Here is a 102223-nt window from a genome sequence, read left to right as displayed (position 1 = left end):
TCAGCTCAGGTCATGATCCGGGGGTCCTGGAATCGAGCCCCGCATCGGGCTCTCTGCTGTGCGGGGAGCCTGCTTCCCGCCCTCTCTCTCTGCCTGCCTCTCTGTGTACTTGTGATCTCTGTCAAATAAATACATAAAATCTTTTTTTTAAATCTTTTTTTTTTTTAAGATTATTTATTTATTTATTTATTTGACAGAGATGACAAGCAGGCAGAGAGGCAGGCAGAGAGAGGGGAGGAAGCAGGCTCCCTGCTGAGCAGAGAGCCCGATGCGGGGCTCGATCCCAGGACCCTGGGATCATGACCTGAGCCAAAGGCAGCGGCTTAACCCACTGAGCCACCCAGGCGCCCCTAAATCTTTTTTTTTTAAAGATTTTATTTATTTATTTGACAGAGAGAGAGACAGCAAACGGGGGAACACAAGCCAGGGGAGTGGGAGAGGGAGAAGCAGGCTTCCCACTGAGCAGGGTCCCAGGACCCTGGAATCATGACCTGAGCGAAGGCAGATGCTTAACGACTGAGCTACCTAGGCACCCCTTAAAAATAAAATCTTTAAAAGAAGAAGAATGTGGGGTGCCTGCGTGGCTCGGTCTGTTAAGCATCCAGTTCTTGATTTCAGCTCCCGTCATGGTCTCGGGGATGTGAGATCGAGCCCCGCATCGGGCTCTGAGCTCAGTGTGGGTCTGCTTGTCCCTCCCCCACTCCCATGTGCACACTCTCTCTCAAAAAAAAAAATGTGAGGCATAAATTATTTTTTAAAAAGTTGGAATGAAATACAACATTGTGTGTCCACTATACTCAAAAAAAATTTTTTTTTTAAAGATTTCATTCATCCATCTGACAGACAGAGATCACAAGCAGGCAGAGAGGCAGGCAGAGAGAGGGGGGGTGGGGGGGAAGCAGGCTTCCCGAGGAGCAGAGAGCCCGATGCGGGGCTCGATCCCAGGACCCTGAGATCATGACCCGAGCTGAAGACAGCAGCCCAAACCACTGAGCCACCCAGGCGCCCCCACTATACTCAAATTTAAAAGATGGAAAGTTTGGGTGCCTGGGTGGCTCAGTGGGTTAAGCCTCTGCCTTCGGCTCAGGTCACAATCTCAGGGTTCTGGGATCGAGTTCCGCATCGGGCTCTCTGCTCAGCAGGGAGCCTGCTTCCCCTCTCTCTCTGCCTGCCTCTCTGCCTACTTGTGATCTCTCTCTCTCTGTGTCAAATAAATAAATAAAATCTTTTTAAAAAATAGTAAGTTTTTTAAAACGTCGAAATGAGACAGGAAATTAAAAGGACTGGTCCTTAAAAACCGGCTCTCCTTCCCCCAACCAGGCAGGATTGCGAACACACAGGAATTTCACTGTCAGTGCTTGTCATTCTAGCCTCCAGTTTGAGGAAGCTTGTGCAGACGGGGTTCTCCAACCTGGGGTTTGGGGTGGGGGAGCCCTTTGTGCTGCACGATCTTTGTGTCTCTTTCTTTGTGTCTCTTTCCTGAAGCTAGGCCCTTCCATTTCTAATCCTGAGGCCACCGGTTGGGGCACTGCACACACGAAACTTAGCTTAGCCCTCAGAAGATGAAGGATGGGTTCCTGCCACTGTGACCCCATTTTTCAAGTGAGGAAACTGAGGTGGGGGGCGGGGGAAGTGACTTGCCCAGGGCCTCACCGTGAGTAGGTGTGGGGGCCTGAAATGCAGATCAGCAGACATCTGGGCTTTGTTGGTGTCGCCCACCAGGAGGCCCAGGAGACAGGGACCAGGCTTCCACCCACCCGTCAGGACTTTCACCTGGGAGTAGGAGCTTTTTGCCTTGCCCCGGGCAGGTGGCACCTGGTGCCTGGCTACTCTCCTGGGCCGGGAGGCCACAGAGAGCCTGGGAAGCATTGGGCTGGCCTGTGCTTGAATCCTGGCATCTGGCTGTGTGATTCTGGGCAAATCTGCCTCTCGGAGCCTCCTCAAGACGGGCACAGTACCTTCCTGACGGACTCAGCAGGGAAGGCACTTGTCTGGGTTCATACAAAGGCTAAGTAAATGTTGAACTGAGATTCAAACCAGCTTTGTTGACTCTGAAGCCATGTTCTCAACCTTGGCTCCCAGCTGCCCCCTAGGGCCTCCCCCCGCCCCGGCCACCGGTCCTGATCTCACTGGTCTGAGCAGATTGGAATGTAGGGGAAGGGAATGGGGAGCCCCTGTGTGTGGGGCCCAAAGGCCTAGCCGTGAACCTTGGTCCCTGCCCTCCATGCTGACGAGGAAACTGAAGCAAACCAGCAAGGACCGGTCACACCAGCTACAAGGACTGGCCAGGGCCAGCTACAATGGGGTAGGCCAGGCAAGAAGCCAGGATCAGTAAACTGAGGACAGAGAGAACCAGAGGCCTATCCCCTGAGGGGGTGGGACAGACCTGGGCCACCTGCTGGCAGTTTCCTGGAACAGCTGGCCGGGGCAGCCACCAGCCATCTCTTTTGGCCATTGGCTGTGGCCAATCCACAGGGCCCCTTATCTCCCGGCAGCAGTTGTGGATGCTGAGGAGAGAGGGAGCTGGCCCCGCCCTCACTGGCCAGGGTGGGGCACCCCCTCTGTACCAAAGAGCCCAGCCCCACCCCTCAATTTCCAGAGGAGGAAACTGACAGAACAAGGGACTCACCAGAAGTCACTAGACCCCCTATCTCGGATTCTCTTTCATCAGAGGTCACTAGACCCCTGGCTTCAGTCATGTGTGTTGGTGTCCTATGACTGCTGTCCCACAAACGTGGTATCTTTTTTTTTTTATTTGAGAGAGAGACAGAATGAGAGAGAGAGAAAGCATGAGAAGAGAGAGGTCAGTGGGAGAAGCAGACTCCCTACTGAGCAGGGAGCCCCATGTGGGACTGGATCCTAGGACTCCAGGATCATGACCTTCGTGGAAGGCAGCTGCTTAACCAACTGAGCCACCCAGGCACCCACAAACGTGGTATCTTAAGACATAACTATTCCCTTCCAGTGCTAGAGGCTGGAGGTCTGAATTCAGTTTCATTGAGCTGAGATCAAGGTGTCCTCTGGGCTGGTTCCTTCCAGAGGCCCCTGAGGAGAGGCCATCTCCTTGCCCCTCTGGGTTCTGGAGGCATCAGTATTTCTGGGACCTTTCTCGAACCTCCCAGGCCCTGCTTCTCATCTTCTCATCTGGAATCATCTCTCCCTCTTACAAGGGATTGTGATTATGTTGGGCTTTTTAATTTTATTTTATTTATTTACAGGTACCTGGGTGGCTCAGTCATTAAGCGTCTGCCTTTGGCTCAGGTCATGATCCCAGGGTCCTGGGACCGAGCCCCACATCCGGCTCCCTGCTCAGCAGGAAGCCTGCTTCTCCCTCTCCCACTTCCTCTGCTTGTGTTCCCTCTCTCACTGTGTCTCTTTCCATCAAATAAATAAATAAAATCCCTAAAAAAATATTTTATTTATTTATTTGAGAGACAGAGCATGAGCAGGGGGAGAGAGAGAAGCAGGCTCCCTACTGAGCAGGGAATCCAACGTGGGGCTCAGTCCCAGAACCCTAGGATCATGGCCTGAGCCCAAGGCAGACACTCAGCCAACTGAGCCACCCAGACATCCCACACAATCTAAATTTTTACTTAAAAAAAGGGAAAACTTACCTAGAGAGAGGGAGGAGCAATAAGACACTGTTAAGACAGTGGATACCAAGCATGCCTGGGTGGCTCAGTCGGTTGGGCATCTGCCTTTGGCTTGGGTCATGATTCCAGGGTCCTGGGATCGAGTCCCAGATCAGGCTCCCTGCTTAGTGGAGAGCTTGCTTCTCCCTCTCTGCCCCTGCTTGTATTCTTTCTCTCTGTCAAATAAATAAAACAAACATTTTTTTAAAAAATACATATATGCACTATAATCTGCATAAAAAAGAATCTGCAAGGCTGTACTCCAAAAACCTTTAAGTGATCGTATCTCTAGGTTGGTGAGGTTGTAAATAATTGGCATCATCTTTTTGCTTATCTGAAAGTTTTATTCATGCACAATAAATAATTATTGGCATAATCAAAGTGAAGCTTTAAAATTTAACAATCTAACAAACAGAAAAAAGCAAACCAGAATCTTCCCAATTCTTGAAGCCCCAGCTTTGTCTTGCCCTCCCCAGGGAGACCTCCCTGACTCCCAGGGCAGAAGAAGACTCTCGCTGTTCTCACAACTGCTGTCTTCTTGCTGCTTGGAGCTCTTGACCATGAGCTCTGGGATCCTCTTTGGGAACAGAGCAGGAAGTGTGTCTGAGGACAGCAGACCCCACCAGCTGCCTAAGATACCCAACACATGTCAATCGTGCACATCGACTCTGTGCATCTTTCCATCACTGACCACACAACCCACTAAGGTTATCTGACTTCCAAGAGCTTGCCCAGGGATGAGCAAAGATAGGGATTGCCCAAGGTCACAGAAGGTATTGGCATGGTTCTCACCTCCCGCCTTCCACTGTCATCAAGGCCACAGGCACATGCCCTGATCTGAGAATGACCAAAAATGGGGCAGAGGTTCTTGCCTTTAAGCCTAGAGGTGTGGCTTTTCCTGCCTGCCCATTTTTGGACCCTTACCTGCTAAACCCATTTTACTGATGGGCAATTAGAGTCCCTAAAGATTGTCCAGACAAGCTGCAATACTGAAGTTGGTCACAAGGTGGCAACATGAGGCCTTGTTTAGCGGTCCCTACTGCCCTCTCGTGGTTATGGGAAAATACACCCAGGGGCTGGCCCAGCAACATTTGGGGAAACTGAGGCAGGGTTGTCTCCTGGGATGGAGGAGGGGGAAGCACACTCAGTCGGTGTCCCATGGTGGCCTTGGGTTGACTAGCCATTCTCCAGCCCCAGACCTGGGAGCAGCCGGTCTAGCTAGCACAGTTCTTGGGCTTTTCATCACAATGACCGTTCAGTGGAGGAGGGTGAGGAGGGTGCGGCTGGGTGCCTTTCTGCCTCCAACAGCCCAAGAGAAAAAGCCCCAGTCAGGAGTCAGGTCCCTGTCCCCTGGCATGGCTCAGCCACCAACAGTTCTTCCTCTGCAAAATGCAGAGACAGAAGAAAACCTCAGCCGGTGAACACAGGGAGACGGTAGGTGGCTGGGAGCTGGGGCCTGGCTGCACCTGGACCTCCTTAGCCAGAACAGGCCTCAGCAGGGAAGGCCAGAGGCTGAGAGCCACAGTCGCTGGGCTGGGCAGAAGGAGCCTAATGTTTGGAAGTGGCGGTCTTGGTTTCTCCTGCCCTCAGGTCTTAAGTCCTGAAAGGCTTTTGCTCCAGGGGCCTGGAGCGGCCTGTGGCCCAGTTCCTATCCTGCTGAGGGAGGCTGTGGGACCAGGACTTGAGGCCTGATTCAGGGGGACTGCAATCTGGACATGCTGGTGCTCCCCCTGGCCAGGCCACTGGGCTGTGGCTCATCCATGCGTCTCAGGAGGAATGAGACGGCGCAGACAGAAGCCGGTGATGGAAATGAGAACAAGCAGGCAGCGGGCTGGCTCTACGGGAGAAACTGAGGCCGCTGCTTCCAAATGTGAGGCCGTCGGCCTCCAGAGTGCTCACCAGGCCTCTACCTTATTTGAATGTTTGCCATCACAGGAGCATGAATTATTTTTATGTCTTAAAAAAAAATGAAGTAATATTTTAAGACTCTCGAGAGGTCTGGGGGAATGGGAGAGCCCGGCGAGGAGAGTTCAGCCCACTGGCCACAGGCTGGGCCTCTGGAGGCCATCTAAGGCAGCCAGGGGAATGGGGACCCCCGACGCTGGGTGCTCGGCTCGGGAGAGCTCCACTCATAGCCGCCGCCTCGCTCCCAGAGCTGGCTTTTCCCTGTTCCAGAGTCTCCATCCCCAGGCCTGGGACTGAAGCCCAAATGGCCACCTGCTTCACAGGTTCCGAGGTTCTGGGAACCCTGCTCCCCCGGCCCAGGAGCAGGACTGGAGCCAGTCCAGCCCCTGCTCTGAGCTGGGCGTCCTTCTCCATACTTGACCTGCATCTCACGCTCAAACCCTCACGCTCTCCCCTTGAGGTAGAGGCTATCATTATGCCCATTTTGCGGAGGAGGATGCAGAGGCTCAGAGAGGGGCACAAGTGGGCCTGCGTCCTGGGGCATCTCGGGCTTCCCGGCTGCTTATCCTGTGGTGGTGTCCCAGGGTCCCTGTGACACAAAGCCTGCCAAGTCCTTCTCCCCAGGTCCGACACCCAGTTAGCACCGGACAAACTAGTTACCACCAGGGTGGGGCGGGGGCCTCAGTCTGAAGCCTTGCTCACCAGCAGTCCCGCACAGCACCCTCCACTCCCCACCACAGCACCACGAATGGAGCAGCAAACCTTTTCTTTATTGCAAACGTGACACACAATCCCAGGGGCACCTGGGAAGAGCCGGGACCAGGAGGAGCCAGAGATGAAATCCTTTGTAAACCAGACTATTCCTCCTTCCCCTGTCCAGGGCAGAAGCCTGAGCCGATTGCCACCCCAAGGTGCGGAAATAGCAGGGCACAGAAAGTCCCAGAGAAGGGCAGGCTTCTGGGCCCCTCAGGGGACTGTGGGCAGATACCAAGGCTGGCTTTTGTCCCCCATCGTCCCAGGGCTGCAGCAGGTGCTCTGTGCTAGAAGCCAGGGAGCTGGGGGGTGGGGGGGAGGCACGAATATCCCATCCCCCACCCACCGCACAGCATCAGTTGCTGACCCAGTGGTCCTGGTCCCCGGCAGCCAGCGTCTTCTGCTGTGTCTCACCACTCCAGGGACACTCAGGTCACTGGGGGGCCTCAGCAATGGCTTTCTCCATCCGCAGGTACCAGGGCTTGATGCGGGTGTGACACATCAGGTCATCGAAAGCCTCCAGGCCCTCCATCACGCGCAGCACACCATACACTGCCTGGGGGAGGCGACAGAGGGACATCCACATCTGCCCTCCACCAGCTGTGCGCCCTGGGGCCTGTCACCTCCCCTCTCTGAGAGGGCTCACTAAACCGCCAATTTTGCACATGGTGCTCGGAGTGAAATGTGGGGGATTTCTGTAGGTTTTGTCTGCCCTGCATCCACTCCCCCTATCTGGGCAACAAACCCCACCTCTAGAATTTCCTTTGGGAAAATGTCCTGCCCCACTCTCGGGTCCTAAAATCTGAGGAGAGAGGACCCCACCATCCAGCTCTAAGACCCAGATCTGGCAATCAACATATTCCATCCCAGCTCGAAGGACTGCTTCGGGGCTTGGCACTCAAGCCAGGCCAACAAGACACTGTCCCAGGACTTCTGGTGGGTGCAAGTAGCTCCAAGGAGTTGAGATGCAAGAGGTGAGGCCCAGCCCTGGTAATACCACTTGGGTCCCTGGATCCAGCTGGGCCTAAAGCCAGCCCCTCCCCTGAACCTGTCAGTGATGTGAAGCAAGACAGTTCCTTGGATGGAGCCAGGTGCCTCCAGAGCAGGAGAGCTGTGAGACTAGGTATTGCCTCCAGATGGGCTTCCTCTGCCCAGATAGGCCCCTCTAGTCTGGGCATCCCCTGCCACCACCAGACTCACCAGATCAGCCAGGTTTGGCTTCTGGCCCCCCATGAAGGGCCGGTCTTTGCCCACGGCTGCCACCCACTTGTTGGCAGCCTCATAGAGGTCCTCACGAACATCATCTTGAAGGTGGTGCCTAGTGAGGAAGGGAAGTCCATCAGGGAAACTCCAACCCTTGGCCCAGGTGGGGAAAACGGGAAGGCTAGGGGCCGGGGCCACCCCCCTAAGGGGCATCACACCTGCAAAAATCAGTTCTCATCCGCCCCAGTCAGGGAGGCCATGACCAAAGGAGGACCCAAGAGACCCAACCCCAGAGAAAGCAACAGAAGGAGGCACAGAGCAGACCCCCAGGCCGGTCTGCTTCCCCTGGGGAGGCGGAGGCAATTGGGAGTTCTGGCTGAGGGTCCCGGCGTGGCATAGACCAGGGGCTCGGGGACAGCAGGCCCCCCCAGGCACACATGCGCACCCGTGAGCCCCATCACCTGCTCTTGAGCCGCTTGCTGATGAGGTACATGGCCGCCGCACCCATGTACTTGGCCACAGCACCCTCCACTGCCCCGAACTTGCCCTCCCTGACGATGTAGTCGAAAGAGGCCAGGGCCTCGGCAGGAGTGCGGTACACGTTGGGGGAGATCAGGTGCACCAGCCAGTCATCCGCCCACTGCCGCCACTTCATCTCCTCCCTGTGGGCAAGACGGGGCGAACAGAGGGCAGGCCGGGTGGGCTGCTGAAGCCGGGGCCTAGGAGGCGTGGGAGCAGGTGCACTGTCTAGATCGAGCAGCGTATGGATGGGAAGCCGAGGCCGGAGCAGGATTTCCAGAAGGAGACTTAGCCCTGGCCATGGCCGCAGCCCTCCTGGCCTCCCACCCTGCTCCCCCATCTCAGTGTCTCACTCAGCCTGTCCCCCCTCGTCCCCACCTCCAGAAGACCCCGCCCCCACCTCACTTACGTCCTGGCCTCCTTCCCACCGTACATGCGCTGGGCCTCCTTCTCATCCAGCATGAGCCAATACTTGTTACAGAATTCTGTCACCTCCTTCCCCTGGTCGTTCACAGCCTTCATGGGTGGATAGTAGGTGATGATGTCTTCCAGGGGCTGCCTTTGGGAAACAGCCAGAGTCTCATCCCAACCAGTTCTTCCTCTCAGAGGCCGGGTCATTGTCTGCTCAGCGTGGAGATCTACCCCAACCTGAGCCGGTGCCGAAGGGGAACCTGGACTAACCCCCCAAAGCTTTCAGCCCTCTTCTGGGAGCCAGAGGGGGTCCTGCAGCAAGAGGGCCTTGGGGCAAATAAAGGAGCATCTCCCTGATGTGCAGAGCTGGGGGGGGATGGCTCAGAGTAGAATGCCTACCCTGCTCCCCTGGAGGAACCCGGGTGAGGCCTCCTGGGAGATAAAACGGACGAAATGCAACGCCAGCCCAGGCCTCTGAGGGGCTCCTTACCCCGACACCAGGTAGGTCTTGAGAGCGCTGATGATGACAGAGGAATCATTCAGTTGTTGCTGGAGGATGAGAGGTTAAGTTGGGGGAGTGGGTCCTGGAGCCACCAGCAGGGTCACCAGGGCTCTTTTAAAATAAACACGCAGGCATTCCAGGAAACTGGTCCAGGAGAACCCGGAATTGTTTGTCCAACCCTGGGGGTTCATCCCCAAAATCAATGCCCATGGAGCTTTCCCCGCCCCACAGGACATAGTCCCCTCCCCACCCTGCCCACCGCTGCCCAGGCCCATCCTGAGTGAGAGAGGCCCAAGTGTGGCTAATAGGAAGGAGGGTGTGGCGAGGACCAAAAGTCTGGGCCCTGACCACTCACCCGCCTGGCGTCCCACGCGCTGAGGGGCAGGATGGGCTCTAGAAGCTATAAGCTAGGAGCCAAGCACTGGCCAAGCATTTCCTGCCACCTGAGAGTATGGCCTTCTGTTGATTAATGAAGAAGCAAGCCCAGAGAGGCTAAGTGACCTGCCCCAAGTCATGTAACTAGAGAGTGGCAGAGCCCCACCTTGAGCCCGGAGCACCCTGATTTCAGAGCTCACACAGATGAGCTCTGGAACACTCCGCCTCCCTTGGGCCCAGCTGGTTCATAACCCACAGCAAGGTCCAAAGAGACCACACTGTTCCAGAGTTGCAGAGCAGGGCCTGCCTAGGGGGTACTCCAGGACAACCCAGGCTGTGGGGGGCTGCTCCCTGAGGCTCACCAAACTCTCTCCTTCCTGGGCCAGCAGGATGGGCACCTTCCTGTAGGAAGAGAACTTGATCTCGGCCCTGCGCACGGGGTTCACTTCTACCACCTGGTAGGGCAGGGCGTGGAAGTCGAGGAAGGCGCGGACCTTGCTGCAGAAGGGACACGTTTTGTACTGGTAGAGGGTCAGCTGCAGGCGGCTGGACAAGGAGAGCTGCAGGGGGAGCAGAGGGAGGGGCTTCTGAGGCCTGGTGCCCAAGCCCCACCTGCAAGCAAATTTCTCCCAAGGGAGACTTGTCGGAGGAGGCTGGGAACATCAGGAGGAATGGGGATAGGTGGCAGAGAGAAAGGGAGACACAGGGAGGTGGGGAGCAGACCCGGGCAGTGGACAGTCCATCCTCAAGCACCCATACAGCACCCTCCTCAGGCAGGAAGTACAGGTAGGATGAATCTTCTGGTCTCCGATCAATATCAGACAGACCCCTCTCCTCTCCCTCCTGGCCCAAGAGGACAGACATCACACACACACACACACACACACACACACACACACCTGCCGGCGCCAGGTGGGCTACCCAAGATGCAGAGCAATTGTTTCAACTTGGAGTGAGCACTCAAACTCCCTCAACCCAAGGGACCCTCTGGATGAAGGACTGGAGCCCAGCCTTTGCCAGAGTGGGATCAACCTCAAATCTCCAAGGATGGGGAGGGCCTGAATCTGCATGTTCAGCAGATGAATAAGCCCTAGGGACGCTCACTGCATATTAAAAGCCAGAGCAGCAGCCCCCTCCCTCACTGTTCAGATGGGACACTGAGGCTGGACCACATAGGGTGGGCAGAGAGATACAGAGAACTCCACTCTCTCCTACCATCCTGTTTCCCTGAGCCCAGGAAAGGGGCACTCGCACAGCCCAGCTAAGGGAACCTCCCTGCACCTCTCCATCTCAGGGCCTGGAATCTAAGGGTTATCGGTTCTCTAAAAATGCTGCAACTAATAAACAAATGCATAACCTTATGATCTGAAGATGGTGGGAGGGTTTGGGGAAAGTTTATTACTTTCCAAACGACAAAATGTTTAGAAAGTAATGAAGGAGGCTTGCTTTCCCTTTCCTGTAATCTCCAAATCTTTCCATTAAAAAGTCTAACAACACGTTAGAAAATGACTTTACGACGAAGACAACAATTCTAGTTGGCAGACAACAGTGGCGACCCCATTGCACAGATGAGGACGCTAAGTGCTCATATTTAAATCCGAGTCACTTGCCCAAGGTCACAAACGGACAGAAGAGGTGATACCTGACCCCGCCAGAAGTCCCCAAGTTCGGCGCAGACCGCAACACCCCTACCCGCGGTTCGGTGCGTCCCGGGCTTACCTGCGCCGCAGAGCGCTGGGCTCGGAGGTCCTGGGCGCGCAGGTGCCACCGCGCCGTGTGGTACAGCCCCAGGACGCCCCCCAGGGCCAGCGCCGCCGCCCCCAGCAGCCGCGGGCTGCCCTTGCGGGCTGTGGCCGCGGGGCCCGGGCCTCCCGCCGCTCCCGCGAAGCCAGCCCGACTCTGCGCGGGGAGTCCCGACGGAAGGCGACTACCCAGCCTCCAGGCCAAAGCGTGCCCGACCGGCCACAGCGCCCGTGCAGCCTGGGCCATGTTCTCTTCGCCGGCGCCGCGGGCGGGCGCGCAAAACGAAGACGGCCGGGAATCAGGCTTCCCTTAAAGGGGCGGGTCTCCATCATCGGAGGGTTGCTAGGGGTGACAGTGACGCCGAGCGGGGAAGAACAGCCCCGGAGGAACTGAGCGTGCATCCCGGGCGCCCGGTTTCCACGCACCCGTGAGAACCACAGAAACACACTCTGGGATGTTTGGGAGTCGCTAAATGCCCGGCTTCTGAACATGAGTTATAACCCTTCTCGGTGGTGACCCGGGGCCGAACGCAGGAACTCGTCGTGAGGACTTTGGGTCCCAGCGTCGTCCGGGACCTTCTACCTCATGTAAGAAATTGAATCCTGAAGGGTGTCACAAAAAGGGTCACAGCTCTGGGTCCAGGAGGTCCAGGAGGGCCGCGGAAACGCCAGACCACACCTGGTGCCCACGACTCGGGCTCTTTCTGCCCTCCCGCGCCGCTGCACCGTTTCTTCTGTGTCCCGAACCATAAAATTTTCCATACACACTAGGGGCCTTAGAGACCACGTGTCTCAGATTTCAACCACGCGGAGGCGCTGGTTCGCTGACCAGCAGGTGACCAGCGGCAGGAATGGGCAGAGTGGAGCTGTCAGGCTGCCCCGCCCCTCTGCCGGGCTTGCTCGCCGTAGCTGAGGGCCCGGGTCCCCAGCACCTAGGCTTCGCGGCGGGCAGTCCCGGATGGCCCCTCCCGGAGGCCCGGAAAGGAGCGGGGCTCGGATAGTAGGCGGAGATCCAAAGACCGGTCAGGATGTGGGCAGGGAGGGGCGGAGTCCGACGACGGGGTGGGGCGGGGACAGAGCTGGGCTCGCGGTAGAGAGCGCGAGAGCTGGGCTGCCGTAGGGACAGAGCTCGGGGCCTGGTGGGCGGAGCCTGACGGGGCTGGGCGGGGCTTGAGTCGGGTGGATCCCGCGTTGCGGTGGCTTTCCTCCTCCAGGTTCCCCTCGGAGCGCGCCGCGGGCTCTCCGCAGCCTCCACTTTCCGCCCGACGCCAGTTGTCAGTGCGACGGTCGCCGCGGTCCACCGTCGCGCGGACATCGCAGCACCCGAGACCGCAAAGTCGGACCCTAACAGGGACCTGGGCATGCCGGTGGAGGCGGGCGCGGAAGGCAAGGACAACGGCTTCGGGGGAACAGGTGGCCCGGGGGATGGAAGGAGGGGGTGCTGCTGAAGCGACCTTTTCTTTTTCAGGGCTGCCCCCCTGGAAAGGGGAAGCGGGGCCGGGCTGGGGGCTCGGAACCCTCCCACCCCTCGCCCCCGGTAGTTTGCAGCTGCAGGTGACGGCCGGTGGTTCAGGGCGAGCACCTCGGAATGGATCCCTGGAAACCGCAACCGGCCCCGTTTTGCAGATGGGGAAACTGAGGCCGCTTCAAGATCACTCGCCCTTTTGGCATTTGCTCCAGCCACTTACTGCAGCCCCTGTGGAGACGGAGGCTCCTGAGGGGATGGGACGGGTGAACCGTCTTGGCTCAGCAGGAGGGCCTGTCTGGGTGGGCGAAGCCGCCCTGCCCAGTCAGCATCTCCAGCCACCTTTGCCGGTGTGACCCGGAGCCTTGGCGAATGTGACCTGCTTACAGAGTAGCCTGTTGCCTGCCCAGCACTGCGGGGGAGGGTGGGGAGTGTAGGGAGGGATATGGACAGAGAACCATCAGCTGTTTTTCACCTTTTCCAGCCTGTTCCATATCTGTAAGATAAGACTAAAGATTAGTATCTCCTGCATTGCGACGTCAGGATTTAATGGGAAAATGAATGAATGGAGAGAAGCCGGAGGCTAGAGAGGCTTGTACCCTAGAGACTCATATTTTTTGCACACGGGGCACCTGCTCCACCTCTCCCAAATAGAGAATGGAAACCCAGTGACCAGCACCTCCACCAAAATACTTGGCAGAATTTTCCTTTGTTCCTCTTGGTCAAGATTAGGCAGGATGTTAGGGCAGGCTCTTGACCCTGACACTGCTGCTTTCTTCATGCATTTATTACAGCCCCCTGTTTCTGGATAGCATTGAGCAAAGAGCCCTGCTTAATGCTCAGGGGACCTCAGCGTTTGGCTTTGATATTCCTTTTCTATCTTTGTTTCTATTTTCTTAATTTCTGCTCTCCATGTTCTCGTTCTGGTGGCGTTTTTTGTTTGTTTTTGGTTTTTGTGGTGTTTTTTTGTTTTGTTTTGTTTTTGGTTTGTTATTTTGTTTTGTTTTGGGGGTTTTTTTTTTGCATTTATTTTATGGTTCCTTTTCTAAACCTTTACTCAGGACACTTCACTCATTCCTTTGCAGCCTTTCCCTGTGCTAAAGCACAGGCTTAAGACTACGCACGTGCCATGTTTGTTGTGACCCCAGCCAGGGATTCAAGCTCAGCTTCATGCTACATCTGGCTGACAGAGGGAGCACTCTTCAAAATGTCCAGGCTGCTGTTCAGCCAGGATTGCTTTTTTTCTTTTTTTTTTAAGACTTTATTTATTCATTTGAGAGAGAGGGAGAGCACAGAGGGAGAGTGAGAGGAAGAAGCAGACTTCTAATGAGCAGAGAACCCAACGTGGGACTGGATCCCAGGACGATCCCAGGACCCCAGGACGTTGAGATCACGACCTGAGCCATCCAGGCACCCCACAAGATTGCTTTGTTTCTTTTTTACTACTTTTTAAAAATGTCTTAATGGTTAATATACTAATGTCTGATTTTCAAAGTGTATAAATTAAATGTGTACATTAGGGGCACCTGGGTGGCTCAGTGGGTTGGGCCTCTGCCTTTGGCTCGGGTGGTGATCTTGGGGTCCTGAGATCAAGCCCCACACGGGGCTCTCTGCTTGGCGGGGAGCCTGCTTCCCCTTCTCTCTCTGCCTGCTTCTCTGCCTCCTTGTGTATCTCTCTCTGTCAAATAAATAAAATCTTTAAAAAAGTAAAAGTAAAAATAAATAAATGTGTACATTACTCTTCAAAAGCAAACAAAACAAATCTTGATATAGCCCAGATTTTTTCCTTTCTTGAAGACTGACAGCGTTCTAATTCCTGATTCATAATCTGACACAGTGCATTCGGTTTTCAACTTTCTATGAGAAGAAGAAAATTATTCTCACAACTCACCAGCTTTTTAATAGTATAAGGCAAATATTCAAAACTAATGATTGGTCTTTCCCTTCATTTTCTTCTCTTTTTTTTTTTTTTTTGTCTTGTTTTTGCCTCTTCTTATTGGACCTTTTATTTTTTGTTTTAATTTTATTTATTTATTTGAGAGAGACAGTGAGAGAGAGCATGAGCTAGGAGAAGGTCAGAGAGAGGAGCAGACTCCCCGTGGAGCTGGGAGCCCGATGCGGGACTCGATCCCGGGACTCCAGGATCATGACCTGAGCCGAAGGCAGTCGTCCAACCAACTGAGCCACCCAGGCATCCCTTCTTATTGGACCTTTTAAATGAGTTGGGATTTGGGGGCGCCTGGGTGGCTCAGTGGGTTAAAGCCTCTGCTTTCCGCTCAGGTCATGATCCCAAGGTCCTGGCTTTCTGCTCGGCAGGGAGCCTGCTTTCTCCTCCCTCTCTGCCTGCCTCTCTGCCTACTTGTGATGTGTCTGTCAAATAAATAAATAAAATCTTTTTTAAAAATATGAGTTGGGATTTGGACAGAGGAGGTCATCCCAGATTATCCAGATGGGCTGTGCATGTCATCTCAAGGGTGCTCCTTAGAGAGGCAAGTGAGATCACACACATAGAGAAGGGGATGTGAAGACAGGCAGGTTGGAGCAGAGGGGCCACAAGCCAAGAAATGCCAGTAACCAGCAAAAGCTGGAAGAGGCGAGGAACAATCACCTAGAACATCTGTAGGGAGAGTGACCTTTCCCACACCTCGATTTTGGCACAGTGAACTTCTCATTTTTGACTTTGGGCCTTCCGAATGCATTAATTTCAGCCAAAAAGTTTGTAGTGATTTGTTGCAGTAATTTGATGATTTGGGAAATAGTTTATTCAGAAGATGCTAAAAGTAGGAAATTCACTGTTCACAGAGGTGCTCTGGAGAGAAGGTCAAGGGTGTGGCTGATCAGGGGACCTACGGATGTGGAGGACGAGGTGGGCCAAGACAGAAGTCTCCAGGGAGGTATGGAGGAGGCAGCCCAAGATGGTGAGATCCAGCAGTCTGGGAAGGTAGCTATCTCAGCCCGTAACAGAATACCACAGACTAAATGGCTTATAAACAACAGAAATTTGTTTCTCATGCATTATAGGGAATTTTGTCCATGATACAGCATGAGACAGAAGGAAGCTACACTTGGGGCAAAGCATAACCAGAAGCTGAGTCACTGTGTTGTACACCTGAAACTCATGGAACATGGCGTATCGACTGTACTCAAATAGAAGAAGTTGTTTTAATTTATTTCTCACAGTTCTGGAGGCTGGGAAGTCCAAGGTCAAGGCGCTGGCAGATTCAGTCTCTGGCGAGCGCCCGATTCCTGGTTCATAGGTGTCTGTCGTCTCGCTGTCCTCACAAGGGGGGGGGACGGGTGAGAGGGGTCTCCGGGGTCTCTTATAAAGGCACTAATTCCATTCATGAGGGCTGCACTCTTATTATCTAATCACCTCCAAAAGATACCCCCTCCTGCAAATACTACTGCCCTGAGAATTAGCTTCCAACATAGGAGTGAGGGTGGGTGGGTATGACACGAGCTTCAGTCCAGGACTCAGGGACCCAAGAGCAAGGGAGAGAACAAGGAGCCATGGGACAGTCCAGTCCTGGCAGACCTGGCTGAGCAATTAGGGAGGGACACCTGCAGCTGCACTGACCTGGGGGGGGAGGCCGGTGTCCACCCAAGACCTAAAGGACTCTGGGCACAGAGAGAGGTACCCAGACCTGTGCCCTGTGTCCTCTGGTCTCTGTAGAGGGCTTGGTGCACGCTCTCGGCACTTCCTCCACCCCCTCACCAGGCTCCTGGCCCCCCTCCCCACTCTCCATTGGTCCAAGTTGGCTCCTTCTCCTCATGAAGCTGGACACGCTCTCCCTTGGGGGCCTGACCCCGTCCTTTGCCTGTCATAGCCTGTCTCATGACCCCCTTCCCCAGGGAAAGGCTCAGTCACAGAACATACCTCATGTGAAATAAGCACAGGGTGAGAGGAAGAGCCACTGTGACCCCAACCTCCCTCAACCTGGCATGAATGGGGAGGGGCAGAAGGGCTGCAGCCCTACACTTCCAGGAGGACCTCAAAGGAGCCTGAGTACCTCTCAGACATCTGTACTCTCTTCACCTTTCCAGAACCCATTCCCCTCCCCCCTGGGCTGGGCACTCTCCTGGTGGATCCTGGGTTCTCAGGGTGCAAAGGAGAATCTTTTTTTTTTTTTTTTTTTTTTTAAGATTTTTAATTTACTTAACAGAGAGAAAGAGAGATCACAAGCAGGCAGAGAGAGGGGGGGAAGCAGGCTCCTCTCCGAGCAGAGAGCCCAGTGTGGGGCTTGATCCCAGGACCCTGAGATCATGACCTAAGCTGATGGCAGAGGCTTAACCCACTGAGTCACCCAGGCATCCCAAGGAGAATCAGTCTTTTGGGAGAGCCAGACTAGTCCCACACAAGCCATCTTGGATGGTGTCCCTCATGTCTAGCCAAGGGCCTAGTGGGCAGGGAGCATGGGGGTGCTTAACCAGGAGTGGTCAAGGTGGAGATACTCTTTCCTGGGGTGCTCGGAGCTGCAGCCCAGGCAGGAAGGATGCACAGCTGGGAGGATCCAGGTCTTGGCTAGTGCCAGGACCCTGCCGGGAAGAGGTGTCTCCTGCCCAGCCCCACCAGAGCCCAGTATCTACCCACTAGATGCCTGGTGCCCACGGCAGACCCTGCCCAGAGCAATGGCCTCCAGTCCCCACTGAGGTCATCACGGACCTTCTAGCCTGCACGGGAGCCCAGGCTCCAGAGTGAGAGGCAGGGGCACCCAGCTAGAAGGCATGCACCCAGCTAGGAGGCACCCAGCTAGGAGGCACCCAGCTAGGGCCAGGTACCTGAGGTCCAGACTGAGGAGGAAGCCCTGGGCCCAGATCTCATATGGCAAGGCCTGCTGCCCCCTGCCCAGTGGGCCCAAAGGACATTTCCAGAAGGAGGAACCTAGTAGGTGCTTGTGGGAGGGATAGGGAGGGCTGCCTTTTAGAGGGTTCCAACCAGATGGAAGGGCAGGAACCAGCAGATCCTTGAGGCCCCCTCATAAGCCCTAGCACAACAGATGGGGCCTGGAGATTGGAAAGCTGCTTCTGGAAACTAGAAACTCAAGCCAGGGCTCTGGAGGAGCAGGCCTTCCTCCTCCAGGGTGTTTGGACCACAGTGGCCAAGGAACGCTCATCTCTGGACACCAAGAGTTCCTGTGGCCGTGACTGGTCTTCTGGAGGCATTCCCCCAGCACTCAGAGGGATCATGGTGTGGACGTGCTGTTTGGACTCTGGCCAACTCCAAGGGCTCCATGGTAGACGGGACCCTGAAGGCCACAAAGCTCACTCATTTGAGTCCATAACACATCACACAGAAGCCTTGGGGCCAAGTCCCTCCTGGGAGAAGCCCGGGCTGGGGCCTTCCAAGTCCTGCTCTGGACTTCCATTTGACACAAGGAGACAGACAGTGAGAGAGGGAACACAAGCAGGGGGAGTGGGAGAGGGAAAAGCAGGCTTCCCACAGGGCAGGGAGCCCAATATGGGGCTCGATCCCACAACCCCACGACCCTGGAATCATGACCTGAGCCAAAGGCAGATGCTTAATGACTGAGCCACCCAGGCGCCTCATCCTCTTCACCAGAGGGGAGAGGTAGCTGGGCTAGGAAGGGCGGAAGAGGTGGCCATCACCCGTCATCAGCTGAGGCCAAGCGCACACAGAGATAACAACAAACAGATAAGGCCCAGACACGCCTGGAGCCAACACCCGGAGAAGACTGGGTTTGCTTAGAAGCTCCGAGTCGGCCTCAGGTAGAGACGGCGCCCCATGTGCATGCCCAGCCTCTGTTAAACAACACAGATTGGGCTGAGTAATTTAAAACATCAAACTGGATTTATTGACAACTCATGAATCAGGCAGCTCCCCAGCTAGCAAAAAGAATGGAGCTTTGTTGAGCTCCAGAGAAGGAAAGGTTTTTAAAGGTAGAGAAGGAACAGAAGAAAGGAAACTGTTATCAAGGAATCCATCGTTTTAGTCAAGGTCACCCACGTAAGGGAAATGGGAGGGATCTCTCAGTAAATTCCCTGGCGCTGGGCTTCCGGTGGCTCAGTCGTTAAGCATCTGCCTTTGGCTCAGGTCATGATCCTAGTGTCCTAAGATCGAGCCCCACATCAGCTCTCTGCTCAGCAGGAAGCCTGCTTCTCCCTCTCCCACTCCCCCTGCTTGTGTTCCCTCTCTCGCTGTGGTTTTCTCTGTCAAATAAATAATTTAAAAAAAAAAAATTTCGTGGTGGAAATTCCATGTGGACTGGTCAAAGGTTACATGGGGGGAGGTGCGGTGCAGGGGGGTCAGGACTACGGTTGGGTTAGGCCTTCGGTCTTGGCTTTGCTGAGGTAAGGCCCTTAGCATTAGTGAATCCATCTTGGGCCTGTGGTTTTCTGTCGCGGCCAGCGCAACAAATCGACCAGGACCATGAGGGTAAGAGGATGGTGAAAAGAAATGAAGAGACAAAGAGACAGGGGCAGGAGGAACACCAAGGAGGATGTCCAGTAAAGCCGATTTTATTCAAGGCTGTGAGGTATTATAGAGCTAACAGAAGCAATTTTTAGCTGATTACTAAAGAGTTTGCAATATGTAGAGAAAATCCTTCAAGCTTTCCCATTATCTATTTCCTAAGCACCAATAGCAGACCCTCTAGCGCCAGATGTACTGACTTCAGGGCCACTCAAGACATAGTTTGTGTAAGCACAGCTCAGTCTTACAGTGGTATAGCCTATAGCCCGGGCAAAGGACAGCAAGGACCAGCCAAGAATTTCTGACCCCGACCCAATCGTCTCTAGCTGACTAGCAAACGGGTGGGAAGTCACGGAGGTGAGCGCGCAACCCATAGCACAGACCCTTTCTCAGTGCTACTGGACTTTATCAACCTAAGCCTTTTGTTCTGCTATTCAGCCTTTAAAGGTGGCAAAAGTCAGGGTCTGGTTTGGTCCTCGTCTCCAGCCTTCCCGCGGCCTCCCCCAGTTTTCCTTTCAACACCTCACAGCATCTGCGACGCAGCTGTCTTTAGGGAGGGAAAAACTGGCAGGGGTGGGGTGGGCAAGGGTGGGCACCTCCTCACGGCGTCAGGATTCAACGAGGGGCCCCTGAGCCGGGCCTTCTCCCTTCTTGCAACTGGCCCTGGTTCTCTCAGGCTCCAGACCTGGTCCTAACCCCTCCCCACCTCATACCCTCATGAGCAGGGGGTGTGAATTCGTACTAAAGGACCGTTGGCCATGCTACCTCATGACTTCTCAAGTCTAGAATATTCTGTCCAGTGGTAGGCACTGCCTGTCGGTCTCCCTCTGATCCAGTATTCACGGCAAACTCAAAAATAACCTTCTAAAAGGGAGGAGCAGGGGTAGAGCTCCTAGGGCTGTGAGTGGGGATGACAGAGGTGAGAGGTGGCCCTTGGTGACTTCAGAGAACACGTGGGCTTTGGTAGCAACATCATGTCCCCAAAGCTTTGCTCATCCTCACTTTCTGTTCTTTCATCATCCTGAGAGGCCTGAGTGGGCGAGGGGTTCTCTGGGGGGCCTTTTTGGCATCAGGGCAGTAGAGGCTGCCCTGACCCCCCATCTCAGGACCCCTTGAGTCCCTTCCCTCAGGATCCACCACCCAAAGTCCAGACTAGGGGAGCGGGTTCCCCGGTAGCAGCTAGAAGAGCCAAGGAGACCCCGGAAGTCATCTGAGGCCAGTGAGCCCTCGGTTCTGCCTCAGGCCAGGCGGCTCTTCTGGTGACTTCTAGGAGACACCACCCAGGGGCTAGGACCCTGCACTGCCTCCTGTGGACAACCAGGCTCCCATGAGGAACGTACTTCCCTCCAGGGCAAAGCTGGGATCATCCATGGCAGAAACAGTCCTAGGGGCCCACGCCTAGGCCCCTGGGGCTCCGCAGCCCAAGGCTATGGCCAGAGCTGGCAGATGGTATCGATGCTCTCTCAAGGATGAGACCGAGTCCTTGCACGCACTGTGACCTAAAGTACCTGGTGTCCAGAGCAGCAGGGCAGAGAGCCCTGCTTTAGGCCCCAGCCCCCCAGCCTGCTTCACCCAGTGCAGAGCCATGTCCTTCATTGTCCTCACCGGGGACAATGTCCACCGGGATGGAGCTGGCACTGCTGCCCCAGAGCCCTGCTTGGTCAAGCTGTCTCATTTGCAGCAGCCAGGCCCAGCTCGAGGGTCTCTGTCCCCTGGGCCTACAGGAGGGGCCAAGTACCTTAGGGATCAGCTGAGGTCTGGGGCCACCTCTGCCACTTGGGGAGCAGCAGACTCACCATGAGAACACTGCCTAGTGTAGTGGGCTTTCATTGGAGAAAAGGTATCTCACCCCGGGCCAGGCCCTGGTGTGGGGCCCTTGGGAGGGCCAGGATCTGGATCCATGAGCACAGGCAGGGCACATATTCTGTCCTTCCCTGCTAGGAAGGTCCACTTTCAGCTGCCTCCCCTTCCCTGGAGGGGAACCAGGAAGTAGTGATGGGGTTTGGGAATATAAGTGAGGTTCAGTGGGGACCAACAATCAAGAAAGAATTCTTGAGGGCACCTGGGTGGTTCAGTCAGTTAAGCGTCTGCCTTAGGCTCAGGTCATGATCCCAGAATCCTGGAATCAAAGCCCACACTGGGCTCCCTGCTCAGCAGGGAGTCTCTTTCTCTGCCCTTCTCCTGGCTGGTGCTTTCTCTCTCTCTCATTCTCTTTCTCTCTCTCAAATAAATAAATAAATTTTTGAAAGAATTTTTGAGACATCTTTGGTGCAAAATGATGTTTTATTAAAGCACAGGGACAGAAGCCTTGGGCAGAAAAAGCTGCCATCCCAGGGTTGTGAGCGGTGACTAATTATATTCTTGGGAGTTGTGCCGGGATAAAGAGGAGGGATATTTCAAATGGATTTTCCTAGTTAAAGAAGACTCACAAGATACTGCCTTTGTCAGGGCGCCTGGGTGACTCAGTGGGTTAAAACCTCTGCCTTCAGCTCAGGTCATGATCCCAGGGTCCTGGGATGGAGCATCTGGCTCTCTGCTCAGCAGGGAGCCTGCTTCCTTCTCTCTCTGCCTGCCTCTCTGCCTACTTGTGATCTCTGTCTCTTTCAAAAAATAAATAAATAAAATCTTTCAAAAAAAAAAAAAAAAAAAAAAAGATCCTGCCTTTGCCTTTGTCAAGTTAAGGTTGTTTCTCCTTCTAGCAAGACATTAATACGAGGGTAGTTGGGAGCCTCCTGGAGGAGCATATGCTCTGCCCGCTTCAAGCATCTGTCAATGGGCTGCAGCCTGTAAGGATATTTTTTTTTTTTTAAGATTTTACTTATTGGGGCACCTGGGTGGCTCAGTGGGTTAAAGCCTCTGCCTTCAGTTCAGGTCATGATCCCAGGGTCCTGGGATCAAACCCCACTTCGGGCTCTCTGCTGGGCAGGGAGCCTGCTTCCCTTCCTCTCTCTGCCTCTCTCTGCCTACTTGTGATCTCTCTTTCTGTCGAATAAATAAATAAAATATTTTTAAAAGAATTTTATTTATTTGAGAGAGAGAGAGAGAGCACAAGCAGGAGGAGCAACAGAGGGAGAGGGAGAAGCAGGCTCCTCGGTGAGCAGGGAGCCCCACCCTGCCAGGCTTCATCCCGGTCTCCAAGATCATGACTTGAGCCAAAGGCAGACGCTTAACCAACTGAGCCACCCGGGCGCCACAGTTATAAGGACATTTCATTGTATCTACATTTCCTTCTGGAAGCTAGGTTGATAGAAATGCTTTGTTCTTGCAAATTGCTAAGACATTTGTAAACTGAGAGAGATTCACTTCTTGCAGGATTGCGATCTCTATTTTAAGTTAACTGTTCTTCCTTTCCTTAGCTTTGGGGGATCCAGGAGTGCCTGAGGAATGTCACATATATGGGGGGTGGGTTGTGGGGTGTCAGCTTGCCTTCTGTTTTCCCTCATCAGTACCACAGTCTGTTGGCCGGAGGTACTGTCTGTCTTCATCAGGTGCCAGAAAGGGCCTCTCCGCACTTACCCCACCCTGGACTTGAGCTGAGCAGAGGCTCCTAGAGGTCAGGGATGACAGCTTGTCCAGATAGGAGATGGTGGACCACACACAAAGGATTCCTTGTCCCTGGGGGAGATGTGGAGCTCTGGGGAATGCCCCTCCCCCCTCACTGGCTGTCCTGCCCCTCACCTTGCATAATCCTGACCTGGGGGAAAGGGACGGAGAGCTTGCCCAATATTCAGCCTGAGTTGCTGGCAACTGCCTCACCCTTCCTGGATTTGGCAAAGGATAAATTCACTCCACCCTGGCGTGAGCCGATGGTCAGGGGACCATAAATAGGGTCTCCGGGGCAGCCTTCTCACTAGCTTCTCCTCTTTCGCTGCTGTCCGGCACGCCAGTTTCCTAAGCCCTGAAGTCATGGCCCGAGGTATCCTGTGTCTGGGCCTCGTCCTGCTGGGGGCCCTACAGGCTCCGGCCCAGGACTCCCTCATAAGTCCGATCCCAGCCCCACATCTGATCTCGATCCCCCTGCAACGCGACTTCCAGGAGGACCAGGTAAGGGGCCTGGAGGGGCAGCTGCAGGGAGGTGCCTGGGGCAGAGTGTGAACAGAGTGAGGAGAGGCAGAGTCTTAGGGAGCGCATCAGGGCCGGATGGGTTCAGGCTTCAGCTCAGCCCACCCTTGGGGCCCCTGATGGAAGGCACACCCCACACCCCCGTCCCCACCCCAACTTCGCTGACAAGAGAGTCACTTGAGCAGAACTTGCCAGGTCCACGATCCCTTCAGTAATCCCCACAGTCCTTGCAAGGTGGGGACATCTTCAGGTCCTCTGCATGAACAGGAACAGGGACTTTAGCGGGCCACTTGCCAAGGGTCACCCTGTCCCTACCAGACTCAGGGCTCCTTCCTGGCTGGGGGCCCCCAACTTCTGTGGCTGCATCAGCACAGGCCTGTGTGGCCAGTCAGGGTCCCCGCTGCCCAGTTCCCGACTCCCAGTCAGGCTGCCTAGAGGTACCTACAGGGACAGAGCAGCGGGGGGCGGGGGGGGCAGGGGTGGTTCCTGGGCTCCACATATCACCTGCCACCCCTCCCCGCCGTAGTTCCAGGGAAAATGGTACGTCGTGGGCATAGCAGGGAACTCGATTAATGCAACAAGAAGAGCCCGGTTCAAGATGTACACCACCACGTACGAGCTGAACGACGACCACAGCTACAATGTCACCTCCACCATGATCCGGTGAGGGCCACCACCTCCTGGGTGGGGGGTGGGGAGTGCGGCAGGGACGCCCCGGGGGTCTGAGAGGGAGACTGATGTCAAAGCCGAGTGATGACTGAAGGTGGAAGGTGGACATTCATCCTACCGTTGGGTACCAGATCCCCCCGCATTCATCCGCTCCTTCATTCTCTAGATTGGTATTTATCGGTCACTTCAGTGCAGACACACGGACAGTACTGGGGATGGATCGTACAGACAGCCCTAGGGAAACGGGAGCGGAGAGAGCAGGGGCATCCTCGAGTGGGAGGAGGGTCACTCGATCCAGCCTGGAATCCCACCCAGGACTACATCAAGGGCTTCCAGACAGGTGGTCTCTAGGCTGGGCCTCGAGGAAGTTCCAGCTCCTTCAGGAGATCATCACAGGGCTGCCCTGAGCTGGGGCTGATGAGCAGCCCGGAGAGAGGCGGTGGCCGCAGGGCAGGGTCCTCAGACACCAGTACAAACGGATCCGGTGATAAGCAGGTCTGGCTGCAGCAACGAGAGGAATGATAGAGGCTGGTCAGTCCCAGGTCGGAGATGACCAGGATGGGGGCAGATGAGGACCTACGGAAGGGAGCCAAGAATTACCCAGCTCCCGTGGGCTTCTGGCTCTGGAACTTGGGGGATGAGGCCGGAGCACTTGCGGTGAAGGGAACAGAAGAAGGGCAGGTTTGGGGAGATGAGCTCTGGGGCGCCAGGGTACCAGATGGGATGCCTGTGAGAGGGCAGGGTCAGCCCAAGAGCTAAGGGCATCCTTGGCATCAACAGACTGTAGCCTTTGGAGTGTGAATCCCCCAGGAGACTCTACGGCAGGAAGCTGTAAGATAGGAGGGATGCGTTCGGTGGGGAAGAGCCAGACCCACTGGAGCAGGGTAGGCCGTGGTCCTCCTGAGGCCAGGTGGGCTGTCACCTTCTTAAAAAAATATTTTACTCATTAGAGAGAGAGAGAGCATGTGTGCACACATGCGCAAGCAGGGGCGGGAACAGAAGGAGAGAGGATCTCAAGCAGCCTGTGCCGAGCCCAGAGCGGGACTGGGGGCTCCATCCCAGGATCCTGAGATCAGGACCTGAGCCAAAAATCAAGAGTCAGATGCTTCACTGACTGAGCCCCGCGGGCGCCCCCAGACTGTCACCCTCTTATCCACCACCCATCTTGTTTCCACAGGAACGATACCTGTGACCACTGGATCAGAACTTTCGTCCCAAATGACCAGCCCGGCCAGTTCACTTTGGGCGACATCGAGAGTGAGTCCTAAGCGGGGCGGGTCTCCACAGGACACAGACGCCGTCCTGCGGGGGCTGGGGAGGAAAAACCGTTTCCGGCACCAGACCAGGGTGGGCTGATCCCCTCACGGCCACACTGCAGGTCATGTCGGGGTGCAGAACTACACCGTGCGCGTCATGATGACCAACTACAACCAGTTCGCCATGATGTTCTTCAAGAAAGTTCACGACAACTACGAGTTCTTCAAGATCAGCCTCTACGGTGAGTCCTCTCCCGCTGCCCCTGGGACCGCGGTCCCGTTCATGCTGGGGATGAAGACGCCCATCCCACCCAGGCCCCAAGGTCCCCCTTACTCTGAGCCCCTGGGGGGTGTTAGAGGGATCTTCCCGCAGGTCTGTGCCTACCCCTCCCATGAGGAAGGGCTCTGAGGCCTCATTCACAAGTTCAAGACTATTTATGGAGCGTTTGCCTGCCACTCACTGGCCATTTGACCGTAGGGAGGACCAAGGAGCTGAGCGCCGATATGAAGGATTATTTCGCCCGCTTTGCCAAATCCCTGGGCCTCACCGATGACCACATCATCTTCCCTGTCCCCATTGGTAATTGTCAGCTACGGAGAGGAGAAGGGGACATGGGGGACTGTCCGGGTATAATGTTGCCTCACAAGGAAAAGGGGAAGCGGGAGACTCAGGCCCCTGCTGCCATCACTGGAGACCCTGGGAGCCACTTTGGGTTCATGAAGACCCTGCCACGCCCAAGGGTCTGTGGGGTACCCAGCAGGGTGGGTCCCAAGGGTTCCTCCCTGGCAGAGAACCCAGGTCCAAATTTCCCATCTCCTTGCCCGGCCACCTTTCCCTCTGCCCAAGTCTGCTTGTCCTGGGCTGGTTCCCCCTTGGCCCTGGGGCTTGCTCACCACTGACTTGGGAGGTGCTCAGGGGTTCTGGCCTGGACAGGCGCCTCCCCAAGGCTGCAGTCACCCAGGTCTGTTTGTCCTCTGACTTCTCTCCCCATTCCCTGCCCCCATCATCCACGCCTCTGCTGAATCATCCTTGAAGGGAACCCCCAGATCTTCTGTGGCTGGGCCAAGCAGGGGCCCAGGGCATCCCAGGGGAAGTATAGGGGCCCTGGAGGTCAGGGATCCCCCCAGGCACCCCTGCCCTTGCTAACCACTCTATCCTCCGCAGACGAGTGCATTGATGATAAATGAACGAGCATGTGGTGAGTACGGCCCAGGAGGAAGGGGCTGATGGGAGCCAGAGTGCAGCGGGAGAGGGTCCCAGGCCTGCCTTTGCTCCCCTTGCCCAGCACTGCTGCCCTCTTTATTCCCCTGACTCTCTTTCTAGGTGCCTTCTGTCCCCACCCCATCACCCTCAGGCCAACCTCTGCCCAGGACACTGCCAGCTGCCTCCACCAACCTGGACACCAGGAGAGAGCCGGGAGACCCTTCTCACTGCACAGCCCACCAGCTGCTCCCCAGGCTGCCCTTCTGATGGAACCCCTCCTTGTTTGCTAAATAAACATATGCCCCCAAGTCCCGAGTCTGTGCTCCTTGACCCCTGGGCCGTCTGAGAGGGAGAAGAGCAAAGGGTGGGCTCCTGTTAGCATCACTCCCAGGGACATGGTCCCCAGAGAGGGCTGGGTGCCGCAGAAACAGAGTCCAGCTCTGACCAAACACCTGCCGCTCCTAACTCCGGGCCCAGCCCCAGTCCCAGCAGCAGCCCGCACTGACCCCCGCCTCCCAGCACACTGATGGGCATATCTCATACCCATGATCAGCCACCTGCAGCAGGGTCAGGGAGCTGAAGGGGTTTGGGGGGACTAAGTGCTGTCACCCACACTTCACCAGGGCCCTGTAGATCATGGAAGACTGCAGCCAGAATGAGGGGTGCACAGCAGATAGGGCAGAAGCGTGTCCAGCTTGAGGCTGTGCCAGGCACAGAGGGCCACTGGAGGTGGTCCCCTTTCCCTCTGCCAACCCCCCTATGGGCCCACTGGTGGGTGGCAGTGTCCACGCTGACCCTATTCTCAGTGCTGTCCCTCCCCCACATCCTACCTCTGTGATGATCTTTGGATCACCAAGGTCAGGGCCAGGGGAGGCAAAGAGGAGAATATGCTGCCAGGAAACCAGATTCCAGAAGCCTTGAGGGCTCCAGGCCTATACCCAGCACTTGGCTGGGCCTGTGTGTGGGGCCTGACCAGCCCGTCAGGCCACCCCTGTGTGTCTGCATCACACCACATCATAAACTTGAACTCCTTCCCTGGCCTCTTCTGCCCTTGCAAGGTCAGAGGCCAGAGGCGGTGAGGTTCTGAAGAAACCCAGGTGTTCCAGAGACTTGCACACTTACCCGTGGACGGGGTGGGGGGTGGGGAGGGTGGGATAGTGGGGAGATACTGGAGGTCTGAGCAGTTCTAGACTCAGCCCCAAGGCAGCAAGACAGGCCTGAGACTCAGGCCCACCAGATAGGCTGCAGCCTTACAAGTCTGGATCAGGGGGCGCTTGGATGGCTCAGTTGGTTAAGTGTCTGCCTTCTACTTAGGTCATGATCTCAGATTCCTGCGATCAAGCCCTTAATAAAGCCCAGCACAGAGCCCCAGATGGCTCTCTGCTCCGCAGGGTGTCTGCTTCTCCCTCTCCCTCTGTGTTCTCTTTCTCTCTCATTCTCAAAACAAAACAAAACAAACAAACAAACAAAAAAACAGCGATCTGGGTCAGGTTCCAGGAAAAGACAGGCTTGCTGCAGCGTTGGCTGAGGGAGGAAGGGTGGAGGCTCTCCCAAGCCCAGAAAGACCCGCACTGAGAAGGGCACCCAAGGGACGGCTGGCCAGGGCCCACTAGCTGGCCAAGGGGGTGGGAAGCCGACCCTGGCATGCCTGGTGCTGGGGCTCCACTTCGGGCAATGGAGACGGACCCCTTCTTGCTTTGGCCCAAGCCATGCAGCCTCCTGGCATCACATGGGCCTGCTGGGTCTTCCAGGATCAAACTCAGGCCACAAATGGGCTTTGTGTTTCTTCCCCGGATCACTGGGTTTTTATCAGTTTCCTATTGCTGCTATAAGAGATTATCACACACTGGCATCTTTTTTTTTAAATATTTTATTTATTTATTTGACAGAGATCATAAGTAGGCAGAGAGGCAGGCAGAGAGAGAGAGGAGAGAGCAGGCTCCCCACGGAGCAGAGAGCCCGATGTGGGGTTCGATCCCAGGACTCTGGGATCATGACCTGAGCCAAAGGCAGAGGTTTTAACCCACTGAGCCACCCAGGCTCCCCCATACACTGGCATCTCAAGACAATATACACTTATTTTCTTATAGTTCTGGAGGCCAAAATTCTGAAATCACGTTCACTAGCTAAAATCAAAGGGTCAGCAGGGCTGTGCTTCCTCCAGAGGCTCTTGGGGGAGAGTCCCCGTCTTTGCCTTGGGGTTCTTTCTTCTTTTTTTTTTTTTTTTAAGATTTTTTATTTATTCATTTGACAGACAGAGATCACAGGTAGGCAGAGAAGCAGGCAGAGAGAGAGAGAGGAGGAAACAGGCTCCCTGCCGAGCAGAGAGCCCAATGCAGGGCTTGATCCTAGGACCCTGGGATCATGACCTGAGCTGAAGGCAGAGGCTTTAACCCACTGAGCCACCCAGGTGCCCCTCTTTCTTCCTTCTTTAAGACAGCAGTGCGACATCTCCGAACCTCTCTCTTTGCTGAGGTCCTCATGTGGCCTTCTTTCTTGTTTGCAGCCAAATTTCCCTTGACATTCCTCTCTCTAGAGACACTTATGATTACATTGAGGGCCCACCTGGATCCAAGGTAATCTCCCCATCCCAGAATACTTCCTGTAATCACATCAGCTCCCACCCTTTATCCAAATAAAGTATTGTTCTTAGGTTCCAAGGATTACGATCCAGATATCTTTGGGGTCAGACCACTACACTGAGTTGACCATGGCAGGGCTAATGAGATGGAGACACAGAGGCAAGGCAGCACCAGAGCACCTCCCTTTCCCTCATCAGGGCTGGATGGAGTAGGTCGCTGTTTTGTCCTGTGGTCTGGTTTACGGACCTTGACCGTGGCAGTGAGGTGGGCGGAGGGAGAGGCCTTCCCTGGGACCCCAGCACTGCATCAAACTCCAGCATGCCTGGGGCACCTGCTGCGACTGACCGTGAGGTATGCAGATCTGTGCGGATCTGTGCATGCCGACGTTTGTTTCTGAGAAACTACGTGACTTTCTGAGGGTTTGTCTGATCCTTCCCCTGTGCCCTGGAGTCTGCGTGTTTCTCCCTTGGTCTAGACATCGAGTCAGGTCCCATTGATCTCATGTGTGATTTCACATTTAAGAGGAAAACACGTGTTTGTGTTTTTTGTTTGGGTGTCTTGCCTCTACAGGGATAAATGTGTTTGGATTACATCGGCACACCCACACCGGTGACCTGTGTTTCTGTCCTTTCTCTGCAGACCTGTGTGCCATGCTTGGATACAGGTGTTTCTAAGCCAGTCAGGGCTCATGGGGCTTTGCTTTCTTGGTTGGTGAAATGCTGTGGTCCTAAGGAGGGCCTCTAAGCCACCTGCCGAAGGCGGATGCCCAGGCCTCTTGCTTTCTCAGCCCTGCTTACTGGTTCTGTTGTGCCCAAATTTCCAGACCCCCCAAAGACGACCACCAGAGTCCAGAGTCAAAGCCAAACAGCAAGGGTTGTTTATTACGAGTTCGAACCCGGACCTCCGCGCACTCATTGCGGGTGATGCTAAGAGGTCCCGAGCTCAGGATCACAACACTTTTTATACACTACTTTTGGGGAGGCAGGGACTTAGCATACATCATAGCATCTTGTAACAAATAGCCACATACCGCGGGAAAATAAAAAAGGAACTCTGTAATATGACTGGCGCGCTACAGAGCGGGAAAGGGCTGGGAACAGATTATTGGTTAGGTCAAAGGGCTGTCATTTGTCAAACTGCTGAGTTGGCGCCGCTAGGGTATGTGTCACCTCAGGATTGACCCGGGTCTTCCTGTCAAGCCATAGGGCGCCAGATGGTGGTTCTCTCTCAGCCCAGAGCCGGATGGGGGGCCCCCGGGAGCAGCCATTCTGTCAGGTTCAATTCTAGGTGGGGGATGTGTAACCACACATGTCTATAGAAAGTCTGCTGGTATTTTTCCATCTCCTCATGGGTTAGCAAGCGAAGGTACAGAAGCAGAAATAGCGGTAATGGTTATAATGGTTATAATGGTTATAATTTAGGCATCTCAGTTCAACGCAGGCCTCACCTCCATTCCACCCAGGTCTGGGAGGACAAGGCAGGACTGCCAGTGTGCAAGTCAGTGGAGGCACGAATGGTAGGCTGTGGACTCCATCTTCCTCAGGGGGATATGGTGGGACATACCCAGGTCTGACCGCTATCCCAAGGATGTCCTGCCCACAGGAAGCACGAGCATGAGACCAGCACCGGGCAGCTACAGGGACGGGACTCCCAATAAGTGAATCAGTCAGACCCCTGGCCAGGATGATACCTCTGGGTCCAGCTCAGGAGCGACAGTGGCTTGGTGGGTGACTTTGGGCAGGCCTCCCTTTCTCACCAGGTAAAAGGGGTGGGGGATGATGGCGGCTGGGCCAACCTTCTCCCGACGCCACGCGCAGCACTGAGCCACACAGACCGTGACTCTCACTGAGGCTGTGAACCTAAATCTCCCGAAGCCATAGGGAGCCTTAGAGACAACGCGTTTCAAATTTCGCCCACGCGGAGGCGCCGATTCGCCAACCCGCAAGGCCGCAGCGTTAGGCAGAGCTGAGTGGAGCGGCCGCGGCGCCCGCCTTCTTCTCCCGGGTTCCACGCCTCTTCCACCACCTAGGCTTCTGGGAGGGCAGCCGCGGTTGACCACGCCCCGCGGCCGGGAGGGGGCGGGGATAGGGGCGGGGCGCGACTGTGAGGCAGGGAGTGGGCGGGACTCTGGATGTGGGGGCGGAGTCTGACGGTAGGCGGAGACGCAGTTCTGGCGGTGGGGCGGGGAGGGGGCGGAGCTCGCGCCTCGAGGTTCCGGCCTTGGGGGCGGGGCCCCGGCCGCCCCGCCGCGTTCCGCCGGGCCGTTCCACTCTTCCGGCCTCGCGTTCCATCCGGCGCCTCCACCTTCCGCCCGGCGCAGGCTGTCGGCGCGAGGGTAGCTGGGTTCCACCGTCGCGCGGCCCTCGCGGCGCCCGAACCCGCAATGTCGGGCCCCAACGGGGACCTGGGCATGTCGGTGGAGGCGGGCGCGGAAGGCGAGGACGACGGCTTCGGGGAAGCAGGTGACCAAGGGCGGGCTGCTGAAGCGACCTTTGCTTTCTCAGGGCTGCCGTCCTGGAAAGGGGAAGCGGGGCCGCGCTGGGGGGTTGGAAGAGACCGCAGAGTCCTCCTACTCCTCGCCCCTGGTGCTGCGGCTGCAGGCGCCGGCGGGGTGGGGGGGTTCAGGGCGAGCACCTGCGAGTGGGTCCCTGGAAACCGCAGCACCAGAGAACTGCGGGCAACCGGCCCCCTTTTACAGATGGGGAAGCTGAGGCCGCTTCAGGATCACTCTCCCTTTTGGCATTTGCTCCAGCCGCATCCTGTAGCCCCTGGGGAGACGGAGACTCCTGAGGGGATGGGGCTGGTGGTCCGTCTTCGCTTAGTGGGAGGATCTGTCTGGGTGGGCGAACCCGCCCTGCTGAGTCAGCATCTCCAGCCACCTTTGTCGGTGTGACCCGGAGCCTTGGCGAATGTGACCTGCTTACAGAGCAGCCTGTTGCCTGCCCAGCACTGCGAGGGAGGGGGCGGAGAGAGACCCATCAGCTCCCTGTCACCTTGGGGAGCCTCAGTTTCCCCGTCTGTTAAATAAGACTAATGATTGGTGTCTCCTGCATTGAGAAGTGTCAGGATTAAATGAAGCAGAAAAAAAAAGTGGAAAATAGTTAATAGGATCGAAGCATGCAGGTGTTTGGTGAGTGGTTATTTTTCTCTGTAGCGTAATAAAGATTGGTTTCTCAAGTCGAAGGGCAGGACTTAGTAAATGTGAGAAAAGTATGCAGTCTGCTTTTTGTTTTGTTTGGCTAACAGCTTTATTGAGCTCTAATTCACATATTATACAATGTATCCATTTAAATTGTACATGTCAGTGGGTTTTAGGATGTTCAGAATCATGCATCCATCACAGTAGTTTCAGAACACTTTGATCACCTGGGAACTGCATTTAATAAAGAGGGAGAGGACCTCCCACAGGGTGGTAAGTAGTAGGCTGGCCAGTTTGCCCTGGGCGCTGCAGGTGAACAGAAGCCAGATGTGTAGAAGGAAGCCTACAGTGGCAGCGAGAGCCTTCAGGAAAAGCCGCTCAGGTGTCACACTGAGTGGGTGTTGGCAGATTCACGGGACTTAGTGGCTGTCCCAGGCAGAAGGCAAAGGCTTAGCACTGGCAGTGCCCTTGACACAGATAAAGCCTGGCCCCAGTGGTGTGGGGACACCACCTACCTCCGGCCTGTGTCACCTGACACAGAATGCGCAGTGTTGATAATAATGACCATCTACTAAGTACTTGCTGTGGCCAAACCCTATATGAGTTCTTAATACATTGGAATCCTCACAACCTGGTCCTTATTCCCGTCCCAAAAAGACGCAGTCACTGGCTGGGGTGGAGCAGAGTGGGGACCGAAATCCAGGTGCCCTGCTCCCTCTGAATCTTGGCTGTGCCACCAACCAGCTGGCGGATCCTGGATAGGTCCCTTCCTTCTTGGGCCTCAGTTTTCCCATCGGTACCACAAGGGGCTTGGACTCTACAATCCAGGAGGGACTTTCCCGGACTGTCCTCTGTGATGTGTGCCAGCTTCGGGCGATGGTGCTCTTCCCTCAGAATGCACACTTGCACCCATATCCCAGACTCACTCCTCCAGCCTGGCCTTTTCCAAACACTGCCAGCAGCTCCCCTCTTTGTCCCAGGCTGGCAGCTGAGTGTGTCTGAGTCACAGGGCTGGCTCCGAACTGGGTCCGCAGTGGGCACAGGCCCAGATCTTGGATCCTAAGGGACACTGTGCTGCTGAGAGGCAGGTCAGGAGTGGCTGTGGAGGAGGGGGTGATGGTTTCTGGTGGAGACCAGGGAAGGCTTCTTAGAAGAGGAGGCGTTTTGAGCTGGTCCTTGAATGACTTGTGGTTGAGGCATTCTGAGTGGCAGAGACAGGTGAGCAAAGGCAGAAAGGCTAGAAAGTCAGAGGCTTTGTTCACTCATCCATCCATCCGTCCATCCATCCATTCAGCTAGTGCTTACTGCCTGACCACGAGGGCACCACGGAGACAGCAGGGAACACAAGAACATTCCCCGTCTCACGAGCTCTCTAGTCTGGTGGGGGACACAGCAGCACACATTCACAGTAGTCTACCCTGAGGTGAGGGCTGTGGAGGTGTGTGGACGACAAGAGGATCAGGAATAGAGGCCCGATCCCGTATGGGGAAGCTCCCTGTGGCCACATCCATGCTGAGACATGAAGGATGAGAGGGACTCATCCAGGAGGAGAGGGGGAGGGAAGACAGGAGGACGCATTGCAGGCAGAGGCTACCGCATGTCCAGGGGGTGGGAGGTGGGTAGACACCCGTGAGAGGAAAGGAAAGGGCATGGGAGGCGGGGCTAGAGGGGGCGGGACTCGGGGCGGGGCCTTGGAGTCTGGCCGGAGCTTTTCTGGGCGGTGCTTTTCCGGGCGGGGTTAGGGAGCCTCGGAAGAGCTGGAGAGTAGGGCTCTGGCCTAGACTGGCTGATTCCGAAGGTGGGCTCTGGACTCCTAGGCTGTTGATGAAGGAAGTGGAGAGGAAACTTGGCACCTGGCAGGACTTCCAGGGCAGGACACTGTCTGGCTGACTTCCCCCGAGCACCCTAACCCTAGAAAAAAGGATGGGACTGGCTGGGGGCTCTAATAATACCACTAAGGTATTATTTCTTTTCACTTTTGGTATCCACCCATTTTCCAGATGGTGACACAGAGGGTCAGAAAAGAGGTGTAGGGACTTGTCCAAAGCCCTTTTGTCCCACAGGCAGGGGGACACTTTGGGGGAAGGTGTCTTTGAGGCCTGAGGAGACTCTCAGAGAGCCAACTCTTTTCCCTTCCTCCCAGAATATGCTGCCATCAACTCGATGTTGGACCAGATCAACTCCTGTCTAGACCACCTAGAGGAGAAGAACGACCACCTCCACGCCCGCCTCCAGGAGCTGCTTGAGTCCAACCGGCAGACACGCCTTGAGTTCCAGCAGCAGCTCGGGGAGGCCCCTAGTGATGCCAGTTCCTAGGTTCTGGGAGCCCCCAGCAGGCCCCAACCCTGCCTCCCTGGGCAAGACTCTGGCCTGGGCACTCCCCACCTGGCTTAGATACCTTCTCAAGAGCTGGCCTACTGGTGGGTCTGCCTGCCTCAGTCACCCTTCCGGTATACCCCTTGGCATGCCTGGGCCAGACCCCACCACCCGACATCCCCTTCTGGGGTCAAACGTGGGCCCACAACCCACCCGCCTTGCCTGCCTGCCAAGTTCCGGGGCACTTCCCACTCTACCCAGGCTTGAGCATCCACATTAAATGGGTCTCCAACACCACTGTGCCTCTCCTCTGTATCCTGGGTGTGAGGACTCCACTGGCCCCCAGAGGTGACTGGCAACTCATGGGCCTGCTGGTGGGGTAGGGGTTCTTGGCCTTCTTGTTATTTCTGGACACAGAGGGAGCAGATGAGGGGTGAGACAGGGCTTCCTTCCTACCTGGTGCCCTCCTGGACAGCAGTGGATTCCCCAGCCCAGCTGTGACAGCACGGGATGTGCTGTGTGACCCTGTGGATACACTTAGCTTCTCTGGGTCCTAGGGCCTTTCACTAAGACAGCCAACTCCTATTCATGCTGTGTAATCTCGCTCCTGGCCTCAGTCTTCCCAGCTGGCCAATCACGGGGTTGATCTGCTTGTCCACCTAGCCCTGATGACCCCATTAGAAAGGGAGACAGGCTGTGAGAGAGAAAGTGCCTTGTGACCCCAGAGGCCCTGCTTAGGGAGCCTGTCTGGCCTTCCGGCTTGGCCACTAGAGAGTGTGGATGCTGGCTGAGAGCAGGCTGGGGTGCTCCCTTTCCCCCATCCACCCAGACAGAAGGGCTGGTGGGTACTGCACAGCCAAATTACCTTCTTTTATTCGACTTTCAGTAAAAACACCAACCATGTCAAATTTCTACACAAGACTTCTGTAAAGCATGGTGGACCCCAACCCAGACGGGGTACACGTGAGGCGCTCCCTCCATCAGGGTTTGAGGCGTGTTGAGCGCCGCGGGAGTGAGGGCGGAGGGGGTTGGGCTGTCACCTTGCTGGGGGTTTTCGCTGGGTCCTGGGTGCTGGGCTGGGTGGGTGTGCGGCCGCCAGAAGTGAACAGAGCAGTCAAGGCGTTGCGGGCGTTGATCGCACACCGGCGGCTCATGGGCCTGCTGGTAGGGCTGGGGTTCTTGGCCTTCTTGTATTTCTGGACACAGAAGGTACAGATGAAGCAGGGCCTCTCCCCAACCTGGTATGCTCCATGCCAGCAGCTGCCTCCCCAGCCTGGCCAAGACTGAATGGGACATGCTGTGACTGCGTGTGTGTGTGTGTGAGAGAGAGAGAGAGAGAGAGACACCCCATATGGTGCTCTCAGCCTCCTGGGGCCAGAGCTCTGACATTAACAGCCTGGCCCTCAGCTCCCCCCAGAACAGTAGCAGGAAGAGCTGGGTCCCACCCCTACTCAGGTTCCCTCTGTGGGCAGGGCCTCCTGGGGGGTGTGCCGGTGTGCTGAGGCCAAGTGCAGGAGGAAGGTGGCTGCTGGCCGTGCTGGGTGGGCAGGTGGGGCAGGAGGCCCCACTCACCTGCAGGTTCTCGAAGTGGGCCAAGGACTTGCAGTGGGAGAGCTGTGCCCCCGAGTTGCTGTGGTAGAACTTGTGGCAGATGCGGCACATGTAGCCCATCACAGGCACCAGGAAGTCCACACCTGTGGGACAGCAGCGTCCAGGGACTCACCCCACTAAGCCAACCCGGTGGCCCGCCCTCTCTGGGGCCCCATATGTTCATCCACCCTCCAGGTGTGAGGAGAGAAGAGGACGAGGGGAGAGGCCCCCTGGCCAGGATGCTGTGGCTGGGATCTGAGGGCTGGGCCCGGGGGCCTCAGCTCCTGCAGGGGGCGGGGGGGTCTGGATCAGAGTCTTACCGTATGCGGTATTGGGGCTATAGGTCTCTGAGCCTTTCCACTCCTCTATGGATATATCTCTGGACCTCACCTAGAAATATACAAGTGTGGGCCTTGGTTCCAGCTTCCTCTGTGCTCTTCCCACACGCCGGTGGCGCCTGGTTTCTACCCATGCTTCTCAACACCATCCCCTTGATTCCCAGGAGGATATCCAGGAGGTTGTGGGTGGCATTCTCTGAGCCTTAGCACACGCTGATCCTGCCAGGGTGTCCTTCCCAATCTATAATTTTTTAGTTCAGCTCAATCACCATAATCCATGCCAGGTATGCCCAACACATCATGAATGTCCTCTCTGAATCCCCATGGTTCACCCATTTTACGTAAGAAGAAACTGAGGTCCAGGCACAGTAACTCACTTTTCCAGGGTTCACAGAAGAGCAGGGTAGGTAACCCTGGTGAGCCCTAAGCCCTGGATACACTCTTAACCACGAGCCCCTGCCAGCTCCCTGAATGCCTGATGTTGCAGTGACCTCAGTCCCGGGGGGCTGGGTTTCAGGTGATCAAGGATGCCTCATCTCACCTGCTGGACACAAGCCCCTTCCGGAGGAGGCCCCTTCCGACTCCAGCTGCACAGGCCCACCATGCTTGGTAGAGCCCTCCTCCCCTTACCAGGCAAACAAATGTGCCTTCCAAGAGTGACAACCACTCCCCTTTGCCTGGGCTTTGACCCACCTTCACAGCCTGAGCTGGGACTCCAGAACTGGGGCTCAGAGAAGCCAAGGGGCTTGCCTGAGGTCACGCCATGGCTGGTCGCATGTAACAAAGTGGCCTCACCCCAAACCCACTTGGGGCTGAAGACCACCATTGCATCCGTTCATCCACAGCCCCTCCACGATGCCCCTCTGGCTGCCCCTCTCCACTCCGGCCTGCAACAGGCAAGCTCTGGGCAGGCAGGGGCCTTGATCCCCATGTAGTGCCACATCCAGCACCAGGGCCTGGCTCAGAGTAGCTGCTTTTCTTTTCTTACACGAAAAGAACCCAAGTTCCTCCAGGTCCTTGCTTGTTATGAGCACAGGCTCTGGAGCCTCGCTTCCCGGCATCCAAGTCGGTGAGATTCAGCCAGGAATGTGCTTGGTACACAGCTGGCATATAATAAATGCTTGGTGTTGACTGCTACTACCATCATCATCCTCATCTCATGCTGATGCTTCCCGTGTACCCCACACAGTTCTCCTCCGTGCCCTTTTACTGGCCTGGGATGCCCTCTCCCTCCCTCAACACAGGTCCAGCTTTCAGGCAGGCTTCGAAGTCCTGTGGCCGGCCACCTGTGGTCCTCACAACGTGTGTTTGCACCTAGTCGTATGGAATACAGTTCCATGGATACTAAATCTTGGCCCACGTTAGTGCCTACAATGCCAGCACTGCGCCCCTGGCCTCTGGGAGGGGGGTGAGGTCCCGCCTGGTCTGGGAGTCTAGTCTCCAGCCTGTCCCACGCCCCACCCCACCCCAAGCACCTGCTTGCAGAATTCCTCCTCAACCTCGATCTCTTCTTCCTCGTCGTCGTCATCCTCCTCCTCCTCTTCATCACCCTCAAAGCAGCCCACGGCATCCACCGTGATGAAGTGGTCCTCATCCTGGCCGGCCGTCTCCTTCTCGAGCATCTTCAGCTGCCCAGGGGGATGGGGCCAGGGTTCAGGTCCACTCTAGGCGGCTGAGGTGCCACCCCCACCCCCCTGGGCACCTCCAGAGCCCCAATCCCTCTGGACTTGCCGAGTTCAGACTGAGCTAAACCTCAACCCGCTGTGTGGCCTCGGCCAAGGCTCTGGGCCTCCCTGGGCTCACATCCTCCAAGGGAGCTGGGGCTACCTCCTCGGCTTTGTCCTTGTGTCCCTGGGACTTCACGTGCTCCACAAACTTGCGGGGGGTCTTGAAATAGCGGTTGCAAATGGTGCAGAAAGGTCGCAGGGATTGCTTGGCGATCTGGTGAAAGGAGGGCCGGCCAAGTGGGTGGCGAGCAGTGTCCCCAGGGGCAGCCAGACTGTGCCCAGTGACCCCTCCTCTCCCACACGCAGGCCGCCACCTCTGGCATCAGCTGGCTGTGCTCCGCCCCTTCCCTAGAACATGGGCACACGTCCCCCTCCCCGTGCCATGGGCTTCCAGCAGGTGGCAACAGAGGACAGAGATAGGGCAGGGCCAGAGAGGAGCTGCCAGAGGACCCGCACGAGCCCTGTGGCTGGGAGACAGCATTGTGGGCGCCCTCGCAGCTCAGACCTTGTGGTCCTGTGTCCTGCGGTGCTGGATCAGGTCCCCCATGTAGTAGAGCTGACAGGTGTTACACCAGCGCCTCGGCGGGGGCTCTCTGAATGGTGACAAACAGAACGAGTGTGACACGGCCCTCGTTGGGAAGACAGCCACTCTCCCAGGATGCGCCATAAATGTAACGCAATTCCAACATGATGTGTTTTTAGAAACTTAACAACGGTTCTGAGATGCATCTGGAAAAATACTTAGACAAGAATAATAACCACGGAAGCTGGGCGGGGAGAGACTGAGAAGCATCGGGGACACCAGGAGGCTAGCAGGACGGTGACAGACCTGAACCTACCTGGCCCTGACAGAGCAGATGCCCTGTCCTTCTTGGAGCTGTTCTTGCCCCCCACCCCCAGTATGCCAGACTCCCCTCTGATACCCCAAAGGGCCACTGCCACAGCATTTTCTACAGCAAACAGGGAGGACCTGATCCCCTCTCTGCCTCCGCTGGACTGTGGTGAGCTCTGGGAGGCCAGGGACTCCCACTGCAGGTCCCAGGGCCAGGCACGGGATCAGCCCCGAGTTTCTGACTGTGTTGGACGAAGGAAGAACAGGCAGCCTATTGGAAGGACTGTGGCCTCAGGGGACCCGGTCAGGCTTCAAGGGGCAACATCATCAGGAGACGGTTCACTGAGTTCCCCGACCCTAAAGCCTGTTTGCAGGATGGGCCACACCTTTCTAGTTTCCTTGCGTCCACAAAATAGATTTTTATGTAACTGAGCTCATTCTGCAAATGCGGATTGGAATCCTGTTTTGTTTTTTTTTAAGATTTTATTTATTTATTTGAGAGGCAGGCAGAGAGAGAGGAAGGGAAGCAGGCTCCCTGCTGAGCAGAGAGCCTGATGCCGGGCTCAATCCCAGGGCCCTGGGACCATGACCTGAGCTGAAAGCAGAGGCTTTTACCCACTGAGCCACCCAGGTGCCCCTGGAACCCTGTTCTAACCTGACGTTTCCACAGCCTTCTGAATTCCCTGCTACTGTCCTACTTAGGAGCTGTTCCACCACGTGGACAAGCCTGAGCTAACCCATCCCCCAGGAGTGGAGATCTGCCACACTTTCCAAAGAAAATTCTTCAACCTGACAATCCTCTGCAAGGAACGTCTTCAGGAGTCACCTTTCTTCTGTATTTATGATTACTTCTCCCAAGGAGAATTCCTGGGTCCCCTCCCTGAGCAGGGGGAGGTTTAAGGCTCAAGAATGTGCTACACGCCATGTCGGGAAGTTCTTCTCAAAGTGAGAACCATCTAATGGAGAGGCCGCTGCCTCTGGAGAGAGCGCTCCGTCACCCAGGGCATGCAAACCGCAAGCTCTGAGCTGTGACCCTCTGTGAGTGCTCCCAGCGGAGTCCCCAGCCACTGCCTTGGGGCCTGTCCAACCCATGATGGGGTTGGATTCGGCTTCCCTAGGCTTTGTTTCACTTTGATTCTGAACTAGCTGCTAACATTCTGAAATTGGGAGACTTCACGTACAAAGCTGGGTTTCTAGATTCTCCGGAACAATCAGGAGACCTGAGGCAGAGGGGCTGTCCTGTGGGACAGAGCCCATGCCCCCCAGCACGGCCTGAGGTGGCGCTGACCTGCTTCTCCCCTTCTTGTAGGCCTCTGTGACTGCCCACAGAGTAGTGAAAGGTCTCCCAGCGTCTACCAGGTCTCCTCAGCCCATGAGCTAGTCCTGGACTCCACAAGGGCTCATATTTTGGATCAATGATGCAACCACGACAATAAAAGGGGGAGATGGAGGGTAGCTGTAACCTCGGGCTACAGGATGACCGAGGGGGAGGGGTCAGCACCTATGCCAGGGAACCAGGGGTCTGTGCCATGACCCACTTCCTTCCCACTGTTCCTGCCTGGATGGCACCTTAAGAGACTATCTAGTTCATGAATTCTTGCACTGCACCCTTTACCAGGCCATTTTACAGATGAGGAAAACTGAGGTCTACAGGTAAACAGTTAACGGTGTGAAGGGGCCTCTGGTGGTGAACAATACTGAACCCAAAGGGAGACCTTGCAGATGGTGGACTCATCGGCCTGGCCTGCAAGGCCATCCACCCCCCGGCATGGAGCCTTCGAGATCCCCCACTCACTCATCTTCTCTCTCCAGCACATCCCGGGGCACGGGCAGCAGGGACAGGAGGCAAGCCTGGCTCGTGTGCTGGAGCTCCCCGAGCCGCTGCTGGTGCTGGGTCCCCGACATGTGGTTCTGGAACTCCTGCGGCGGGATGAAGAGTGAGCCCGGGATCAGTGGGGGAGGGTGGGGCCTGGCCTCAGCTTCATGGCCACCTCGCTGTCACCACCACCGCCACTGAGGCCATTTTTCTTACAACAGCCCTGTGGGGGCCAGAGCATGATGGTGAACAGAGGCGCCAAGTGAGCACACAGCACCTGGAGCTTTGACAGCTCCCCCGGGGCACTGCGTGAGCCCCTCAGAGACAAGGAGCAGTATGACTGGCCTCCAGACCCCACGGCTCTGCTAAGGACGACACTGACAAGCAGTCACAACAACACAAGCATAGTGCTGTTAAGGCTATTCTGCTTGCTCTGGGCTGGGCCGGGGGCTCTGGACTTCAAGGTCAAGTCACCAAATCTTCAGAGCCTCCCAGCAAGGTGGATTCTTGATGTTTCTTCATCTGATACACATGGAAATGGAGGCACACATAGGGGAGTCTGCCCTCCGGCGTCTACACTGCTAGCCAGGGCTGATTCAGACCTGGCCTGCTGGAACCGCAGATCCTAACTTCTTGGCTGGTCGGGAAACGTCTCCAGAGCAGATGCACAGCTGCAGTGGCAGGCGCTCACCGTGCTCACAGGCCACTCGGGCAGGGCTGCCTGGCCTGTCACGCCCTACAGACACCCCCACCCTGCCCGCCGGAAGCCCCCTCCCCGGGCCCAGGCCTGCAGTACCTGCTGGCTGCTACAGTTGGCCTTACAGAGGTAGCAGAAGAACTGGAGGGTCTGCTTAGAAGGCGTGCTGGCGGCGGCTGGGGCAGTGGACGCAGAGTCGCCAGCGCGGGGCACAGGGGTGATAGGGATGGTGCTGAAGGCCCGGCTGTCGCTGCTCTGCAGGATGGTGACCTTCAGGGAGCCCCCGGCACCCCACACCTGCACCGGGAGCAGGGGCAAGAGCTACCACCGGCAGGGTACCTGTGATGGGCCAGGCCCCCCATGCTCCGGCATCTTGCCAGAACCTTCCTGACAAAGATGGGGAAACTGAGGCACTGAGCTGGTAGGTGACTCTCCAGGCTCACAGAGCTAGGGAGTACCACAGCCAGGACTCGGCCCTAAGACCACCCTGCCCCACCCTCCCGTGACAGATGGAGAAATGGAGGCCCAAAGAAGGAACCGGGTTTGGCTGCAGTGACACCCTGAGGCAGAACTGGAACCCGAACCGCATGTGTAGGTGTGGGCTCTGTGCTCTCTCCCCTGGAGCAATGTTCCCCCTATGAGGGGACCCTGGGGTCCGGTCTGGGGACAAGCAGGTTGGAAGGGACTTGTCGCCACAAGTACCTCCAGTTCTTCCAAGCAAAGGCATGGAAAGGCAAAGGAGCCACAGTCAAAGCCAGTCTGCTCTGCCCAGGGCTCACGGTGGTGGGGAAACAGGAGGGGCCAGAGGGGTTGGGGTGGAAGACCCTCCCGCTGCTGGGACCCTGGTCCCCGAGCAACCCCAGCAGCATACCAACCCACCCCTAGCATCTCTCTGGCTCTTTTTTCACATTCTCCCACATCGAGGCCACCGGTCAACTCGTCCTGGCTCTCCATGCTGACCTGGGCGCCCCCCGGTTCTGGTGAGGCCTTCTCGGGGCCTGAAATGATAGATGGGTCCGTCTCCCACCGGCCTATGGACCTGGGATTGATAATCCCCTTCTCTACCCATGGCCAGGCCCTTGAAGCCTCTGGTGGGGACAGCCCCAAGCCCTGGTCAGGACCCACGGCACCAGGGGAGGAGCCAAGGGTCCGGGCAAGGCTGTCCCATGCCGGGGGAACTAGGCGCCAGGGCTCACTTACCGGCTGCTGTATCTCTCTTATCCGGCAGCAACTCCGGCGCCGGCTCCACTGTGGGCACCGGCACCCGTGGCGGGGGCTGAAGCCGTCCCTCAGTCTGGTCCGGCGGCTGCCCGGGTGACGGCGCTGGAGGGTGCCCCCGTGGCTGATCCGGGGGCTGGACCTGAGGATACGTCTGCGTCTGTGCCTGCTTCTGCAGCTGGGTCTGCACCTGGCCCGGGGCCTGGGAAGGTGCCTGGGGCCGCGCCTGTTTCTGCGGCCCCACCCCCTCCTGCCCCGGCCTCGGCCCCACGTGCTCCGGAGAGGTCTGAGTCTGCGCCTGCTTCTGCGGTTGGTGCCTCGCCGGGGTGTCCACGGGGGGCGTCAGTGGCGGCGTCTGCGGCTGCACCTGGGCCTGGATCTGCAGAACCCGTGGCTGGAATCGTGGCAATACTCGGGCTTCCGGTGGCTCGGGCAGCAGCTCGGGTGTCTGTGTCTGCTTTGGTGCCGTGGTGCGGGCCCGAGGTGGGACCTTCGCCTGCAGCTGCCCGGGGGGCCCCTTCTCTGTGGGCAACTCTGAGCTAGAGAGGATGGAAAGATAGCTTCCAGCGTCTCCCAGCTGACCCTTTAGGGGCTTCTCAAAAAGGCCAAGATCCAAGTTCAGTCCTAGTTCTAGCACGTACAAGCTGGGCATTCTGGGAAGGGCCTGCAGTTCTCCCGGCCCCAGATGCGCCTAATTAAATTGGGAGGATCACTCAGCCCTACCTCCCACAATCTGCTAAAATGAATCCAAGGCCCTGTAAAGCTGCCCACCCTCTGCCCACTTGGAGGCCCCAGATGCACACGTTCACTTGTCCAACTCAGCCACCTAGCCTGCCTCCAGATGGCTCAGTCCCAGGGAAGACACCAGAGACTCTGGCCAGGGGCCTTCCCAAGTGAGATACAGAAGTGGGTTTGACCTTCCTCCAAGCCAGATGCCAAGGCCCTTTTCTTCCTCCAGCTCCCTGAAGAGTCCTGACCACCCCCCACAAAGCCCCTCACCCCCAGCCTTTGCAAGAATGAGGGTATAGGTCCCCTGGGCCTGGGCAGGTTTTCAGCATCGGTTACCTCTTTGACCTCTTAGCTGGTGGCTCAGATGCCTCGCAAGACTCGGGGGTAGGTGCTAGAGTGCGCTTCTCCTTCATGATGTCATCTGGGCAGGGTGGGGAGCCTTGGTCTGGAACGAAGGTCAGAAGAGTGATTGCCGATGCTGTGTAGAGCATAAGCTAGCTCCGAGAGATGGGGCCTGGGCTCTCCCTGTGCCAAGAGCCCTGCTTCCCAGGTCCGCCTCCATCACTGACCCTGCACCCACCTGCCCCAATCCGTGGCCCCTCCAAAAGCCCAGCAGCCTCCCTCCCTTACCTTTCGGCATGTTTGTTCGGGACTCGACAGCTTCCTCAGACCCCTCTGGGGGGTCTGACTCGTCCTCCATGGGCGTGGTCTGAGAAGAAGAATCCTGCTTCCTTTCAGAAACTGGTTCTGACATCTGCCACCCACCCTTGTAAGTACACCCTGTCCCAACAGCAGAAGTGATGGTCCCCTAGGAGATGAAGGGGCCTAGGGACCTCTGGTTGGCCTGGTCCACAGGAGCCTACAGATGATCCTAAGCACCCCAGGAATCGTCTCTAGGTGGGTCCATCTAGCTGCCTGGCTGTTCAACCAGATTTGGAGGATACAGAGGAGCCCTCCTAACTCTGCAAGCATCTTCTCCACGAAGCAACCACAAGGATCCTTCTAAAATGCAAATTTGATTGTGGCTTTTGCCCCTTTCAGTCTGAAATCCTTCTTTGACTCTACAGTAATCCTTCCTTACCCAAGCCCAAAACCACCACCCAGTCTGACCTCTGCCCGCACGCCCCCACCTCCAGCCAAGCTTCCCCGCTCTCCCCCTCACCCTCTCTAGGTCCACACTGGCCTCCTCTCCGGTTCCCCAAAGTCCTAGGCTTCTTCCTGCCCCAGGCCCTCACCCACTCAAAGGTACTTCTTACAGGAAGCCCTCTTGACCCCAGAGCAGACCCTTCATACGGGTTCCTAGAAAAGCCTGGGATTCCTTTTTGTGGCTTTTTCCAAAGTCTTAATTCATTGGTGGGAATATTATTTGCATGAATGTCTCACCACTGCGGCCACCTTCTGCCTGGACCTCCCCAGCCTAAGACCTCCATGAGGGTCAGGCCAGATGTGCCACTGGCACCAGGGAGGCCCCTAGAGGACTCACAGATGTCTGCTAAATAAATGCATGGCTCCGGCCGGCCACTCCAGTAAGCCCCAGGAGCCTGCTCCCGCCTCCCTGAGCCTGAGGAACTAGCACCGGGCGGAAACATGCACCGCATCAGGACTTCGGCCTTTCAGAAACTATCTGGCTCTCATCCCGCACAACAGGTGCATTGCAGGCCTGCAAGTCAGGAGGCCTGGGCTCTGGGTCTGTGCAGCCCAGGGCAACCTCCACCCCACTCCCTGAGCCTCAGTTTCCCCAGATGTAAAACGAGTGGCGGGGAGCTCTAGACAAGAAGACCATGTGAGGACAGGCCCCAACTGGCAGGCTGGAGGCTGGGACCCCTCTCTGGAGGGAGACGCCTCACCTCCAGATGTGGGCTGGCCTCAGGGTAGCCCAAAAGGGGGGCGTGCCGCGCCTGCCCTGGAATGTTCTCAAGAGCGTGCTGTGTGTGAGGAGCTGCTGGGACACTCAGGGATAGGACAGTCCCAGAGAAGTTATCCCCTCGCAAGTCTCCTTGACTCTCTCTGCTTACGTCAGGGAGAGCCTCCTCTGATACCTTTCAGCCCCCAACCTCCACCGCCCCATCTCCCAACAAGGCTCAAGGAGCTGGGGGTACAGTTCCAGAACCTTTGGTTGGCAACAGTGTAGAGTTTAGGGTTTCGTAACATTGTTTTTTTTTTTTTTTTTTTTTTTTAAAGATTTTATTTATTTATTTGACAGAGAGAAATCACAAGTAGGCAGAGAGGCAGGCAGAGAGAGAGAGAGAGGAGGAAGCAGGCTCCCTGCTGAGCAGAGAGCCCGATGCGGGACTCGATCCCAGGACCCTGAGATCATGACCTGAGCCGAAGGCAGCGGCTTAACCACTGAGCCACCCAGGCGCCCTCGTAACATTGTTTTACCCCCTTACCTTTCTTTTACTTGCACGGACAGCAATTAATTTAGATTGTTTTTGAAATTTCAGGTAGTGACATAATGTTTCCTTATTAAATAAATGTAATGGAGAAGGTAATTCATTTAAAGCTAAGCCCCCACCCCAGGTGCCTGGCTTTTCAGCTCTCCAAATGTCGCCAGCCAAACTGATATACAGGTTTTGAAGACTAGGTACAAAAGACCAAGGAATATAAAATGCCTCGTTCATTGTTTAAATATTGATTAAAGGCTAAATGATAATGATAATATATTTTTTCCCATACTGGGTTCACTAAAATCTGTCGGTTAAATTAGTTTCACCAGTTTGTTTTTCTTTTGTTAATGTGATTACGAGAGACATGTAAATTCCATATATGGCTCATCTTTTCTTTCTACAGGGCAGCGTGGATTTACTGAAAACCATTAAACTCCAACTACTAGAGTGTTCTGTCATTTGTGTCTCCGTGTGTTTGCAAAGAGAGAAACATCAGGTCAATTAAGATTACTGGTGGCGTTTGGATATGGAAAACATCGCATCCACTGGATATGGAAAACATCGCATCAGAGGTTCACAAATATCTGAAATTTGGGAAACCCTAAACAAGGCCAACTTACGCTCCTCTTTTTACATATGGGGAAACTGAGGACCAGACTGAACCAGGTGGGTGCAGCTGGGCTGATGCCCAGGTAGGACCTTCCCGCTACCATCCCCGCTCTCAGCACCACCAACCCCCATCGGCCTTCACTTACCTTGCGATGAGGGGTGCTGGAGGTGGGAGCGCGGGCCTGTTTCTGGGGAGTCCGCCCTGAAAGATTGATCTGGGAGGGGTTCATGGGGACCCCGACAGGAGGGGGACCCAGCAAGGACTGCCGAGTGGCCTGGGGGAAGAACTGCTGTAGATTCGGGGTAGCCAGCTGCGGGGGAGTGAGGCTGGGGGGCGTCAGGTTCGGGGTCGCCAGGCTGTAGCCCCGGAGGTTACCTGCGGGCAGGAAGAGGGGAGAAGGGTTACAATGCTGTTGGAGGCTAGAGGCCAGGGTCAGGCATCAGCCCCCCAAAGCAACATGGAAACAACACAGATGACTTTAATAGGGACCCTTCCCATGCAACAGCAGCCAGGGGAGAGAGGTGAGAACCGAAGGCCCACTCCCTTTGCATGCACGGCCTCAGTCACTCGGCCCAGCACCCCCTCAGGGTGGGTGTTATGGTCCCAACCAATGACAAAACGGACACAAAGTGGAGGAGTAGCTAGCCCAGGGTCTCTGCTCATTCTGCCTTCACTCCTCTCCACCTGCTTAAATCCTTCCATAGCTCCCTGCTGCTTGGAAAGGAGCCCATTCCTCACCCTACGGGGGTCTGGCCCTGCCCTCCTCCCACACCTCCTTTCTTACCGTTCTCCCCACACATGCACCCACTACACTCCAGCCATATGCTTCTGTGCATCCCTCAGCAAGCTGGTTCCTTCCCGCCTCTGGGCCTTTGCATATGCTGTTCCTTCTGCCTGGACTTTCCTGCCCTGACCACCTCCGGTCATCCTTCAGATCTCCCGTTAGGTGTTTATCCGCTGAGAGGCCTTCTCAGATCTGCTGTGTGTGCCCAGAGGCGCCAGCTTCCCTGTCCTGGGACGAACTGCACAATTTCCTTATCTGCTTCCCACCACCCAACCACCCTGGAACTCCTCTAAGGGCAAGCACCTCATCTAACTCAGAGGCCCAGTGCTCAGGAAGTTCGAGTGTAAGCGACAGTTCGAATCCTTGCTCCAAAGCTGGGATATGAAGCATAGGGGTTGAGGACATGGGTCAAATGTGCTGTCACACCTAGTTCAAGTCCTATAGCCCAAGCTCTGTGACCTTGAGCAAATCACTTCCCCCTTCTCAGCCTCAGTTCCCTCATCTGTACAATGGGATAATAATAGTGCTTGACCCGTGGTTTTATGAGGATTCACTGAGATATACAAGTGTGCCTGGGATCCAGGAAGTGTTCAATTAACATTGACTTAAAACAAAACAAATACAGGTACACACATGTGCAGAGAGAATGCCAACCGGCTATTAAAAACAGTAAGAACAAGAGATCTCAAAGATCTAAAAGAAAAATGGACAAAGGACATGGACAAGTCACAAAAAGAAATATGAATGTTTAACAAACAAATAAAAAATGTTCGACTGAACTAGCCCTCCAAGAAATGTAAATTAAAATATTAATGATGTAGCTTTTTTGCCAACCAAGTTAGTAAATCAGGTATATATACATATATATATATAAAAAGCATATAATACCCAGTGTTGCTGTGGGCATGGTGAGACCGCTACTGTCGTACGTGGCTGGTGGCATTGCAAACTGGTCCAGTCCTTTGGGAAAGCAAGTTGGCAATACTTATCAAGAGCCATAAAACATCCATCCCCCGACACAGCTTTCCTACTTTTCGGAATACATTCTAAGAAAATCGTCTCAAACATGACATTCAGCCCCGTGTTATTTAAAACAGAAAAAAAAAAGAAAAAAGGAAAAAAAAGGGGGGGGAGAAAAAGGAAGCAGCTGAGTTTAGGTACAGAAGGGCTTGCCCTCCCGTGGAACATGAACAGCTGTTAAAAAATAATTTTTAGGGGCGCCTGGGTGGCTCAGTCAGTTAAGCAGCTGCCTTTGACTCAGGTCACGATCCTGGGCTCCTGGGATCAAGCCCCACACGGGGATCTGCTTCTCCCTCTCCCTCTGCTGTTCCCCCTGCTCATGCTCTCTTTCTCTGTCAAATAAATAAAATCTTAAATAATAATAATAATTTTTACAGAGACTGTCAAATCATCTGGTGAATGATCACACCATTCTAGTCCAGGAAAAAGCATATACAACCTTTCACTTCCATGTCAGTAACCAACCACAATCATATACAAATACCCAAGTTTGGGCCTAGAAAAAAATTGGGAGGAAATACACCCAACCCGTGACAGGTGTCTTCTGTTTTTGTTTTCCTTCAGGAGGTAAGTGAGTCTATCTATGACAATTTGGGGTTCCTTATCCTCTAAAAAAAATTTTTTTTCACTTTTGTTTGACAAGTGTGACTTTTAAAATGGGAAAGAAAAGGAGGGACATGTATGTGTATATATCGTGGGTCCCTATGCGTGCTTTTGTCTCTCCACCTATCCACTGACCATTTTTAAATCAATTTCAGGACCTTCCACGCCTGTGTGGCAGGGCTGGGAGTGACAACCAACACATCTTCCAACCTGGCAGCGTACCCCGCTGAATGGCAGGACAGCCTAGGGTCTAAGAACACAGCTCTGTAGCAAGACCTGGGCTCTAACTCTCCCTCTAATCCATACCTACTCCCTGGGTGACCGTGGGCACATGATTCCTCTCTAGGAATCAGTTTTTTCATCTGTAAAATGGGATCACGAGTGTATCTTCCTCCACCCCCCCCACCCCCAGGGTTGTCAGCAGAGCCGAGGAATTGTGTTTGTAAAGGTCTCAGCACAGTGCACCACCCAGAAGGACACAGCAAGCCACAGCTACCGTGCAGGAGGGGCTGGGTCCGAATAGGAGCTTGCCCCAGGTCACTGGGGTCCTAAGATTAATACTGAACGGGCTCAGATATCTGGAGCAGCATCTTTAAAGATTTTATTTATTTATTTGTGAGAGAGAGAGAGTGAGAGCGAGCACAGGCAGACAGAGTGGAAAGCAGAGTCAGAGGGAGAAGCAGGCTCCCTGCAGAGCAAGGAGCCCGATATGGGACTCGATCCCAGGACGCTGGGATCATGACCTGAGCCGAAGGCAGCTGCTTAACCAACTGAGCCACCCAGGCGTCCCTGGAGCAGCATCTTAAAAGGAAGAGCTGAGAGACTGCTCTCCACATGGGGAAACTGAGTCAAGGGCACAGGCCTACTACATAAGGCTAGAGACACCCACACGGAGATCTAGGGGGTCAGAAGGCTCAGGCCTTAATCTAGCTGCATGATCCTGGGCAAATAGTTTCCCCCAGCTCTGGACCTCAGCCTCCTCATCTGTCAAATGGGATGCAGGGGAGAATGGTCCAAAGAGATCTTTTTCTCCATCATCTCATCTAATCTGAATGGGAGTGAGTTTGTGCTGAGGACTGACTACAAAGCCAGCACCACAGCCAAGGGCACGCCTTTGCCATCAGAAAGACCCAGGTCCCGCTGAGCAACTCTGGGACTACCACCTCCTGCAGCCTCTGAGTCCTCAGCTGCAGACTAGGACACCGAGGGTAGCTCCCTCTCAGAGTAAGCATGTGGATTTGCTGAGACTGAGTGCCAGCGGGGATGCTGGGGATGCAACATGGGCACCAGCATGAAGATGCAGTGAGAAGGGGCCGGTCCTACCTTGCAACTGCTGCAAAAGCAAAGCTCTCTGTAGCACAGAGCCATTGAGGAGGGAGGCGGAGTTGGCACCTTGGAGATTCAGAAGCTGCTGCTGTGGCTGCTGCTGGGGAAGCCCCCTGTGTGTTGGAAGTTGGGGGGGGGGGTGTCAGAGGGCTTTGGAGGCGTCAGACCCTCCCTCTTCCCTCACCTCCATTCCCTGCCCCTCTCTACCGCAGCCAAGAGAACCTCTCAAGGTGGGAACTGACGGCTTCCGGGGCTGAGACAGGGGTGTCCCTGGGAGAAAGGGCTGGGATGGGGTTTCCACGAGGGGAGTTCTGAGTGCCACGGCTGAAGCCGCCCACCCCTCCGGAGGGGAGCTCACCGGCTGACGGCCATGGGCAGCGGGGCTTGCGGGGGGGACTGCTGGAGCAGCTGCTGGAGCTGGAGGAGCTGCTGCTGCTGGAGTTGCTGCTGCTGGAGCTGCTGGTTGAACATGGTGGCTGAAGGAGGGACACGGAGTAAGGCAGGACCCCTGAGTCCACGCCTACCCACCCCCGCCCCGTGGCCCTCAAACACCTGCCCGCTGAGCTTCACGGCCACACCCCAGTCCTGCCAAAAGCATGCCGCATTCGCACCCCGATGCTTTCAACACCCCTGCCCCCGCCACTTTCCCGCAAATCCTGCCGACTGTCCTTCCCTCGAACGCCCAACCCCGCCCGCCATCTCCCACACTCCCAGGACTCGGTCCTCCCGGGGGCGTCCGACCCAAAAGCACATGCCCCGCCCCCAGCCTTTCTCGCGCCGTCACAGCCCGATGCCAGCCCCTCTCCACACAGCCAGCCCACCCTAGTGCCTATTTTGTGTCCATAACAGCACCCCCAGCCTTTCGCTTTGGCCTCCGAACAAAGTGAGAGGAAGGCTTCCCTCCCCCACTCCGCTAACCCTTCCTCTGCAGATCCAGCCGGCATTACACATCAAATCCGGTCATCCCACCTGCCAGCGATGCCCGCAGCCTCCATCAAGGTAGACCCTGAGCCTTCCGGGCGTCCCCCAGTCGCGCTCGGGCCGCGCACTTCGCTTCCCCGAACCCCCTCCGCAGTCGCCCCGCCTCCACTGACAGAACTGGCTGGGCAGCTGGAGCTCGCGGCTCCCCCCAGGCCTGGCCACTTGAAAAGCTGGTCTGCGGACCGGACCGCCGCAGCGCCCTCTGGAGGACCGGAGGACCCGGTGCCGCTACCCGGCCGCGAGGTCCTGCCCGGCGTTCTGGTCTCGCTGCAGGGAAGGGGCCGGCTTACCGGGCGCCTCGGCTGCCACCCGCACGGCTGGGGGCTGACAGGGGGGCCTAAGCGGCGCAGACCCTCCGGCCCGCGTCCTCTGCCCCGGGAACCAGCGGCTCCGAGCCCGAGGTCTGTCTGTCTCCCGGAGGGGTCTGTCGTCTGGCGGGGACATCGCGGGCGACTTCGAGAAGGACTGTTCCCAACCGACCTCCCCGTGGCCGCCAGTGTCCCGCGATCCGGGGGCCCCGCGCGGGGCTGGGGTGGGAGGGGCCGTGCAGCCGTCGTCGGCACATGCGGGGACCGAGACCCAGCGAGAGGGTGACAAGCACAGCGGGCTGGACAATTTGCCCTCGAAGCGGGTGGGGATGTCCGACTCCAGGTGTTTCTTCGATTTGACTCGGGACGGGGTGAGGAGGGCTGAGTTCCATTATGAATAACGGCGCTCATCCTGAGCCTCAAACTGTCCTGCCCCAAGGACTCTTTAATGAAGACTCGGTCCCTCATTCCGGTGCCCTTCTCCTTGGTCCCCACATGGAGTCACTGAGCCAAACAACCCTCGGCTCTAAGCAGCGATCCCTTTTCCTTTTTCTGTTACCTAAAACCGTCTCCTAAAGGTAACAACAACCCGGGGCAATGGGCTTCTATTGCATTAAGCGCCGCTTTTGCGGGGGGCACGGCGCACGGTGGCGCTAGAGGCAAGCGGACTGGAGGCCGGTGCCGCGCGCTCGGCTGCGGAGGCCGGAGTGAGTCAACCAATCGCTGCAGTCGTGTGACCAGCGCAGCCCTAAAAGCTCTGGACAGGCTCCGCCGCAGCCCCGGGCGGCGGCACCGGCTAATTCCGCCTGGATTTAGAGGCGCGGAAGGTGGCTCAACGTGGCCACCGCGCCAGGCGGGGGCCGGAGTCAGTAGGACTGCCCTTGGATGGAAGGGCAGCCTGGACCGTGGGAGCTTTGAAGGCCTGGTCTTGGGCATAATTTTATCCCGAAGGGCAGGGAGCGCTAGGGGAAGGTGTCTAGGGAAGAGTGTGACAGCATCACCTCCGCCCGGCTTAGAAAACTCACTCTGGTGAGAACCAAGACGCAACTAATAGGGACGGAGAGAAGGAGTTAAGATCCTTAGGCTTCCCAACTAGGTCCAAGCACGCAGAAGTCTGAGAGGTCGAATCCCGGCTCGACTCCCTTCTGGCTAGGGGACCCGGGCCCCCTGGGGAGTCTTCTCTGAGCCGGTCTATAAAATGGGTGTTCCCTCCCTGGGTGGGTGTGAAGATGATATTACGTAATGCTAAGCGCTGGCACTTGGCACTGAGTGAGCTTAGCAAATTGCCAAAGTAAAATCAAAAACACAAAATAATGCTCATGCCCGTGATCCTTTTCTTTCAGAAAAGCAATCTGCAAATTCTCTATCAAGACTCTTGAACGCGTTCTGCCCTTTGACCTGGTCGTTCGGCTTGTAGGCAACGTGCCCAAGAAAATAATCAGAAAGGAGACTTTTTAAAGGCAGCAGGTCATTCATGGAAACATTATTTATAATGGCTCTCTGGAAAGTGATCAACTTTAGGGGAACAGCTAAGTAAATCACGGTGTCTACCTTTGAAGGAGTAGCACACAGCCATCAGAAATTATGCTTTCAAAGGTTATGCAAACACCCATGATACGACGATGTGAAGTGAACTCAGCAGGTTACAAAATTGCCTACACCATTATGATCCTAGTTTTAGAAAAAATAAATATATGTGTGTAGTGGGCTCTTGGGGGGGTCACTTTCTTTCCTTTTTTCAATTTGCTGTAATCGGTTTGGATGACTTTATCATGGGGAGGGAATGGAACATTTTTTAGAATGTATATGACTTTGTCCTGACTCCTTGAAGACAAGATAATGCCTGGTAACTTGTTGGGGACACTGTTGGGGCAAAACTCATGTTAATTGCTTTTAACCAATCTCTTGCTGGCAAAGGTCCCCAATGTTCAGAGGGAAAAGAGATGCCCCCTCTCTTTGCATCTGAAATGAAGTCTGAGGCTGTAGCATTACCTGGAGGTCTCTTACTTGCCTCTAATTTGAGCTGCACCTTTATCACGTAATGAACTCTTATGCTCACGTAGATCTACCTCCAGACCTACCCTGCTCCAGGATTCTGCCCGTCTCTTCCCATGATGCTACTACATAGCGTAATTATTACAGTTTGGAAATATATTTTAATGCCTGATAGTACAAGCTCCCAACATTTTCATGCTTTACCAAAAAAAAAAAAAAAAAAAAAAATCTCTTGTCAATTCCCAATTATGTAAATAAAATTTTTTCCAGCTAAATTGCAGAATGATTTTGTTAACCTCTTCCTCCCACCCCCCACCAAATCTCAAACTGCATATAATGATATATATTGGAGCTGCTTCTGTTGTGATGCACATAGGAATCTCCTGGGGCTCTTGGTTCTTGTTAAACGCAGGTTGTGAGCCAGCAGGCCGTGAGCAGAGCCTGAGATTCTATATCTTGTTTTTAAAGATTTTATTTATTTATTTGACACAGAGAGAGCATAAGCACGGGGGTTGGGGAGAAGGCTCCCTACTGAGCAGAGAGTCCGAGGCGGGGCTCGATCCCAGGAACCTGGGACCATGACCTGAGCTGAAGACAGACGCTTAACCTACTGAGCCACCCAGGTGCCCCGAGATACCACGTTTCTGACAAACTTCAGATGATGTCCAAGCTGCTGGTCTGGTACCAGACCTATAGGATGATCCTATTTCTGTAAAAACAAAATGAAACAAAACGAATATATAGAGGACCAACCAGAGAAAAAACACTATAAAAGCTATAAATAGTGTTTATCTGTGGGTGGGGGGGATGACCAGGAGCTTCAACTACTGGGTAAGGTCTGACTTTTACAGTAAGTTTCACTACTGTAATTAGGAAAAACAATCCAGCTGGATGGTGCCCCTCTGGGCAAACATCTGCAAAACGCACCCCTTCCCCAAATTAATGGATCCACTCCAGGCTTCATCTCTGCCCTCTCTGGTTCTCAGAGCATAATAAAGGGGCCGGGTATAAGCAGTTGCTCAGGCAGTGTGCTGTAGGTAGCTGAGGCTCCAGGTGCCTGGAGGGCTCAATCAGTTGGTTTAATTAAATTCTCCTGAGCACCAAGCCAAGGCCAGGCCCCTGACAGGGATTCCAATCTCATCATCCCCATTACCCAGATTAGAAAACTGAGGCTCAGAGACAGGAAGGGACATGGATCACCCAGCTTCACCAAAGCCCACGGCCTGCTCATTTTCCTCTGCCTGCCTGGAAAATCCCCCGCCCCCAGATGTCCACGTGGGTAACTCCCCAACTTCCTTTAGGTCTCTGTTCACATTTTTACCAGAATCCTACTCTCACCGCGCTAAACAAAGAGCAACACTACCCCCGCCCCTAACCTTCCCCAGCTTTCTTGCTTTCCAAAGCACCCATCACCATCTGACAGAATCCTACTTATTGGCTCGTTGGTGCTTTGTTCCTCTTTTCCCACATATGGATATAAGCCACATATGGATAAGGACTTTGTCCATTTTTCTCACTGTTTTATCGCTGGGGTCTAGCATAGGGTCTGGCTCAGGTAATAGGCACTAAACTGGTGAGTGAATGGTGGTCTCTGATTCCCAGGGCACTGCTCTCCCAGCAGTGCTCCCCCACCCCCACATTCACATATAGAGGGACCCCCTGATGCCCAGCAGCACAGGGTAAGCTGGCCTCTCTTTTCTAGCCTTCTTGTGGGGAGTCCAAATTAGGTTCCTCAGAATCAGAGGTGGATGGCTAGGCCTGGGGCCCATGGTCTCTCCATGTGAACGGGATACAAAGGGTAGGGCTATTAGGAGTCCTGGATTCGAATTCCAGTTTTACCACCATGCTGATGGGTTGAGGCAAAGACTGACACTGTCTAGGACAAGAAGTCCCAACTCTCCCAAGAAGGCCTTCCACGGTCACGGCCCTGGCCCTTCCTGTTCATTCAGCCTGGCTTGCTTTCCTCCTTGATCTGCCTGTGACTGGCTCCTTCGCATCATCTAGGTCTCTTCTCAAATGTCACCTCCTCAGAGAACCACCCACCTCCTCCCAAGCTGAATGGACCTTTTGCACCCACACAGGTACCTCTCTTCACACTCTGTTTACTTCTTCCATCACCGTTAGTGTAAACTGTTTTTGCTTTTACGATTTCATGTACCTGTTTCTTCATTCACAGTCTGTCTCCACCACCCTGATGCAAGATCTAAAGGTCATGTTCACTGCTGTATCTCCACTGCTTACAACAGGGGCTGGCTTATAGTAGCTGCTCAATAAATATTTCTTGAATTAATGTTCTGTTCTGTCTCCTTCTAGAAGCAGGGAAACTAAGGCCCAAAGGCGGGAAGGGCATGCCACCATGAATAAGTGGCAGAACCTAGAGCAGAAGGCAGCGAGGCTGAGGCCAGAGGAACTCCAGGTCAGGAGACGTGACCTTGAAGAAGACCCATCTCTCTCCAAGCCTCAGTTTCCTCATCTGTAAGATGGAGACAGCCATAACCACAAGCCGAGAGGTCCAGTACTAGGGGTGAAACCTTGCCCATTTCCAGGAATGATAGCTGCAGTGCAGCATCAGAGCCCCCGCCAAACGCGGCTCAAGCGCCCCGAAAGCCGCAGATGGAGAAAACTACAATCCCCATAGTGCCGCAGGGAGCACCTGCGCACGACGGCCAGTCCGCAGAGCTGGGGGCGCCCTCTGGCGGCATCCAGGCGCAGAGCTCTGCTCCGCTCACTGAGGGGCGGGGGGCCCGCGGCGCAGACAGTCGGAGCGCGCGGCTGCAGCCGCGGAGCCGAAGCCGGGAGCGGGAGCTGCTGCCGGATCGCAGCCCGCGGGGCCCGCCGCAGCCATGGGCAACCGCGGCATGGAGGATCTCATCCCGCTGGTTAACCGGCTGCAGGACGCCTTCTCCGCTATCGGCCAGAACGCGGACCTCGACCTGCCGCAGATCGCCGTGGTGGGCGGCCAGAGCGCCGGCAAGAGCTCGGTGCTCGAGAATTTCGTAGGCAGGTAGGAGCGGCGCGCCCCGGAGCGCGCCCCCAGCCCTGGTCCCCGGGCCTCCGCCCCCGGCCAGGACGGCGCCGCGACCTCGCAGCCCTCGGCGCTGCCCCCGCGGGCGGCGCGCCCCCCGCCTGCAGCCAGACGGAGGGTGCCCCCCCAACCCCGAGACCCCCTCAGGGAAGGCAGCGCCCCCCGCTCTTCCTCAAACGTCGTCAAGCCACCGACCACGGTATCACGCCCCCCGCCTCCGCGACATCCCTTAGGGAAGACCGCGCTCTGCTAAGGGACCCTGGCGAAGGGTCCCCCCCTCCCCCAGTATAGGCACCAGGGGGGGCCTGCATTACTCAGCGCCTCCCTTCGGCTCCCGCGGCCCTCGGAGCCGGCAGCACCCCAAGGGCAGTGCTCCCCAGCCCTAGGCTCCGCGGAGGACAGCTCCCTCCCTCATGAGGATCCCTGGGCCTTTGCTAGGGACCCCCCCACACCAAGCTGTGTCCCTGAGAGAGGACACAGCCCCCGGACATCGAGGACCAGGCACAGCCTCCCTCCTCACACACACACCTCTGCAGCTCCCGCCGCCATCCGTGCGCAGCGCGGCGGCGGAGGGGGGAGGATGGGGGGGTGCTGCAGGACCAGGAGGGGGTTGGCGGCGAGACCGCTTCTGATCCTCTTGCGAGCCGCCGGCCCCTGGCTCGGCTGCCGCCCCTGGTTGGGGGGGGCGGGCGCCTGCCACCGTCGCTCTCCCCCCGGGCCTGGCAGAGGGATCGTAATGGAGGGAGAAGGCGGCGGAGGGCAGAGATGACTAAGACAGGGAAGCAGGATGGCGGGGAGGGGGGAGCCATTTGCACAACCTAATCCCCCTCCTGTCTCTGATCCCCCAGGGCGCTGGGAGGGCCAGGTGGCAGGGAGTGGGGGACAACCGCAAAGACAAAAGGTCCCCCGTTTAGGGGGGCAGGTGGGGTCGTGACCCCCCCCCCCAGGATCCCCAGGGAAAATGGAGACAGGGATGGCTTTTTGGTGCTAAGAAGAGGATGGCGCCCTCCTGGGAGCGGGATGGGGGCTGAGCACACAGGGAGAGACAGTGACACTGGCCTCCCCACTCCTCCCTCACCTTCTTCAAAAACCCTAGCTTTCTCCCAGTGACCTTTGCTGCTAAGGAAGTACTGGCATGTGAGAGAGGGAAACAGAGGCCCCTCCTCCCTCTGAGAGACCGCAGTTCTGAGGGGACATCCTGGGTCCAAGCCAGGTTCTGCTGTGAAGCCTTAGGAGAGTCACTTGCCCTCTCTGAGCCTGTTTCCCCACCTCTATTGAGGACAGTTTCACTGGATGGTTGTTCCTACCCCTCAGATGACCTGGGAAACCTAGTGCCAACCCTGGGACTGGAGGGAAGGATTCTGACTGGAGCAGTGTATCTGGGAGATGTTGGAAAACCACTGTGGGGGTGGCTGGGCCCATCTGGTCAGCAGCGGGGGAGGCCGTCTGTCTCTTGGGGATGGGCTCCCATAGAGCCCCCCTCCTGCTCACATGACCTTCAGAGCTGCAGAGACAAACAGGCAAGAGATACACAGATGGGCCCCTTCCCTGTGGCCCAGCAGTCAGGGTGAGGGGGTGGCGGGGACTTTGGACATACACAGCAAAGCCCAGAGGCCTTAGTGCTTTAAGAAACACCCACAGAAATGTGGCACTTTACAGTGTACAAACCACATTCCTACCTTTCATCTATAGAACATTCGCTGAAAGCCTGCTTATTCCCGAGCTGTGTGCTCTGGGCAGGAAGCATGGAGTGGGGGGAGGGGTGGGAAGGTGACCATATCCCCCACCCGCACCCCTGCTGAGCCCTTCTCTGGTGCACCCTACCGTTCTCCCCAGGATGGCACACAGCAGCTTCATGAGGCAGGTACCATGATGCCCATCCTGGAGCTAAGGGAAGAGACCCCAAGGTTAGATGCCTTGCCCAAAGTCCCCCAGCCAGGAAGGACAGCATCTATTAGAGCCCAAAGCTCAGTTTCCTAATCTCAGTCTTGAGAGCCCCTGAAAGCCAGGCCCTGAACAAGGACATGCAGGTGCATGGGCCTCCATCTTCCCTATCTGTAGAATGGGACTACAGACCATTGCTGCCCTACCTGCCTGACCAGGCAGTGCTGGGCTCCAGGGAGTTCATGGGTATAAACATCCTTTTGTAAACACACGAGAGGCAGCTGTTGGTGATCAGTCAGGCTTGGGGACCCATGTGTGCCAGGGCCAACCCGGCCCCTGTCTTCCTGGAGATCACTGTCCAGCCAAGGCAGGTGCCAGCAAGTAGGCAACACAGCGGGCCAACACGGCCACTGCTGAATTAATTGGCCCCTTGTTAGCTTGTTGAGTGGAGCAAGATGTGGACTGTACCCCCTGAGGCCCGGGTCCTCTCACAGCCCCAAGCACCCTGGGGCCCTCTAAGAGTGGCCCTCTGGGAGGATGTGCGGGGTGTCCAGGTGCGAGCCCAGGGCAGATGGGTGGGGGGCTTGGCCTGAGGTGGGGGCACGGGTGGGAAAGCGTTATTTGATCCTCATAAAAGCTAGTGAGGAGGCCAGGGCTGGGGCACCTGGAGGGAGTTCAGTCGGGCCGCAAGCCAGCCCTACCTGCTCCCTCATGGGATCCTGACCTCTCCGCCTAGGCCTGGGTCCCCAGACCCGTGAGCATGGAAACAGCCGTTCCGTCTCCATCTCCTGGGGCTTCCCAGGAACCAACCCCGCAGGGAGAGGAAGAGGAAAAATACACCATAGGGAACAGAGGCTGCCCCCGACCAGCCTGGGCTCCTGGGCACCCCTGGATGGCCCGTGGTCAGCTCTGCAGCGGAAGTGGCACAGCAGCTGCCCGGGACCCTGCTAGGACTTGTCTGGGTCGATGTTCCTTCTTCATCCCCCTTTTACAGAAGGGAAAACTGAGGCTAATTCATTTAATTATTCGGACATTCGTGGAGTGTCCACAGTGTCACAGCGCTGGAGAGTCTAGGTTAGAAAAGACAAAACCTTTGCATTTCACGGGGGGAAACTCTGAAATGGTAAACACAGGAGCCTGTATATGAAGAAGACAATGGGAGAATGGGGTCCATCCTGTGGAAGGGGAAAAAGGAAGGTCAGCAATGGTTTCTAGGAAGGGGTAGCATCTGAGATGAGAAGCCATGGGACTGAGATGCATTCTAGGTGGAGTGAACTGTTGTGCAAAAGCCCTGGGGCCGTAACAAATTTGGCTTGTTCAAAGAACGGAAAGGAGCCCCTGTGGCTGGTGTTTGGTGAGCAAGGGCAACATGACATCAGAGAGGTAGCCAGGGTTTGGATCTACGAGATCCTGAGGCTCTGATGAGTAGTTGGGTAGTTCATTTCTGCCAGAAGCTTTTCAGGAGTGGAGCGCCTTGAGCGGATTCCAGCAAGTGTGTAACTTGGGGAGGGGGCGGGGGACAGGTGAGGAGGCTGCTCCAGTGCGCAGGCGCTGAGGAGGGACGCGGGCCAGGGTTTTCACAGCAGGAGGAGGAGAACCGTGGGGTTCAGGGTACATTTTGGAGGAAAGTCCCACACGACGAGCGGTGGTTGGGATGTGCCGGGTGAGAGGATAGGAACCCGAGGATGACGTCAGTGTCTTTGATTCTGGGTGGGTGCTGGTGCCGCTACCGGAGGACAGCAGGAGCAGGTTCGGGGGGGCGGGGGCAGGACCAGGAGCTTGATTTTGAGCATGTTGAGTCTGAAGTGTAAGGTGGGCCGTGTGGTGATGCAAGCCGGAAGCTCAGGGGAAGGCGGGCTAGAAGTGTAAATTTGGAACTCCCCCATCGCGGAGAGGTGGGATTTAAACCCATGGGAGTAGATGAGATCATCTCGGGGTGAATGTAGACAGAGGAGCGTGTGCAGGGCCCCAGGATACACCTGCATTTTGTGAGTAGATGCCTGCTACCCTAGGTCACCCTCCTTTGACTGCCCCCGGCTCCACGCACCCCTCCACGACACCTGTCCGGCACCAAGAGTGGGGTGCCCTGGGACAAGCTCTCAGGCTCTGCCCTCCCTCCCCCCACTCCAGTGCCCAGTAGGCTGACAAATGGGTAATACCCACCCTCCCTGCCCTTTTGGCCCCTGGGGAGGCGAAGGCCAGTGAGAACGTGGCAGAGGGGCTGAGAGCTTGGGCTCCGGAATCCGAGGTGCGTTCGTAGCTCAGCCCTGCCACTTCCAGGCTGAGTGACATTGGGCATGTTTCTGAAACTCTGCTCAGCTCCTATTTCCTCATCTGTAAAATGGGGATAATAATAGAACCTCCCTTGTGGGGTTGTGCTGAGTATTGAGATAATGCCCATGAAACACTCGGGGGAGGCCTCGCAGAGGTGACGTGCCAGGTCTGTTCCGCCTGGACACAGGGCAGGCTGGGTGGCAACTGGGGCACGAGTGGTGGCAGGGGGCCTGGTGAGCGGGCCTCTGCCCAAAGCCCAAGAGGGGGCCTGAGAAGCAAGGTTTTGGGTTTCCCTAGTGACCTGCCTACTCTGCTCAGGCTCCCTGCCTCCTTGCCTCCTACCAATCTCCTGTCCCTTCCTCCATGTTCTCATCCCAGCATGGTCTTGGTGCCAGTCTGTGGCCTCTGAGAGCCCCTCTCTTGGTCATCCCCAGGCCCTCCAGTGGGGGACAGCCCATCCTTACTAAGCTCTCATCCTCTGAATGCTTTGGGATACATCTGAGTGGTTCCAATTCCCAGATTTGGAGACTGAGGCCAAAGGAAATTAGGGGATAGCCTGAGACATCCTAGGTGGAAAATCACTGACTGTGGAGGGGGCAGAAGGGACTGACATTGGCTTGGCACTCGCAGCGTACCAGCCCCTGAGGATACAGCCATGAGCCAGTAGGACACATCCCTACTCTCAGGGGGCTCACAGCTGAGCAGGACAGAGAGACACTAAATCACACCAAGAGCCCTTTTGTTGTGTATTTGAAGCAGGGTATGGGGAGCCTTCTTTTGAAAAGAGGGGTGTCATCGGGGGGGCAGAGAAGGCCCTCCTGAGGAGGTGGCATTTGAGGCTGGACCTGAGCAAGAAGGGGACCCAATCAGGCAAAGGAGTGAACAAGCCCCAGGGATAGGGTCCCATCTGAGCCAAGACCCAAGGAGGGAAGGAGCCCAGTGGGTTAGACAACCCAGGCAAAAGACAGTGGAACTGAGCGACGAGTGGAGGCCCCAGGGAGACCAGGAAGGTGACGAGGCACCCCAGCAGCCCCTCAGTGGCCACCCGCACCCAGAGAGCCGACTCCCTGCCAGGCAGCCACCCTGCTCCAGTTTCTGAGCGCTCAGAGCCAGCACCTGCCGCATGCCGAGTCCACAACCAGACTCACATGCTCAACCCAGGCCAGAGAACATCTTTTCCAAACCCCCGCCCCATCCAGGGGCCTCAAGGAGTCGGGAATGAAAGGTAACTCTGGCAGACAGCATCTGATCCAAGCTCCAATAGAATCGAGTTTCCCTGACCTTGGCTGGGGTTACAGGGTCAGAAACTCGCGGTGGGGGGGGGGGGGGTGCGTGGGCAGAAATGGAGGCCCACGTGCCTGATGTCTAAATATTCTAGTTATAAATCAAGCTAAGGGATCGCTGAACACAAAACATTCTGCTCTCCCGCCTTGGCAAAGCCACTTTCATAACAACCTGGCAGACTGGGTTTGAATTTAGAATTTCAGACTCAGAGTTCCGTGCTGGGGTGTGGCATTGTGGGGACAGGTGGCCCCTCTCCCCAGGCTGCCCCTGTCTCTTCTTACTCCAGCCTGCACCAGAGGGATGTCCTGGCCTCACATGGAGATACCCCGCCCTCACATCTGAGCTCCATCCACAGTGCCAGAAAGGACCCCCACCCCCACCCCCCACTTGGCAGGGCAGAAGTCTGGAGGAGGGCTTGAGACTGAGAGGGAATTCCAGAACACTCAAGTGTGGCCTAGGAAGGGTGCATAAGCTCCAGCTGGGCAAGGACTCTTGGCCCCTGGGGAACCCTTGCTCTAGAGATCCAAAAAGGGACCCCTAAAGTGTGGGGCAGGGGTTCTGATTCCCCATGTCCAAGGGCAGTGCTGATTATTATTTCCTTGGAACCAACAAACTGTTAGTTGGAGGAACAGACTCTCATCCCCCGTTTTCAGGTGGTGAGGGTAGGCACCTGTCCGAAGTCCCACAGCAACGGAATGGGTACTGGTGGTCCCCAGCCTCCGTGTCAGTTCCTCTTCACCCCTGCCCACATGTACACATATGACCCCCCTCAGCTTCTCCTCCACTCTCCCCGGTTGTCTCTCTGGACTCTGACCCCTCCCCGGCATGAATTCCAGCTAAGGACCAAGAGCGGAGTGGGGACGGCTGAAACCGTTGCAGGCACGAGGAAAAATGACTCCTGGTCTTGGAAGGTGTTCAAGGCAGCTTCCTAAATGGCATCTGCCCACTGCCCTGGCAGAGAGAGGCAGAGTTGCTCCTGAGTTGGGCCCCTCAGTCCTGCCAGCCATAGCCAGCCCTACTTCCCTCTAGCCTCTCCCCGTGGGTCTGCCCTAGTATCTTGCAGTTCATGGAAAAAATGCCCCCCCCCGCCCCCGTCTCCTGGTATATCCTGTCCTCATCTTCACCACGCCCTCATCTCCCTCCTTCCCTGGCTCATCCTCCAAGTCTCACGTCAGCCAACACCTCCTCCAGGATGCCTTCCCTGATCACCCTTTCCCCCTATGACCGACCCCTCAGCGTGTGGCGTAGGGCTCAGTTTTCTCCCAAGACAAGGGGCTGCAGAGGAAGAGAGAGGCCAAAGCCTTGGGCGGAGGGGTCCCGGCAGACAGCAGCTCCAATTACGGTTCTTTCTTTCTTTTTTTTTTTTTTTTAATTTTAAACCACAGTTACTTTTAGCATTTCACCTGTTTATTAGTGCCTCCCTTGCATCACTCCAGCTCAGAGGCATCTGGTCTGAGCCCAGGGAAATGAGGCCACCAGGCAGGATGCGGAGAAAAATCTCAGCGGGAGAATGCACGCTCCCCTCTGACCTGAGTCCCAAATCTGGAGGAACGCAATGCTCAGTAGCACACACAGGGCACCTAGGCACCGGCGGGCACCCTCCGTTGGAGCCTCCCACAGCCAGGATCTCAGGGCATCGCCTCAGCAGCCCTAGGAGGGAGCTGCTGGCTTGTGTCCTATTTCACTAGTGCGGAAACTGAGGTTCGGAGCAGGGAAATCATTCAATGGTGGAGCTGAGATTCTTTTACCTCGAGCTACTGGTGGTAAGAACTGAACATGGGGTATAGCTCTGTGTCCAATGACTTGGGAGACGCCCCTGATGAGCTGTTAGGCAAACAGAGCCGCTGCATGACTGCGGACTGGAGCCTTTTCTCTCTGCCTCTGCCTGCCACTCTGCCTGCTTGTACTTTCTCTCTCTCTGACAAATAAATAAATTTTTAAAAATCTTAAAAAAAAAGGAATTATTAAAAAAATAAAATCTTTAAAAAGGATGCAGATTTCTTAAGCAGCTTTATTGAGGTATAATTTACATGCCATAAAATTCACCTGTTTTTGGTGCACAGCTCAATGATTTTTAGTGCATTCACAGAGTTGTGCAACCATCATCACAGTCTAATTTTAAAACCCTTCCAGCACCCCGAAAAGAAGCCTCGTGATGATGCGGATTTTCAAGCAGAGCCTCTGACCAGCAGTCTGCGAGCCCTCAGTGTTCGCCGTGATTATTATTGAAAATGATATAATGTTTATCACGGTGGTCCCCAGGTGTTAGGAGGATCGTGGTTTTTTTTTTTTTAATTTTTAAATGTTTTGTGTATTTTCCGAGTATGTTTTCAAAGGAGGAACATATGAGTTTTACAAGCAGGAGGCAAAAGAGAGATCTATTTCCATCTTGAAAATAGAAAGTCATCAACACTTGCAAGGGAGAGGCAAAGAAGGAAGGAAGGAGGAAGGAAAGATCATCGCTTTTCTTTCGTAGGGAAAAGGGTTTGCTGAGGAGGAAGTGCAGAGCCCTGGGAGCTCTCCTACCCAGTCACCAACTTGCGCTATGACCTTGGGCAACACTTCCCTCCCTTGTGCGTCAGTTTCCACACCAGTACAATGAGGGTAATGGTGGGAAAACTAGAGGAGCCCGTCTTCAATTTATTTTTTTTTAAGATTTTATTTATTTATTTGAGAGATTGAGACTGTGTGAGCACAGAGAGAGAGGGAAAAGCTGAGCAGGGAGCCTGATGCAGGACTCGATCCCAGGACCCCGGGATCATGACCCAAGCCAAAGACAGACGTTTAACAGACTGAGCCACCCAGGCACCCCAAGGAGCTCATCTTCAAGTCATTCTCTTGGCCAGCAGGGCTGCCCCGAGGGCGAGCTACATGCCCTGCTCCGTGCTGGGTACTGGGGCCACTGTGGTCAAGAGAACCAGCCCAGTCCCTGCTCTCGGGACATCAGAGCATCGGGGGAAGCCAGGCCAGGACTGCCTTGAAATATTCCAACCTCAGCTGGAAACACATGGGCTGTGCGGTGTGGGCATGCCTGGGGCCTCCTGGGGCAGCGGGAACAGAGAGGGACTTGTTGCCTGGAGGCCACCTCACCTCCTCCCCACTGTATTTCTTGGCCCACCCGCTCCTTTGCCTCCACCCCAGCCCTGTACTTCAGAGGGCACCTCAGAGCCTGCCTGCCTCCCTTGCCTTCCGCTTTCAGGGGCAAGATTTGGCTGGAATTATCCTGGCGCACCCGCCCGCTCTTCCGGCTGGCCCCCAGGGGACCTCCCCCTTCCAACTCACTCCCTGCTGCATCGTCTGGTAGGAGCCCAGCCTGTGTTCTCAGCTTTGCTCAGCAAGTTACATTCTTTATAATCGCAACAGCTACCACTTCTTCAGGCATCAAGATATGCGAGCCTCGCGGTAACCCATTTTACTGATGTGGAAACTGAGGCTCAGAGAGGTATGGCCACCTGTCCACAGCCACACAGCTCCTGAGTGGCATCTCTGACATTCAATGCCAGGCCTGTCTGACCTCAGAGCCCAGGAAACAGGAGACTTAGAAGGAAGGTGGCTGCTGGGTGCGAGCCAGACTGAGGGCTGCTCGCTGATGTTATTTGAGTTCAACAGGATCTGGGAAACAGGGTCCCTGAGCTCTGGCCCCAGATCTCAGGTCCTAGAGTAGAGTAGGGGAGGGTCACTCTGGGCCTTTGGTGCACTTTCTCCAGACCCCTCTGAGTAGGACGGTGTCAATTCAGACAGGGAGCATGTGGTCCTTGGAGGCCTCGAGAGATGTTTACTTCATCTTCCCTGTGCCTCAGGTTTGAAAGCGCCTCTGCAGATGGCAAGGCAAGGCCTCCTCGGGAAACCACCATCTGTCCAGAAGGAGTAGGGAGAGCTGGCAGGCCACCATGCACCCCTCCCACATGACTCCCGGGGCTGGTGGGCCCAGCACCCTCTTCTCGGTCCTCCCTCAACCTAAGCAGGAGCTGGGTGGGAGGTGCGGGGCGGCACTGGCTGGGGGCCAGGCTGGGCTGAACCCCCACTTTAACAGAGCGCCGTGTGTCCAGGTGGAAGGCAGGAGCTGTGGAGGGGTTCAGCCATGCTCTGTCCCTTGAGCGTTGCCTGAGACAAGAGCCAGGCCTGGGGTGAGCCTGGGAGTCCAGCAGGGAGCAAGGATTCAGTCTGGACGGGTGAACCAGCCAGTGCTCTTTGCTGCCTGCCCAGGCATGGGGCTGGGCCCCTCTCAGCCACCTTTCCCGCCACAGCTCCCTGCGCCTCTCTGGGCCTCTGTCCCCTCCTCTAGACAGTGATGGAAGAATGACATGGCTTTTCCTCGAGTGCGTCATTTGCACCTAACCTTTCATGGTCAGGATCTCGAGGTCCAGGTCAGTGCCTGGAGGAGACGGGCAGAGCGTTCTGTGGGATCTCGCATTCCCTGCTGAAATTTGGGTACTCTCCTAGAGAGGGCGCTGAGAAGGGGTGGCACCCTGGGCAGCCCCCTGGGGGTACTGAGCACCTACTAGGCACCAGGCCCAGGCTAAGCTCTTTGCATGAAAAGCTTCCCCTGGCCTTCTTGTAGCCCACATGTGGTCGTGGCTGATGCCCGGTTTCTATGATGCTGGTTCGCCACTGAAGGTTTTGAGGCCCAGAGAGTGAAGCACCTTGGCCAGACTGCAGAATGGCTTTAAGGTGGGATTTGAACCCAGGGCCTGTGCCTGGCACTGGCTCCTAACCAAGGGAACATGAAAGTGACATGGGGGGTCATATTTAAAAACCAGGTTCCCTCTCCCCCACCCCTGCCCCACTAGATCCTAACCCAGCATATCTGAGGAACATGCATTTCTTTTTAAAAAAGGTTTTATTTATTTATTTGACAGAGATCACAAGTAGGCACAGAGGCAGGCAGAGAGAGAGGGGGAAGCAGACTCCCCACTGAGCAGAGAGCCCAATGCAGGGCTCAATCCCAGGACCCTGAGATCATGACCTGAGCTGAAGGCAGAGGCTTAACCCACTGAGCCACCCAGGTGCCCCGAGAAACATGCATTTTAATAAGCTGCCCCTGCGGGGCGCCTGGGTGGCTCAGTGGGTTAAGCCTCTGCCTTCAGCTCAGGTCATGATCCCAGGGCCCTGAGATCGAGCCCGGCATCAGGCTCTCTTCGAAGCAGCGAGACTGCTTCCCTTCCTCTTTCTCTGCCTGCCTCTCTGCCTACTTGTGATCTCTGTCAAATAAATAAATAAAATCTTTAAAAAAAAAAAAAAAAAAGCTGCCCCTGCGGGCCTCATGAGGGCCTTGCTCTGAGAACCTGTGCCATGACAGAGATGGGACCTTTCCCCACCCAGGTACCCCCATCACCACCCTGGCCCTGGAGATCCTGGTCTGAGGAAGGGCTCTACTCCAACACATGGCCCTGCTCCTCTAATCTCTGCTTCCCATAAGCTGCTTGTCCTTTAAGTAGCCCTGGGGAACCAGTGACTTGGAGAAGCCTGGCCCAGACCCCTAACCACCCCTTCAGCTGGGCCGTAGGCTCCCTATACCCTCTATGCAGCATCTCATTGGCCTTCAACCTGCAGGTCTGCTGGGGCTGAGCGGGCCTCTCTGTGCAGGGAGGGAGGCTCTCGGGGAAGAGCTCTCAGGGAAGGTCCATGTCTCTGCATGGGGGGCTTTCTGTGGGGAGTCCCGTCCTTCCCAGCCCCTCCTATAATTTCCATGGCAACAACAGTTGCTGGGTGAGGAGCTGGTTGGGGGAAAGGGTGGACCCCAGGCCCCCATGCCCACCCGAGACTCTTATGAGAACAGATGTCCTATCAACACAGCCCTGGGGGTTCCCAAATACTAGACAGTCACCCCCAGAGCAGTGAGTAAAGGATGGGAGGGTTAGAGACAGGAACTGCCTCACCACCATCCCCCCCTCCAACCCCCGACCCGTTAATTCCCTCCTTCTCTGAGCTGCCTGGCCTATCTCCCTTGGAGCACTGTGTCACACCGCATTACATTATCTGTTTACTTGTCTGTCTCTCCCTCTGCACTGCAAGCTCCTCCTCCGGGTAGGGAGCTGTCTGACTCATCACATCACATCCCTGAGGCCCAGCACAGGGCCTGGCACAGAGCAGCTGCTTCCAAATCTGTCCGAGACGGAATGTAATTGAATTACATAAAAAGCCAATTCTGGCTTTTTGGGTTGAAGGAGGGGCAGAGTTCGACAGGAAACTTCCCAGTCTCTGGGGCCTCACAGGCCCTTGGGTTTGACCCGTGCCCATCTGGGTGACCTTGGACAAGTCACTTCACCTCTGAGTCCTGGTGGCTTCATCTGTAAAATGATCATTTCCATGTCAGGGCCCTGTTTTGAGGGCCCGGGGATTCAGTCAGCATTTATCAAGTGCCTCTTACATGCTAAGCCTTGGGCTAGACAGTGCGATCCAGGGGTGAGCAGAAAGATGCTGGGCCTGCCCTTCCAAAGCTCCGTCTTGCAGAAATGAAAAGTGCTTGCCTAGCACCTGGAAATGATGAATCGAGGCGGGATTTGTCATCCTTCTCCTTCCCCATAGAAGTAGCTGACGCCTCATCTCCCCAGAGGAGGGACCAGGCAGGAAGAAGTCTCCCCAGGACCCAAGAGAAGGCCTTGAACCCAGGAGCTTGGGCCTACTCTGTTGTGTCTGGGACCCTCCTGGTGGGGGAGTGCGGGGGTGGGGGTGGGTCAGGAAGCTGTGTGGTCCAGGCTCTGAGCTGGGGGTGGGAGACCTGGGTTCTTCTCAGGCTCCGTCCAAGTCCTGAAGGAGCTTGAATGTCTCTTCCCCTTCTTGGGCCTCCATGTGCGTCTCCGTGAATGAGGTGGCCAGCTGGATCCCTCTGGTCCCTCAGGCTGTAGCCCGCTCCCCGATTTCCTGTGTCCTGGGGATCCCATGACTGCTGTTCTGACCGCCTTGTCCCTGAAGAGACCTCCACCCTCAGACTCGCGCCGGCCTGGGTGGGGCTGTGGGCGGGGGTGGATAGGAGAAGTGCTGACAGGACAGCACCCACAGAGAATGAGCACCCACAAGGGCTAGCCAGAAGGACTGCTGAGGTTGACATCGGCACAAGCAGATAGTTGGGGTATAGACATCAGGTCTGGGCCAGTGACTCGGGGACCCCTCAGGTCCCGTCTTTCAGAGACTGGGTCTGCACGGGACTGAAGCACAGGGAGCTCTCCCAGCAGAGTCAAACAGATCTGCCTTCGGAGCCTGCTCTGCGGGACACCAGCAGCTCAGCCTGAACACCTCTGAGCCTCAGTCTCCTCATCTGGAAAATGGGGATAATAACAGCACCTGCCTCACAAGGCTGTTGGGTGGAGTCCATGAGATATTGCCCACAAGGAGCCTGGTGTGCAGTAGGCCCCTGAAGAAGCATGAATTCCCTTTCCTCCTCCTTCCCCCATCCCCCCTCATCCTCAGCCTCAGCCAGATGGGGCCCCCAGGGAAGGGGAAGTGAGATGCTGCCCTTCCCCCACAGCGGAAAGGAGAGGAGAAGGTGCAGCTCCATTTCCTTGAGACCCACTCTGTGGCCACTGGGCGCTTGGGCACGCAGGGCACCCCCACGACACAGCTGAATGGTGGTGACTGGGTTGGCAGAAGGACTTCTTGTTGGCCCAGAACCAACACAGAGCATACCCGAGAGAGAGCTGAGGGTTATTGGTTTCCTGGCAGTTGATATGCATAAATTTGTGACCCAAGGTAATGGGTGGGGGGAATGTCCTTTCTACCTTTCTCGGATGCCATCTCCCCTCTGTGACCTGAAACCCCTTGGACTAAGGTGTGGTGGGCACTTTGGGAGAGCCCAGTGGCAGGACAGATGCCCCCAGGACAGAGGGAGCCTATTCAGGCCCTGATGGTCCTCTCGCTCCCACCTCATTACAGGGACTTCCTGCCCCGAGGGTCAGGCATCGTCACCCGACGCCCCCTGGTCCTGCAGCTGGTCAATGCCACCACAGGTACGCGCTCTGCCAGCAGCCCGACCGGGCCTCTCCAGCCTCCCCACTCTATCCCCAAAGAGCGGTCCGGCCTAGCCCCTGAACTAGCTTACTGTGTGCTTTTGGCCCTGGATTCCCCGTCTGGAAGTGGGGATAAAAATGCATAACGGAAAAAAAAATGCATAACGGAGACTGTGGTGGTGTTGTGGGTAGGGAGGGGAGAGAAGGCAGTGTTTGGGGGGTTGTGCAGTGGAAGAGGCGACCCGGGTGGGTTCCAGGTTAGGGTGCTTACCCCTCCACCATTCTTCCCCAACTCCCCACTCTGGGGCAGAATATGCCGAATTCCTGCACTGCAAGGGGAAGAAATTCACCGACTTCGAGGAGGTGCGCCTGGAGATCGAGGCTGAGACCGACCGGGTCACTGGCACTAACAAGGGCATCTCCCCGGTGCCCATCAACCTCCGCGTCTACTCGCCTCACGGTGAGGAGACGTGGCCCCGCCTCGGGCCTCCCGGCCCCCTGGCTTGGCTCCGCCCCCACAGCGACCCCCGCTCCTCTGCCCATCCTACCCCAAACTCCACCCCGCCGTGGCTCCGCCCGCCGCTGGCCACGCCCCGCACGGCCCCACTCCCCTTGCTTCAGCCCCGCGTTTCCCTAATCCCGTCCACCTGCCGCCGGCTCCCGAGCGGATCCTCTCAAGCCGACCCCGTTCCTTAATCTGCCCGCCCACCGCCACGCCCCTCACCTTGAGCCCGCCCTCTCGCCACCTTGTCCAGTGCTGAACCTGACACTGGTGGACCTGCCCGGAATGACCAAGGTCCCGGTGGGGGACCAACCTCCTGACATCGAGTTCCAGATCCGGGACATGCTCATGCAGTTTGTCACCAAGGAGAACTGCCTCATCCTGGCTGTGTCCCCGGCCAACTCCGACCTGGCCAACTCTGATGCTCTCAAGGTTGCCAAGGAGGTGGACCCCCAGGGTAGGTTCCTGAGGGCAGCAGAAGTGCAAGGCCCTGGGGCTCTACTTTCAGGGCCAGGAGGAGCCACTCTGAAGAGTAAAGGAGGCAGGCGGTGGGTGAGGGAAGGTATGGGTAGGGAGATGGGCCGAGCGGGTGCTCGGGCAGGGGGTCTCAGGTGGGGAGGGCGAGTGCAGATGCAGATGAGCCTCTCCTGCGGCCCCCCAGGCCAGCGCACCATCGGGGTCATCACCAAGCTGGATCTGATGGATGAGGGCACCGACGCCCGTGATGTGCTGGAGAACAAGCTTCTTCCCCTGCGCAGAGGTAGGCAGGCCCCTCCCCTAACCTGCTGCTCTGCCCCTCTCCTTCACCCCACGCTGCGCAAGGCTGCTCACCCCTGACCTCTACGGCCTTCCACAGGCTACATCGGGGTGGTGAACCGAAGCCAGAAGGACATTGATGGCAAGAAGGACATCACGGCGGCTTTGGCCGCTGAGCGCAAGTTCTTCCTCTCCCACCCTTCCTACCGCCACTTGGCGGACCGCATGGGCACACCCTACCTGCAGAAGGTCCTCAACCAGGTGGGAGCTCAGGCCTGGGGAAAGCAGCATGAGGACAGAACCAGTCAAATGTGAGGGTGACCCACAGAGGAGTCCTCCTCGTGGGTGTGATGGGGATGGGAGGGAGCGGGGAAGGGCATGTGGCGCGGGGGCGGAACTGGGGACTGGGGGCCCCACAGACCTGACACTCCAGCTCTCTGAACTTGAGAATTACCCTGCGGGAGGCCTAAACTCAGAGGGGAAGAGGGGGCAGCCCTCCAACCATCCCTGCCCAGAGACATTTTATTTGGCCCTCATGGTGTCTAGAAATCAGGTAATTTCAAATAAAAATCTAGACTCCCGGTTTCTATTGAAAATTGCATGGGGCGGGTGGCTGGCTCAGTTGGTAGAGCCTGTACTCTCCATCTCAGGGTTGTAAGTTTGAGCCTCACAGTGGGCATAGAGATTATGTAAAAATAAGATCTTGAGGGGCGCCTGGGTGGCTCAGTTGGTTAAGCAACTGCCCTCAGCTCTGGTCATGATCCTGGAGTCGCAGGATCGAGTCCCGTGTCCGGCAACCTGCTCTGTGGGGAGTCCGCTTCTCCCTCTGACCCTCCCCCCTCTTGTGCTCTCTCTCATTCTCTCTCTTTCAAATAAATAAAATCTTTAAAATAAAATAAAATCTTCAAAAGAAAGAGGGAGTAAGGAAAGAAAGAAAGAAAGAAAGAAAGAAGGAAAGAAAAGAATATTGCGTTGTTCACTCATGAATTCAGTTCATACACCCACTGTAGGCCCGGCCCAGGCCCCAGCGGCTTTGCTTCTCGTGGGCAGGACAGTGATGGGCAAGGTCATGGCTGCCTTCTACAGCTTCCAACCTCACCACATCCACAGGCCCTGGCATCTTGGCCCCTGCTTGACACTCCGGGTATCTGCATTTGTGACCACAGCCGTAACCCCTGTCTCATTCTGCCCTCCCCCTCCCGCCCCCAGCAACTGACCAATCACATCCGGGACACACTGCCGGGGCTTCGGAACAAGCTGCAGAGCCAGCTCCTGTCCATAGAGAAGGAGGTGGAGGAATACAAGAACTTCCGGCCTGATGACCCATCGCGCAAGACCAAAGCCCTGCTGCAGTGAGGCCCGCCCCGGCTTCTGACTCCCCAGCACCGAGCGGCCCCTCAGCGCAGGGCTCCCCCAGGGCTCCCTCCAGGAGGCGGCTGCAGCCCCCTCACACCATCCCACTCTCTCCACCCCCAGGATGGTCCAGCAGTTTGCCGTGGACTTTGAGAAGCGCATTGAGGGCTCAGGGGACCAGATCGACACCTATGAATTGTCAGGAGGAGCCCGCATCAACCGGATCTTCCATGAGCGCTTCCCCTTTGAGCTAGTCAAGGTAGGACAGTCTCCCCAGGGCCTGGGGGGCGGGGGGGGGGGCCAGGAGGGAGAGGGGGGGCGCTTTTGCTTAGGACCACCCACCCTACCCCTCCCCAGGACTTTCACGAATACATTTGCTGACCTGGCGCCCAACCCTGGGAGGGGGGCATGGGTCTTGGCCCAGAAGGCCCCTGACCAGCTATCGCCTCCTCTCCTACACAGATGGAATTTGATGAGAAGGAGCTCCGAAGGGAGATCAGCTACGCCATCAAGAATATCCATGGCATTAGGCACGTATTGGGACCGGGGAAGGGGGCTGAGCCCTGGAAGGCAGGGTGTCTGGTGCCAAGGCACAGGGAGAGAAGTGAGCTGCCCTCAGGAAGGACCGAGAGCCCTGGTCCCCAACCCCCTCCACCCTTCCTGGCTCCCAGCTCAAATAGGCTCGGGCTAGGGGAGGTGGACTGGAGGCATGCGCCACCTTCTCTCTGCAACTTGCTGTCCACCTTTGCTGTCCCTGGAACCAGGGCCCGCAGGCTGGACCAGCTGGGCAGAGGCCAGGACATAGGTGGCTGGGGAAGCATCCTCCAGGCTTGGACCCCCTGCCCATCTCAGGATGAGACAGCCTCCCCCAGTCCTCTCCAGGAGGTGCCAAACCACTGGGGAGGGCCTGGGATGGAGCCACTAGTATAGGTCTGTGTCCTTTTAGGATGGGACAGGGCCTCTCAACCCTCCAGACCCTTCCGTAGTCTCATTAGCCCCAAGTGGGTCCCATTCCACATCATTCCCTCCTTCTAGCCAGCCCCATGGCCTTTGGAACAGGAAAGGGGACTAGAAAAAGGACTCTTCCTTAAAAGCTTAACCCCCTTCAAGGACCCAGACCCACACTGTTCATTCAACAAGAAAATTTAAAGCACCTGCTATGTGCGAGGCAGTGAACGAGATCAAAATATCCCTGTGTTTAAGCAGGTTCAATTCCAAGGTTTGGCATGGAAATTACAGACTGATAACTGCATTGGCCGTGACACAGAAAGAAAAAAAAAATCTCTCTCCTGATCTTAAAATAAAATGTTTTATCCCCAGAAAGGCTCTTAAAGAGAACCCAGTTTGGCAGTTTTCATACCATTTCTGGCCATAGCACCTTTTGTACGAACAGAATTTTCAGAGGAAGCAGGACATACAAGACTATAAGCAGACCGTGTCTTGCCCCAAAGAGCGTCAGTGGAAAGCCCTTTATTAGAAACCCTCCCACCCGTTTTACAGATGAGAACACTGACGCCCAGAGAGGGGGAGTGGGAGGACCCCAAGGGCAGAGTTCAGGGGGTCGGGCGGGGCCCTGGCCTGGCACTCCGGGCAGGAGCTGGCCTGTGACACTGTGCCCTTCTCCCGCTCCGGGCGTTCAGAACGGGGCTCTTTACCCCAGACATGGCCTTTGAGACCATTGTGAAAAAGCAGGTGAAGAAGATCCGAGAACCGTGTCTCAAGTGTGTGGACATGGTTATCTCGGAGCTAATCAGCACGGTTAGACAGTGCACCAAGAAGGTAACTCGGTGGCCCGGGCCAGCCCCCCCACCTCTGCCCCCCTCCTGCACCGCTGCCAGGCGCTCCTTCCCCCACATCCCCCACCACCTCCTCGGTAGCATGTACAGACCTCGACGGGGTGGGGGAGGCAGGCCACCAAGGACCAAGACAGGGGGCCTCTCTGAGGGGGCCTTACCCACCCCCTGGCCCCCAGACGCAGGGATTAGACATCGATAAGACAGGTGTGATGGCGACTGTTCATCCTCCGAGCCCACCAAGAGCTCCCCCAGCTCAAGGAGAATAGGCCTGGAGGGACCCTGAGCCCTCTTCCAGCTTTGGGGGTCCCCTTTGGGGGCTCCAGGGACCCCACAGGCAGGTGAGATACAGGGCCTTCTTGGGTGCTGCTCTGGGGGTCTGGATGGCTAGAGGGGTGCAGAGGACCCGGGTCTAGCAGGTACCCTGACTCCCCACGGTCTTTCATCCTCCCCATTCTCACCCCTGCCTCACTCAGAACTCTCACTCGGGACCTTCCCCTTCCCTTCCATCCACATCTAACCTTCCAGGCACAGAGCCCTCTTCCACCTGTTATGTTATCTGAGCTTCACAGAACCTCCCAAGGACGACAGGGCAGGGAGGATGGCACCCATGTCACAGCAGGAAAACTGAGGCTTAGGAGATATAGTGACTTGTCCAAGGTCATATAAGTTAGGAGGTGGCAGAGCTATTACTCAAAGCCAAGGCTTTAGACTCCCAAATCCAGTACTTATTTGATTCCACGCTCAGCCTCCCTTCCTTCCCTCTCCCCACTGCTGCCCTGGCCCCTCTCTACCACCACTTCCACTCTTTCTGTCTTTCCTCTTCTCTCTTTCTGTCTTTCCCAGCTGAGTTCCTCCAGACCCTTTTGGAGGAGAGGCAAAGGATGCCCCTTGTGGAGAAAGGGAAGGGCAGGAGTAGAACAGAGAGCTGGAGAGTGGAGGTCAGGCAGCTATGCTGCAACTCCAGGAGGCATCATCTGCACCATGGTCTATGCAAATGGAGCCCCCTGGAGTTATGCAGTGCACAGCCTGGGCAGCTGGATGCAGCGATCCTGGTGGAGGTAGGGAATCATGCTAGGCTTTGGAGCCAGGATGAAGTGAATGCAGGAGGTGCTGGCAAACCTTGAATTGAACAGAATGGGTGGGTGGGGTCCTGGCCTGGGACCCTTAGGAGGACCCAAAGGCTGTGACAAAGATAGCATTGGAAAAGTCAGAGAGGGCCGGCTCAGTGTAGCTGAGGAGAAGGGGTTGGGGGGAGCCCCAAGCCCTGGGGAGAGGATCCAAACTCAGTAAGGGGCCTGTCTGGAGTGGGGGTTAGTCCCTCAGAAGCCCCCCACCCCATACCCACAGAGTCTTGGGGGATACTTGGCAGCACCTGGGAGGTGCCGACCCCGGGTGGCGGTAGGGAGGGCCGGTCCCACGCTCACATTGTCTTCTGTTCTCTCTCTCTTTCTCTGTGTCGGTGTCTCTCTCTCTCTTCCCTCATGCCCGTGCCATCCTCCACTCCCGAATCCTGGCTCTGCTTGGCTTTCACTCCCTTCCTTCTCCCCACCTGCCCACGGCTGCACCTCCTATCCTGTCCCCTCCTCCCGGGTGCAGGACGGGCCTCTTCACACCTGACCTCGCTTTTGAAGCCACAGTGAAAAAGCAGGTGCAGAAGCTCAAAGAGCCCAGTATCAAGTGTGTGGATATGGTAGTCAGTGAGCTCACGGCCACCATCAGAAAGTGTAGCGAAAAGGTATGACGGCCGCCAGGGCGGGGCTGGGCCTGGCTGTCCCTTCCTTATGGCCATGGCCTCCCGTGGGCAGAACCATCTGCTGAGCAGGCCTGACAGCCTCTCAGCTACCCACATGGACCCAGACGCCTGTGCTGGCCAGGTGACTCTGGGTCCTTAGGTTTCGTGCCAGCCATAACCCTGGGTCTACTTACGCTTACGATCCTTTTAGGGCCCCCATCTCTGCTAGAAGACTTTGCTCCAACCCAAGCATCCTCAGCGGTCCCTTTTCACTAAGAATGACAGTGGTGACAACCATGAGAAGGGGATGGTTGATATTTGTTAAGCAGCTATTATGGGCCAAGCACTGAGCTAAGTGCTCATCTTTGTTAACTGATTTAAGCCTCCCAACAACCCTGAGAAGTGGGTAATGTTATCCCCACTTTACAGATGAATCAACCGAGTCTCAGAAAAGAAGAGCAGAGTGGCATTCAGAGTTAGGGAAGTGGTGGGGCGGAGGGGGCGGGGGCAGATAGATCTGGGATCTAGGTGGGCTGGGGTGGGGGAAGCCGGCCCAGTTCCTCAAAACCAATTGCCTTAAAGCATCTTGGATTACTCACTTTATGGTAATCCATATGCATTCGACAGGGCCAGCCTCTTTTGGGTCTGTGACCTTTTTAAAGGCCTTCTTTTTATTTGTCTACTTTTGGTCATTCTGAGGAATTTTAGCCAGATCATCCGAAGGCAGTTCTTCCTCGGGGAGTGCATGAGAATCAGGTGCCTGGGGGAGACTTTCCAGGGTTCACGTGCCCCTGCCCAGCAAAGCTGATTCAGAATCTCCAGGAGAGCCCAGCCTCTCCTACATTTGAAAAAGCCCTCTATGCTGGACGGTGGGAGCACTTCTGCCTTAACTTTATGTTGCAAGTAAGTTTCACAGGTTTCGTGGCTCGTGCGTAATCAGTCACGTGCACACCTTCCCTTATCCTGTCTCACTTCGCCCACTTATGTGGACAGAAAGCAAATTAGCATCCACGCTGTGCCTTTTCCAGGTGTAATAAAACCCAGGCCAGCCTCCCCACTGGGTTAGTACTGACGGAGGCATCTGGGTTACCGTCCCACTGCCCCCTGAGTTCTCGGCAACACAATCTTACTTTTGTTACACTTTTAAAAACACCGAGTTTATCTTAAACTGCCTTAAATCTCTTTACAAACGAAGACGAGATATAACTACATTTTTTTTTAACTTTTGCTTTTCATTATTAAAACTAATACCTTCTCAATCCTAAACACTGGGGAAATGACAAAGCTTAAAAAGGCAGCAACCCTCCCTTCCCGGAAAGCTACTACTGAGATTTTTGTATGTTTCTTGCAAGTATACGTCTTTTAAAAAAATTTGAAATGATCAGTATTAATTTTGTTATGATCGTACACAATTGCTACAAAAATACTTGGAACAGTACAGAGAAAGCAAAGTCCCTATAATCGTACAACCCTAAAGATAAAGATTATTAGCTTCCTAACTAATTACAAATACATGCCAGGTTTTTTTTTTAAGATTTTATTTATTTATTTGACAGAGAGAGATCACAAGTAGGCAGAGAGGCAGAGAGAGAGAGAGAGAGAGAGAGAGAAGCGGGCTCCCCGCTGAGCAAAGAGCCCGATGTGGGGCTCGATCCCAGGACACTGAGATCATGACCTGAGCCAAAGGCAGCGGCTTAATCCACTGAGCCACCCAGGCGCCCCCAAATATATGCCAGTTTTAACCTAAATGGAATCACACTATACACACTGATTTCAGAACTCTTTTACTGAGCAATATGTAATGGAATCCTTTATGTAACTGCAAGATCTACCCTTGAGCTGCTGAATCACGGTCCACTGTAGAAATATGCCTTGATCTATATATCCAATATCCTACTGACACTGCCATTGTTTCAAACTTTTTTTTCTTTTATAAACAGTGCTTCAGTGACCAACCTTACAAATGTAATTATAGTACGTATCCTGCTGTTTCTTTTTTTTTTTTTTAAGATTTTATTTATTTATTTGGCAGACAGATCACAAGTAGGCAGAGAGGCAGGCAGAGAGAGAGAGGGGGAAGCAGGCTCCCCGCTGAGCAGAAAGCCCGATTCAGGGCTCGATTCCAGGACCCTGAGATCTCATGACCTGAGCCGAAGGCAGAGGCTTAACCCACTGAGCCACTCAGGCACCGCCCCCAAAAATATTTTATCTATACATAGGTTTATTTTCCCTGTAGGTAGCCCCACTGTGAATATATTAGCATCCTGCTTTTTCTTTTAGTAACACACATTGGGGGGGTATGTTACATAGTCTACATAAACCTTTTTTAGTGGTTGCGTGATATTCTACTGAACAGATTTGTCATGATTTATGTAACATGTAGTACATGTTTTTCTATTGGTGAACATTTATTTTTTTTTTAAGATTTATTTATTTTATTTATTTTTTTTTTTAAAGATTTATTTATTTATTTATTTGACAGAGAGAGATCGCAAGTAGGCAGAGAGGCAGGCAGAGAGAGGAGGAAGCAGGCTCCCTGCTGAGCAAGGAGCCCGATGTGGGACTCGATCCCAGGACTCCGAGATCATGATCTGAGCCGAAGGCAGCGGCTTAACCACTGAGCCACTCAGGCGCCCAAGATTTATTTATTTTAGAGAGAGAGACACCACAAGCAGGAGAGGCAGAAGGAGAGAAAGAATCTCGAGCAGACTCCACGTTCGGCATGGAGTCCGATGTAGGGTTCGATCTCACAACTCTGAGATCAGGACCTGAGCCAAAACCAAGAGTCAAACGCTTAACCCACTCCACCACCCAGGCCATTTAAATTGTGTCTGGTTTTTCAATATTACAAATAATCTGGCAATGAATATCCTTAGTAATCTCTACACCCAACATGGGGCTTGAACTCATCACCCCGAGATCAAGAGTCACACATTCTACCCACTGAGCCAGCCAGGCCCCCCTGAACATCTTTGCCTATACAAAAATCCTCTTTCTCTAGGATTTTTTCCTTAGGATAGATTCTTAGAAAACTGATTACTAGAATCAAACATTTAAAAACTATGAAACAATCTGCCAAACTGCATTCCAAAGGAAAGCAATAATTATCGTAAATGGTAACATTTTGGAAACAACCCAGATATCCATCAAGAGGGGATCGATTATGTAAAGTATCATGCAGTCAGTGGCAGACTATAGCTATTAAAAGGGCAAGGCATATTTACTTCCATTCACATGTCCCTCCTCAGTGTACTGTGGGAAAAGAGCAGGTTTCAAAAGACAATATAGTATTTGGGGGAGGAAATGGTATGTGTGAATAATAAAATCCCAAAGGCATAGTCATCACATTGCTAACCATTATGTTAAGGGAGGGCAAGGAGAATAGGAACTTTTCTGCTTCTACTTTGCAAATTTCAGTCTTGCAGTGAGTCTAGATTTTTGTCAGCAGGAATACTGATAACCAAAACTTTAAAAAAGAAAGCTTATAAATTATTTCTAAAAAATAATGTTGCCTTTTGATGTATTTAATGAGTAGTAATGATTTTTTTTTTTCCTTTACATGGCAAAACTTCACCCATCTTCTTTATTTTTTTCTTCCCCAAGTCTTTTTAAGTTTACCCAGGCACCTCCCAGAGGCTTCTAAATAGTCCATTCTAACTCTCCCCGGGCCTGCTGGGATGACAGCTTTCCTCTGGATGAAATCTGGAGCTTAATGTCACCCGTGGGGTGTGCTGCTTAATCCTCCCAAGGACACCAAGAGGGAAGGCGCTGTTACGGCCCCAATTTCCACACGGAGAAACTGAGGCTCAGGGAGGTTGCAGTCACTTTCTCAAGGAGAGTTGGCAGAACAGGGGCTGGCTTTGAAACAAGAGTCATGTGGCTCCTGGGCCTGCGTCCTTGGACACTCACTCATGGGCTCCAAGCTGACCGCCCCACTCCGCCAAGGACTGGGAGAGAAATGTTCCATTTTAAAAACTGGCTAAAAGTCCTGGAAAGGCTCAGAGACAGCCAGAATGGAAAAAGATGCTCAAAGGGAACAGAACTTCTCAAAGAGGCTGAGGCTGCCCTGTCATGTGTGACACATGGAAAATTTGACAAATGTAACATCCAGAACCAGTGGGAGAATTGGTCATGTTCTTTACCAAACTGCTCCCTTCCCTCCTTGCCCACCCCCCCCTCCAACACACCCCCCCGCCCCGCCATAGCCCTGCCCTGGGAGGAAGCACGTGGGACCACCTCAGAGGAGGTGACTCAGTCCTGAATGTCTACCCCAAGTTGGAGACTTCAAGGACTACAGCCCCTCCTTGGGCCTCATGGTGGACCCGTCCAGCCAGTGTTTGTTTGGAAGCCCCCGGTCTCGCACTACATCTCCCCCCAGGTCCCTTGTATTTGGCCACATCAGCCACACCTTGGCATAGCCATGGGATGGTCGGGGGTGAAGGGGGAGGATGAACCATCTCTCACGTCTGCCTCTCCTCGGCATCCAGGGTGCCACTTTCTTCCCCATCCTTCTGCCTTTCCCGTGCCCCTCACCCCATCTCCTTGGCCACCATCTTGCCCTCAGGATCACGACCTGTAACCCGGGCACACTAACCTCCAGGTCTCTTCCCACATAGAGGGGTTCACCTGAGGGGCCTGACCCAGTCATGGGAAGAGGGATAGGACTGGTTCAAGATTTGCCGGACCCGGGTCCCACGTGACCACCACGTGGGGAGGGCAGGCCAGCAGGACTTGATGTTCCTGTGGGTGGTCTCCCCATCATTCAGCTCAGCGAGGCCCCCTCCCCAAGGAAGAGCTGGTTTCATGAGCCGGAGGGGCTGGTGTCTACTCACCCTGGCAAGGAGGGCAAAGACATCCATTCTTCATTCATTCTCTCATTCCTTCAACCTGCCGTCTCTGAGCCGTGGCTGTGTGCCTGGCCTGCCCCTGCCCCAGGGCAATGGCAATCAAGTTGTGGGGAAGGGAGCCACAGAGAGGCCCCTAACCCAGCTCTTGGGGGTGGTCAGGGCGGGCTTCCTGGAGGAGGTGGCATCCAACAGTCTTGTAGAAGAATGAAGCAATGTGGGCTTTGTCTGGAGTCCGGCTGAGATGAGGGTAGAGTTCATAGGAAGAGAGAGGAGGGTTTCGAGGAACTTCCCCTTCCTCTGCTTCAGTTGATAAAAACTGGAGGGAAATCGGTACTGGTGAGCTACTACCCCAAAGGACTGGGGTAGAGATAAGTTGGCTGGGCAGATGCCGCCAGGGATGACGGTGCCAGGCCGGGGCATGCAAAGGGAGGCAAAACCGGGTGGATTCTACCAAGAGGGCCCGGGGTCCAGCTAGGCCCCCGCGGGGTACTGCTCATGCTGCTGGGACCCAATTCCGCATGCCCCACCCCCACCCCATGCCCTCGCATGCCTTACCTTTGGCTCCTGCATGTCCTGTATGTGCCTGCTGGTCTCCCGCCACCCCTCCCTCAGCCCTGACAAGGGCTATTGCCTGTCCCCAGCCTGACTCAGGAGGCCAGCTGGCACCTCGGGCCCTGCCCTCCCCAGATTCTTCCTGGACAGGAATCTCGAGGCTGTTCTCTGCCTGATTCCCCTCCTGACTGTCCCTCCAAGCCTTTGGGAGGACAAGGGTTAGCTCTGGGGGTCAACGAAAGCTTTGGGAGCAAACGGGCCCCCCACAGAAGCCTCCATCCTATAGTCTGTTTCCAAGATGGCTGCCACCAACATGGCGGAGAAGGCTGGGCCCCATGGCATTTCTGCCCATGGGAACTGCCCTCCCCCCGAAAGTGCCCAAGTAGGCCAGTGAAGAGGGCCTGGAACCCCAAAGACCCCTGAATTGCTGTTTGGAACCCACACTTGAGGGAAAGGGTGGCCATGGCTTGGTGCCTTCAGCTTCCTGGGACCCCAGGCCTCTCTTCCCCTCATCTCAGGCCTTCTGTGTGTCCTGCCACCCCATGCCCCTGGATCCCTGGATTCTGGTGGGGTGGGGGTGCCCCCCGCCGGTGCCCCCCTGTGTACGTGGCTCTCTCCTCTCCCACCCCTCCCCAGCTGCAGCAGTATCCCCGGCTGCGGGAGGAGATGGAGCGCATCGTGACCACCCACATTCGGGAGCGTGAGGGTCGCACCAAGGAGCAGGTGAGCCCTCGGCACTCTGCTGCCCACCCCCACCCGAGCCCCCAGCCCTCCTCCTCCTCCTTTCTATTTGCCTCTTCTCTCTCAGTCTCCTTTACACGTTCTCACCTCATACTCTCTGCTTCTCTAACTTTTTTATTGTGGTCAAATATATATAACATAAAATTTGCCATTTTCACCACTTTTCAGTGTGGGTTCAGTGGCGTGAAGCACATCCACCTGTTGTGTGACCATCACCCCCGTCTCCAGAACCTTTTCATCCTCCCCAAACAAAGTTCTGTGCCATTACACAGTGACTCTCCGGCCCCTGCCTCCCCCCAGCCCCTGGCAACCTGATCTCCTTCGTGTTTCCGTGAATTTGACAACTCTTTGCTGTAAGTGGAAACTTACAGCAATTGTCCTTTCGGGTCTGGCTTGTTTCACTTAGCGTGGTTTGCGCAAGGTCCAGCTAAATCAGACCAGGTGTCACAGTTACCTTCTTTTAAAAAAAAAAAAATTATTTAAATTCAATTAATTAACATATAGTGTATTATTAGTTTCCGAGGTAGCCGTCAGTGATTCATGGGTTGTATCTAACACCCAGGGCTCGTTACATCCCGTGCTCTCGTTAATGGCCCTCACCCAGTTACCCCATCCCTACACCCCCCTCCCCTCCAGGAACCCTCAGTTTGTTTCCTATGATTAAGAGTCTCTTATGGTTTATCTCCCTCTCTGATTTCTTCTTCTTTTATTTTTCCTTCCCTTCCACCATGCGCTTCTGTTTTGTTTCTTAAATTCCACACATGAGTGAAATCATTTAATAATTGTCTTTCTCTGGTTTGACTCATTTCGCTTAGCATAATAACATCTAGTTCCTTCCATCTCGTTGCAAGTGGCCAGGTTTCATTTTTGACGACTACATAATATTTGTGTGTGTGCATGTGTGTGTGTGTGTGTGTGTGTGTCTTCGTCTTCCACATCTTCTTTATCCATTCGTCTGTTGATGAACATCGGGGCTCTTTCCATAGTTAAGCTATTATGGACATTGCTGCTATGAACATTGAGGTGCAGGTGCCCCTTCTGAATTTCCTTCCTTTTTAAGGACTATCTGCATGATATTCCATTGCCCAAATAGACTTTTATTTAGTCATTTATCAGACATCCATTCCTTCGTTCACAAACATAGTCACTGAATGCTGCCTCTGAGCTGGGAGGAGCAGATGAGCCTGCCTCCTCATAGCCCATATGAGGCCCATAGACAAGTCCTCTGACTTGTACGTTTCTCTGTCATCCTGTCTGTACCCACCCCTGGCTCCCAATTCCTAACCTCCATACTAACACGCCCCTTCTTCATGACGGTGCTGTCCCCCAGTCGGTCACAACTTTGTTCGCATGTTGTGTTTTTGAATCCTCATTGATCTCTTCAATTACAAAAGTGATAAATAATAAAATATTCAATTGGTATAAAAGTAATTAAATTACAGGTAAAGTGTTCCTTCATTCTCTCTTCCCTGCCCCCGGTTCCTCCCACAAAATAACCATTATTAACAATTTGGCATGTTCCCTTCAAGGCCCAAGCATTTTGTTTTAAGATCTTACTTCTTGGGGGGGCGCCTGGGTGGCTCAGTGGGTTAAGCCGCTGCCTTCGGCTCAGGTCATGATCTCAGAGTCCTGGGATCGGGTCCCGCATCGGGCTCTCTGCTCAGCAGGAGCCTGCTTCCCTCTCTCTCTCTCTGCCTGCCTCTCCGTCTACTTGTGATTTCTCTCTGTCAAATAAATAAATAAAATCTTTAAAAAAAAAAAAAAAAAAGATCTTACTTCTTGGAATGCCTGGGGGACTCAGTCGGTTAAGCATCTGCCTTCTGCTCAGATCATGATCTCAGGGCCTGGAATTGAGCCCCACATTGGACTCCATGCTCAGTGAGGGGTCTGCTTGTTCCTCTACCCTTCCCCCCACCTCTTGCACTCTCTCTCTTAAATAAATAAGATCTTTTGAAAAAAGGTCAAAAAAAAAATTTTAAAAATCCCCAAAAGATCCTGCCATATATTTTCCACTTTTAAAAAAAGGTCTCATTTATTTATTTGAGAGAGAGAGCGAGCAAGAGCACAAGTCAGGGGCAGGGGCACAGGAAGAGGGACAAACAGACTCCCTACTCAATGGGGAACCAGACCTGGAGCTCCATCCCAGGACCCTGGGATCGTGACCTGAGCTGAAGTCAGCCACTTAACCAACTGAGCCACCCAGGCGCCCCTCGGCATTTTTTCCCGAGACATATACACATTCCATTTTCCACCTTAATCTCCAATAACCGCAGTCCTGCTGTGTGTCTTGCCTTTTTTCTCTAAAGATAATTGTAGTAGCTAACATCTGTTGAGCACCCATGATATGTCAGACATGTGAGCTGCCTCATTTCATCGTGATTTCGCCGCTCCTAGGATGCAGACACATTTCATCTGCAGAACTGGAGGCTCAGTGAGCACAGGTGTATTATGGGGAGCAGTGGGGCTTGGGTCTAAACCCGGCGGGTGTGCATCGGGAATGTTCCTCTGGTCACAACTCAGTTACAAATCCCACCACTCTTCCTCATTTGCAAAGGGAATCTTCCAGCGCCGGAACCTAGAAATTGTCCTCTTTCTTTTGAATATTGTAGAATGCTTTATTGTTCAGAGGATGCCATAATTTATTTCACATTCTGATGGCCATTGGCTTGCTTCCAGTTTTTCTCCATTACAAACTACAGCACACTGAACATAGATCTTTGCTCACTTGGATGATTTTATCTATGATACCCACAATACATATTATTTATACAGATCTAGCAGTGAGTATGTGCATTTTAATATTGTTAAATGTTGCCCAATAACCCTCCAAGATGGTGGCCCTGATTTGCACTTCCACCAACAGTATATGAAAATCCATCTTCCCACAATCGTGGCCACTCTGGTCATTACCAATATTTATTATTAATTTGATAGGTTATAAAAGGCTCTCGTTGTTTTAACTTAGATTTCATTATTAATGAGGGTGAACCTTTTTTACATATCCTTCTATATTATATGCATTTTCTCTATGGATTCCCCATTCGTGTTCTTTGGCTAATTTGATTCGTGTAGCATGTCTCTTTCCTTTATTGACTTGTAGGAACTCTTTATTTATTATGGATCCTATTATTGAAGACTTGGTTGATTTATTATGGGTTCTATATGTGCTATAAGTATGTTTCTTCCAGCCCTTTGTGCATTTTAAAACCCTGCCATTTTTTTTCCCCCTTGCCTGCCGACATGTGTATCCTTGAAGGTCATGCTTCTCATCGACATTGAGCTGGCTTACATGAATACTAATCATGAGGACTTCATAGGCTTTGCCAAGTGAGTGCTCCCTAGGCAGAGAAGGCGACACCTCCTCTGTGTGTGTGTGTGTGTGTGTAGGACCCAGGCCTGCTGGGTTAACCCTCTGGGTCCAGTGCCCACTAAGCAGTAGCACTGAGGTTAGGCCTCTTGAGAGAAGAAATTCCAAGACCCTTCCCCCTCTCCCTGTCAGTGCTCAGCAGAGGAGCAACCAGATGAACAAGAAGAAGGCTTCAGGGAACCAGGTGAGTGAACCCCAGTGCCCCAGCCGGAGGGATGGAGGGTGCCGGATGGACGCCAAGCTCTGAGAGCCCCCTCCCCTGAGGGGAAGGGTCCCATGGGGGCCAGGGAGCCTGTCAGCTGCCAGCCACAAGCCTCCCACTCTGCCTCAGTAACCCTCTCTCCTCTCTCCCGATGCTTCTCGTGGTTGCTATGGTTACCTCTTTGCAGGATGAGATTCTGGTGAGTACCAGGACTGGGGCTCTTGGCTTATGTAGTGAAGGGGAGGAGGGGGCCCATCTGTAGTGGGGAGCACAGGGGGCAGAAGGGCACTCTTTGGCTTGAGCTGCTTGCACACATCAGCACGTGGTGTCCACATGTGCTCGCAGTCCAGAGGCGAGGCCCAGTCATTCACAGAGTCCCATCAACCTGCCCATCAGCGCGCATGAGCTTAGCACCTACTTCAGGCAGAGGTAGACCGTGTGGGCTGGGTGGGTGAAAATGGCTGGCAGGGGCACTGAGTAGGTCCTCCGCAGATATCTGTTGGATGGATGGTTGGATGGATGGATGGATGGATGGTAGGTAACCATCTCTACCGGAGATTTGCGTAAAGAGATGAATGAATGTCAAGAGAGAAGTCCGGGGCGCCTGGGTGGCTCAGTGGGTTGGGCCACTGCCTTCGGCTCGGGTCATGATCTCAGGGTCCTGGGATCGAGTCCTGCATCGGGCTCTCTGCTCAACAGGGAGCCTGCTTCCTCCTCTCTCTCTCTGCCTGCCTCTCTGCCTACTTGTGATCTCTCTCTGTCAAATAAATAAATAAAATCTTTAAAAAAAAAAAAAGAGAGAGAGAGAGAGAAAAGTCCCTCCTCACCCATTCTCTCCTTCCGATCTCTGTTGAAAACACCACTTCTCCCCCGACATGAGCCATTGTCTGGAATTTTCCAGAGGCCGCAGTTTCTTTATAACAATCTAGGTATTTGTGTGACTATTGCCTTCATACCTCTTTCTTTCTCAAACCCCATGAGGGGAAGGACAGGGTCTCTCTTGTCCGTCAGCAAATTCTCCGCCCTACAGGCCAGTGCCTGGCACATAGTAGGTGCTCAGTAGAACAAAGGCATTAATGAGTGTGGGCAATTCAGTTCAGCAAACACTTGGTGGTACCTATACTGGGCTGGCCCCCGGAAAGGGGTCAGAGTCCAGCCCTGCCCCCTGGGGACCTGAGTCTGTGGTCAGGACCCAGGCAGGGTGGGGGTTGGAGGGGTAGGGGTTCCTGGTGCTGGGGCTCTAGAAGGGGTTTTGACAGAGCTGGAGGCAGCCAAGGGAGGGCATAGGCTGCAAGTCAGAGCAGGGAGTAGCTGACTAAGTCTGATGATCAGATCCTGGGGTGCCAGGCCATGGTATTTGGACTGAGTTTCAAAGACAGTGGCAAGACACTGAGGGGATCCTCACCAGACCTGGACAGAATAAGAGAGGGACCATGGGGCACCTGGCTGTCGTGTTTCTGTGAATGGCAAAGGCAGCTGTTCAGCTCCTGATCCACTGTCGCTTGGGTTCTCTGCAAGGTCTGGGGGAGGCCAGAGGGTCAAGGAGGGCTCCAGGGGGGCTTTGAGGGCCTCCGAAGCAGGCCTGACTGCAGACGACATTCCTGCCAGCCCCAGGTTCCTCGTCCTCAGCTCTTCTCGGATGCTCAGAGGAGCCAGGGAGGTCAGGGCTGGGGGAGGGAGCTCTTTCTCTATGATCCACCTCAGGGGGTCTAGTCAGTGGCCTTGCCTTTGGAGCAGAATCTACAGGCCCTGTCTTTGGTGGTGGCTCAGGATGGTCTTGGGGACAGCTGCTTCCTGCTGTGGAAACAGATCTTTGCCTGTTACTCTGGGCTCCCCAGGGAGGAAGGGGCCTGTTCCATTCATGCTCATCCCTTTACCCTGTTCCCAGTCCCTACCACCCCACTCCTGTCCCTGCCTCTAGTGCCCTAGAACCCCACTACCATAGCACATGCCACAGATATTTATTGATTGATTGCTTACTGTCTGCCAAGCACACTGCAAGGTACTGGGATATACCAGTGAGCAAGAGAGTTCATAATTTAACAAGACCGGCTGACATCAGCAGATAATCAATCTCTCTCTCTCTCTCTCTCTCTCTCTCTCTCACACACACACACACACACGCATGCACGCACAATTCTGAAATCTCACCCATTGTCATAGAAGAAGACTTAAGGGAGTTATAAAAGACTACAAGATTATAATGGGAGTCCAGACATACTGGGGGCCAAGGAGGGCCTGCCTGAGAATGGGACTTCTGAGCTGATACCCAGAGGGTGAAGAGGAATTTGGAAGACCAACAGGAGGGAAGTGCTTTCTAGGCAGAGATAGCAGCAGCACGTATACAGTCCCTGAGGTCAGGAACAAGTCTTAGAATAAGGTGAATCTTAAGCTGAAAAGACATTCAGTGTTGTCTTGCCCAGTTGGCTCCCTAAAGTCTGCTTGCACACTTTTAGAGGTGGGGAGCTCATCCCCTACCAAGGCTACCAGTCCCCTCCTCAGATGGCTCTGTCAGAGGCTGTTTATCCCGAGCTGACCTCCACCTTTCTCTGTCTTCCAGTCTGTTCCCTTGTGGTTCAAACCACAGCAGGTCTGACCCACACCCTCCCTGCCCAGCCAGGCCTCCTAGAGCTAGAGGAGGGGGTGGGATTTGGAGTGGCTTTCTTGGCCTATCCCATCGTCCACAGGGAGTCCTGGCCTCTGCCCACTGACCTCCTGCCCTCTCACCCTCCAGGTCATCCGGAAGGGCTGGCTAACCATCAATAACATTGGCATCATGAAGGGCGGCTCCAAGGAGTACTGGTTTGTGCTGACCGCCGAGAACCTGTCCTGGTACAAGGACGATGAGGTGAGTGAAGGGCCGCTGGTCCTCAGGGGCTTCGGCCAGGGCCAGAGTCCGGCTCAGAGGCTTGGAGGAGACCGGGCCACCCGACGAACAGGGCTTTTCTCAAATCCCATCAGAGACCCTTGGGCAGAAGTGGGCGGCAAGGATCAGGCACAGGCAATCCTGGGAGCCCGTCCAGGCTGGACAGAGAAGGTGGCTTGGCAGTAGCAGGGGGCCTGGGACTGAGCGCCCTGGAGAGGGTGGGCAGGGGTGCTGGGCGCCCCTCCCTGACCCCGCCAGCCCTGTGGCCTTCCTGTTTTCCTGCTCCAGGGTGTGCCGCCTCCCCTGTGGCCCCGCAGGCCTATGACACACACATATCCAGCTGCCAGACACCCTGTTAACCCCAGCACCCCAGTCCCCCAGACCCCAGCGGCGCAAGGGAGGTGCCCCAGGTGCCTCCAGGCCGAGGGACCGGGACTGCTGGGACCCCTCAAAGACTCCACACCAAACCCTTCCCTGCCCACAGGGGCGCGCAGAACCCCTGCCACTTCTCTCCCTCGCTGCAGGTCTCCTTTAAGAATGAGTCTATTTGGCTTCCACATCTGGATTCCAGAGGTGACCAGAGAGAATAGGGAGGGCTGGGGGGGGGGTGTGGGGGGACTTGTGGTAATGAACTCCAGCTGGCCACGGAGTGGGGGAGGGGACCTTCTTCCTGAGGAAGCTTTGGGAGGAGAGGGCGCTCTCAGTGGGGAAGTGGGGCTGGGGTGGGGGCTGTGATTTCGGTCTCTGAGCTCCCTCCCTGATTCCTGCCCCCTCCAAGTCGCCCTGGGCAAGCCCCCCCCCCTTCCCCGTCTTGGGCTGGGCCCTCCTTCGTCGTCACTGGCTGGGACGCCAAGCCATCTGGACCTCATTACCCCAACCCTGGCCTCTCCCTGAGCATGGGGCCCCTGGAAGGGACGGAGTGTGAGGTGGTGTGACGTGTGAGGTGGTGTGACGTGGGTGGGGGGGGTCGCTTCCCGCTCTGTTGCTCAGGCGGGTTGCCTAGACCCCTCGTGGGCTGGGGGTGCTGACTGCTGAGCGCAGAACTCCTGGTCCTCTCATGTCGCAAGGTCCTCATGTGTTGGGCCAGGGGACAGTGTGGCCTGGGGCTGGGGGCTTTGCTGCCCGGGAATGTATCCAAGAGGGGCCCCGTCCTTGGGTGGCGGGGTCTTTTTGAGCTTCGTGTGTACATTGGGGTGGGGTCGTGTGTGGGGCGCAGTGGGGGTGCGCAGTGAGGGCGGGGAGGTGGGGTGTGTGAGGCTCGTGGATGCTGTGGGGGTTGTTGGAGGAGTGTTTGGGGTATAAGCATCTAGGTGTGGTCGGGGGAAGACTGCGCGTGCCTGGGCCCCGTGTGGAAGGGAGGGTGTATGGATGTGCTCAAGATAGAAGGACAGGAGCAAGCCGGTGTACCCTGGTGAGGGTGTGTGTGTGTGCGCGCACGAGTGTGCCCCTGGGATGTGCAAGTGTGCTGGGGGCATGAGTGTGTGGCTTGAGTTTGGGTGTGGGAATGTATATGCCTGAGTTGTCGGGGTGTGCGTGTCGAGTTGTTGAGTGTGTGTGTGTGTGTGTGTGTGTGTGATGTGAGTGGATTTTTGCACTAGACCAGCTTGCGGACATGGAGGTGGTCTGGCCTGCAGAATGGTCTGTCCGCCTCTCTCCCCAGCCACCAGCCTTCTGGTCTTTGGGACTTGGGCGGCCCTCTGGGCAGACAGGCAGCTGCCCGTATCCCCCATCCTCATGTGCCCCCCCTTCTTCTCAGGCTTCCTCCGCCACCCATCAGCACCCCCTTCCCGTCTCACAGCAGGGTGCCCCCTTCCCCCTGCACCTCCTCCCAGCACTCTGTGCACCCCCCACCCCCCACCACCCCCCACCCGCCAGCTCCCTGCCCCGTCTCCCGGTTCCGGTTCTGGGATGGTGGGTGGGGGTCGGTCCAGCTCTCCAGCGGCGGCGCCGAGGGTCTAACCCAGCCCAGCCTAACCAATGTGCAGACTACTGTACAATTTGGGAGTCCTGAACAGATAGTCTAAACACTGGGTAGACGGAGTGGAGGTGTCCTCTGGTGCATCCAGGCAGCAGTGTCTGTCCGTCGGGTGGGAGCTTCAGTCCCATGTCCTGGAGATCCAAGGCCCCCAGCCCCAGCCCAGCCAGCCCGTGGTCCCCTCTCTGCTCCCGACTCCCCTTCTGCCTCCTTTGACGTGGCAGGGGTGAGCGGGAGCTTCGGCTGGAAGGAGGGGCCTGGGGAGGGGGCCGGCCAGCAGGAAGGGAGGGGTGGGGGGAGGAGGCCGCTCCTACCTAGAGTCCAACCCCAGAGCGCAGGGCGGGTGGTGGCGGGGCCTCCCTCGAACGCTTCCAGATGTTCTCTGGCCGCGTGTGCAACTTCCTCCTCTCCTCCCCCAGCCGCCCTCTGGGGCTCCCGGCCACCCGCCTGGCATAAAGAAGGCTTTATGTGGCCGGATGGGCCAGGCGGGTGTGGGGGGCAGAAGGAGGTGGGCAGGATGGCGCCAGGACTGGGGAGCAGGGTCCTCCTCAACCCAGCACCCCCCGCCCCCTCTCCCCGGCCCAACCTGAGATCCTGGATGAGCTTCATGCCCAAGACTTGAGTCCCTGAGATCTACACAGGCATCCCCCGACCACAGCACGGGTCTTGAGGTGTGGGCACACAGGGTACCAGCAGCGGAAACCCTTCTCCTCCCAGAGCCCCATCTAAGTGTGCACACAGGCCTGGCTTCCATGTGCCCATCCAAGATACACAGATACATGTTTACGGCATGACAAGAGAAAACAGGACCAACACGTAAAAGAAAGGGGGCCTGGAACAAAGAAAAGATGGGGAGGGTGAACCAAAATATATGCCAACCTTTCTAGGGAGTGAGCTGTCTAGTTTGGCCTTATTGCTTCTTATGATAATGAATTCCCTGTCACTGGGGGTGTGCAAATGGCAGGGGAACCCATTCCTTGTCTGAGACAGACATGTCTGTCCTCCCAGACAACTACAGATAAATTTAACGTGTTTGACGCATGCAACAAACCATCTGCGTATAAACACGTGTGCCCACAGCATGCCCCCCCAGGCACGCTCCATACAAACACAGATGTTTACAGTTGTCACGCACACCTATGAGAGTGGGCACGCATCCACCTTGACACGCAAACATGCTCACAAGGACCCATGGCCATGCTGGGCATCTCCTCGGGCACACATGCACACACACACACCTGGGCAACACAGACAGACGGGTGCACATACACACGGGTCACAGGGTCCATGCTTCGGCGGGCGTGTGTTTGCACAAGCACACAACTGCACACATGTTGCACACACAGACATCCCATCTCCAGGCTTGTGCTGTGCCCCTGATTGCTAACACACGGACGGCTGGGGGCGGGTGGTATGGGCCGAGCCAGCTCTTTGAAGCTGCTGGAGCTGGTCCCCCCCCCCCCACTGTCTCCACAGTCAGGAAATGAAGTCAGCAGCTTAGCCAAAGCAGGTCTCGTTGGCCAGGCCGGGGGCGAGAGAGGCTTGAGTGTGAAGTCCCTGCCGATGGCTGGCCTGGATGGTATCCAGGGCTTGCTTGGGGTGGGACTGGGAGCCCCCCTCAGTCTCGCCACCCTGCACTCTTGGGCTCTGGCACGTATGCAGGGGTGGTGGAAATGGCTTGAATGCCGTTGGGAACGACAGGCGCCTGGGAGGCCCTGGGCTCCATGGCCAGGCTTTCTTCAGACAGCACCCGTGCTGTGCCCCCCCGAAGCCCAGGGCCACTCTGGGGCCCCACAGCCCCAGCCCGCCCTGCCCCACCACATGGAAAACCCTCTTAGGTTGTGAGGCGTAACAGGGAGCAGTGCTGACCTCGCCCATCACCCCCACCTCTCTCCACAGGAGAAAGAGAAGAAATACATGCTCTCCGTGGACAACCTGAAGCTACGGGACGTGGAGAAAGGGTTCATGTCAAGCAAGCACATCTTTGCCCTCTTTAACACTGAGCAGAGGTGGGTCCCCAGACTTCAGGCCCCCAACCACCCTCACTGAGCAGAAAGGACAGGGATCTGCCCCGAGCCCCACGGCAAGTCATTCCTTTGACAAATATTTAGTTGGTCACTGGGTGAGCACCTGCTCTGCCAGGCCCGGGGATCAAAGAAGAACCCTTCAGGCCTGGTCCCCTTCTTGATACTCAGTGTCCAGTCGGGTCGGTAACAGTACCAGGCCTCTCCCTCCCAGGCCAGGGCCAACTCCTGCGGGCTTCCCCTTACTTGAGATGAGGGATCAGTTGGGCTTCCGTCAGAGAGGTCCCCAGGAAGGCAGGGGGAGCCAATGGGTACTGCATGGTCAGGGGTGCCCCTCTTATGAGGGCTCACCCCCCCCTTTTTTAGTCCCTTTCTAATAGAACATTTGACTACTAATTTCACTGAGCCCTCACGAGGTCCCAGGGAAGCAGGAGCCATCTTATTAACCTATCTTCCAGGCGAGGAAACTGAAGCTTGGAAGGAGAGGGGACTTGCGCAGGGTCACACAGCTGGCAAATGAGAAAGCCAGGCCTGGACCCCAGGCGTGATGCCTCCAATCTGTGCGTGCCCTTAACCACCTGCATGAATGGGTTTCGAGCCTTCTCCCCTCCCCGCCTGCCCCATCCTGCAGGAATGTCTACAAGGATTATCGGCAGCTGGAGCTGGCCTGTGAGACACAGGAGGAGGTGGACAGCTGGAAGGCCTCCTTCCTGAGGGCTGGCGTGTATCCTGAGCGTGTTGGGGTGAGTGGTGGGGTGGCGGGGGCAAGTGACTTCCCAAAGGGGCCCTGAGTCACCATCCTCAGGAATGACATGTCACAGTTCTGAGCACTTCTGGGGCTCAGAAATAGCATGGATCCTCCCCTTACAGAGTGAAGCCTTCCTCCCGTCCTCCAAAGCCAGTTTTTCGTGACCCTCTGCCACAGATGGCACTTCCTGCATCCCCTTCGTATCACGGTGGCTTTTTGTGGCTACCTTCACTTTCCTCCTCTCTCTCACCGAGGCGATGTCTACAGTTGCCCTAGGGTTGGGGTTGAGTGCCCTGGGTTCACTTGCCTTTTCCTTTGTGTGTGTGTCTGCTTCGGCTGTGCTTGCTGGTGGCGGCGGTGGTGGCGGTGCCAATGCCGGTGTCATGACCTCTATGGCTTTGGTGTGGGCCTCCCAGGACAAGGAGAAAGTGAGTGTCCCCCCTCCCTCGCCCTCTACCGGGTATCTCCAACCTGGCAGCAGTTCTGGCCAGCTCTTTAGCATCAGGAATTGACCCTGGAAGGTCTTTCCTAATTGATGGACTGGGAAACTGAGGCAAATTCTAGGCACTGGACTGAGAGCCGAGATAAGGCTGAATGAGGGTCTGGGATCCTAAGAGGCACTGGGGTGGGTAGAGTGCAGACGCAGTATGTTTGGGAGAGCCGGTGTTTGTTCTCTGTACAGCAGTGTTCCAGGCACCCTTGGAGGGGCCGAGACCCTGGGGGTGCATGGAACCTGGCTGCGAGGGCCCCGCCACCCTGATGCCCTCTCTTCTCAACGGCAGGCCAGCGAGACTGAGGAGAATGGCTCAGACAGTTTCATGCACTCCATGGACCCGCAGCTAGAGCGGCAGGTGGAAACCATCCGGAACCTGGTGGACTCATACATGGCCATTGTGAACAAGACCGTACGGGACCTCATGCCGAAGACCATCATGCATCTCATGATCAACAATGTAGGTGCAAACACTTCGTGGCCAGGGGTGCTCTCTGGGGACCAGGGAGGCATTGGCCAGGCTGGCCTGGGGGAGGCACAGCCAGTCCCTGGGGATTGGGTCTTGCGAGGTAGATATAGGTCCACACCAGAGCTGTCCAAAAGAAATATAATGTGAACTTTGTACATTATATTGTAGAGTCACATACTCAAGTTGTTCCAAACATGCTTAAATGTTTCCCAAAAGGAACCAGGAATCACATCTTTAGGGAACCCCCAGACCATGTTTTGAAATGCACGCCCCGCAGAATGGCTTAATGAAAAAGCCTGGCCCCCAGAGAATGAACACTGTGCCTGAATGCTGGTTTTGCCACAAATTCTGTTTGACTTTCAGTAAACTACCCTCTCTGAGCCTGTTTCCCTATATGTAAAAATATGGATAACAATAGAGTTGAGAAGGAATATAAAGCAGAACAACACAGTGCCTGGCACATAGGAGGTGCTCAGCATACGTTTGTAGCAAATACGTGAGACACAGGCCTATGGCGTAAAAACCTCAGCGCCTCTCCGTGAATATCCAGGACCAGGGCCAGGTAGCACAACCGAGAATAAGGAACATATTAACCCACCGCCTACACAGAGACACATTTCACCCAATCCAGGCACCACCTGACACCTGTTACTCAAGGGCTCAGAAAATTTTAAACTGTCATCTACCTTACTTTGGTCCCCTGGAGTGCACAAGTCCTTGGCAAAGGTGTAACTAACTACCCCATTTTATAGATAGGGAAACTGAGTCTGAGACAAAGCTGAGTAACCACGTGTCCTCGTTGCATGATAGGCCCTGAGTGCCTTCCCATATCTATGACCTTGAACAGGTCACTTTTCCTCTCTGGATCAACTGAGAAAAGGGCAAAGAGGGAGGCGGGGAAGCGGGGTGAGATGCCCGAGTTCAGGCGGTGGCAAAGCCAGGACCGGGGAGCTCCCAGCCCAGCGTGCGGTCCTCGCGAGGGGCGGCCAGAGCCGTACAGGCGTCAGGTCCCAGCCCGTCCTTCTCTTCGCGTGCCCGCAGACGAAGGAATTCATCTTCTCGGAGCTGCTGGCCAACCTGTACTCATGCGGGGACCAGAACACGCTGATGGAGGAGTCGGCGGAGCAGGCGCAGCGGCGCGACGAGATGCTGCGCATGTACCACGCACTGAAGGAGGCGCTCAGCATCATCGGCGATATCAACACGACCACTGTCAGCACGCCCATGCCCCCGCCCGTGGACGACTCCTGGCTGCAGGTGCAGAGCGTACCGGCCGGACGCAGGTACCAGGGCCGGCCCCCACGGCCCCAAAGCCCCCCAGCCCGGGGCCCGCGGGAGGAGGGCCGGGACCGGGCAGTGGCGCGCCCGCGTCGCCGGAACGGCTCCCACCTGGAGCAGGGGGCGGGGCTTAGAGATGGGCGGGGCTTGATGCGGGGCGGGGCTTGCCGTGAAGCGCTGGCTGCGGGGCTGGGTGGAGCTGGAACTTTGGAGCCACCGGAGGCGGGGCTTAAACTCCGGGAGCGAGAAGGATGCTGTGGGGCGGGGCTTCCGCGCATGGGCGTGGCCGGCGCTGGGCTGGGGCGGGGCCTCAGGGTGGGGCGGAGCAGCTCAACTCCCCCCTCCTTGTCTTCCGCGCCCTGTCGCACGCAGGTCACCCACGTCCAGCCCCACGCCGCAGCGCCGAGCCCCCGCCGTGCCCCCAGCCCGGCCCGGGTCGCGGGGCCCTGCTCCTGGGCCTCCGCCTGCTGGGTCCGCCCTGGGGGGGGCGCCCCCCGTGCCCTCCAGGCCGGGGGCTTCCCCTGACCCCTTCGGCCCTCCCCCCCAGGTGCCCTCGCGCCCCAACCGCGCCCCGCCCGGGGTCCCCAGGTGAGTAGGGGCTGAATACGGTAGGAGAGACCACCGGGCGGGCGTAGCTGGGAGGGAGGTGTGGCCAGAACCGGCCCTCTCCATCCAGGGCGCTCCGACGTGGGTGCAGGAGCCACGGGACGAGTGGCCGAGGGCTTGCGGAGCCTGCCCCCCAGGGAGCGCTGAGTCCCGGAGGTGGTCCTTTCTGGGGAGGGGGCCGTGGGACTCATCCCACCTGCCCCCTTCTTTCCAGCACTTGCATGGCGCTTCCCTTCCTTTTCCCTCCTCTCTCCCACACGTTGCATTCCTCCTCCTTTCTCCTGGCTCTCCTCCTTCTCCATTCTGTCCTCAGTTCCTCTCTCCCAGCCCCTTGTGACCTGCCTCAGGTCTGGGGAACTCTGAACCCAGATCCTCTCCAGATGTGGAGTTTTTCCACTTACATTCAGGGCTACTCTGAGTCCTGACTCTTTGAGCTGTCCCAGGGGGTGCCTGGCCTCTGGCCCACAGGAACAGAGGTCAGGCTCTGACTGACCAGCAAGGTGTATGATGTGTGTGTGGGCGTGCACACGAGTGTGAGTGTAAGAATGGCATCCAGGCACGGACTAGGATACAGAGCAGTTGGGAAAGGGGCCTGGGAGCCATGGGGCAGTCTAATGGCTTTCTTCTATGGCTCTGCCTCTGGCCCTGCCTGGCCTGGACCAACATGGTGGGTGCTGGGCAGGAGTGGGTGAAGCCTGCCCCATTCCCAGAGATTTCCAAGGAAAAGACTTCTGCTTCTTCCTCTGGATTTGCCTCTTGATTCATGACCCTTTTTCAAGGAAGCTCATTCTGATATCTCAGTCCCTGTTTCCACTGGCCACGTCCCTTGAGGAAGAACACATCAGACCAGTAGCATCTACTTGTGTTTCCAAAAGGCTGGAGGGGTAGGGCCTAGTCTTCGTGGGTCTAGCCTCCATGAACCCCAAAGGAAGCCGAGATGGGACTTGCTTCCACGGAGATCTGATGACCAAAGCAGATGGGGTAAAGCAGGCAGCGGGGTATTGGTCAAGAGCACGGGTTTGGAGTCCAGAAGTTCTGGTTCATCCTAGGCTTTAGGCAAGTCACTTTCTCTTCCTGGCCCTCAGTTTCCCTCCTACCACATGGTATTTAACATTCTGCCTTTCTCCCAGGGCTGGTGTGAGGATCAAGGGAGACAGTGACTATAGTGAAGCCGCATGAATTGCAAATGTGGCCATAGGAACGCTTTGCTAACTTCCCTCGTGAGTTCAGATTCTTAAGGGTATTTGACATGCCCAGGTCTGCGCTGAGGGGTGACATATGGGAAGAGGAAGATTTGGCGCCTGCTCTAACTCCAGTCTTGGTAACACACGAGAAACACTTGGCAAGTCCCGGCCCTGCCTCGGGGAAGAGAACAGTCTGGGAAGCTTCAAGACAGATTGACCCGGGGGAGGACTGGGGGCTGATGGAGTTAAGACTCAGGTGATGAGGAGTCAGGGACCTCTGAGTACGGAGCGGGCGGCGGCGTGGTGCGGGCGAAGGTTTAACATGGGATGCCTTGAGGAGAGCAGCTGGCCAGAGAAGAGCGAAGGTAGGAGGAGGAAGAATAAGAAGAGGTTGCTCTGGGTACGGTGGGGCAGGCTGCAGAACCTTAAAAGGTCACAGAAGAGTTTATCTTCTTGGGACTCAATGCTGTGGGGACTAGGCAGCCATGGAAGGTTCTCGGGCAGAGAGATGGTCACTGGACCCTAAGAAAGCAAGCCCTGTCTCTTATGGGAACGTTGCAGGGGGCCCTCTGAGCACGAGTGTGCAGGGAGCTGGTGCAAATGCCTCTTGTGTATGGGCGAGCTTCTGTGTTGTGACTCAGCCCACGCGTGTGCTTCAGTGTGCCGAGTGGTTGCATGCCCCAGATCCGTGCTGCACGCGCCAGCCAGTGAGGGTGCTGGGCAGCGGGAGGTGGAGGAGGTGTGTGCGTGTTGTTCGTGGGCATGTGTGTCAGCGTGTGCATGCGGGGCCATGGGGCCTCCCAGCATGTGTGTGCACGCCCAGGCGTGTGCGTGTGCGTGGCCCCGTCCCCAGGCCTGCCACCTCCGTGTGTGTGAACTGCCATGTTGATTTCGTGCTGTCTTTCAGAATCACTATCAGTGACCCCTGAGGAGCGTCAGCCACGGTAGGTGCACACACGCCTCTGCCCGCTGCATGAACGGTGTGTCTGCCCCCGCTGCACCAGCTCCATACTGGGGGGCACACCTGGGACCTCAGAGCCAGGCTCCCCTCCCTCTCCCTTCTGCAGCTCCAGACTTATTCTTTCCTCTTTCTGTCCTCGCTGCCAGCTGGCTCTCTCACCTCCCTCATAGCGAGCCTCGGGACTCAGTGCCACTCACCTCCATGGCTGAGCCTGGGGAGCTCTTGGGACAGGCTCCGCGCCCAAGCTGGCAGTCACGGGTGCTCTCGGGAGCCATCAGAGAGGGCAGAGAGCTCATGGTTGATGGTGTAGAACCAGGGAATTTGGAGGGGCTTGTGTGTGGGTCGGACTTAGCCAGCCAGAGGCCAGAGGCCTTGGAACTTCGTCCTGGGGGTCCCACACTCGCTCCCCAATTGGAGACGTGCTTTTGGGGCAGGGCAGAGGAGGGCCCGGCCACACCTCCTCTTTCGTGCCGGCCGATGAGCAGCCATCGGGGGTGAAGGCTCTGGTTGGTTGCGGCTTTCTGAAAGCTGGAGGGCCCTGGGCACAGCGTACAGGTGAGGCAGGGGCACACAGGCCGCTCCCTCCCTCCTTGGTGTTGTCTTGAAGGCATGACAAACGACAGTGTCCTCGGCCCCAGGTGAAGCACCATAGCTAGCCCACAGGCTCGTGGGCCCGGGGCCTGGTGCTCCTGGGGTGACCTACGCTTTCCGGCCAAGGGGACCACAGTGTCCGCCGACCTAGGCAAATCAGCTTCTCTGAGTCCCACTTTGGCTGGGCTGCATAGTCACCCAGTGACCCACCTGCCACTCTGTCCCTGCCGCTGACTCTTCCCTTCTGCTTTTCCCCAGCAGGAAGGGCCCAGCCTCACCTACGCGACCTGTGGTCCCCCGACCAGCTGAGGCTCCCCTCTTAGACTTATAAGCCTGTGGCCACTGGCATCCGGCTTACCTGCCCTCCCTGCCTCCCCAGGGTCCCTTCTGAGGACTCTGGGTTTTCTGCCCACCCAGAGGGGCCTCCAGTGCTCCCTCCAGCCATCCTTTTAGCTTTGCCCTCCTGGTTCAAACAGTGTTCTTTCTCCTCCTGTCTCCCTCCGTGAGGACTGGTGGCTGTGGCCTGGGGCTCGCGACCCCACACTCCGAGGCTAGAGATGGCTCCGGGCCAGTACATTGGAAGACGGGTGGGGTGGGGGTAGCGGGAAGACAGGGGGCGCCGAGCATGTGCCTGGAGCTGTGGGTGCACTGCCTGGTGGTGTATGAGAGACCAGCGTGCGTGGCAGGGGGAGTGCCGCCCCGGCCTCCCCCCACCCCCAAGACCCCTGGGAAGCCGTGGCCCCCACCCACCTCCAGGTCCTCCCGCCTTCCCTTTCTCTCTCCTCCATTCCAGAGCCCTCCTCCACACCCTCAGCTTCTTCTCCCCACCCCACCCCCCCACCACCCCACCCCACCCCCCCGGGCTTGGCTGCCCTTGCCTTACCACTTCTCTTCCTCCTTCTCTCCGTTCTCTCTGCTTTCTCTCCAACTGCCAGCCGATCGGGTCAGGCAAGTCCATCCCGTCCTGAGAGCCCCAGGCCCCCCTTCGACCTCTAACCAGATCCCTCTATTCCTCGGAGACCTCCCTTTCCAAGCCTGCCTGGACGGCTGTTCTGTGACTTAACAGTGGCTCCCCAGCCCCAAAGCCTCCCCCTTCATCTGTGACTTAGTCTGTTGTAGTGGTGAGCTGACACATCCAGGCGTGATGATGTGGTGAAAACTTGTGCCCCTCTGTGGTATTGCTCCTACCCCGTTCTATAAATAAGTATATAAATACTCATACACACACACACACACACACACATATATGGCCGCCACAGCCTCGCCTCTAGTGTTCGCAATCAGTCATCATGCTGTCTGTGAGGAGTCTTGTGGCCTAACCACCAGGGAACACTGTCACCCTGACATCCCCCTCTCCAAGGTGTGCCACCTCGGATGAGCCTCCCTGTCACGCCTCGCCTGTGGACAGACACTTCCGTCCTTCCCCGCCCGAGCCCGGGGGTGCTGTCCCGGCAGCTGTGTGGCTCTCTACCACCGGTCTTGCTGTCTCTTGGCTGAGAATAAAACCCATTTCTGGATGATGGGAAGCTGCCCTCTGTTGGTTTATGTTCTTTGTGGAGTTCAGGGGAAGGGGAAGGCTTAAACACTGGGACACGGGTGGGGGAGGGCCCAGCCGTTGCTAGGGTGCTGTAAGGAGTGGCAAAAAAAGGTCCCATCCTTTGCAAGCCCTATTGGGAAAGCACCTGGCAGGGCAGGGGTGGGGGTTGCGGTTCAAAGGTTCTCATCCCGGGAAGCCAGCTCTCCCCACTGCAGGGCAGGGGCACCGACTCAGCCTGGAGGAAGGAGGGGGGCACTGGCACACACTGTGGATGCACAGGACAACAGGCCAGCAGAGGGGCAGGGTGATGGGACGGAACCTACCTGAACTGGAAGGCACCACTCTTGCATGCTGGGACCCTGTTGTCCCTCCCCAGGATTAGATCAGGCTTCTGAGCCTCAGGGCCTCTGACCCTCTGGGCCATTAGGACAGCAGTGCCCCCTTAAGAGTCCCAGGGAAGGGCCTCTGGGATCCCCCAGACCTCCCCCAGCAGCATAGGGGTGAGACAGGCCCGGCCCATCTCTAACAGCTCCGCTCAGCCTCAGACACGCTGGGGCTTCACTCAATCCGGAAGCCTGCCCTCTGCTGGCAGGATCTGCTCCCTGTCCCGTGCCCACCGCGCACACCCCAGCACCTGGTGGCCAGGGACTGGAAACAGCACAGCACACGCAAGGCGGAGCAGTATGGCTACATCCGTTTATTTATTCCGAAATAAAACAGGAGTCGAATCACCTGGGCTAAACCCTGTCCCCACCTCCTTATGGTCTTCATTTGTCAGCGCAATCTCTATGATACAGGGGGTGTTGGATCCCCAGAATATACAATATATTACACAAGTACAGTATAATACACTGAGGAGGGAGCCCACCCCGCCACCAGCTTAGGGTTTTGTCTGGCCTTGGGGAGGCCCTGGAGAATGCCGCCCGGTCGTCTAGCTGGACAGAGGGGAACTTGTGCCTCAAAGTGCCTCTGAAGAGAGGATGCATGAGCCCCTCTGAATGAGGACTGCTTGGTGGGGACTGCTTGGTGGGGATGAGGAGGTCATCAGGGAACCCCTGCTCCCCAAGAGAGGTTACCTCCTAAATAAACTTTAACTTATTGAGCCTCTGGCTTTGTGTTTTTCTGGAACCACGGAGTCCAGATATAAAGATCCAACTCTCACCAAGTGGCAAAGTGGTCTGCACCTGTTTGTTTCTCCCCATCAGGGGGCTTTTTTGTTTTTCACTTTTTTTTTTTTTTAGTGGGCTTTTCATAACCCTAAATAAGCTATTTTAATTTATTGAGTCTCTGGCTCTTTGTTTTTCCGGAACCACGAAGAGTTCAGACTTTAAGATCTGGCTCTTGCCTGTGTGGCAAGGGGGTCTGGCTATTTGTTTCTCCCCATTAGGGGACTTTTCTTTGTTTTCTAATTCTTTTTATTCTGTTTTTTATTTTTTTTAGTGGGCTTTTCATAACCCTAAATAAACTATTTTAACTTATCGAGTCTGTGGCTCTTTGTTTTTCCGGAACCACGATGAGTTCAGATATAAAGATCCGGCTCTTGCCTGTGTGGCAAGGGGATCTGCAGCTATTTGTTTTTCCCCATTAGGGGGCTTTTTTTTTTTAGTGGGCTTTTCATAACCCTAAATAAACTCTTAACTTATTGAGTCTGTGGTTCTTTGTTTTTCCGGAACCACGAAGAGTTCAGATTTTAAGATATGGCTCTCCCCTGGGTGGCAAGGGGGTCTGCAGCTATTTGTTTCTCCCCATTAGGGGGCTTTTCTTTTTTTTTTCTCTTTATTTTTAAAATTTTTTTGTTTTTTCTTTTTGTAATTTTTTTTGTTTTTTCTTTTTGTAATTTTTATTCTATTTTTTTCCTTTTGAAATTTTTTTTGTTTTTTCTTTTTGTAATTTTTTTTCATTTTTATTTTTTTAAATTTTTTTCTTTTTTCTCTTTTTGTAATTTTTTTTCTGTTTTTTCTTTTTGTAATTTTTTTTGTTTTTTATTTTTTAAAATTTTTTTCTTTTTTTTCTTTTTGTAATTTTTTTCTTTTTTATATTTTTAAATTTTTTTCTGTTTTTTCTTTTTGTAATTTTTTTCTGTTTTTTATTTTTGTAATTTTTT

General features: G+C 55.6%; 5 protein-coding genes across 31 annotated transcripts; 3 read left to right on the top strand and 2 right to left on the bottom strand.

Moving 5' to 3' along the window:
* Positions 1-6286: 6286 nt before the first annotated feature.
* Positions 6287-11320, bottom strand: PTGES2 (prostaglandin E synthase 2). The gene is made up of 7 exons (XM_059142946.1): positions 11020-11320; positions 9663-9860; positions 8914-8972; positions 8422-8571; positions 7955-8155; positions 7491-7608; positions 6287-6846 (listed from the first exon to the last, which is right to left on the bottom strand). The coding sequence occupies exons 1-7, from the start codon at positions 11287-11289 to the stop codon at positions 6724-6726; spliced, it is 1119 nt and encodes a 372-aa protein (XP_058998929.1). The 5' UTR covers positions 11290-11320; the 3' UTR covers positions 6287-6723.
* Positions 11321-22696: 11376 nt separating this feature from the next.
* On the top strand, positions 22697-26428 carry LCN2 (lipocalin 2). The gene is made up of 7 exons (XM_059142947.1): positions 22697-22981; positions 23526-23662; positions 24846-24925; positions 25047-25166; positions 25403-25504; positions 26090-26123; positions 26249-26428. Exons 1-6 carry the CDS (start codon positions 22844-22846, stop codon positions 26110-26112), a joined length of 600 nt encoding a protein of 199 aa, XP_058998930.1. The 5' UTR covers positions 22697-22843; the 3' UTR covers positions 26113-26123; positions 26249-26428.
* A 4512-nt stretch (positions 26429-30940) lies between these two features.
* On the top strand, positions 30941-34462 carry BBLN (bublin coiled coil protein). The gene is made up of 2 exons (XM_059142948.1): positions 30941-31172; positions 33993-34462. Exons 1-2 carry the CDS (start codon positions 31094-31096, stop codon positions 34163-34165), a joined length of 252 nt encoding a protein of 83 aa, XP_058998931.1. The 5' UTR covers positions 30941-31093; the 3' UTR covers positions 34166-34462.
* CIZ1 (CDKN1A interacting zinc finger protein 1) lies at positions 31934-51506 on the bottom strand. 13 transcript variants are annotated; one of them, XM_059142918.1, is made up of 18 exons: positions 51114-51306; positions 50201-50318; positions 49840-49955; positions 47782-47853; positions 46255-46484; positions 43743-43836; positions 43449-43557; positions 42366-42922; positions 42045-42163; positions 41265-41462; positions 40448-40572; positions 38326-38413; positions 37921-38034; positions 37569-37721; positions 36076-36145; positions 35738-35859; positions 35206-35361; positions 31934-33086 (listed from the first exon to the last, which is right to left on the bottom strand). In XM_059142918.1, exons 1-18 carry the CDS (start codon positions 51265-51267, stop codon positions 32997-32999), a joined length of 2685 nt encoding a protein of 894 aa, XP_058998901.1. In that variant the 5' UTR covers positions 51268-51306; the 3' UTR covers positions 31934-32996. The 13 variants fall into 13 exon arrangements, with proteins under 13 accessions (XP_058998901.1, XP_058998905.1, XP_058998902.1 ...); XM_059142922.1 differs by having other exon boundaries at positions 31934-33050; positions 51114-51305; XM_059142917.1 differs by lacking the exon at positions 31934-33086 and adding an exon at positions 33494-33667 and having other exon boundaries at positions 43743-43821; positions 51114-51307.
* Positions 51507-55853: 4347 nt separating this feature from the next.
* On the top strand, positions 55854-100108 carry DNM1 (dynamin 1). 15 transcript variants are annotated; one of them, XM_059142943.1, is made up of 23 exons: positions 55855-56130; positions 69466-69539; positions 69850-69999; positions 70295-70498; positions 70703-70801; positions 70898-71058; positions 72007-72149; positions 72274-72409; positions 72613-72680; positions 73791-73929; positions 81714-81800; positions 85075-85145; positions 85318-85369; positions 85575-85586; positions 88122-88235; positions 92128-92237; positions 92884-92995; positions 93417-93428; positions 93783-93953; positions 95004-95245; positions 95613-95828; positions 97938-97974; positions 99518-100108. In XM_059142943.1, exons 1-22 carry the CDS (start codon positions 55970-55972, stop codon positions 97957-97959), a joined length of 2556 nt encoding a protein of 851 aa, XP_058998926.1. In that variant the 5' UTR covers positions 55855-55969; the 3' UTR covers positions 97960-97974; positions 99518-100108. The 15 variants fall into 15 exon arrangements, 13 of the variants coding, with proteins under 13 accessions (XP_058998926.1, XP_058998920.1, XP_058998925.1 ...); XR_009346549.1 differs by lacking the exons at positions 73791-73929; positions 93417-93428 and adding an exon at positions 75543-75681 and having other exon boundaries at positions 55854-56130; positions 92884-93007; positions 95004-95219; XM_059142937.1 differs by lacking the exons at positions 73791-73929; positions 93417-93428 and adding an exon at positions 75543-75681 and having other exon boundaries at positions 92884-93007.
* Positions 100109-102223: the final 2115 nt, after the last annotated feature.

This window comes from Mustela lutreola, chromosome 12, assembly GCF_030435805.1.
Source record: "Mustela lutreola isolate mMusLut2 chromosome 12, mMusLut2.pri, whole genome shotgun sequence".
NCBI classification, from domain to species: Eukaryota; Metazoa; Chordata; class Mammalia; order Carnivora; family Mustelidae; genus Mustela; species Mustela lutreola.
The sequence above is the reverse complement of the archived record's forward strand: the minus strand, read 5'-3'. Positions and strand labels throughout refer to the sequence as shown.

Bases quoted from the DNA above. Each gene is read 5' to 3' on its own strand.
- BBLN (XM_059142948.1), top strand. From the start codon at position 31,094: ATGTCGGGCCCCAACGGGGACCTGGGCATGTCGGTGGAGGCGGGCGCG. The intron at 31,173-33,992 runs GTGACCAAGGGC...CCTTCCTCCCAG, and splicing joins CGACGGCTTCGGGGAAGCAG to AATATGCTGCCATCAACTCG.
- LCN2 (XM_059142947.1), top strand. From the start codon at position 22,844: ATGGCCCGAGGTATCCTGTGTCTGGGCCTCGTCCTGCTGGGGGCCCTA. The intron at 24,926-25,046 runs GTGAGTCCTAAG...GCCACACTGCAG, and splicing joins CACTTTGGGCGACATCGAGA to GTCATGTCGGGGTGCAGAAC. The intron at 25,167-25,402 runs GTGAGTCCTCTC...ATTTGACCGTAG, and splicing joins CTTCAAGATCAGCCTCTACG to GGAGGACCAAGGAGCTGAGC.
- CIZ1 (XM_059142916.1), bottom strand. From the start codon at position 51,267: ATGTCCCCGCCAGACGACAGACCCCTCCGGGAGACAGACAGACCTCGG. The intron at 50,319-51,113 runs GTAAGCCGGCCC...TCCCTCCTTCAG, and splicing joins GGTGGCAGCCGAGGCGCCCG to CCACCATGTTCAACCAGCAG. The intron at 43,837-46,254 runs GTAAGTGAAGGC...GAAAGGAAGCAG, and splicing joins CCAGCACCCCTCATCGCAAG to GATTCTTCTTCTCAGACCAC.
- DNM1 (XM_059142930.1), top strand. From the start codon at position 55,970: ATGGGCAACCGCGGCATGGAGGATCTCATCCCGCTGGTTAACCGGCTG. The intron at 70,802-70,897 runs GTAGGCAGGCCC...GGCCTTCCACAG, and splicing joins GCTTCTTCCCCTGCGCAGAG to GCTACATCGGGGTGGTGAAC. The intron at 85,146-85,317 runs GTGAGTGCTCCC...TCTCCCTGTCAG, and splicing joins GACTTCATAGGCTTTGCCAA to TGCTCAGCAGAGGAGCAACC.
- PTGES2 (XM_059142946.1), bottom strand. From the start codon at position 11,289: ATGGCCCAGGCTGCACGGGCGCTGTGGCCGGTCGGGCACGCTTTGGCC. The intron at 8,156-8,421 runs GTAAGTGAGGTG...TCTTGCCCACAG, and splicing joins GGTGGGAAGGAGGCCAGGAC to GGAGGAGATGAAGTGGCGGC. The intron at 7,609-7,954 runs GTGATGGGGCTC...CTTCCTCACTAG, and splicing joins AGCAAGCGGCTCAAGAGCAG to GCACCACCTTCAAGATGATG.